This window comes from Ursus arctos, unplaced genomic scaffold, assembly GCF_023065955.2.
Source record: "Ursus arctos isolate Adak ecotype North America unplaced genomic scaffold, UrsArc2.0 scaffold_10, whole genome shotgun sequence".
Lineage (NCBI taxonomy): Eukaryota > Metazoa > Chordata > Mammalia > Carnivora > Ursidae > Ursus > Ursus arctos.
The window spans coordinates 6,441,230-6,585,408 of NW_026622764.1; positions in this window are offsets into that span (position 1 = coordinate 6,441,230).

A 144,179-nucleotide genomic window follows, 5' to 3' on the forward strand; every position below is an offset into this window, starting at 1 on the left:
ATTCTGTGGAAATACAAAGCACATATAAGAGTCATAATTTTTAAAGAAGAAGAAAGAATAATTTTAAGATAGTTATTAGCATTAAGATAGAAGAATATACCAATGGACTAAAACAAAGAGTCCAAAGCAGACCCATATGTATATGCAAAACTGATTTAGGCAAAGAGGTAAAAGCAATGGGGTAGGAAATTGTCATCCTTTCAACAAATGCTGCTGGAACAATTTGAGTATTTGTTGCAAAATAATTGAATATTGATCCATATCTTTAACTATATATATGTAAAACTATATATATATATAGTTTCTAAGATAGTTTAACTTAAATATATATATAAACTAAGATAGTTTAACTTAAATATATATATAAAACTATATGGCTATATATGATCATAAACCTAAACATAAGACCTCAAACTATAAAACATTTAGAAGAAATAACAGGAAACTATATTAAAAATCCCCAGTTTCATCCATAAAATAATAAGGAGCCACTAAAAGTTTCAAGAAGAACAATGATGTGATCAGGTTTGCCTGCTCTGCTGGCATGCCTGGGAAACATACTTAACCCCAATACCTCAGGTTCCCCATCTGAAAAATAAAGATTAATCATTGATTTTAATTCTTTCAAAACACCCAGTGTTCATATTAGGCTCGAATCAGGTCTGCTTGTCATTTTTTACTGGGTAATTTTTCAACAACTGTGTTGGAGAGAGAATCATTAACGTGTGTAATGCTTTTAAAAATGTGTGTCCAGTCATAGTAATAACACGGGATCCAGCACTCAGTGCCCATTGATGATCGAACAAACACAACAGCGAAGCCTCCATGCAGGGCCTGAAGCTACAAATAATGAACCCTATAGAAATTCGGTAAGGAAAGTAACCCACTGTGATCTCCTACTGAATCTGAAGAAACGATCTATTTGAAAAATGCATTTTTTTTATTTGAGAGAGAGAGAGAGAGAAGCGGGGTGAGAGGCAGAGGGAGAAGGAGAAGCAGACTCCCCACTGCGCAGGGAGCTTAATGTGGGGCTCGATCCTGGGGCAGGACCCTGAGATCATGACCGGAGCAAAGGCAGACACTTCGCAGACTGAGCTGCCCAAGCGCCCCTTGAAAAATGCATTTGTATAAGATGCATTTGTGCAAAAAAATGCTAGTCGTTTCAAATAGAAGTTCATCTGTATTGTTAGATGTCGTTCTAAGATAGTTTAACTTAAAGTTCAGTTTCTCATCAGCTTTTGGCTTAATTGGTCAGAAGTGACCATGAGACCAAATGTGTTTCATGGTATAAACAACCATTACAGACTATTAAATAATACTGAACAGTAGAGATCTTGTGAAAATTATTTTGAATTATAGATTCTATTTCAGTTTGGGGCAAAGGCTGTAATATAAGCAGTTAAATCGATTTTTAATGAAATTTGACAGGCATAGGAATTAATACCCAAGGCACAGAGTTATTACTTCTGGAAATGATTCTTATAGCCCTCTATTATGTTAAGATCCATGTGCTTATTTTAGAAATTAAAACTGTTCTGATATTACCATGTATGTATCTCAGAAATGGGTTTTCTGTCATATTTAATTTGTTATTAAAATATTTATTGATATTTTCTTTTAAAAAGTCTATTTTCTTTGAAAATGCTCCGTGAATAATTTTTAAATGTTTTTAGTTTAGGATTTTTATATTTACATCAGTTCATTTTTATGTGAACCTTTTTAAAATCTTTTTTTAAATCTTCCTTTGAGTAGAATTGTTTGTATAACCAAAATATTTTAAGTATATAACCCAGACGTAAATTGCTAATCTATCTGGACTGGAGGAAAGAAAATTTAGGAAAATAGTAGAAATTATATCTGATGGGCTGCACCAAAACTGGAGTATCTCAGTATTGATGGCCCACAATGACCTTGAAGGAATAAGAAACAGAAGATTAACACCTGCCAGATCCCAGGTCTGGAAGGAGTGTGGTTTTAAGTCCCATCCGTTGGAGGTCTGGGCTTCTGATGCAGAAAATGCACCAGACGGGGTGGAACGGCAGGCTGGGATTAGAAAGGAGAGTTGGGGCAGGTAGAAAACAGTAAGGAAGGTCGGTGGAGTTGTTGGGCTAACTTGCAGGCACTAACATATTTCATCAGAATGTTGCTGATGGCCTCTCAGAAGAATCTGTAAAGAAAATCATAAGCCTCGGAGAGATAGTAAAACATTCAGAGGTGCTTACCTGGCAGTTTGGAATATTGAAGCGCTGCCGGATCAGGGCATTGGGCATTATAGTAGCCGGCCCGCCAGAGAGTATAACTAAGTAAAAGGAGTTGAGACTAAGAAAATTGGAAGTAACTGAGACGGTAGCTGGCGGGGCAGTTCAAGCTCCCTCTACAGCCATTCTCCAGATTCGGAATGAGGAGCAAGAAGCCTCCGTTTTTTACACTCACTTCCCTTCCTACATCTGCATCATCAATCCCCCTAGGGAGAATCGGACCTGATGACCTCCCTGTTTTTGTACCTCATATGTAACTTAGAAAAAAAAAAAAAAGACCCGTGTTTTGGGGACAAGTGGATTTTTGGTGAGAGGGGAAGGCATCATTTTTATTTTTGTTAAAATGCTGCTGATGAAAATTATTATGAATATGGAAAATAGCTAGGTAGCATTGGAATCATTAAGCAAGCTAAAGGTTATACTCTCACAAAGCTTTAAATGTGGTCTATCTGAAAATTCAGAACATACACATTTGGAAATGTCTTTAACCTTCCAGAATTTAACGTTGGGAATGGGGGCAAAAAGAAATTCCAGTGCTGGGATATTCCCAGGCTAATTTCTAGACAAGTGAGTTGTGATAAGTTCAAGTTTCAGATAAGAACATTTTTTCTTCTCTAGTTGGTTTCTTTAACTGGTGAGTAAAAATGTCCCTGGAAAGGCCTGAAAAAATTAATAATAGATTGCCTCAATGTGGGAAACTATTGAGATAAGATTTGGGTGAATTGGCATGAGAATGAGGACGTCCAATGATTATTACTTAGTGTTGACTTAATAAAATATGTATGTATATATGTGTGTGTTTCTAAAAGATTAGTTCAGAGTTCTTAGTTTTTCTTTATAGCAAATACACAAAATAAAAGTGAATAATTGAAGCCATTATATAGGCACCTTTCCACTCAAATTTTGTAAGTAGATATTCCAATAAAAACAAGCTGACATCCTACTTTTGATTTAACGTAATAGATAGTATCTATGTATTTAACCTTTTACAAATGAAAAGTATTTGGATTTCATGTCTTAAAGGTACATGAAGTAATATTTTTCAGCTTAAATTACCCAGATAATTTCTAAACCAATTCTTCCCTTTACTTTGCTTATATAAGTGCAGCTTTTGATTAATATAATTTAGTTGTTGGTCAACCTGTGGCACTTTAACTTTCCTGCATGAAAGCGTGCCATGGAATGAAAATTTACTTTTTCATTCTCAAATGTACCAAACACAGTTTCTGTGGTCAATTTCCTGTCTTTTTTTTTTTTTTTTTCTAAATTTGTTTGGAGGACCTCATAGGACGTAAGTCCTTTGACAAGGGGACCATTTTAGCACCAACATTACAAAAGCTCTTCTGTTCATAAGGGAAATATCTCCCCCTGAATTAAATCTAACCTCTTTAGTACTCCCATTTAGCCACCTGATAAATCCACTTGAGATATCTTTTGGGGAGAGAGAGGTACATGGGAACAATAACACTTCCTTTTTGAACAGTTTAATAAAGCTTTGTGAGATTTCAAGATGAAAGATAGTGTGTAATGCTGATAGCGTCCTCCAAAGCTCTGCATTCATGGATCCAATTACTTTTTTGGTCATGGTAAAAGCCACAGTGGATATATTAAATGGGAGCATGGCTTAAGAAGTAAGGCCCAGCAGTCGGGGTATCTGGTTTCTGAGGTTGACTCAACTTCTGCTTTCTTATCTAACTATAGGCGCACAAGCTTAACTTCTTTGCCTCAGTGTCTCCTTCCATAAAATGCCTAGCAAATATCTGAGAAATGCTCTTAAAATGACAGTGCAAATTGCCGTTTAGAATCACATTGGAATTGTCCAGAAAAAAAAATGAGGTGAGTGTTCAGCAAAGGGAAATATGATCTTCTCCTTAATTTTAGATTTTCTCCTGAGTTTTACTTTTTAAAAGTCATGAGATTTCTAGAAGAGGAATGACATTTTCAAAGCCTTGAAAACAGTTGTAAAAGGATGCTCTTTCAACTGTTGTCTATTTCTCAGGAAAGTTTTGACGCTGGCACTTCTCCAACTTCCTTTCCTCCTTCCTCCCAATTCCAAGTTCAAAACAATAATTGCAATGCTAACTTTTCAGATTCTGGAATATTGTCTTGGAGCTGATTTGTCTCATATAATTTTTATAAATTTGTGCATATCAGATTTCATCACATCATATTTGCTTGTGTGGTTACTGACTTATGATTCCATCCCCAAAATGATTCATGTAACTGTGAAATGATGGATTATGAATTTGTGGAAGTGTCTAATTTTACTTTACAAAATTCAAGTGGATAGAATGTTTCATTTATTTACTCATCAATTTCCCATTGTCTTGAGACAATGTGAGACAGTGTTGACAGCTGAGACGGGACCTGTAAGACAACATCTATAAACTGTTAAAAGATAAACTGAGGCATAGGTAAACATTTTAAGAGGCTATATGAGCAAAAATTGATTCCAGTCAAGCAGAACTACATTGGAAGTGGGTAGGAGCACTCTACCAACAAGATCTGGAAGAGACTTAGAAAGAAGAGACAGAAGCCAAACAACTAAATTATTTGATTGGTTCTAGCTTAAGTGGTTGCCTTATTTGTGAAAGCCTAGTTGGCTGTTGATAATTGGCTCTGCTTAGGTTTTGATTTCTTAATCTCGAGGCATTTCAGGCTTAGGTTTTGGTTTGCTTAGATAGCTAGCTACTAGAGCATTAAAGCCACCTCAGTCTAATGGGCTCCTCGTCTAATTAATTTAAAAGTACCAAATGGTCATACTCTTAATATATGCATACTTACATATCCATTTTTCTAGTAATGAGCAGCATTCTGAGGGTACGTTTTTTTGAAAGATGTGTAGCAAGTTAAAACAAGTATTTCCTGTAGGAGCCTGTGACTGTGTATTTTGGGAAGGGTTGTTGTGAAACAGCATAACCCCGCTGACATTTATGTCAACAAATCAAAGACATAGGCAATCAAGTATTTGGCTACTACAGAATCATTCAGTATCAAAGATCATTTTCCTTGTTTATAATAAATTAAATAAGCTATGGAACTACTGAATATTAAGTAAAATAAGTATAAATATTCTAAAGTTCGACAATCTGTTTCAGAATTGAGAATCCTAACCTGAACTCTCTTGACAAGTAAATGTCTAGAATATCCATGATTTTCACAAGATTATACCTGCAGCGTGCTCTTACCTAACTCCATATTCCAAAGGAGATTTTGGTAAGAAAATTGAAGAATTTAGCTTCATTTTGGAGATATGAGAATTTATTTAAGTAGCTTTCCTGTAGTCCAAAGATTAGGTAGCTCTGATGAGAGCTCAAGATTGAAAATTAGTGGAAATAACCTCTTACAGAGCTTGTCTAAATTTAACTTGGATTCAAACCAGTAAACTATAGCCTCTACAACTTTGTAGACAGATTATAGCTCATCAGTATGACTAAAAAATCACTGTGGAATTGCTCTGTAATAGTTCTGTTGCTATGCCTATAAATATAATTTTACTGAGAGACTTTTCCATTTTCTAGCTGCTCAGCTATACTTTTCTGTATCAAACTGAAGGGCCTCAGGAATATTGTAAATGACAAATTAAAATAGTCTCAGATAAAACATGGTAAGTCAACACTAAATTATCAGTGGTTAATACAAGAAAAAATGAATCATTGAATTTCAGAAGTATTTTAAAATCACATTTTGAAATTGATTTTAGCTTACCCTCTTTTTTTATACAAGTCTAAAAAGGTAAAATGAAATTATTTGAATTTCAGTTACATTCCACTATGCCTAAACTACAGGAAACTTAAAAAGAAAGCGTTATTGAGGCGAAATAGACACTGTTCCCGAAATAAATAATTAAAAGGTTGTTACAAGAAGCAAGGAAAGGATGGAATCAGATGTTGCAGCTCGATAGAGTTTGAGTCTTAGGGGGGCAAAGAAAAGAATCTGGAAAACTGTTTTAAATAGTTTATGTTGAAACAAACAAAAAAGGACTAAAGCAGGCAGTCTGAAATTTGTACTTTTCCTTTTTCCTATTACCATTGTGTATATAGAACTGATTTTCTACTTATTTTGCTATTTCTCTGTAGCCTTGTTGTGCTCAAAGTGGGACCCAGCATCAGAATCACTCAGGGTGCTTGATAAAGATAGATATTTTACAGATGATCCCGATTTCCTGCAGGTGTAAGGCCTGGCAACCTGCAAATTTCACAAAGTTGCCAAATACTTCTTGGAAAAAATAAAATTTAAGGACAACTACTAGAAAGGGTGTGATGAGAAAATATGAAGAAATCAATGACTACCTTCTTTCTGTGTTTATTAAGACTTTATTCTTTAGAATAGTTTTAGGCTCACAGCAAAATTGAGGGGATGGTACCGAGAGTTCCCATGTATTTCTGCTGGCACACATGCAGGGCCTCCCTCTTACCAGCCTCACTCACAAGAACTACATTTTTCACTGAGGACAAACCTGCACTGACATATCAAAATCACTGTGTAACTCCATAGTTTACATCAGGTTTCACTCATGGTGATGCACGTTCTGTGGGTTTGAATGAATGTATAATGACATGTATCCGTAATTATAGTATCAGGCAGAGCATTTTCGTTCTCCTAAAATTCATCTGTGCTCTGCCTATTCATACTTCCCTGTTCCCAGCCTCTGACAACCGCAATTTTTTTTTAACTTCCTCCATAGTTTTGCCTTTTCCAGAATGTCATAGAATTGGAAACATGCAGTATGTAGCATTTTCAGATTACTTTCACTTAGTAAAATGCATTTAGGATTCCCCTATATCTTTTCATGACTTGATAGTTTATTTCTTTTTAGTGCCGAATAATATTCCGTTGTCTGGTTGTGTTCTATGTCTCCATTCACCTACTGAAGGACACCTTGGTTGCTTCCAAGTTTGGGCAATTATGAATAATGCTGCTGTGAACATCCGTGTGCAGGTTTTTGTGTGGACATGTTTTCACACTTTTTAGGTCAATACTGAGAGGTGGGGTTGCCAAGTCATATGGTAAGAGGATGTTTAGTTCTGTAAGCAACTGTCACACCGTCTTCCAAAATGCACCATTTTGCATTCCACTAATGATGAATGAGAGTTTCCGTTGCTGCACATCCTCACCAACATCTGGTCTTGTCACTGTTAGGTATTTGTAATCCGTGTGTAGTGGTATCTCCTTGTTATAATTTAGGTATTTGTAATCCGTGTGTAGTGGTATCTCCTTGTTATAATTTGCATTTCCTCAATAACATATGATGTGGACCATCTTTTTATATGCTTATTGCCGTCTGTATATCTTCTTTGGTGAGTTGTCTGTTGGGTCTTTGGCCCCTTTTTAAAATTAGGTTGTTTGTTTTCTAATTGTTGTGTTTTCAGACTTTTTTTTTATATTTTGGTTAGTAGTCCTTTATCGAATAGATAGGGCTTTTGGAAAAATTCTCCTTCAGTCTGTGCCTTAGCCTCTCATTCTCTTGGCATTGTCTTTCACAGAGCAGAAGTTTTTAATTTTAATAGAATCTGGATTATCAATTCCTTATTTCATGGATCCTGCCTTTGGTATTACATTTAAAAAAAAAATCCATCAATATACTCAAGGTCATCTGGGTTTTCACCTATGTAACCTAAGAGTTTTATAATTTAGTGTTTTATATTTAATTGTGTGATTTTTTTGAGTTAATCTTTGTAAAGGGTATAATTATGTCTCTATTTGATGGTGATGATGATGATTATTATTATTTTGGATATGGATGTCCAGTTGTTCCAACACCATTTGTTACGAGACTTACTTTTTTCCATTGTATGGCCTTTGCTCCTTTATCAGCAATCAGGTGACTATATATACGAGGCTGTATTTCTGGGCTCTCTATTCTATTCCATTGATTTTTCTATTCTTTCATCAATGCCATGCTCTCTTGATTACTATAGTTTTACAATAAGTCTTAATGTAGGGCAGTGTCAGCCCTCCAGCTTTGTTCTTGTTCTTCAGTATTGTGTGGTCTATTCTGGATCTTTTGCCTCTTAATAAAACTTTGGAATCAGTTTTTCAATATCTATAAGATAACTTAGTGGGATTTTGTTTGGGATTGCTTTGAATCTATCTATAGATCAAGTTAGGAGAAGTGACATCTTAATAAGATTCAATCTTTTTATCCATGATTATGGGACATCTCTCCACTTATTTAGTTCTTTGATTTTATTCCTCATAGTTTTGTAAATACTTATATTTAAAGAGTTTTAAAAATAGACACTGTATTTTAGGGAAATAAAGAATTTTTGAGCTAGAAGGAAATTAACAATAGAATTTTATCTATTAAAATCCTGAAAGGTTGCTTTCATAAAGTTCAGCATAAGCACTTGGTTTTCTTATGCTTCAAGTATTGAAATGAAGTAAATTTATTTTCTGCTTAAATAAATGGGTATGAAGAATAAATGATTCAAATACATAATCATCTCTATAAATGTCTCCATGGCAGTTGAAAATAAACATCTCAATGTCCTTCCTTTTTCCTCCTTTCTTTCCCTCCTTCCTTCCTTCCTTCCTTCCTTCCTTCCTTCCTTCCTTCCTTCTTTCCTTCTGTTTTCCTGTGTGTGTGTTCCCTGTCTCCTTTCCAGTAGCAGTACTTAAATTGACAAATGTGGATATTAACTATATCACATCTTTTAATGTACATGCTATTTTAATAGTGGTGCAGAGATTATAAGGATTCTCCAGTTTATCTAATTTTGCAGAGGTTGTTGGTTAGAACTAAATTTCTATTTAAAATGACTGTAATAAATGTAGTATGTTGCTTAAAATTCATACCGCCTGCTTTGAGATCTACCCAGAGTTAAGAGTGATTCCTTTGTCTGGATAAGACTACACTTTGAATCATTTAATTATAGTAAAACAAAATACCAAGATGCCAAGAAACAAAACTAAATGTAGTGCCTTCCCCTTCGTTTTCATGAAATGCAGAACCCAAACAACACTTAAGTAACGTGCACAGCCTTTGTAAAGTTCTATATCTTATAAATTAGTGGCCCATCATCCCTTCCCTGGGTGAGTCTTATGAGGTTTACTCTTCTCTATGACATGGCCTTTCCTCACTTGCCGACTATAGGCAGGTTTTGGAGGGGATCTTAGGTTATCTGGGCATAAATTTTTCCTTTAATTTTTATGTATAAAGGAAATGGACTGTGAAGGTGAACATAGGGGAAAATATGAAAGAATTGAAATGGATTAAAAAGATGAGTAAGTGAACTGTCTGCACAATCTTCTAAGATGCTTCTGCCTTTCATTATTTTTGAGCTATTTCACAACTTTGTAAATTGTAAGACAATGATATTAATGCAAATGAGTTTCTTTTAAAATTGCAGTTGTGTTCAGTGAAATGCAATGGATTGTTGCCCTGCAAATAGTCCTATTTTACCTATATGTAACTTTAAATTCTCCTCTGAAATGGTTGTAACATCTTGCCATTTCTCCCATTAATTAATGATTTATAAATTAGTGGCCCATCATCCCTTCCCTGGGTGATAGGCCAAATGTTTGACATGTGTTCATTTTATATCTATATGAATTTAGGATTAATGTTTTTTAAAGATTTGTTTATTTATTAGAGAAAGCGTGCACAAGCAGAGGGTGGGGGCAGAGGAAGAGGGAAAGAGAATCCAAGCAGAACCCCAACAGGGGGCTCGATCTTACCACCCTGAGAACATGACCTGAGCTGAAACCAAGAGTCCACTGATCAACCAGCTGTGCCACCCAGACGCCCCTGATTGAACAGTTTTCATACATTATTATTTAACACCATTTAATTGACTTTCTAGTTAGTAAACTCGCCCCTCTTTACTTTCTAGTAAACAACAAAACCTTACTTGAAATTCTCAGCCCATTGACTTAGGTTAAATAGTAAAGCATGAACACTTCCTAAAAGTCCCCTTGAAAACATCATATTCTAGGTAATTTTTATCATATCAAATCTATGCTAGTATTCTCTTTGTCCTAGAACTGGCACCTACTCCAGATTCTACACCATTTCCCTATGCCTTCACCTCCGTGAATATGAAGTACATTTACCGCATATTTGATATGACCACTATTATTTTGATATAATTATTCTAATTCACGTATTACAGAGTATTCTCATAACAGCAGGGATTCTGGCTGACCTTACGTGTATCTGTTACTTTATTATATCCATATAAGTGGGATTTCTTAATGAAGTTCACTTTAACAAATCTAGCTTCTATAGTCCATAAATATCTAATATGTCATAGTTAGTCAATATTAAGGAGTATGTCAATTGTTATTTTGGTGATTGATTTAAAATGTGAAAAATAAAACAGGCATAAAATAAAAAGCATTATTTACTTATTAGTCATGTTGATAAAAGAAAAGGGGGAAAAATAGGGAAGGAAACAGAAATGATCCCAGAATTTCTAGACACAGAAATTTTAAATCCCTAAAAACTGGAAAGTAAGAGCATTATAGTCTTCCTATTATGTAACAAAGATACCTGCTTTGTATTAAAAAACATTTTTGGTAATCCTTAAGAGGTTGTTTTTCCTCTCGATAGTTTATGGTGATTATAGATGAACCCAGCCTCTCTACCCCAACAAAAATTTTGAAATGAGCAAGAGGATTAATTCAGTAAAGAAAGATGTCAGTCCTACACACGAGAAAATGGATCGAATTATGGCTAGGCCGATGAAACCAAGTAAAGATCCAGGTTGGAATTTATTATAAGAGCAAATAATGAGAGATCATTCAAGAAATAGAAAACTTAAAAATGTTTCTCAGTCCACGATTAAAGGATATGGAGAGGTTCTCTTCACATTCAACAGGATTGGGCAAACACAACTTCTAGACAATTAAACATTACTTCCGAGTGTTTGGAAATATGATGCAAATAAATTAGGTAATTCTAGTAAAAGTTCTTCAGTTGACTCCCCTGTATAACACAAAAATCAGTTTGATACTCCTTTTCTTTTTCCTTTAGAAATGTTAGGGCCTTCTTTGATCAGAGCTGTGAAGGAAAAAGAAAGAATGCTACCCAAAAAGTCAATTTAAATCTACTTTAATTATTCTTGAGTAGTGCAACCATAATTGGAAAGCAATTTGTAACCTTGAGTTTGTAAAATCTGTTACTTTTCACTCACTGTCATCGTTAGAACATAAGGCCCTCATAAACATAGGACACAGGAGAATTCATTTTAAAGCAGAGAAGGTTTGTAAGATGAAGGAGAGAAATGCAGTCAGGGCCCAAAAGGATGCAACTAGGAGGTTAAGACTGGAGGAATCATAAAGGAATTTCAGAGAAAATTCTGCCCTTCAGCTCTTTTGGCTTTAGAATCCTGTCTAGCACTAATATTATTGAACCATTTGGTATAGTCCTTAAGTACCTCAACAGGATGATAAATCTCTGCTTCCTATAGAAAAAATTAGATACCTTACCAACTTCTTTCTATAAATGCTGAACCAATTGGCTTTTGGTGCCTTTTCTAATTTTACACTTGTTTTTAAATTGAGGCTTAATCTGACGGAAATGTACATTTAGAAAAATTTTCTCTGCTATCCCAGCATTCCTTACTTATGTATTTGCACAGCTATCAAGATTAGCACGAAAGAGATATTTATTCCAAGATGCCTCTCCTTTTGATGCTGTTTCACTCTGTTTATCTACAATTATTTTCATAACAATGTATTGTGATGCCGCAAACTAGGGACAAGTCTCTGGAGGAAACAGTGTTCCAAGGCATGGCCATCATTAGGAGACAATAAGCTTGTTTTCATTCCAACATTCTTAGCTTTGTTAAAGGCTAAGTGGAAGAAATTAACATACTGCACGCCTTACAAAGAAAATTGTTTCTAATTATTTTGCTTCTCAAATTATTCCGTGAGGCATTGATTGGACTTTAAATCTGTTTCATATCAGTTACCCTCAGCTAACATAATTTTTCAATGTTGTTAAAGATAGTCTATTAATTGAAATAAGACTATTCTACTAAATAAAAGTAAATAAAATGACTTGGGTAGCCAGAATATTCAAGTAAGCATTAATTTTGGTGGGAAATTAAAAGTAGGATGAGCCAACATTTGAATATCTAAAACTTAGCATTCAAATACTGATTATCTGCACCTTGCAGATAAGATGAAATTGAGTTTAGAAAAATGTTAAGAAAAGTGTGTGTTTATTATGCTATCACGGGCCAAGGTTGGCAGAACAATAGGGCTGCAAAGATGTCTAGGTCTTAATACCTGTGTATATATTACCTTACATAGCAAAAGGGATTTTGCAGGTGTGATTAATCTTGAGTTGAGGAGAGTATTCTGGCTTATCCTGGTGGGGCCAATCTAATGAAATGAACCCTTATAAAGCAGAGAATTTTCCTAGCTGTGGTCAGAGGGAGACATAATGAGGGAAGCTCATTTAGAGAGAGAAGACATTGCTGGCTTCCAAGATGGAGGAAGGAGCTCAAAAGCCAAGGAAAGCAAGCAGCCTCTAGAAGCCAGGCTGTCTACTGGAGCTTCCGGCAGGAACACAACCCTGGTGACACCTTTATTTTAATTAGGTGAGGACTGTGTTGAACTTCTGATGTACAGAATTGTAAGATAATGAAAACGTGTGCTTTTTAGCCACTAAATTTGTGGTAGTTTGCTATGACAGTGATAGTAAATTAACATAAGGCCGTATCTTGGCATGTGATATTTTAAGTTAATTATGATAGTTTAGAAAAGCTCTATGAAATAGCTATAATTAACTTATTCCTTTTTTAAAAAAATCATCACTCTCTAGAGATTTAACAAAATTAACACTGACAGATAATTAAGTGAGGAGCAATAGACCCAGGATTGGGTTGTGCATGGAGATATTTACAAGGTGCTGTTTTCCAGATTTTCATGTGAAAGCAAAACCCCTACCTTAAATTCCTACTTTACACAAATAGAGCATGAAATTAAGGGAAAGGATTTAATTTTTGGCTTTTCATGGAAAGCTGTCTCTGTTTATAAACTTTAAAAAATCTATATGTTTCACATGGTTGCATTTTCCGAACTTTAAGTGTGAATGGTTATTAACACTCCAGCAACCAAAAGTTATGTTTTAATTGGAAAAATTGGAGTCCTACATCTTGCAAATTAATTGAAGTCTCTCTACTCTTGAAAATATGTCAGAAGCATTATGCAGTTTTACCACAGTTTAATCTAGCTTCTGGAAGAATCTAAATGAATATAAAGATTAAAAGTAACATAGCAATAGAGATTAAAGAGTTTTTAGATTTTCTCAGAGGATTACGGCATTGGAAACCTATGAAGTATTTAACCCAATTTACGTTTGAATTAAAAATTAAAGTAATTATTGGTAATGTTCAGATTACTAGACAGCCAGCCCACATAAGGGAGTAAAAATAACCAACATTAGTGGAGCGCATAATATATGTCATGCATGTCACATGTACTGTTTCTGATCTTCTTGATAATCCAGCCAGATTAAGTATAAATTCTCCTTTTCTTATATTGAGAAAACCGAGGTTGCAATTTTGTCATCACTGGTGCAAGTATCCAGCTGGTAAATGGCTGACAGGACAGTCCCCTCCCAGTCTCACTGACGACCAGATTTTTGGTGGTTTACATCTCCAACCCAGTGCCTCTCCTTTTAACTGAAAAATAAACACAAAGAAAATCCCATGTCCACACAATGCTAAACAAATCCCCCGGAATGAACTCTTAGGACCGACAGGAGGAATGGGAGTTTGGAACAGTACAACTCTGTCTGCCTGTGTGGTTTTCAGATGGTCACACAATCTATGATCCTCCTCCCAGGGAGATGTAAGGTGTCTCCTCTTCTTCCTCAGGGGAGGTATCTGGGCAGGTTCTTTTCTGGCCAATAGAAGATGGCAGAATCAAGGCTATGTCAGATACTGGGCTCAGGCTTCCTACTCTGATGGCTTCTGTGCCTTGTTTCTTGGAACACTGGCTCTGGGACCCCTGAACCACTGTGGAAGATGTCTATGTATGCAGAAGCCAGCGTGCTGGGAGGAATCTCAAGCGAACTCTGTAAAGATGTGAAAGGCAGGAGAGGAGTGGGGAGGGGAGGGAGAAGCCTGGCAGCCATCTCCCCTTTCCCAGCTTCTGGTCCTCCCAGCTAACTCATAGGCCTTGTGAAGAGTGATGGGCCTTCCCTGCTCCGCCCTGTCTGCGCTCCTGACCCACAGAATCGAAATGTATAATGATAAATTTTGACTTTATGTCACTAAAATAGGGTGGAGTTTGTCAGGCAGCAAAAGATAATCAGAACTAGGTAGTGGATAAGTTTGCTCCCTGTTGCATCGATATATGATGATTGCTCACATACTCACTCCTTACTGTCCTCTACTTTCTGGTTTTCCAGTGAATTTTAAGAAAAGAAAATGGTGTCCAAGGCTTCATCTTCTACTCTTCTTTCAAACTGACATTCATTCAACTGTTTGTAGTCTTAATCTTTGGAATCTATTGAACCCAACATGGGTCACTTAGAAATCATCCAGAATTAATTGTTTTGATTTTCATCCTGGTGACTTGCAGTCTGTGACACACGTTTTAGGATGAATTCAGGCATACCAACTGTCACTTTGCTGGACATAATGCTGTGTTTGATATATCCCAAATCCTTCATAAATTGGGAAATTGACTCAAGATCAATACTGCTGCAGTTAATCCCTTTGTACATACTAACATATTAAATAAGTGTTCATTATTCTCCTTGAAAGCAGTTTGGTTATTTTACTGAGGCCCTGCATGTAGACAGTCAAGATTATAGTGATTTGTCTTTCCCAGGATTCTACATTTTTAAAACGATAGCTTGCCACACCTGATGCCAATTTTTAGGACGTAATTGTGACAAATAAGGGAAAATCAGGAATGCATATGCCTATAGACTTTGGCAGGAGAGATTGTTTGCATAGTGGAGTGTTTATATTGTTCACACGTGAGAGTTTGCAGTTTCCAAGTGAATAATTGCAGAGCTGGAGGAAGTCTGTAGGGAGTTCCATTTCTGGTATGGGCTGATGGCAAACCACTTACTTTGTGTCTTGCTAGACTCAACAGGGCAGCTGTGGGTAGCATCAGTTAGCAACTAGCTCTGGACCAGAAATAAGAGCACTGGTGTGTTCTTCTAGCAGGTCCAATGACCAGACACTCATGAGGGATTGGGGTGATTTGGGACTCCTAGCGTTTGGAATACACTCCATTAGTTGGAATGGTGGAACACTCATTCCATCTCTAGAGACTTCCCACTGTTGACTTCATGCACAAGTCTCTGTGCAAACATCACAGCACTGGCAAGCAAAAAAAATACAGAGGAAAGCATTGTGATCAGACTCTCAACTAAGGGAAATATATGTGGGAAAAACCCAGGTATCTTCATGGACTGGGGCCTTATTCAGTGAAACAAGGATTTTGCTCTAAGTATCACAAAATGTGGAAGTGATTAATAGAATATCTTTTATAGGATATAACTCTCATATCTGTAGTAGGAACCATGGCCAGTCTCTTGGTTTTGACCATCTACATCATAAGATCGGACTATGAGGGAAAAAGATAATTCTAGAAGCACACTGCCCAATATGGTAGCCCCTAGCAGTATATGGCTATTTAAATTTATATTAAAAATCCATTTCCTGAGCAGCACTAGCCATATTCCAAGTGCTCGGTAGCCACGTACGCCTGCTGCCATATTGGATGGTGCGGTTATAGACCACTTACTTCCATTGCTGCGGAAAGTTGTTTTACAGTACTCCCCTAGAACCAAGTCAGGTTCTTTAGTGAGCTGGAGGACTGAAATGCCGAACTGCAGTGTGACACTGTGCTTACTGCTCTTAGCTAAAAGGCTTGCCAACCTGTGTGGTTGAGCTGGAGAATTCCACAAGCTGCTAGTTCCTAGAGATATTGCTGGTCCTTCACACTGGATAGTAGAAAATTTGAGAGCACTCTTGTGATAATTGTTCATGCATCCACTTTGTTCACACTTCTCTTAGGACACATTTAACCATTCAGCAAACATTTCCTGAGACCCTACTCTTTACTGGGTGCTACTGCAGGCACCAAAGCTCCACAGTGAAAAAACAAAACCAAATGAACAAGGGCTCTGCTCTTATGCAGCTTACATTCTCTGTTGTTGATATGACAGGGGAAAAAAGTCAAATGTGTAAGATAATTTCACACCGTATTAAGTTCTGTAGAGAATTTTTTAAAAGGTGGGGGAAGTTGATGTTCAGGAGATCAAAAAAGGCTTCCTTGAGAATAAGCTAATCAAACAAGACTCAATAATCCATTTGTTCTACAAATACATGTTTAACACCTGTTATTAGCCAGCTACTGGTTTATGTGACCAGTGTGGTATTATACCAGGAAAGTTCCGTAAACGAGGTATCTCATGCCTGAGAGAACGGTGATGGTATTTTGAGATAAAACCAAACCAAAAATATTAGGAGAAGTAGTTTGGGTTTATTTTTTACATATTATAAATTTGTTATTACTTGTTCCTTAGTTGTGGATGCATAGTTTTCCTTTCTCTAAAGTTCTAAGACAAGCAAAAATAATAAAGAGAAACATACTTTCATGCCAGAAATGAAGCTAGAAAACATTTCTCATGCCCAACATAATTTTAAGCCTCTCACATTATCCAAAATATATATGCTGCAAATTAGAATTTCCAAATTAGATCCACCTTCTTATTACAGTTAACTATGAAAAAAAAAAAACAAAACAGCAAGGCTTTGTCTTCTTTAGAATCATTTTTAGAACTTACAACATGAATAATATTTTCCCAGAATAAATCAGTTAGCATCAAAGTCCAATGAAAAAGTAAACTGGACTACATGTATTCATATATTAGCTTGACCTAAGTCTGGGATCTGGGCCAAAAATTTCAAATTATACTATCATTATTTACAGAAAGAAGGAAATGTTAACTAACATTATTAAATAAAAGCACGTATACACATGCATAACAGGAACCAAAATAAATGCTAATGTTAATGAATGTTGAAGATGTATATTTATACACACAGCAAAGATAAAATATCCTCTTGAGTAGTTTTGGAAATAGTAGCTATGCCAGGGGAAAATTTATACCATCTCCTTGGCTGTAGGGTATACATTTATCGTGTTACAGAAATATACAAAAAAGCCACTTCCCCAGTTGCCTAAAACAAAATTGAAATTGAACATTTTGCATTTGAAGTTCTTTCCACTGCCTCATTTCTTGATGAATGGCAGATAATGAAACATAGGTGTCTGCAAAAATAAATGTGGAATACGAGCTACGTCGGTCTTCTATGAAGTACATGTTTTATGTATTTAAAGAAAAGAATTGCCTCTGTCCAGAAAGTCACTCTTTCGTATTCATGGTGGACCCTGTTTTGAATCCTGTTTCTTTTGCTCCATTCCCCTTGGTTCAACGCAGATGCTTTCATATTTTGTTAGGATTCCATATTAAGGCGAGTTGTATTTTGTGCTTAAGAGAGTTTTCCTAATCAGCCTAGACATTTAGGCCACCTATCGAGACACACATCCCACTCTTCTATCCGAAATATTTGATCTCTGTTGCCCCATTGTCGTTTTGTGTGTTTGGGAGATGATCGTCTTGGTGTGGGGTCCTGATTTTCCCAGTGACTTTGCAGCACAGGAACTTGGCTGAAATGTTGATGAGCCCAGACAGAAGAGGTGATGATGGCAGGAAAGGATAATTGGGAAATAGTGCCCTGGGGAAGAAATAGTTTGGCGGGGAGAGAAGTGCTTGACCACTTTTTCTCAAAGGACATTTATTTTTAAAAGACAGAATTAAGAGTGTGCAATTGCAGAGGCGACTTGGTTTTGCAGAAATATATACCCCAGCATGCTTAAACTCGTTTGTTTTAAAGGTTAAAAAAAAAATAGAAGAAAAATGTGCATTTCTTGAAGAGATTTCCAAACTGTCATCGTGAATAGTAATCCAATATTTCAATTTAGGAATTGAGAAGGTTTTAAGTAAGAAGCAATTATTCCAGTCAGAAAACAAATATAAATGTCAGCAGTCAACAAACCTGTGAAAAGATACGATTAAAACCAAGATTTTAAATTTTTATCTGCAATTCTATTAAAGTCCACAGACACGTTCCCTCCAGAGAAGAATACAAAAATGTGAGAATGTTAAAGAAAAGCATAAGAAGTACGTTAAAGAGAAACAGATCAAGACAATATTAGTATTGTTACAAACCCTAGAACCAAACAGGAAATACTTCTCAATATGATTGGATGTTAGTTTGAGGGAGAAGAAAACTATTAAGAAAATATTTTTTTATTAGTATCAATTATTTTTATTCTTTATTTTGGCCTTGTTACTTGCCAGTCAATTAATACATGGTATTAGTCTTTGTCTTTTATTATTCTACAAGAAAGGTTTTATTCTCTCTTTTTAGGGAAAAGTTTTAACTAAATTATCTAAGTGAATGTTGTAAATGTTTCGGGACCAGCTCAGGTCACACTTTGTTGGACACATCTCTCTATTATTCCAGGACTTTTTGCTTCCCGTCTGCCACCCTGATTCCTCAGAGGCCCTGTCCTCCTGGCCTCTGCTCAGAGCTGTCTTTTTCCTAGTAGTTGAGAAATATATTTTAAAAAACAAATTCACATGTTGCTGATTCAAGTATCTTACTCTCTGACAGTAGTGATATATATTTTGTTAATTTTTTTTCATTCTTATGGGTATGTTCCTCTCCATGCCTATATGTATTTATTCATTATCAGTGTACATAGATTTGCTCATTTCTTTCAGTGGCTATAGAGTATCTCCATGTGTCCATCAATCACTGTCAGTGGTTATCTGATTTGTGTACCTTTCCTCCCAAGAGGAGCAACGCCTTCCTGAGCATTTAGCCGTTGTTTCTATTTGTTGGTCCATGAGTCTATCTACCATACTTTCTACCTATGATATACTGCACACTCCTGAAGATTAGAATATTTAAATTCATACTGCTGAGTCCTACTCCACATATAAAAAATAGGATTGCCAAAGGGCTATGCAAAGTTTTGTATCAATTTATGTTCTTATTGCTTCTTTACTCCAACTGTTGCCACACAAACTCAACAGGACTGGATGTTATAATTCTTTTATTTTTTTTTTAACCCAGTGTATTGTCAAAAATAGGATCTTTATTTTTTTTAATTTTGGCCTCTCTAGTGCGTTTTGTGGTATCTAGTTAAGACTTCAATATTTTTTTAATGAAAAAATAAACATTGCCTATTCTTTTGTATTTCTGCAAGAAAAAAACACATTGGTCAAAACATTTGAACATTTGTGCAGGATAAACAGACATTTTAATGGGGATTTTTCTCGGTAAGTATTTGTGATATTTTCAATTTTAATGATCATTATTTAAAAGGACTCTATCAAAATAGACAAAGTGATTCCTCCCAATTATACTGTTCAAAATTTTTCTCAGTGTAATTATTGACGTTCTTTATAATGAAAGGATTTAGACTATGAAAAGTTCTAAAGAGATTAGATAATAATCGTCACATTTATATATAAAATGCATCACGTCTTAAATTAAGGTAATACATAGTTTAAGATTCTATCAGCCAGCAGTTCGTTAAATTTGCTCCATTTACTGCCAATTTTTTTTGTTTAAACAATGAGGTCTCCCTAAATATCCTGGGCTATTTTCCCTATGCTAATTTGTATATTTCTCACCAATATTTGATCATTTGATCTTAAAATTTCAAATATTCTTTAATTTTAAATAAACCTAAAATGTCTTTTTTAGTTATCTGTGTGTGAACCGCCAGGCTAACAGGGGAACGGTGTCTAGAGTTACAAGTCAATATGGTTGGTTAATACTGTTCTCTTCATGAGCGTCTACAGGAAAATTTTATAAATAGCCTTTTTAATGCAAGACTTCTCTTAAACTCACACCCGTAATAATTCTGCGCAGAAATAAGACGGCCAAATGTGTGGAAATAAATTCCATTTGTGTATTAAATATCTAAGATAGGAAAAAGTATGCATATAAAATTTAAAGCTAGCTAAGGATTCATTGAAAAATTTTTGTATACCGTCTCTCCAAATCTGGTTTTAAAGAGACTGTAACATAATTCCAGGAATAAAGACTTTCTGGAATTGGGATTTATGGAAAAGAGATTATAGCTCCATTCAGCTCTAGAAATGCAAAGGGTCTGAATGATCATCTAGGCAGAAGGTACTTTTCTTTCCATGCTGAAGATTAAATGCGGGTTCTGAAAATATTGCTTTAAGCAAGCACACATTTCTTCCACCAGCATTAAATTTTGTATTGATTAGTAGTTACCATTTCTTGCCCCTTTGGAGAGAAAACCTGTAGGGACAAATTCACTATTCTCCTTGCACTAAAATCCCTACTGACAATGAGAGGTAAGCATTGATTTTTGATAGGAGGGTGCAGCTTAGTGAAGACATGATTTAAACCCTGGATGAGTTAATGCTCCTATGATATAGTTATCTGAACAGGAATTATCTGATGTCATTCTAAAGGATCATATTCCTTTAAATTCCTATATTGTTAATTTCAGAGCATTTTGAGATAGAACATTTCTTTCAACTTTGAAAAGTAACTCTTTTATAAGACACAACTCTTTACGATAATTCTTTTGAAAAATTGTCTGAGGACGGGAAGACTAATGGAATAGCAAGGGGTGGTGACCGCATGGGTTTTGGCCACTTCAGGATATCAGATAGTGTCTCTGAATTTATCAGGCTCCGGAAAATCTATCGAGGTTGTAGAAAGTAATCAAGTAATGACTGAGGATGTATCCTGAATCCTGTTATGTGATGTGCCATGTCTCCTGGAGAGGGAAAGTCATAGCTGAAGGTGATGGGGATGAAACGGGGCAGCCTCTTAATACTCTCAACATTTTCCAACTCATGTCAGTCCAAAATTGTAATAAGAAAGCTCACAGCAGCTGTCTACACTGTATTTGGTTCTAACTCAGATGAGAACATTCATCATCTCTCTGCCCTTCATGAATGCACATGCATGTGCATTTTCAAATAAAAAGTCAAAAGATACTTCAAGGTTTGGATAGAATCCTCATACTTAAAGGTAACCCAAAAGAGCAGAGCTTTGAAACTTCAGCATCTCTTAAACAAATAGCAAGATCTTGTCCATTTAAATGTGTATGTCTTCAGATCCGTTAGATCTTTCCAAATTGTATTTTTGATATGAAAAAAGCTGGTTAAACTTAAACTACACAAAGCCCTAGAGACTCCTGGCTGGTCTGTTTTACTTAATTGTCCTAAAATCTAAAGTAAAAAGAATTTTGACATCATATTGACAGTATTTGAATAACAAAAACCAGTGCTTCTTGATATTTTTCTATGGACTTTTATATATAGTCAATATCTAATTTAATATTTATAACAAAATTGTTAATTAAGTTATTTTTTATAACTTTAAGTGATTTGCTCAGGGATTCATTAAGGTTTTAGAGGAAGAAAAACCCTATTCTTTCATCATGTCATTACACTGTGCTATTTCAGTACCATCCGATCGATGGTTGACATTCTCTATGATTAAAATTGTAGTAGGGAGGCTTAGAAAATATTACATATGTTTGGATTTCCATTTAGTACTTTAGAATGAACACTATCATAATTTAAAATTAGATTGAAAAAACTCCTAGAAAACTAATGTCTTTTTTTTTTTTTTTTGGTGGGAGTGATATTCTTTTGGTATACTCTGGTAATCTTTATGACTCACTTGATATTTATCAATCCATTCACTATTTTCCTAAATTTAAATACATATCAGATTTAATATATATAATATATATATTATATATATCTCTTTTAAATATTTTATTTTTATTTATTTTATTTTTATAAAATAAATTAATTTTATTTTTATTTTATTTTTATTTTAAATATATATATCTTTAAAAGATTTTATTTATTTGAGAGAGAGCATGCCCATGAGTCGGGGGTGGATGCCAGGGCAGAGGGAGAGGAAGAAGCAGACTCCATGCTGAGCAGGGAGCCTGATTTGGGGCTCCATCCCAGGACCTGGAGATCATGACATGAGCCAAAGGCAGACGCTTAACCAACTGGGCCACCCAGGCATCCCCAGATTTAATATATTTAAACCGAACAAATATGCCAATGGTGTCACAACTTACAATTTGTCAAGGTTGTTCCTGTGTGGAAAAATATAATTAATAAAAGTACTACAAAATTCTGCTTGCCCACAAGGGCAAATATTTGCTCTTCTATACACCGTATAGTTATTGAGTATCCATTCCATATAATCACTTTTCCAGGCTCTGAGATTGTGGTGATGATCAAAACTGAGCTCCCTGCTCAGTTTACAGTCCTATCTGGGCAAACAGTATTAATGAGATAAGCACAGTGATTGTTGTATACTTGATTCAAATTTAGACGATGATGATTCCGAAAGAGAGAGATTAAGCAACACAACTGGCTCAAACTGGGAGATTGGGGAAGCCTTTCTGAAGAATTCCTGACTGGGCTGCGAGAAATGTGTAGGCTGAGATGTGACCCAGGAGCCTGGCTTGGGGGACATGAGAGCAACAGCAGGTGGTGGGAAAGGCTGGACCAGGAGGGAGCCTGAATGATTCAAGGAAGGGAAAAAGTTTCCTGATGGGCAGAAAGCAGAGTGTGGTGATGCCACAGAATCCAGGGGCTTGACTAGGCAAAAGGCTGAAATTTACCCCAAAAACTGAGGAGCCTTTAGAGGGATTTGGTGTGGACCAGAGCAGATCTGCATTTAAAGCTCTCCCTCAGCTTGCAGTACGGGGGGGGGGGGGGGGGAGGCGGTGTGGGGGGGAAGGGATGGGTGCAAAGTGGGTGGCGGAGGGGACACAAGTCAGGAGTGCAGGGGAAGAACAGTGGCAGGAATCAGGGAGGAGTGGATAGTGACCTCTCTCCAGTCGTGTTTTTATAAGGAGACATGCATTTCCGAGCATCTTCTATCTGATAGAGGGTAAGCACCCCCCAGGCAGCGTGAGAGCCTGCCCCCGACAGAATATGCTCTGGTGTGTATGAGCTGAACATCAGCTCTGCATGGCCATGCGATTTTAAAACACTCTCTCAGGGACCCCTAGGGGGCTCAGTCGTTGAAGCGTCTGCCTTCCGCTCAAGTCATGGTCCCAGGGTCCTGGGATCAAGTCCCACATCGGGTCCCTTGCTCTGCAGGGAGCCTGCTGCTCCCCCTGCTTGTGCATGCTCTCTCTCTCACTCTCTCTCTGACAGATAAATAAAATCTTTAAAAAAATTTAAAAAAATAAAACACTCTCTCAAATCTATATAAATAAGGTAAAAATGTTGAAAGGTCACTGTGTGCTCTTGGTTGTCGGAGGTTTAGACTCTGAGTAGCCTACATTTACTGCATTTCCATGAGACCTGCTTCTAAGTGCAGTTCCCCACCCATAAAAAAAAGGACAAACGATACTCGTCTTTGTTAATAAGCAAGACTGGGTTAGGATTACCACAGAGTCAATACTTATGCCAAAGAGAGTATTGCAACCAAACCCAGAAAATATCATATGTTTTGCTAAGTGAAAAGCACCTCACTGAATATCTGGAAACCTCATTGTCTTCCCATTCTGGCTCTTTTATGAGTTACCATAACTCAGCTCCAGCGGTAATACAACTGACCAGCACTGATGATGAAATCGGTAGCTACTAAAACAAAAATAAATGGTGTTTGGGGTGCAAGAAACACTTAGCCATTTTTATCTTCGGGGAAATACATCTGACTTAAATATAGTTCACCTCCTGATATTTCATATATATTAGTAAACTATAATTTTACTAAAATTTCTATAATATCAAGATACATAATGGTGTCCTCTCTTTCTCTTCGTGCTCAAGTAGAATCAGTCTGTGCTTTAGATGGGAAACACAATGTCATTCAATTTCATTAAAAATCATTTACTGGTGGGACTTTGTTTTAAGCTCTTCCTACTATTCAGTTCAAAAAGCCTTCAAACAAGTCACTCGGGGAGAATACAGTCAGAGAGCTTAGTTGGAAGTCCCCAAATTTGGGAGATAAAGAGGCATCCCTTAACACATATGTGATTTGACACATACAATTCATTTTATAGATGCAACTTTTTTTTTTTTTTAAGATTTTATTTATTTGTCAGAGAGAGAGAGGGCAGAAGAGCACAACTGGGGGAACAGGAGGCAGAGGGAGAGGCAGGCTCCTTGGTGAGCAGGGAGCCCGGGTGCAGGACTCTACCCCAGGACCCTGGGATCATGACCTGAGCCGAAGGCAGACACTTAACCGACTGAGCCACCCAGGCGTCCCAAGATGCAACTATTTTAATGCAACATTCAAATGAAGAAACGGAGAGCTCATGACTTTTAGCACAGTAATGTTGTCAATTCATTTTTTCGAAGGTTGCTGATTCTGAAAAGTTTCTATGTCTTAATTGACTCCCCTATTATAATGATTATGTTAGCTGAGGTGGCATGATTTGTGCACGTTGCCCCCTTTGGGAGGGGTGCAGTGACCCCTCCTATTTCTATTTTTTCTTTCTATTTCTTGAACACAACTGACTATTTAAATTGCAGTGAGGTTTGTGTCTCAGCTGAGACCGGTGTTAGAATAGGTTGAAATTTAAGGAGGAACAAGGACAGAATCCCCAGTCACAGACAACAGTATACCAAGGAAGCTTCAGAGGAGAAGCCTCTTGACCTTGACACAGGCCTTAGTAAGCTTCTGATAATGGACAAAAAGGAAAATAAAGAGGCATAAGCACTGGGTGTGGATGTCTGTAATTTATTTTATCTCTGTACATATGTATGGATTGTTCTAACAGTGTCTGTTTATATTGATCTATCTCTATTATTTGCTTAAAATATGTACAGTTGACAGTTGGTAGGCTGCATCTCACGTTGTCTATTCTGGCTAAAATGGGGAAGTATGAAGAGGTTGTGATTATAACCAGTTATGATTCAATCAAGTAGTAAGTACTGTCAAGATGGTATCTCCAATCAGATACTTGGAGGAGCATCTGATTGTAGTAGATTAGTCTTTCTTAAGAGAGAGGCTGTGGATATTTAGATTGTGATTTTTGAGATTCTGAAGGCAAAGCAAATTGCCTGCTGAACTCCTTGTCATACGTGGAAGGAAGCTAACAGCAAAGGTAAAAATGCTTTGTTATTTACAACTGACTTGACTCTATCTGATGGAGCCACAGCGGGAAAGGAGCCGACTCTCAGACCTCGAGCTAGCTTTGCTGACTCACTGGGCCCACAAGTGTTCAGGGACATATGTTGTGAATTTGGAAAGTAAATGAATATGTAAAGTCTTATGAATATTTATAACTATCTAGTGCTTTTCAGAGCCTGTTTATTAACACAAAACAATTCTAGATGGGCTATCAACAAAAATACTTTAAAACAAAACGCAGTCTATTTATTGAACAAACATTGATTACGATGCACAAGGTAATGAGCTCCAATAATATGAGCTGCACATTCATCAAAGAATCTATAGTTTAATAGGTTTTACTGCACTGATGATTAACAAAATTGCTTGATATGCTATATCCACAGTTTTAAATACAGATGCGCAGTGACCAAGCTCTAACCTAAATGAATGAATTTGACCTGCTGTTAGACCATAGACCATACGATGCTGAGCAGACCACAGTGAACTGACAAGTCTTTGCCCCTGGAAAATGGTTGCCGTGACTTCATTTTCCTTAACTGATGCCAACTGTGAATACTATTCCTATTTACATGTTTTTTAAAACAAAATTCTACATACAATTTCCAACATTATAAAACCAGCAGCTGATTCTGATATTTAATACTCAACTGCCAGACTGAATAAGTCTGGGGGAAATGGCCAGGGGGCTCCCCAGAGTGTGACCTTGCCTGTCCTGGTATTGCGAAAATTACTCCAGTGTAGGAAGTCCATGTGAATTGCTCAGACACTTGGGTGGCTCAGTCGGTTGAGCATCTGACTCTTGATTTTGGCTCAGGTCATGATCTCAGGGTCCTGAGATCGAACACCCTGTCAGGCTCCATGCTAGGTGTGGAATCTGCTTCTCCCTCTCCCTCTGCTCCTTGCCCCACTCACTTGTACTCTCTCTCTCTCTCAAATAAATACATAAATAAGTCTTTTTTTAAAAAAGAAAGAAATACCATGTAAATTGCGCTAACTTTACGTATTGAAGGGAATCCCACCAGAGGAGTGTTTCAGAATGTCTTTTTACAGAGTGACCCTAAGCAAAAAATCTCAGAATTTTTATTTTTGTGAGTGTGAATTTTAAATGTAAACACACACAGTCTATACTCTATGTACTGATAAAATGTCCTTGTCAAATGATAGCTTGACCAGATTGCTCATTTGAAGTTTATACCTCCCTTCATAAGTAAAAGAATCATTTCAGTTGTTTTCTTTCCCTCTTTTTTTTTTTTTTTCTTTTCTTGTTTGAGTGTGAGCAACTCCACTGTGGGCCACTAGGGCCTGCCTGCTCTCAGCCATGGTGTAGGAGGAAAGGAGAGAATGGGGAGGGATGGCTTACCGTGTGAGGGCTTGGCGACCGGAAGGTCACTAAGCAGAGTCAGTCCAGATAATAGAGTGGCCAGAACCATTTCCTGGATTAGAAATTCTCTTCCTTAAGAATATTTTTAAAATTGATTCAGTCACCTTGATTTCAGCTTCTTGCTCTCTGACTCACTCTGATTTACAGAGGCATTAAGCTGTTGCACAAGATGTGTGTAAATAGGGTTCCTTTGTCTCCACTCACCTTCCTAATGCAAAGTAAGTCTATCGATCATATAGAGAAGGAATAAGCGAAGGGGGCTTTTTCTTCTTTCTTTCTTTAAACCAAAAGATCTCCATAATTGTGGCTGCTTGCCTGCCTGCTTCCTTATACTGGAGGTTATTATATTCAGAGAGTCCAGTTTACAATCCAAAGGACTGGGCCCATTCTCTATAATTTTATTTATTTGAGGGCATGTGTCTTCTTTCTTGTATCCTTCATTGTTTACCCAGCTTGCCACATTTTCCGGTAGAAGTATCAAAATAAGATCTTTAGCAGCTTTCTTTGGATGTTAGTTTTCTTTTGAAGGACAGTTATTAAACTCTTAAGAATGCTCATTTTCTTCTTTTTTCCCCTTTTTTTATAAAGCAATGTCATCACTTTTTTTCCAGTCTTCTTTTTCTCCTCAATTATTGATATGTTACATTGAAGGAACACAAAATGGTCTTAATTCTGCAATAACGATCAAGGCAAAGAGTGTTTCCTGGGAGCTAATGCTTGCCCGAGAGGACGAAATGGCTTGAGGTCCAGTGGTTAATAAGCCGCAGGAAATGCCGCAGGCCAAGATTTGTATTATTTCCCTGAGATGAAAATGAACCCAAAAAAAAAAAAAAAAAAAGGCAAAATGGATTTTTTTTCCCCCACTAATGGGTCAAATGGCCTCATTTTGGATGCAGAAGACATTTGAGGAGAAGGGATGTGTTCCCTAACAGCTAAATCAAAATTTTCCGTGATCTCTGCTCTTGTTTTTAATACAGTACAGAGCAAACTATGATCACAGGGAAGGCCTGAGCTTGCCTTTTGAACTTCCCCCTCTTGAACATTTCTTCTTCTTTATTCAAAGAAACAGAAGAGGAGGAGAAACATCCAAATACAATTTTGCTGCAAGCCAGTGACCTTATCAGCCTTTTGTTAAAGAGAAGTACCTTTCACCTTCATTCATCTTCGTAATTTCTTTTTCTGTCATCCACTTAGATTTAGGCAGACATAGATTTTTAACAGCTTGCACTGTTATGTGCATTTTCCTAAAATATTGAAGCTGTTATTAACAGATCGGTATAGTAGTTTAAGTAATGAGAAGGATTCCATCCTTGTGTTAATTAACACATATTTACGATTGCCCACGTGAACAAGGGCAAGGGGGGTAGAGAGGTGTTAAGATGCATGAGCTAGATTTCAAGTCTTCCAAGACCTTTCATTCCAGCATAGGATAAAGAGAAGCATATGTAATTATAATACAAGATAGTACATAAAAATGTGAAAAGTGTCCTTTCATATTTCAAAGGAAGTGTGACCAGCTCTGGCTCAGTCCATCTGTGGGAACTTTGGGAGAGGATTCGACATATGAACAACTGGCTAACAGATAGTCTTGCTCTCAGGAGCTGAACTGGGCATTCATGCGGTCAGAATTGATAGGTGCAGAAATGCAGATTTTTTTTTTTAACAGTGGTTCTAAGAGCTTTATGTCTTTCAAAAGAATGAAACCTAATTTGAATAAATAGAGCAAGCAGAGAGTGGACATTTATACCTATTTTCACCATGTGCTAAATGGATCAGGGTGGGGCTTCAAGGCCACATTCAACGGGGACTGCGGTGCTCCTTGGCACAGGACAGAGAGAAGAAATCCAGAGGTCACCCCCGCAACAGAATAGCTCTGCCAGCTAGAAATGTATGTGGGTCTACAGGTGTTTTCTTTAAAGTGCAACCAACCCTTTGGTATATTTTAAGTTTTACAGAAAAAGTCACCTTCGGTTTAGCATAGAATAGCTTAAAAATCAGATTACTTTTCTCCAAATACCTGATACAATTTCCATTAAAGAAATATGAATTTTGATAATGGGTAGTGGGCAGAAGTTATTTTGAAGCGAAGTGTGCCTGGGTGGAATGCAGAGCAGAGGGTTGCAAGTAGTCAGAAGAGGGTTGGGGAAGCAAAGGAGGGGGTTTCTCAGAAGCCAGGAGACAGATCCTGCACAGAGGGGGCGGGGCAAGGACATTCAACCCCTTCGAATTATACCACTCACTTCCTGGCCCTAAAGAGTTACTATAAGAAGATGAATCTTAATAGTAGCTTTTGACCTACTTTGAGTCCTCAGTATATCTTAGCCTGTTTTTTTCCCCTCACTCACATAGCTACATAGATTAAGTGCGCTGTCTGTCAAATCAAGTGCTCCTATTCAAGCAGGCTTTAAAAACGTCACTAAAGAATGTTTGAGTCTACGTCTGCATAGAGATACTGCCCTCAGTGTGCTCGAGGTGGGGTTTGAGAGCTTATAGTGTCTGTGGAAGACTTAGAATGTTGTAGGATAAGAGATGGCTGTGTTTCCCTTGATATTGAACATCTCAGATGGTCACTGAGAGCCCCACCCGTGGAGTCCATGCTGTGTCCGAAACTCGCTGCGCTGTGGGTCAGTGACCCACTATCCACTCCTGGATGGACTGCAGTGTTTTTGAGGCAAACGTCTTCATTCTTTACTCTCTCTCTAAAATGGTGGCTGACATATAAACCATGAATAGGTTAAGGCATTCTTAATACATTATGACTGATTTGTCTGTTCCTTCAGCACAATCTTTAGATACCATTTTTTCATAAGAGTTACCAATTATAAAAGCAGTTTCTTTGGTTGTGTTGTGTTTTGCTTTTTCTCTATACAAAAGGAGGACTTGCACAGGGTCGCTACGGGTATCTCTTCTATATCGAAACATTCTTTAAAATGTGTGACAGAGAAAGGTAGAAAGCGTGACCGGAAACCAGGGGTAGATTGGAATTCAAACAAACTGGGAATTAAATAGAATACCAAACACTTACTAACATTTTCCATAGTTTCAGAAGACTCTACCCATTCTACTTCCTAAGAACTGATCTTTCAGAGATAAATGAAAAATATGATCTTGTTCTGTCTCTGCTTAAAACTAGCTTGCGTCTTAGCATAGAATTAGGTAAAGCCTACCACATGCCAATCATTCTTCTATAGTGACATATAAATAGTATTTAGTAATAACCAAAAATTATTTATGATCAGCTCTTGGTAGGAGTTCAGGATGTTCAGTATGACTCAATTTTTTCCCTTAAACCCATGCAACCAAATTATATACTACGAAGACTTGTGATTTTAGTTTCTACCCAACACATGCATATACATAAAGATATCGCCAGGAAAAGTGATAATTAACGAAACTTTCTGGAGTGAGTATAGATAGACTGTGTTCTGCTGTGACAGATTTTTTTCTTCACAGAATTTATTTTCTGTGTATCTACCATGTGTCAGATACTCCACAGTTTCTGTGGTAGATACAAAAGGCTTACATGACATTTTTCTACAAAGAAGTTTGATCAATAGTGAGAGGATAAGCCAACACATGTAAAAGATTTCTAGACAAATGCGAACAAATAGTGAAGTGTTGAACAGAGTGAAACAAGTGCTTCCTAGCTTTTAAGACGTTAGAGGCAGTGATTGTGGAAAGCAGCGTGGCGGGGATGCAGGAGTTAAGACAGGAAGTCCATGAATGGATACAGTTCGTGCATACGATGAAGAAAGAGCCCAATTTCCGCATACCAGGTATTTTTGTTTGATATTCTTTCTTTGCCTGGTTCCAGTCAAGATGACCTCAAGTTTTCTACTCCAGAACAAGCCAGACAAGTTCCACTTCTTATAGTTGTTAATTTCCTTCTCTTATTAATTTTGTTCATTGAGTCATTAGTTGGTAGATCCCAAATCAGGTATTTGTCCTCCTTAATTTCATGCTACGGTTCCATGAGCTAATGATGCAGTATTCCTCGAATGAATCTGTAAGTTTCATTTATGCCAGAATTTCTATCATAAAAGCATAGTCAAGAGTGTTGATGGAAAATTAAGATGATATAAATATGTAAGAGCTGGGAAATATATAATCTTAAACATTCCACATTATTTTTATTATCTCTTTCCCACAGCCTTATGAGGCCTTGGATACTAATATAAAAACCAAAATTAGAAACCTCTCCTCTGTGGATGTTTATTGCTCAGTCTACCCTGCATGCCGTCCTGATTTTAAAGCCCTAACACAAAAAAATGGTACCTGGTTACCCTCTGACAGGTCAAAACCAGAGCCTAATTGTTGCGGTGGTTGTGAATTTTGAGCAAATGTACTTTCTAAGAAGATGTATTTTTCTTTTAATTTTCATTCCCAGCTTCACAACATACATATATGTGGAGGTTGCGATTTTAATGGGCTCCCACCCTCACATGTGCACAGATGTACACATGCTTTCCAACATAAACACATGAATACGTAAACATATATATGAAGATTGGTGAAAATGCAATTCACTCTCAGATCTCGCTCCTCTTATGCTTACTGTTCAAGAGCTGTGTAACTTGCCAGGGTTGGTTTCTGCTCCTCCACCCCCATCAAGATTGAATGAGCTAAAGAATAAGAATAGTACGGTGTTACTAAAATGAGAAGCTTCTCAGAAGTTTTTAGGATTTGATGTCCTATACTAAAAACATCCCTTACTGAAATATAAATATGAGGAAACCATTAATTACATTAAAGTAGACATATTTCTAGTTTTCAAAACGACTTCTCACTGAATACATATTGGGAGTCAGGTTATCTCTAGGATCCATGCATGATAGAAAACATTATCCACATATTGTAGATTATGAAACCATTACACAGAAAAAGTGGTTTGCCAGAGGCTGCCATAGACTGTGGGCGAGCAGGTGATCAGTTCTCAATCACTTTTATTCCAAAGCCAAAGCATCATCCGTAAAAGCAGAAATACCTCCACATGTTTCACATGCTAACTCCTGCCGCTAAACTCATTTACTGTTGCACGTGTTTTATACAGATTCATGCTTGACATCAAAATCACAGGATTTTAGAACGAGGGTGGACCTTATCACGATATTTTAGTAATTGGCTGCTGAGCTGTACTCATCTATTTTTGAATTCTCTTCTCTCTGAAAATTCTATAAAAATCAATAGAGCCATCCGTTGACTTCCAGGTGGGTTTTAGCTTTCATAAGCCTTTCACTTCCAGACTTCTCCCTTGTACTTTCCAATTCTGGCTTAAGGAGCAGCTACCGTCTAAACTACGTGGGTGAGTTAAAATGCAAGGGCAAGTGGGTTTTGCTTCTCTCACAGTGAACTCTTCCTCTGATATGCAGAGTGATCGGGGCTTCCCAAATTATCTCTGGTGAAGAAGCGAGTTTTGATTTGTGTGCATTTCCACTCTGTTATGGGCCAGCATAACAATGTTTGGTCTAGTGCACATGGCATGTTTGCAGCCTGCGACACATGTAATTCGCTGGGTTCAACCAAACCCTGACTAGTCTCTGTCCAGCTCCATGAGTTGAATCCACTAAGGGGTGGGTGTCATGGCAGTGCCAAAGTTCTGTAAAAGATTCCAAGTTGTTAGCTGCAAATTCTAAATGTCTGTCATCACTGTCTGTTAGTTTTTGGACTTGTGTTGGTTCACAGACCACAGTTTGAGAAAAACTAAGAGGAACTACTCAGTAATTTATAACAGCTCAGCTACCAACCCGATGAGAAAAAAATTTGGCGAGGAATTTATATTGTGATTTGTATGCACTGTACTAATATGTGTTAAGTACTCAGAGAATGGAACTGTATGGTATTTGGGGAAACGTTTGCCCTTGAAAGCACTTACAGTCACTAGAACACAGCAGAGTAGTAAACATCACCGGCTACCTGGGCCAGTGAGTTGTGGCAGAGTCTGCCCGTCACCTCTGTAAAATCTCGGTAGTGTGCATGCTTCAGGTAAACCAAATGCAGTCAGAAGGCAGACAGTTTTTGAGATGCTACAGAGACTTGAGAAGTGGAATGCCTCCTGGACTGGCAAGCAATCCATCAGAGCTTTGGATAGAATTTAGTAGAGTTGACTCCAGACGCTAAATATGTGCAGGTCTAACTGCTCTGTCCTACTCCATTGACTCCACGCTTGTGGATGACCTTTCCATTTGCTCCGTGACGCAGGCCTAGAATGGGCTGGTTCCCCCTGGCCACAATCCAGGCTAAGGCAACCAGTTTAGAAGAAAACTTGACTACCCCCTGGTGATCTTGCTACTTGTGAATGCATGTCCTCATTTGTAAAGATTCTGGGCAGGGGCTTGATCTATATCTATGCATATGGGTATATATGTTTTCCGGACAAACCTATAATACCATATACTTTGTCATGATTATTAACTGCTAGGAAGGCTAATAGCATTTAAATACGAGGATAGAGTAGCTTCAGTTCGGTAGACACACCCCGCGATGCAAACAAGGAAAACTCATACAGGCACGTCTTTGCCATCCGAATAAAGAGGAGGAAGTCTATATTTGAGCTTGGGAAAGGTTTTCAATTATTCTGTTTTGCGTGTAGCCCTCTGGCTAAACATCTCCTAGCGGAAGCAGAGGAATCACCGGGAGGTCCCAGTGAAACAGGCCCCGTGGTTTCGCTCCAGTCAGAGCTGCCCCACCCAGTAAGCTGAGGACGGGCTCGGATCTGTTTCTAATGACTTCCCAGGTGATGCTCGCTTGAGTCTCAGGTTGATCCTGTGATTACAAATGAGTGTAACGCTCCACTATTAACAGGTCCAAGCCAAAAACTCCATCACAGGGTACAGCAGGAGCATGCAAATCTGGCCCAACCCCCTTTTCCGTCCTCAGGTCCTCGCGTGACTCGCGCTCCACCGTGCACTGGCCATTCTCAAGCGCAGCATTGGCCACTCTCCGAATATGCCGTTCTCTTTGAGGCTGTTGTGTTCGATCTTACCGTCCCTTCTGCCCAGAGTGTCCCTCAACCTATAGAATGAAAAATGATCGCCTTTCCTTCAAGGACCAGTTCCAGTCAAATTTCTTCTAAGGAAAATCCTTCCTATGGCTAAATTTAAGTGAATAAAAATGAGGACCTCTCAAAATTTGATTACAGTGGGCTGTTTTATCATGTAATCGACAGACGGCCTGATGATGCTGTCACATGGTTTGGTCCGTTCCATTAGGTGGTACAAGATTCAGTGTACATTTTGGATCATAAACTGTTTTCATCATTCACTTGATACCATTTTATTTTATACCACGATTTTTAATAAAATCTTTGTGTCTCTGAGAATGTTTGACATGGATTTTAATCATGTGCCAAACCACAAAAAATGTTGGCCATAACACTTCTGAACATCATTCATTCTACACAAAAAAATGCAAATAGCCGAGGTATGAAGAAAAATCAGTATAAATGATAAATTTATTTTAATTTTTTAAAAGATTTTATTTAATTATTTGAGTGAGAGAGACAGTGAGAGAGAACATGAGGTGGGGAGTAGGGCGGGGACAGGGAGAAGCAGGCTCCCCACTGAGCAGGGAGCCTGATGCAGGGCTTGATCTCAAGACCCCAGGGTCATGACCTAAGCCAAAGGCAGATGCTTAACCGACTGAGCCACCCAGGTGCCCCAAAGATATATTTATTTTTAAAGCATGACTTTTCTTGGAGATTTCAATTATACATTCAGGTACAAGTCTTTCTTATAAAGACACGTTAATTTAAGCTAACATAATTGTGTCAGATCCCGATATTGTGTCTGTGAGACACAAACTTAAACGTATACTTAAGTTTGCAAGATTTCAAATCTTTGCACATGTAAATAGGTAGTTCTGCAGAGTCTGACATTATTGTTAGGTTTTACTAAAGCTTGAAACCTAAGTTTCTGCCAAAAAGGTTCTTGGTTAATCTGCTTCAAATAGTGGTGAATGCTTTATCATTAGCCAAATGGGGAAGGCATGGCTGCCTGCAGTCTTCCTTAAAGGTTAAGGAGTGATATATGGGTGCTAAGTAAAGGCTTATCAGGTTACTGTACATCGGAGCACTGATAAAACTTCCTCAGGAAAGCACCAAATGGAACAAGGACCTTTTCAGAAAATGTCGGTTTGTAGATATGACATTACAATGCAACTCCTCTAAATGACAGCATGGCTTAAGGATGGAATTTGTACTCCCAGGTCAGGAAATTCTACAGCAGGACCCGAAGTCTGGCTTAGCTCTTGAGCTGTGGCCAGAATCCAGGTTGTTTTTCTGCCGTATGCTGGTTTTCAGAGACATGTGAGTTTCGGGAGATAAGAACAGACGAGCATATTAGCTGCCACATGTGGCACTCGTCAGGTTAACAAAAGGAACGAAGGCCCCGTACAAGTCTTCATTCTCCCTGATGTCGTTACAGGTTGAGCGTGGTGCTCGCACTTGAAATCCCGCTGTGAAAATGGAAGAAGTAGAAGGTGTGTGAGCCGTAGAAACAGTGTCAGGGCTCCCTTTGCGATCGTTAAGACTTTGCTTTTGTCTTTTGTTTTGTTTTCTGTTGCATCTTGTGCTTTTAAGAATCTACTTTGTGCCAATCATTTAATGGCAGGTCTTTAAAATGTGGCTGGGTCCGTTTGGAGAAGTGGAGATACTAAGGCGTGCAATTTTGTGAGAGTAAGCCCAGAGAAGGGAGCCTCTTAAGTTAATTGTGTTTCTCACTAATTCCCACCAAGGGCATGGAAGCCACCACTTAAGTGATCTTTCTGTTGATTAGGTAAGCATCCAGGAAGTCCTTTTTGTTATCTAATCTAAGTCGCTTTGGCTAAAATTCTCTCTGTTTTGTTTTTGATAGAGAAAGCAAGCCTATTTCCCCATTATACGCAGTGGTCGTGGAGTCATAATATATTTTGTGAACACAGAGAGGAAACAGAGCTTCAGGCATGATTTTAATCTTCATCTGGTGCCAGTTTGAGAACTGTATGTGTGTATGTATAATGAGGAAGTAATTTATTGTAACCTACTTGGCAAATTGTAATTTGTAGGGACAGGTAAATTGTGGATTTGAGATTTAGACTCAGGCCTGACTCGTTCTAAAGTTCATATTCATGTTTTCCATATCATTCTCCAAAAAGCATGAAGAAAGAACAAACATGGTTCATATAACTCAAAAAGATATTATGATATTTATGTAATATTCAAGGAGAGAAAATTTAAAACAGGCTTCATGAATTCACTGATCAAAATTATACTTAGAAACAGTGTTTGGAGGGTCAGGAGCTGGTGGGTTCACCAAATTGACAAGTTCAATATATCATACCGTTGTGGTCTCATTTGATGTGCATAAGTGTACTAATTGAGTTTGTCACAATTTTATACATATTGCACTTATCACAAAAGCTGTATGAGAACACTCCACGAACAGTATGATCTGCATTAACAAATCCACACTTACCATGAAAAGGGTTAGTCTGCAAGATGAAATAGCCGCTATGGCTTTGTAAAGTTGTAGGAGGTCGATCAGTCCAAGTTCAGCCACTCCAGTGACGTCATCACTGCAGCCTAGGGCACCTTAGACATCAGCATCGGTGGTCCCCCCCAGGTGTGGAATTAATATTTATGGGCTTCATCCAGGGAAAGGTGGCGCCTGGGTTCAGCTATGCATGGGGTGGGAGGCATACAAAGGTGTGTCAGACCAGATGGAACTAGGGGATGGCAGCTCAGTCTACAACCTCATAGATCATGGATACTTGACCGAACACAGGTTCATCCTTTGTCTCTGACCAACGTCAGTGCTTCAATTTTGGGCAAAGTCATAAGAATTCTCCAGCTTTTTCAAGTTTAAAAGAAATTTTATAGCTATTTGCATTTGGTATTGTCATAATGTAGATCTAGAAAAGACATCTAAAGTATGGTTTCCGTCTTTGTGGAGTTTTGAATATTGTTGACAAGACAAGATGAATGGAAGAAGCAGTTATCAGCAGGATTTGAGTTTTTCTCTATCTTTTAACTTGTATTAGGTAAGTCAGTTCTTGGGTCTGGACCACTCTGCAGTGAAAGGGCTGGACTGCACTGTGTCCAAGTTCTGACTGAATTTACTACTTCTATCATTCTATTCAATGTCAAGTGACTATGGTACAGAAAATAAAGCCAAAGGGATTCCAAGGAGGGAGAGAGGAAGAGAGAATCAGATGTGGCCAGAGAAATCCTGGATTAGACAAGCTTTTGGCTGATATTAAAAATATCAAGGGTAAGAATGAGCTCAATGGAGAGGTCAGAGGGCAGAGGGTTATTATGGGGAAAATGGACAGAATAAGGAAACCAGAACTGAAAAAGGCATGAGGTAGTCCTCTGGCATTGAGAAGTTTGGCTCGACTGCTGGAAATGGAAGATGGTTTTGTGTTGGAGAGTATCAGGGTTGCTTACAGAATCCATGCACACCAGACCAGCAGGGCTGTGTTTGAACTCAAAGGTAATGAGGAAGCATCAATCAGGGACCCTTCCCTGTCAGACCCAGAGAAGGGGGAATGCTCATCTTGAGCAGTTTGGGCAAGATTAAACTGGTGGCCATCATTTCCAGTTATGACCTGGCCCATAAAATATTTGGGGCGGAAAAAATAAAGAATCGAATGCCAAGACTTACTTAAAAGTGCCTGGAGATTCACAACAAACAAGTTTGCAGAGACCCTGGTTGAAGAGATCTGCAGGTCCACATGGAAACGGTTAGCAGGAGCTGGGTCTTCGCCATACCTTCACCAGGGCCTAGGAGCTGCAGGTTGTTCCAAGTGGGCCTGCTTCTCAGCCTTTCCAGGGGACAAGAGGGTGTTTGAGTCTGAGACCATTAGTGCAGGGACCTAGGCGAATCTTCAGAAAGAAGGTACCTTGGTTTAGAGTGGGCATAGCAGAGAAGGGTTATATAGGGGTTTTGTTTTGAAAGCACAGTCACTCAGATTTGTGAATTCACATGGGAAAGGGAGGGCTGCTCACACAATGAGGAAGATTAAAGATGTTTAGCGTGTATGTTAATAATCACAAGTACTTTTGTAGGTCCTTAGATAACAGGCACTTAGTTGTATAATTTCAGCATTATGTTATAGGGCAAATTGAAAACATTGCATTTATCCAAGTGTTCACTTGTAACCACTTCAAAATTTCGGCATACCAGAATAGGTATGAATGTTAAAGAAAAGGATGTTGTCCTAATTCGTGCTTAAATTATTTTTGAGTACACAGATTTCTTGTCTAGCACCTTGGGAGGAGTTTTTAAAATATGATCTATGTTCTTAATAACCTGTATTGAACATCTTGATGCTAAAGACAAGTAAGTTATTATAATCAATTCAATGTGGGCTGGTCAAGTGTTTCCTTTTTCACAAAGTAGGTTGCAATTCTCACGCCAGCTTTGCCAAATTGAAAATAAATACGCCTGGCTGGAAGAGAATCCAAGTGAGATTTTATAAATGAAATAATATCCTTTAAGGCCAGGTACCAAAGATGGATCAAGAGCACCATATTTGGGCACAAAGAGCTGCTGAATGTGACCACGCTTAGGCTAGGAAAGCGGTGATTTACCAGTTGCAACTAGGTCCTGATTTATGTATATTGTCTCTGATCCAGCTATTTACTAAGGAGGGGGAAGTGGTGCTGTGAATCCTATGGGGAAGATGAATCCAATGCTATTTACTCTAGTTAGACTTTGTATTCCCTTTGACTCTTAAGTGAATCCTGAGGCTTTTGAAATCAAAAAACTTTTTATTAATTTTCATTTGTACCACTGTACTTAATCTACAACTAAATGCATAATGAGCACATTTGGAAATCAATCCAGTTAATACATGACTGGTAGTTTTTTGTTTTTGGTTTTTTTAAATCTTTTTGCTTTTTTTTTCTTATTTAGTTTTTAACTATAATCCGCCAACCTGAAGATAGCTTGGAAAACTAGAACATATTTGTGAAACTGCGTAATTTTGTATCAGTCCGCTACCGAAAGTCTTGAAGCAGAATAAAACCAAATTGAAACAGGTAAAGTGGGGCTCAAAATCACAGTGCTTCTCAGTTGCCAGTAAATTTTGTATTTGCAGTCGATTGTCGTAGACAAAGCAAGCACACAATAGTTTCACCAGACATTCACAGCGTGTGATTCCAAGACCGTAGCAGGGTTTGGTTTGAGTTTCTTTTCTGAGTTGTCTTGGATGCTCTCCTTCCGGTATGTCTTCTCTTTGGTCTCGGGTGTCATGTCTTATTTCAACTCTTCTGACAGCATAGCAGGCATTAGAGCAGAATAATCTGTATGCACAGTGGGAGCAAGAGGCAGACCAAATACACACTGAATAGGGAACAAGAAGTTTCCAGCAGTTGATACATTATTCTCCCTGGTAAAGCAGGAGATATGCTAAGCATATGGAGACATGCTCATGGATCAATAAGGAGAACTTCTAAATATATGGCCATCCTGTGAAAATTTATATCTTGACTGAGGATATGTTTTGATAGCATAAGTAATATTCTCATAAAATTTTTGGAGTGACACATGAGGAATGAGGGAAACCATAATATAAAAAGCACATGTTAGATCCTTGCCAACAATTGCGCCATCCTTCTGCCTTATGAAGACACTGATTTTCATCCTATCCTGCTCTTTTATAGTAGCTCAGTTCTATATATTTTGAGAATTCCTTTGAGAATAAAACACATCTGAAATTAGTGTAATGAGCTTAAGTTAGAGGAAAGCAAGATTCCCTGGATCTTGGATAAATACACTTAGTTTAACAAATTTGTCAAAATGTATCCATTGAGGATATCATTTTCCTTAAAAATGATGATGCATACCTTTATTTATTTGATTATTTTTTCTTAACCTCAGAGCCTTTAGGATAAACTTGGAAAGGAAATTCTGCTAGACTTATGGTTTTAATATGGTGCCTTAAATTCTAACATTTCTTTCAGATATTCACCCCCAAGACTCATTTTAGATCTATTTACTATGGGAGAAGAGTCTTATGATGAAGTTTCTTTTTCTTTTCCTGATCTTCTTAGAAATAGGAGAAATGGATTCTGAATTATCGAATATTCCACTAGGAACTCAGCAGGTGGTTCCAAATTAAATTCACAAAATTCCAGGATGACATTTTCCTTAGATAATCCCAGGATATAACTTTACCAACTGCATGGGATTCAAACCAAGCCTTCTTGCTAAGAAGTAAAATATAAATCACTGAGCTCTAAAATCAAGAATAATACTATCAATTACAATTTCATGGTTACAGTGAGTAAATGAAGTACCAGTATGGGGGCGCCTCGGTGGTTCAGTCTGTCAAGCATCTGCCTTCACCTCAGGTCAGGTCCTGGGATGAAGCCCCAAGTCAGGCTTCTTGCTAAGCAGGTAGCCTGCTTCTCCCTCTCCCTCTGCTGCTCCCCCTGGTTGTGCTCTCTCTCTCTCTGGCTTTCTCTCTCAAATAAATAAATAAAATCTTTAAAAAAAAAAAAATTAAGTACCAATGTGCTTTGGAATAGAGAGAGAGATTAAAAGTCATAAATATCTGAAAAAAAATTCCTTACAGGTCCAAGTTCTACAGTATCAGAAGTTCAATCTTGTTATACCTTTCGATAAATCTCAGTTAAGAAAATAACTTATTATATGTGATTATTTATACTTTCATATTGATCTTTAGATTCTTCCTGTGCATTTATAGCTCTCTTTAGAATCGGTGCAGTTGGTTAAAATATCCACAATATAGAATAGACGATAGAATTTCCTAGTTAACGTATTATGTTGATTTAAAACTCAATCTTGTCCCGTGAATTTTAGTTTTGATCAATTCATAAAAACCACTTTTAGAAACAGAAATGATTAAATTTTCAGCAAACATTATTTAATGAAATGAGTTTCTCATAGATATGTTTGCTAAAACCAAATTCTATGGTGAAAGCCATAATCTTATCCTTGATCTAAAAATGAATGTAATAAATTTAATCTTGCAATTTATTTACTCTAGTATGTTTATTATACAGGCACACGGTGAACAATATAAAATAGTTTATTGATTATATTGAAAAAATAGAGATACAGTGGATTCAGAGGACAGAGTGAAGCTATTATTCTCATTAATTAGATTTCATGAGTAACATTTATGACATTTCTGTTTCCTTGAATTTGAACCTAGGCCTGCTGTAAACAACTGAATAGTCTTTCTTATAGCTTCAAAATATTTGAAAAAAATCTGATGGCCTCTGGATGGCACAGTAAAAATTATAAAACATTACACTGTAAAAAATACTAATATTACAAAACCTTACAAAAATTATAGTACAGTGTTATTTTGGCATTTGCTTTTTTATGTAAACATCAGGAAAAAAACTCCAGCCATGAGAGCTTCTAGTAAGTATCAACAGAGCATGGGCTAACTTTCCAACAATACCAGTATCCCTCATGGAACTTTCTTCAGGAAAGTCCAAATACCACTGCTCACATTTCTAAACACTCTTAAATTCCTGGATCTGGAAAATAAGGTATTAATCCTTCCAGTTGTAATTGTCCATGTTTATATGGTATAGTATTATTGTACTCTACCCACCCCCAACCTTTATGAAGCACCAACTGCATGCCAGTTATTGGGCTAAGAGAACCTCACATTAACAATGCCATTAAACTTCCAAAATACTCATCTAAGGTAGATAGTGAAGAAGAATGACACAGAAATGAGTACCTTCTTCAAGATCACAGAGCTGAGTAAGTAAAGAGAAGAGATCATCCGGTTTATACTTCCAACGACTCTGCTTTTTGCACCGGACTCACTGAGTTCAAACCTCACTTTTCACAGAAAGCTTAGAGAACCGCTTCAGGTAATTCACAAGCTTTGAAATCTTTCTGGGACAAACTTTTTCCAAAAGGGCCAGATGTCAGCATTTTAGCTTCCGTGGGTCACAAGGGTTCTGTCTCCTACTCAGCTCTCTGTGGTAGCATGAACGAATACGTGGACGATAGTAAACCAAGGGGTGGGCTGCGTTTCAATAAAACTTTCTTTATGGATACTATATTTAATTATCATGTATGTATGGATACATATTTATTTATAAACATTATATAAAATTAGAATTTCATATAGTATTGACCTGTCATGAAAGTTCATTCTTTTATTTGTTAATTTTTACGTTTGTTTTCTCAACTGTGGAAAAATGGAAAACCGTTCTTAACTCACAGGCTTACAAAAACAGGTGGCGTCCACGGGCCATAGTTTGCCAGCTTCTCTTCTAGCGTAGGATCCTTTCAAACCTAAGTGTCTCCTGCCCCATAGACGTTCTCTAATAACTAGGAAGTAATGAGAGACCACTCTGGCCAAAAGAATCTTGTGATACTGATAACACACAGTACTTATCAGACACCACCCAGATTGTTTTATGCGTATCATTTAAGCGAGTGTCACCCGGTCCCATGGAGTAGATATGATTCACTTCCTACAGAGGATGAAATGGGGCTTTGACTCCCGTCGTGACATCTCTGGGCACACTCGCGAATGTCGCAGAATCCGAATGTTTATCTCTAAACTTGAAAAGCGTCATTAGTCTATCTTTCAAGGCCAAGGAGAACTTTGGCATTTCAGGAGGAAGAGCTAACTAGACAAACCTACACAGTCCTGTTATACGGGAGCATCGGCGTTCTAGGGATTTCTGGAGGCCACTCGGATGTCTTAGTAATGAGTACAGAGTACTCGTGCACATGGTCATACGCTATCGATGTGCTAATTACATGACCCCCTGCTCTACCTTCGGAGTTTTGATTTAATGGATCCACAGATCAAACACAAGCAATGGCATATGACAAAACATATAGTCACTGTGTTTGGGTTATTAACAGTCATCTATGCAAGTACAAGACCTGTCTTAAACCCAACCCGATAGCTGCTTAGCTGACTTGGTGAAGAGAATGAAGACAGACGGCAAGGTGGTCCTCACCAATCGTATGGTACAGTTAACTGCATTGTGCTGAACAGATACTCCTTCGGGTGAAATTGTCTGACCTTTCCTGATAGAACTGTTAGGTTTTACAAGAAAATGAGATATACTTCTTGTTTTTACGGCCTTCCCTTTAGGACTAAATGGTGAAATTATAGCTATCTGCCACCGACTTGACAAAACTCCAACTGTGTTTATTGCTTTACCTTTGTTTTATTTAACACTTGACCTCAGAAACCTTTGTAAAGTGTCTTTCGTTACTACAGAATCTGGAAACATTGAGCAAATATATTGTTTTTTGTCTGTACTTCGGGGCAAGGCCATTTTCCCTGTCAAAATTTTCAAGCCTTGGGGCTTCAAATAATTGAAGTGAAAGAGTATTTGTATTTTTAATATTTCTCTCATCGGTTTTCTAAAAAAATCAATCTAATAAATGCTTACATCTGCCGATGTCATTAAACCACAAAGCGTATATATATAAATATATATATGTATGTACATATGTATGCTACATGTTATAGATTTAATAGCAGAGGGAAAGAGTAATGAAAAATATTATGAATATACTTAATTTACAACTCTTTCAACATTTCGCATATCTCTTAAAAGGGATATGTGTACACACACACACACACACACACATACCATCACCACCAATTTATGAGGTGATGAAAATATATAATTTGCTTTGCTAAGTAACTAACTCATAAAGTCAATACATTGTTTAAAGTGCCAAAACTTTGTAAGAACCCACATGACAAATGGACTAAAAATACGTGTAGATTGCATTACAGGTATTATTAATTATATTGTATATCATCTGTATCCTAAGTATTATATCATATGAAGACTGGAAAAAGCAGCAGTATCTTACTGAGAAAATGAGCTCTGATATCTCCTTGAAGAAAGAAATGATTGAGATATAGTGTGGCACAAAAGAATTTGAATTAGTTTAGCCAGAGAAGATAAATATACTGAAAAAAACAATTAACACCTGGCACGATCCTTCTCCTAACCAGTTGTCACATTGTATTGAAATAATCTCTATTCAAGCTTTTTACCATGAAACTCTATGCTCCCAGAAGGGATTTAGTCCATCTGTATGTTTAAACCTTAACCCAAGCACTGATAAATGATTGGTACTCACCAAATATAAAACAAATATAATAAATATTTGTTTTAACTAACTGAAGAAAGAAGTCTTTTCAATTAATAATAGGGTTTTCAATATAATTAGAACCACACAACACACACACACACACACACACACGCGCGCACACATACACACACACACGAACAGAGAGAGAGAGAGAGAGAGAGGAAGAGAGATCGCCCAGGAACATCAAACTTTCAGATAAAGTGAGGACTATAAAACATGAATTGACTAACTTTTTCTAATTCACCTAATCCTGCTACTTCTCAGGGGAGAAGGAAATAAAGACCTGACATTTATTTAGTGTCTTTTGTGTAGAACATAATATGCTAGGGAATTTTCATTCTTTATTCTTTTCAGTGCCAGTAAGTTTGGCATAGCACCTCATAGTAAGCTGCATGTAATAATGACTCATCTATTTTGTACTAATACTTATCACAACAGTTTGAAATATGTTGCTATATGCCAATGGTAATCATCGCATTTTGAAATATTTTATTTTTATATAAAAATATGAAATATTTTACCACATTAGTGGTAAAATTCGTTCCTATTTTTAAACTTTCTATAGTTGAATTTTTCAGGTTCATTATCTCCTATAAATTTATATGTCATTAAATTTTTGTGACCAAGTACACTACTGAATGTAATTAATGAATATGAATTTTCAATCTGGCCTTTACAGACTTTCAGTAAGCTAGTATTAAATTTTTTTAGGAGGAATTATGATCTGATCTGTCAAGGATGAAAACTTCTGTCCTGTCTTAATTGTCAAGTAACATTTTTACAAATTGCAGAAACAAATATTGCTGCGGGTGGGGAGGAGGAAAGGGGCCAAAAAAAAATGAGCAATTGTTGACTGATACCCTGAATTGTTTTATGCCTCATTTCAATTCTTACATTTCTTTACAATTACCCTTCAAAATTTCAGAAGAGTCTTCTTCTGAACTAGCTTATTTTTCATTTTTCATAACGATTATTAAAGTTTCTTCTGCCAGGTGGTCTAATCTGGTGCTTTCTTGTGTGCTGTGACTTTCCAGTCACGGAGACATAATGCTTTCACTCCCATAATAGAATACACATACATGTCTTATTATCATACAACCACGTCTTTCAAGACTCATTTGATGTATTTGTTACGCTCACATGGAACTTCAACATTTCTGTTTCCTTATTTTTTCATTTTTATCTTACATGACAATAGTGTTTAAATAAAACAGTATAATACGCTATTGGAGTTTAGCCTCCACAGCATCTCAAACTGGCCTAAAACAAGTTACTCTTCCTAAAATTGCATAGTCACAAAAATATTCATTAAAATTCAAAACAATGGAAATATGACTGCTGTCAAAACTGATGGCTATTCTCTTTTTAATTCTTTTTAACTCCTGGGTAGGGTGGAATTTACCATTGCGATCTTTGTAAGTTCATAATCGAGGAGAGGCCGTGATTCTACAATGCCTGCCAAGTTGTGAGGCTCACATTTTCCTTAGAGAAATAGTGCTTATTTGTGCAGTGCACGCCATGCCTTAACTAGATGTGTATGCCAGTGGTTTTATTTTCAAGCACTTATATTCATAGATTCCTGCCATATGATTGCATTTGACAGTAAAATATGAGTGTATTCATAATGATTTCATTAGAATCTATTCATAGTTTATAAAAATGCTCAATGAAAATGCTATGATTTGAATATCAATTATGTGAAAATCTCAAATCATCATTGATGATTCTGATCAATTCTTGGGAGATGTTCCTCACTTTCAATATCAATTTCCACATTCTGTCCATAATAGCAACAATAGATGTTTAGATAGCAGCCCACTGTATTAATATGCATATTATCTCATTTAAGCCATTTAACAACCCCATGACCTAATTATTACTATCCATACTTTATAAGTGGGCGATGTAAGACCCTGAGAGGTTAAGTCATTTCTTTGAGATTTCTTAACTAATAAGTGACCAAGACAGGAATTAAATCTTGTGTATAAAATCCAATATAATTTTCATATATATTTAAAATACTCTTCAGCCAAAATGAATAGAAGTTTTATTTTACAGACTAGGATATCTGTAAGATGCCAACTTTAAAGAATCTGATCTATCCTTACTTATTTTAATTCCAGAGTTATTTCATTAATTAACTCCAGGATTATTTAATTCCAAAGATGAAATAAATGATTGTTTGTCTCCTGTTATTTCACAAATGGTGTGACTTTGTACTTATAGATATTATAACAAGAAGATATGAGCTTTGGCTAAAACGGAAGGGCTTTGGACTACGTGTAAAAGTGTGTTCTGTCAGCATGGTGCCCAAGGAATCCCTTCCTCCGACATCTTCACAGGATGAACTCCCCAGTGATTCTGGAAGATTTATCTTCTCTATTTGATGATGGAAAGTTAAGTGATTTTCAATATTGGGGCCATGAGCATCTCTAAGGAACTGAATACTGAGTGTGCAAACACATAAATTGACTACAAAGAATAATCTTGGATGGCCTCACGATCAATTTGAAGATAGAAGCATGTGCATAACCGTCATTTCCATCTGACGTCAAATGAAGGAGAAGCAGAGGCAGATGGAGGGTTTCCTGCTCAACCATGCCTTGGGTCCCCATCATTTTATCCACTCACGGGAATCAGCTGAAAGGTGCACTTGGAGATTTCCTACCCTGACTCAGATAGTCTTTTGATTAAAATCATATGGTTATTAGTTATTTTCCAGATGGAAAAATGAAGACCAAAGAGTGTTTATGTGGAAACTAGTTTCCCTGATCCTGTACAGTATTTTTTTTCATTTCTGAAATCTTAGATACGCTATTCTTATAGACTAACACATTCTTTATTCATCTACTTAATCTACGTACTTTCTATATTTTATTCAAAAGCATACCAGAAAGAACAGAAGCATTGAAGAAGAAAAAAAAAAGAAGTTAACTATGAAACATTCTTTTGCTATTCATCAGTGAAGGGCACTTGGTCAGGAAAGGGATTTCTCATCAGTATACCCACTATCTCTGCACAAACGAAATTGGCATGTGGAAAGCATGGTTTATAGTTTGGGACTGTATTTCACCCTTTCACATCCCAAGAACACTGTCAAAGCCATTACAATCATTCCTCCAGTAAAGAGCATGATTAGACTCATGCTAACGGTAGATAACAAGTCATATAAATATTGCACAAGCGAAGAATGTTAACTTTTGTGAACTAAATTTCAGAAAGGCTTAGTGAATTGTCTAGCATTCCACAACAAAATTGTGCAAAGACTCACTTATGTACAAGTTGGTCACCGGGAAACTGTTGGAGTATGTTTCCCCCATGATGCCCTCATGTTCAGCCAGCTGTAACATAGTCCATGAAATACCTAATTTATGTAAATACAACAGAGCAAAACAAAGTTCTTGGTTATGAACTATTGTGCCAGTTTGTGTTCTTTAACAGCTTATGAAAGAAACTGACTGTACCTGCCTGATAGAAGCAAAAAAGTTAATGTGTTAAGGGTGAGGGGTAGCTCAGAGAATTAAACAGCTGCAGATTTGCACCAGGGAGGATGGGAGAAAGACTAAGCCAGGGATCCTTGTACAAGGTCTCAGCTCTCATCCTATTTATGCCCCCTCCTCAGGGATGAATCAGCCTTGTGGGTGTTTCCCTTCCTAGGATCCTTCCATTTAAGGGTCAGATACTGAGAAAGAGACCCCTACTGACCCTGCTTGTCCAGGGCAGGGTGAGTGTCCTGCTTGACAGTCCAGGATAGAAGAGTAGTTTCCCAAGGAAATTGAAGGTTCTTGCCAGAAAAGAAGAAAAGTGGTTCCTAGTCATAAAGCAAGACCTCATATTTTGTCAAAGCTCAATTTAAATGTCACTTCCTACGAGGAACCGTTTTCTCATTCCCCTAAACCTTCTGGGTAAATTCACTTTCACTAGACAAGCATGTGACAGGTATTCAAGAAAATAAGATGTACTGGAGAGTGAAAGAGACCAGCCCTTGCCCTTCGAGAGCATACATTCTAGCAGAGAAAAGTATTTCCAAGCCACCAATGTTGCCTTCTCTCAGGATCTTAATGTCCAGCGCTTTAGTTACAAGTTTTTCCCATACAAAGATTTTTAAGCTCCTTAGTGATGATTTTTTTAAATTGATATTTATATCTTCTATAACATTTAGCATATTGTGTGTCACAGACTGTACACGAAGGACCACTCTAACGGCCTTAGGTGCAGAATCTCCTAACTCTGTCTCCTGATTATCCTGTTTCTGATGGCTTTGCTATAGGTACAGTAAAATCCAGATTCTCAAAATGATTTTTTTTAAGATTTATTTATTTTAGAGAGCAAGAGAGAGCATGTGGGGGGAGGGGCAGAGGGAGAGAATCTTCAAGCAGACTCCCCACTGATGGGGGGGATGTGGTTTGATCCCAGGACACTGAGCTCATGACCTGAGCCTAAACCAAGAGTCGGGTGCTTGACTGACTGTGCCACCCAAGTGCCCCTCAAAATGATTCTTAAAACAGTTCATAACTTTCCTTCCTCCAAGTATTTTTATCACTGTACCATTTTTGTGGTTTACATTGTAATCCCACCCTGTTGACAGACTTAAACTCATCTCCCATTTTGGTCTTACATTTAGTCATTGTTTATACCTCTATGGTTGAGACAAATCCTGTGCTTTATATTGGAGTTGTTTCTATATGTTTCTGTGGTCCCTTATAGATTGTAAGCTCCTGGGGAGGAAGGATTATTCAGCTATAAATCTCTTCAACTTCTAATCGGGTGGTATGCACAAAGTAAGAATTCAGTTATTGTTAACTAAAATAAACAAGATGTGGTTTTGAGCATTTATTAAAAGGCATTTGTATGTATTATATGCCAACATTATATTTGCACTGTATAAAAAGTTATATGCAATGTATTTATCACTCTTAAGGATATTAGGGCATAAAATAATTGGAATATACTATAAGGACAGAAACATAGAGGTATAAAAGAAGTATTAAGAAGGGAATGGTTAGGGGCGCCTGGGTGGCACAGCGGTTGGGCGTCTGCCTTCGGCTCAGGGCGTGATCCCGGCGATCTGGGATCGAGCCCCACATCAGGCTCTTCTGCTATGAGCCTGCTTCTTCCTCTCCCACTCCCCCTGCTTGTGTTCCCTCTCTCACTGGCTGTCTCTATCTCTGTCGAATAAATAAATAAAATCTTAAAAAAAAAAAAAAAAAGAAGGGAATGGTTAGTTCTACATAGGTGAACTTGCAGACACGAAGTTAGGTGTTTTCCAAGACAAAGAAGCAGTAGCAGGAAGAACAAATACACAAAGCAGGAAGGATGTGGGACATCAAATTCAATGAGCAAAATTAAGTGATGAGGAAGGAAGATTACATATCTATATATCTCTATTTAGCTAAAAGAATTTTACAAATCTTTTTTGTTGTTGTCGGTAATGGAGACCCACTAGAAGGTTTTGAGATGAACAATGTGTTTGGATATACATCTTCGGAAGCTCGTTTTGACATCCTGTGGGGAATGGCTCACTGAGGAAGCTAGTAAGGCAAAGAGCCTGAACTAATTTTGGCAGCAGCAGTGAATTTTTAACAAGGGAATGAGCGCAAGACGTGGTGTGCCTGTTAAGCCGAATATAAAGCACCCAGTAACTGATGACAGGAGGGAACTGGGGGGGGGGGTGGTCATCCAGGTTGAATCCAAGGTTTCATGGGAGAGAGAAAGAATGAACAGTGGTTCCGTCACTGAGATTGAGATGGGAGAAAAAAGCAATGGGAGAGAATTGGAAAGGGAGGCCAGGAAAAAGGAGGGCACTGGAGCACAGTGCAGGTTAAGGGCAAGGATCGTGGGGAGAAGAGGACCTTCGGGATTTTCAAAATTTAAGTATGGGGAGAGGACCATAATCCTTAACAAAAAGACTTGGTCAGAAGGAAGGAGTAAGGTAGAGAATTTTGGAAATCAATGGTGGGGTTTTGAGGGAAAAGTGTTTAGCATGAGGATATTGAATACTACTGAGAAGATCAAGTCTGCTGAGCAGGGCTGGAAACATTAGCAAGCAGTCAACGGAAGTTTAAGAACAAGAGAAACTGTGTAATGGAGGCTGGGGCCATGGGCATGATTATGGTGTAATGACCAGGAAGGAGCAAAAGGAAGCCTGGGGTGCGGGACATTGTCCATTTCTCAGTCCGTGTGCTGACCCCTTTACTGCATTTATGTGCTTTGCTCTAGGTATATAATGCCAAACTGAGGGTCGTTGGATGGGATGGGAGTGAGGGGATGGGGTCACTGGATGGTGGACATTGGGCTGAGTATGTGTTGTAATGAGCACTGGGTATTATATAAGACTGATGCATCACACACCTGTACCCCTGAAGCAAATAATACATTATATGTTAATTAATTGAATTTAAATTTAAAAAATTAAATAAAATCAGTGAAAGATAACACCTATACCATCGAGAAAATGTGAAATGACTTTTGCAAGGTACTTGGGTATTACTAAGTCAGACACAAGATTCAAAACCGATCGTTTGACTTCCACGCATTTGCCATTAACCACAGTGCTAACTGCCCCCGGACCCGACTCTTCCCCCTCGCCATCCATTGGCACAGCAAAATGGGCTTCCTCCTGTTAGCTCCTCTTAATACCATCTTAAATGTACCTGCTATTCTACTAATGATCGGATTATTTTCACTTGCAATTTTTGCTTCAATAATCCTTTAAGTTTGGTTAAAGTATTTTTTTCTGAGCTATCCATCAAGGGATTATACAGATACTACATGTAGATTTGCTTAAATCCAAAGCCATTCATAGATCTGAAAAAAAAAATTTTAATCTAGTGTCAGTATGATATATGATAATGGAAATGATCTTCTTGGCAGACCGATCTCTCATAGTAACCCAACGTATTTGCAGTATGGCATAAACACCATTCTCCTGTGAGCTTTGTTGGTAGGTGTCCACCAAGGAACCAATATCTGGGTTTCCCACAAGTAGAGTTTTCAACCTGAAAATCCAGAAGCTACAGCGTGAAGAAAAACCACCACCCTAAGATATCTCCCAGGAGCCCCGTCCCAGTCGATGACCTGAGCTGTAATGCTCCCCCGGCTGCTGTTTTTGTTAGTAAGGGTGTTGCTTCTCCCTTTGATCATAGCCTAAAGTGCCACTGTCAATTTTAAGGTTAAGTCCACAGTTCATATGTATTTAAATGCACACATTTCAAATGGTGTGATAAAAATTAATCAATTTTCAGTCTACGTGCAATATATAAAAATGCAATTCTCTCAAATTAAAAATGTGTCCAGATTTGCGTAATTTCATAGCTTGTGGACCAAGTGAACTACAAAATAGGTGCACTTTTGATACTCTATGACCTCATTTCAGCACTTAGATGGGTATGTTGGCCATCCTTTGTCAGAACTAGTATTGCTTTTGAATTTAGAATAATTCTCTGCATGAAGACTTCATGTGACATATGACCATCCTATACACAATCCTAGAATTAATTTTAGAAAGATACCTTGCATACCTGAAAATGTGATTTAGTATCACTCTAAGCTCTAAGTTCTAAGCTGTGTTGCTTCTTTAAGCAAAATTATGTGAACTATTTAAAAAAAAACATATTGAGTTTTTCATTAACAATAGAAGCTAATGTCATGAGTAAAAAAGGATGTCTATTTTGTTATGCGTGATCTCTAAAATGTTATTTTTAATAGTTTTTTAATTAACTATAGGTTAATGATCCAAAAAATCTATTCAATGTATGTGTCATGTATCTTATACTCATGACAATCTACCATACCCTCACTTATTTTTGCGTAGCTTTACCAAACTGAATGCCTGTTTCACTCACTATAAAATATTGTAAAAGTATGAATATGCTCAGATATTAAGCTTCTCATAAATGTTTTTTAATGAGTAAATGTGACCAAACTGCTTTTGTAAAGGCGAAGGACTTTGGGGTATAGCGATTTGATTCCATTCCTCTTAATTTTTTGAAATATTACATGATATAAAAATCATATGCACAGTTTAGACTCATAGCCATTTTTAGAAACTATAATTTTTGATTCAAAAGAAATCTGCAATCTTGCAAAAATGAGACTCAGTTTAACAGTGTGTTTCCAAAGAAATTGTAGCTGCTTTTCTTGCCTTTCTTCTTAGACAAGAGACTTGTGATAAGGAGAAAAAAATCTGAAAATTCCACAGGGCCCATAAATATAGGCAAGAAGTCTTATAGTTGAAAGCACATCATCGGGAAGTGAGAAAAAAATAGGCTCTTCCTCTAGTTCTCCATCTTACCATCTTACTATTATTGACATGGCACTGTCACTCACTAGATGTGCTCTTGGACAATTCACATGGTTCCTCTGGGTTGTACTTTCTTCATCTGGACTTAGATGAGCTCAAAGACTACTTCACCAGCTTAGAACTGACTTGCTCCTTCCAGATTAAAATTTAAGCAGATGTGGTATCAGATCTAATTTTTTTTCAAATAAAAAGGGTGAAAAGGCTTATTATCAACCACGTTTTATCTGTTTTTCCTGTATCATGTTTCTAATGCAACACTGGATTTTTGTGTACCCCTCTAGTTTAAAGCAAAGAGTAAGACAGTAGTTCAGTAGGACACATCTGTTGCTTTACTATGACACTCTTACTTAAAAAAAAAAAAACTTTAATATGAACAATTTTTCAGAGGTCTGGTTCTTCAAATTTTTACAAGTTCCATGAATACCCTACTGTTCCTTTGCACATTGTTAGTGGTCTGGTTGGCTGTAGGCACTGAGCAGCAGAATTGCTACAGCTGAAGGCTGGGCCAGATGTATACCCTTCCTCTGATAGCCTAAAAGCTGGTAGATATTCAGGTCACCCTGCACATGGTTCATAGCCAGATAGTATCATGTTATTCCTCTAAAATCCAGTGTCTTAACAAATGCTATGCCTCATTTTTAATGATAGAAAATATGTTTTAACAACCTATCATTTCTTTTGTATAGGCTGTCCTCTAGGACCCCGACCATAGGAGCCCCACAGTTTCCTGGGTAACAGATTGGGAAAGAGAGACAGAGTCTATTAGAGGGAAAAGGAAAAAGGGAAGTGTGCCTAGCAGACAAAACAGCAACCACAGAGGACTTTTCTGAGGCCATTCATCCCATAACAAGAGAACAATAACGATTAAACATAAAATTATAACACTTGCTGGGGAAACTGGATATTCACTTATAAAATAATAAATCTGGGCCCCTATCTCACTTCATGCCATATACAGAAATTAACTCAAAATGGATCAAAGACCTGAAGGGAAGAAAGAAAAATGTAAAGCCCTTAGAAGAAAATATAGGTGAAAATCTTTGTGTCTTTGGATTAGGCCATGGTTTCTTAGATATGACACCAAGAGCATAAGAAACAAAAGAAAACTAGATAGATAAGGTTTTTTAAAAAAGATTTATTTATTTATTTATTTATTTATTTATTTATTTATTTGAGATAGTGCATGTGAGTGAGGGTGGGGGTGGGGGGCAGAGGGAGAGTAGAAGCAGACTCCCTGCTGAGTGTAGGGCCTGATGTAGGACTGGATCTCACAACCCTGAGATCATGACCTGAGCCAAAAGCAAGAGTCAGATGCTCAACTGACTGAACCACCAGGCATACCTAGATAAATGATTTTTTATTAAAATTTAAAAAAAAAACCTTTTATGTATCAAAGAACACTAAGAAAGTGAAAGGCAGCAAAATGGGAGAAAATATTTGTAAATATATATTCCATAAGGATTTAGTATCCAGAATATATAAAGAATGCTTAGAACTCAGCAATAAAGAGATAACCAATTTAAACCTGTCCAAAGTATTTGAATAGACTTTTCTCCAAAGAAGATACAGGGGTGCCTATGTGGCTCAGTTGCTTAAGTGTCCAACACCTGATTTCGGCTCTGGTCATGATCTTGAGATCGTGACATCAAGCCCCACATCAGGCTCTGCACTCAGCAAAGAGTCTGCTTGAGATTCTTTCCCTCTGCCCCTCCCCTTGCTCATGCTCTTTCCCTCTCTCTCTCTCTCTCAAATAAATAAATAAATCTTCAAAGAAGACATACAAATGGTATGTCTCAAATCATTAGTTGTTACGGAATCCAAATTAAAACCACAGTGACAAACCACTTTGGATCTACTAGGATGGTTATAATAAAACAAACATAGCAAGGACTGGTGAAGGTGTGGAGAAACTGGGACCCTCATACATTGTGAGTGGGAATGCCACATGGTCCAACACCTGTGGAAAAGAGCTTGAGACTTCCTCAAAAGTTAAACATAGTTTTACCATGTGAACCAGCAATTTCAGTCCTACATACGTGTCTGAAAGAAATGAAAACAGGTTCAAATACAGACATGTACATGAGTATTCATAGCAGCATACTCATAATAATGTCAGAAAGTAGAAAAAATAACTGTTAATCAGTTGATGAATATCTACCAGTTGATGACTGATGAATGGGTGGCCTAATCATACAATGGAATATTATTCAGTAATGAAAAGAAATGAAGCACTGTTGCATGTTACAATACGAACTCTGACAACATGCTAAGTGAAAGGAATCAGACACAGAAGTCTACATAGTTTACTATCCCATACATGCGAAATGCCTGCAATAGGCAAATCCATAGAAACAGTAGACTGACCAGTGGTTGCCAGGTGCTAGAGGAAGAGAAGCATTCGACCTAACTGCTAGGGTTTTTGGGGAGTGTGATGAAAATGTTCTAGATTTAGTTAGTAGTGGTTGCACAACACAATGACTGTACTAAAATAACATTCAAGAGTACACTTGAAAATGGTGAATTTTATCTCGTGTGACATATGTCTCAATAAGAAGTGTTAAAAAGACTCATTGAATTAAATGAATGCCAACTATAAATATTTACAGGTCTAGACAAGTGTGCAAATAGTTATCAACAATCTATTCTTGTGAAAAGATTACTAACAGTTGTCTAATAAGATGAAACTGAACATGTGTTTAGTTCCTTAGGTTATTAAATATTTATTGAGTGCCAACTATGTACTAGGCACTGTCCTGGGTTCAAATAAAGATAGATTCTAGAAAACATTAGTTGTTCACATTTCTATTTCAGGGTCCTTTATACTTTCAAAAATTCTTGAAGACTTTAAAGAGCTTTTGCTTATATAGGATATAATCTATAAATATTTTCTATATTAGAAATTAAAACTAAGGGGCACCAGGATGGCTCAGTCTGTTGACCATATGACTCTTGATTTTGACTGAGGTCATTATCTCAGGGTCATGAGATCGAGCCCCACTTCAGACTCTGTGTTCAACACTGAGCCTGCTTGTCCCCCTCCCTCCCCCCACTTGTGCTCTCTCTCTCACTCTTTCAAATAAATAAAATCTTTAAAAAAATAAAAATGTTAAAAAAAGAAATTAAAACTGATAAAAGTTTAAAAATATTAATAATCTAAATACAACAATAAAAAACCCATTATCTTTGATTTTAAGTTCTAAAACAAAAATGAATGTGAGATTGTTGTTATTTCACATTTTTGCAAATAGAGTGACCCTTGAACAACTTGAGGGTTAGGGGAGCCCGCTGCCATGCAGTTGGAAATCTATGTATAACTTTTGACTCCCCAAAATTTACTAATAGCCCCCTGTGGACTAGAAGCCTTACTGATAACATGTACTCAAGGGTTGAAATTGTATACAGTTAATTTTTTCACTGCTTCACCAAGGATCTTCTTGGAAGCTTTGTGTTTTGTATCAGTTTCCAGTAGATGAATGGTGTGGAAATGACGACTAGGATAGCAGTCCTTGCAGCTTGATCTGATCTATGCTCTTGTGAGATTTTACCCACTATCGCTTTTGCTCTGGTTATAAGAGTGTCAGTACAGCAAAAAACACAAATTAATGTCTTCATATTGTTATGATGAAAATGGATTTGACCTTGCAGACACCCTAACTGGTCTCAGGGACACCCACAGATCCACACACCATACGTTCACAACTGCTGCTGTAGATTCTCGGGTTTCCTCTGAGTTGCTTTGTCAGCTGTCCTTTTTCATTTTTCTCTACATAATAGAGTGTTTCTCATTGTCTCTTGGATTTTTAACATTGTAGTTTCTAATAGGGCTTCAATAAATAGGCACATCCCCAGATGCCTCTTTTCTTTCTGGACTCTTCACTGGCATACCATATGTCCTCCATACATCAGGCCAGTCTTCTCCACCCATGTTCCTCTGACCTTTTGCTGTGGTTGCTCTGGGGAGCCTTTTCTCCATGGAGGACAGAAGACCTTGTGAGCCTGGACATTCACGCAGGGCTTTGAGCAACCCACCATCGGGCTCACATCTGTATTCATTTTCTTGCACAGTCATTTCCTCTAAAAGCTATTCCCTGCTATGTGGAGGAGGTTCAGTGGCCTCTTAGGTTGTCTTCTTAAGTAACTGAATGGTGGGAGGGATAATTTATTTGCTCATAAGCACACACTACCTTTTAAGTGGGAAGGAGTTGGCTTCCTGACAAAGTGCCATTAGAAGAGCTCTCCCTGTCCTCCAGCTAGTTTAGAATGCTTATCAGTATCTCACCTTTACAGTCCTTACTGTCTCCTGCCAACATTAGGACCCAATCCCAGGAGTGGCCTGTCCTTCCCAGAAATTTCAAAAGAAATGACGCTTGAAAGTAAAAGATTCCAGTTGCTGCCAGTTGGGATTGTGGGCTTGTGTGCTCTGCTTTGGTGACAGTTAATATAAAAAATGGAGAAATACATAGATCTTAACTTATTATCTAAATTTGGATGAATTGAAATGGAACTCTAACTAAATCGTGTCTCTCATGACTAGGGTTGCTGTCCTTAACCTGCTGCTTCTGGCCTCGAAGATGAACTCCCTGACAGTGGGTGCAAGATTCTGTCGGAGTTTGGGTTCCCAACTATCTGTGACTTTCTGGACAAAGATTTCATAGCATCTTCAAGCCGATGGTGGTCCAAAAGGTGGTAAGAATCAGTACTGATCTTAAGCTTCCAAATAATAAATAGATGGGTAGTGAGATAGATAGAAATCATATCATAATAATTTAATGTATTCTACATTACTTTGGTACAATGTAGAGTTTGTGATTAACCTCTCCCCTATTTTCCTCTTCTCTTTCTTTCAAAAGTACACGAAAACTATGACAAATACAGTAGTTCCTCAATAGATCCCCATTGATTGAGTTATTTGAAGCACAAAAATGAATTGACTAATATACATTTTGTGGGTCAAAATTGACCCGAGGCATTACTTTTTAGAGCTATTCCTCTGTGTTAGTCTACTTTATAAACTTACTATTGGTAATTTTTTTTAATTTAAAAATTATGATTAGAAGCATTTAGATAAAAATAAATAAAATATAAATATACTTCCTTTGCATTTTAAGCATATGCTTTCATGCCATATGGAACCCCAAAATACCACAGGTATTAGGGAAAAGTAAGCTCATGTTGCCTTAAAAGATATTCCTTTGTTGAGTTCATACTGCTAACCTTCTAGGGTATTGACAGCCTATTATTTTTTATATGTGCCATCTTTATCCAGGAAACTGAAAGAACAACTAATTATATCCTTCTGCAAATGCATGCAGCAGAATGGCTTTTGTTCAACACAGTTTTAAGTCTGTTGAACAGGAATGCTGAATGACTTGAGGATTTACCAAGGAGTGTGTGCCTGTGTGCACACGCACATGCCAACATACGGCCACTTCAGTGCCCGGGATATGATTGCACACTACGCTCTGTTAGAAATTGAGCCCGTTTCTTTGGACTGTGTATCTCATTTAGCTTGTATATTTTTGGTATGACGGACACAGCAAATATTGTTCCTAAAGTTTGTGCTGGGAAAGGGCAAAAGGAGTAAAAAATTAAAGTGAAGGTCATGAAAGTAAACCTCTTAACAAAAGCATATTGATTTCTGGAATAATCCCTTCATCTCTGCCCTAGGTCATGGTACTTTCTCATAAATAATTGTACAAGCAACTCCAGACATAGTGCAGGTTTGGGGAATTGCACTGCAAGGTGCATTTAGCTGCATTCAGTACTGACAGGAGTCTTGAATTCCAAAACCTCCTTCAGGTGAAATTCCCAGGCTGTTATAGAAGAGAGGCAAGCTACTGGGCAGGTCAACTCTTAGCAGATTGAAGGAAGCCCATGCAACAAGGTGGTGGTGAAGGGGATGGGCAAGGTGTCAATGAGAGTACGAAGGTGGATCATCTAGATATTAGAGGCAAGCTGTCTTCTTGGGTAATCATGCTTTTCTCAGCTCTTCAATCCTCCTTTTTAGCCCCAAATCACTGAATTGTGTGTGTACAGATTGCAGGAAGACGTTCAAGCTTCATGCAAGCAAACATAATCTTTCTCTTCTATCTTTGTAATTACTGAGGTCTTCTGAAGTCAGTGCCATCATCCACAAAAGCTTCCTGATGCCGCTCATGGCACCTGGTCAGTTTGCTGGGGAGGGATGAGTTCATAAACGTCATAGCCAAGGGTGTGTGCCTTCACAGGACAATGGACGAGACAGCTGCATACTCAACTTTTGTCCTTTGACGTTACTTGAGGTGTAAAATGATTTCAACTCATTGTAATATCATTGGGCTGAAGAAAACATTTGATGGTACAGTTAATATTTATTTTCTTTACCTTATGGGGATTTTATTGCTCTTGACACCATTAAACATAGCTGTTCTCCCATGGCCAAGGTGCGCATCAATATTTTAATAACAATAATGTTTAAGCTATTTTACAGTTTTACAGTTCACTAGAATGCTAGTAGTTTAGATCTCTCACTTATGTTATTGTATTTACACTAATAATATTTAGATCTGACTCAATCATGAGCCACAAATATTATGTTTAATTAGGAATACCCTGCCTGCTGTGAGATGAAGGAACTGTTTTGGTGCCGATGTCATTTTCACTGCTCAGATAGCATTTCAGTGGTTGTATTGATCCAGGAACAGCACGTGCTGAATTGCTGCTTTCTACCTCAAACCCTTTGAAGGCATGGCCTAGGCTGTTGTTGTTTTTTTTTTTATTACATTTGTATCTTAGTCCCAACTTATTTTTTTTTAATCTGTGTTATGGTAGTTGATCAAAACTATTTGTTGAATGAATACATAATATATGATACTTAGGCATTTTTGATATCAGATATGAATGATCATTTTTTAGTTGAAAAAAATGCACTCAAGCATTCTAAGATTCTCAAAACATGACCCTATGTAAAATGGTAGGTAAGATTTTTCTAGAATGAAATGTGAAGTTTGTTTTTAAAACTTTCCACATCCAATAGCTACTGTGGAATATTTTTTCTTATCACATTAACAGATAATTTTAGAAAGTATATAATATATACTATCTAAAACTTACTGTATATTTAAATATATTTTTTATATATAAATCTATATATTTTATATATACTTACATAGAGATACATACTTATATATAGATATAAATTTATATCTAACTTTATAAAATTTAAAGCAAACATATAGGTGAATGGGATTATACAAAGTATTAATGATGAAGGTATTATTTTAAAAATACTCTTAAAACTAACATTTATTTATTGACTCTTACCTTGTGCCAATCATTAAATAATTGTGGAATATAGGTAGCAATGAATAACCCATTCATATAGAACACTGAAACCTTAAGACAGAAAGTAACAAACTCTTCAAAGTCGTACAACTAATAAGTGGAAAAGTGGGGATTTTAGCAAAAGCAATCATAAGTCAGAATGGTTTTACTTCTTTTTGGATAGGAAGGATACTTGCACATAACAAAACTTCAACCAGTATAGAGTTATAAAAATCACAGAATAGGAAACCCTCCTCCTTTTTATAGCTAATATTTATAGCTTTTTAATTTTTCCATTAAAAATCATAGTATATTATATATTATAATAAATATATATCCATTATGTATTTATAGCTTTTTAATTTTTCCATTTATAGCTTTTTTATTTTTCCATTAAAAATCATATTTATAGCTTTTTAATTTTTATAGCTTTTTAATTTTTCCATTAAAAATCATAGTATATTATATATTATAATAAATATATATCCATTATGTATATTAATTATATATTATCATTATATGTATATATAGGTAATGTGTATATTTTGTATATACATTATGTATATGTATATATAACATATAGTGGGTATGCTACCTATATATAATAGGTATATACACCTTTCTTTAGTAATAGGGCTGCATGCACAAATCTGTCCTATTAAATTAGTAACTATATGGGATTCTGATCTGTGGGTAGACTTAAATTACCTTGTTCTTTTCTTATTAATTAATTCCTAGTTTGTTTCTATTGCTGTGCTTAATGTTTTGCTGTTTCTAAAAGTAATGGAGTATTGTTCCTATCTAAAAAGTTAATTTGACTTATGTCTTCCGTAAAATGTGTCACTTTTACTGGTACTAGAGTCAAGATGACAAAAAGGAGGTTCATAAAATCCAGATAACTGACTTACCTGGGTAATGAGTACATGGAGGTTTACTGTGATCTCTTTTCCTGTGTTCGTGAGTGCTTAACATTTTTACAGTGATTTATATAAGTTCCTTTATTAGGCAACTGAATTTTAGGGAAGGATCAAACTGTCCCACAAATTCCCTTTTTCTCCATAATAACATAGGAGTTTCAAATCTGGACATGTTAGCCTATTTCTAGAGGAAAATATAAACCATGTGAATGCATTAGGAGCCTTCAAGTCCATGGCAGTGAAGTTTGAGAAAGGGTTTTATACCAAAGGATGAGGCAGTGAACAGATTTTTGGAATGAGGTAATGTCATTCAGTGAGAAAGATTATTTGATGAGAGTTATTTTGAAACAACTGGAGACAGTGAGATCGGTGATGAGAAATTAACAGTGCAAACGTCTCAAAGGAAGAAAATCTGTGATTACTTTGAAGATTATCTCTCTTTCTCTCTATTCTCTATATATAACTATATTTATCTCTCTATATATTTATCTCTCTATATATATATTCTCCCTATATAACTATATTTTTATTTATCCATCTGTATTTGTACTTGTATCCACATCCATAACCATAGGCATAGGTATATATATACACAGGTATACATATATACGTGTATATATACCTATGCCTATGCCTATACCTACATCCTGGTCTTAGCCTACTTGTGGTAACATACGTCTTATTTATGTAAAGCTGCTATCAATTCACAAAGCTCAACACACATTTCTGCTTTGTCATCATGATTAGGGGAGTCATGTGCTCTCACAGCTCTGAGAAGTCAGCCCAGTAGGGACAGCTGTTTTTCTGAGTCTATGGATTGTGATAACAGTGGCACCATCGTGACTTCCCAACTCCTATGGTGGTCTCACAACTGTGGTTTAAGAGATTATTAGCTCTCCAGTGGGAGCCTCACACTCAGTGGCCAAGAGAAACTTGCAGATGGGAGCAGAGAGTATTTGCTCTTCTGATTGCAATTATTCAAACATTTAACCTTGAAATGTGATTGAAATTTATTTGCCATACTCTAGTGACCTCTGTGTGTGTGTTTGTGTGTGTGTGTGTGTGTGTGTATAATTACACACAAAAAATGGTAATGCATAAAATGTCTGCAACTGAAAATCTGTGGATAACAGATCACAGTACTGATGGGAAACTATCATGAATGCCATTCGTGCACAACCAAACCCCACTGGTTTCAACTGAATTCGGATTCTCTTCCTTCTTCAATGAGACATTATATTACCCTTATCTTTTCAGACTCCCTTCCCCCAGGCTTCGGGATAGAAGTTTGCTCCGCACTGCTTATACCTGCTCTTTACAAGCTAAATAAAGTCTTAAGCAAGCGTTCCCTTTTGGTGTCTAGTCAATGAGCTAAGATGCCTGACTTTAGTCACTGAACTGTGAAGGACAGTCGAGTGTATTAATTTCATAATAGAATTAATTATACATCATGGCCCAAGTTGCTGTACTTGAATTATTTTTTTCCCACTAGAAAAAGGAACTAGTGGTGTACAAAATCCCCCAGAACCTCGGGCCACTTGCAGCTCAGGGGCTGGAGTGGGCTTCAAGTGCCTAAGGATTATCTCTATTCATTTGAATGTTTCCTGGCTAGAATGTTAGCAAGCTTGAGTGTATTTTGAGAAAAATACTAAAGGAAATGGCTGATAAAAATATCAATGTCAAATATCTGCTTAACAGAGATACATATCTGTTCTTTCTCAAAGCGCTGTTAAGCTGCCCTTCATATGCTTATCATAGAAACAATGATCTCACAGTGGTTTTATCTCCAGACATTTTCCTGACCAGACAGAAAGAATCTGTGGAAGTAGTCATGCCCCTCGTTTGTTTTAATGGGGACTGGGTTAGTTCTCGTATGAGGAATCCACTTACGCATGATGTTAAGATCTACAGATGCAGTCACTGGACGCTGTGTAGACTCCAGCCTCTGCACACAGTGACCGGAGTTCCAAATGGCTGAAGCCAAATAAACAAAATGGCAAGGAAGTGGTGATAAACTTTCCTTGGAATATTGGCTCTTTTTCTTGTTTATGAAACTGTCAACTGATAAACTTCTGGTAAAGTAATTTTTTTTTTTTAATATCTTCTAATTACTCAGAGTTTCCCTTAAGGAACTTGGTAGCCAAGTGGTGGGAAGGGGCATGTTTGGGAGGAGATGAGGGAAGAATGTGTTAAGTGAGCAGGGTGTTGAAAAAGACTGGCCTGAATAGGGTGTAGAAAAGCAATTGTAAGATAAGGGAGCAAATGTGGTGTAAATGGGGGGAAAAGGAATTGTGGTATCAAGTAAGAAAAAAAACCCGAATTTGTGGATTGTGTTATGTGAACTACACATTTTGAGCTTACCAGGCTTGGTGAATAATGTCAATCTTTTCTTTTTTGCATGTCATCTGGCTACAAAATTTTAGTCATTTTATGGAAATCAAATGAATATTTAAAGTCACAGAGAGGCTTAGGAATTTTTAATATCCTGCTGACTTTTTTCCTGTTACATTATGGCTTAAATCACTATTCAATTAATTTTCCTTCTCCTTAACAGAAAAATACAGAATTTAGAAGAAATATAATTACAAATAAAGTAAGGCACTTGCATTTTCATAAAGAATCTATAGACGATCCTAGATACTTATGAAATGTATATGTACTTTATAAATCACCAAATTTGTGAATTACATTACTGAATTTAATTTCCTGCATAAAATACAATGAAATATAATTAAAGATTCAAAGTAATCCCTTTAGACACTTGGTTTTCGATAAATACAATTGTATTCCATAAATACGAGGTGAGATGCTACTTTATGTAATCTAAATGTGTGTTCTCTGACCCAGAAGCAATACTTTCCTAGTACATTTTACCTTTATTTAACTTCTATCACCAAAACAATCAATTTAGAATATTTTCACACAGAAAAATATTATTCATGTGTGTGTATTATTATCAAGAAAACCCATTTAAGATCCATATGATGGAGATTCTCTTCACTTAGTAAAGTGATGGACTTCTGCATACCATCTCATAAGAAACTCATGTCCATATACAAAAAAAAAAAAAAAAAAAGGAAAGAAAGTAAGAAAAGAAAGAAAGAAAGAAAGAAAAGAAAGAAAGAAAGAAAGAAAGAAAGAAAGAAAGAAAGAAAGAAAAGAAAAGAAAAGAAAAGAAAAGAAAAGAAAAGAAAAGAAAAGAAAAGAAAAAGAAAGAAAGAAAGAAAGATCCTAACATATACTGAACTGTTAAGGTGAGTACTGACAGATGAAACATTGAATGCTCCATCTGATAGTGTCAGCTTTCTAGTCTACCTGTGCTTAAAACAAGTAAGGTAGTCTTGCTTTGCAGTGTGATGGTGAGTTTTCCACTTTTCCTACCTCTCCCAACTAGAATCCCCAAATGTATATGTCTTATCCAGTGCTGTCCAAGGAAAGATGTGTTTATTAGCTTGAGATTCTGCTTGTAAAGACTGGGATTTATCTCGCTTCCAGAAACAGAAGGCATAGAGGAGCCAGCCCTGAATTCCTGCATCGTTGTTAAGGAGTAAATGAAGTGATTTCTTTGTCAGCTATTCCACTCACTCGTTGATATGATAGCTCTTGCTGGAATCAGGGCCTTGTTGATTCTTTTCCAAACCTCAGAGCAATTCTCCCCAAAACTTTGATGAGAAGTGGTGCCTTGACCACTTGAAAAGGAATTAACGTTTCACACCAACCCACACTACCATGATTTGCATAATGCAAGACTCATTGATTCCCACTGTCCTCTGTATCTTCCAGATGGGACTTCTAAAGACATTATCCCTGGAGAGCTCATGCCAAATCTAGCACAACTATTTATACAAGCAGTACTCAAACTATGGCTAGTTAACTGCTTGCATCATTATTATCTAAGAATTAAAAAAAAAAAAGGAAGTCCAAAGTTATAGTAGGATGTCTGTACCTGTGTGGAAATCCTGGCACTATATGGTCTGTGTCAGCTCTATTTTCACCATAGTCACTGCAGAGCTGAACACAATGCATGGCAATAAATATTTCTTTTGCATTTTTTTTAAAGATTTCATTTATCTATGTATTTATTTGAGATAGAGAGAGAGAGCACAAGCAAAGTGCAGAGGGAGAGGGAGAAGCAGACTCCCTGTGGATCAGGGACCCCCATGGGGGGCTCAGTCTCAGGACCCTGAGATCATGACCTGAGCTGAAGGCAGATGCTTCACTGACTGAGCCACCCAGGAGCCCCTGGCAATAAATATTTCTTGAATAAATGAACCGTTGTACCACCTCCCATCACATCACACCCCGTGTATGTTCAGATCCCAAAGAAAATTGTCCCAAAAAATTTTCCAAAGAAAGACTCAAGAAGAGAAAGGTACATAAGAAGACTATCAAAGTATCTTAGTAATTCTTTTTCTGAGGAAAAGTGGCTTGGTTGTATTTTTATTCATTGAAAATATACTAAATTTGCTTAGATTCTTCTGATAGTCCTAAAACTTGTACTGAGGCATTTGTATATAAAATAGTTTTAAAAATCTTTACAGCAGAGTTGAATCTGTTAATAGTATATAACAGAAATATTATGCCAACTGTCTCAATGTTCTAGGTGTACTTGATAAGAATCTTTTTCCAAATATGGTTGCATTGAGGTTGCAAAGCATGTAGTAGATACAAAGATGTATTTTTGATATGCTATCTTAATTGAAATAGGATACAGATTTTGAAAAAAAACCTGCTGAAATGATGAAAAATCATTATATTTAGAAACATCTATTAATCTCAGGATTTAAAATAAATAATAAGCTATGGTTATATTATAATGTTATTATCCATTCATAAAATTTATTGCAAAATGTTAGTGCCAGCGTCTTCACCAACACTTTTTCCCCCCTGTGAGAAGACTATTTCTTTGTGGAACTAAAGTAATATACAGATTAAGTGAAAACTTTAGAAATGGGCTTACGGATTTTATATTATCATTTGTTCTTGGTTTTACTAATTGTGTCCAAGAAGCAAAGTTCACTTCAGTTGAGATTGTCTGGCTGTAACCTTGACATTTCACCAAGTCTTTGCTGTAGGGAGCTCAAGAGAATGTACAAGACTATTCAATTTAATTTGGCTTTAAAATCTCATTGTATCTGGCAATTTAAGACATAGAAGAGTAACTTTTCCCCCGTTAAAAGAAACTTTTGGTGTTTGGTTAGCAAGATAATGAATACCCAGACAGGCAGTGTGTTATCATAGGTAGTACACGAGCTTTGGAATTAATAGACCTTGCCTTAGATTTCAGATCTTCCAATTATTAGCTATGTCAGCCAGGGCAAATTACCTTAATTCCCTCAACTCAATTTATTGATCTGGAAAAAGGGGGCAATAAATCCTATAGTTCGTGGTTGTAATGAGTGGTAAAGTACCTAATATGTGTGATAATGACTAGGCTAGTACCTGACTATGGGATATACCATTTACTTTCATGTGCACTTTGCGCTACGGAGTATAACAGTCATTGTATAGGTTACCACATTACAAATATGAATATGAACACAAATATACATATTTGCCATTTAGAGTACATATCCATGCGTGCACACACACCTCTGTAAAAAATGGTCACAGGATTAGCATTTCATAAAATGGAATTATAACAGTGGGAGGCAATATAACATGATCATTAAGAACAAAGACTTTTCAGACAGACACAAATGAGAGACTGTAGGTTCTACTTATTTCCTGCATGATTTTAGGCAAGTTATTCAACCTTTTCAGTCTCATTTTCTTCCTAGGAGAGTCCATACCTACGTCATAGATTTCTTGTGTGGAATAGAGGAGGCTGTATATAGAGAAGCAGGGTTGCAATGACCAATGCAAAGGAAGTAGTCAGTAAACTGACATGATTATTTTATAGATCTCTTGAAAAAGATACTTAAGCTCAGAAAATCAGATCAGATGCGCACCTGGGTGGCTCAGTCAGTTAAGCGTCCTACTCTTGATTTCAGCTCAGGCCGTGATCTCATGGTTGTGGAATTGAGCCCCATGGACTCCGCACTTAACAGGGGGTCTGCTTGAGATTCTCTCTCCCTCTGTCCCTTCCTCTGCATGTGCTCACTCTCTCTCTCTCTCTCTCTCTCCAAGTAAATAGATAAATAAATCTTAAAAAAAAAAAAGAGGAAAGATAAAATCAGATCAGAGCCCCTTATTGGATGAAATGATAGTAACTGGACACAGTGGGAAAGATCAGTGATGGACTTTCAGGTTCAGCTCCTTGACTTTGAGGTTGGAATTTAAGCTTCCTCCCCAGGTTTTTTCCAAAAAGAATGATACTCTGAGTAGCAGGATTCCTCTGTTCTAACCCAACCTCTCTCAAACTTTAGCTGTGTGAACTTTGGACAGAACAAACTCTAAGTGAAATTTAAAGTCTCTGAATAAATAGAAGGTATTACTATTCAATTTTATTAAAATAAAAGTTACCTTGATGGCTTATAGTTTAGTTTTTAATATAAAAAACTTCTTAAATTTTTAAATCGAATAATATTGGCTAAATTAATGAAGTCACCAAAAGTGACTTCAGCAGAGGAGGATTTTAATAATTAAGTGGATAGGATGACCCATTCTGTGACTACCAGTCTGCCCCCTTTGTCGTAGCCCAGTGGGTTCATACACCGAATGGCCATGACAGCAGAGAGGGATGTTATGTGTGGGCTTAGTAACACGGACTTCCACTTACCGCGGCTGACTTGGCTCTGACCACTGTTGTGTGCCCAATCTGCCAGGGGCGGAGATCAACACTGAGTCCTCGATATGACACAGTTCTCTAGAGTGATCAGTCCGCTCCCTGGTGGCTGGTGAATTACATTGGACCTGCATCACAGAAGTGGCAGCATTTTGACCTTACTCTGGGTATGGATTCGCCTTCCCTGCAAATATATTTCTGCCAAAACGGCAACCAGAAACTTACAGAATTCCTGTGCACTATCGTGAGATTTCACACAGGATGGCATCTAACCAAGGAACTTACTCCTTGTAACAAAAGTGTGACAATGGGCCCTTGCTCATGGAATTCACTGGTATTACCATAACACTCCTTCACTGAAGCAGGCAGAATGGTAGAGTGGTAGAATGACTCTTTGAAGACTCTGCACAGGTTCTGTGGAAATACCTTGCAAGCCTGGGACAAGGTTCTCCAGAACTCTGTGTATGCTCGGAATCAGCCTCCAATAGACGTTGCAAATTATTTTGTCAAAATTGATCTTCACATATGTATTGTCAATACATATATTTATGTACATGTATATATACACATATATATAATACATGTATATATACATATATATATTTGTATGTGTGTATACACATACATACAAATGTATAACTGAAGCATAATCAACATGGTGTTATCCAGTTACAAGTGTACAATATAATGACTCAACAAGTTTATACATTGTCAGTGCTCATCACAATAAGAGTACTATGAATCCCTTTTATCTATTTCACTCATTGCCCTCAGCCACCTCCCATCTGGCAACCACCAGTTCTTTGTATTTAACAGTTTATTTTTTGTCTGTCTCTTTTTTCTTTGTTTTGTTCTTAAATTCCACGTATAGGTGAAATCACATGGTATTTGTCTTTCTCTTTCGACTTCGCTTATGCTCTAGGTTAATCTGCTATTGCAAATGGCAAGTTCTTGTTCTTTTTATGGCTGAGTAGTATTTCATTGTACATATACACCACATCTTCTCTATCCATTCATCTATGGATGAGCATTTGGGTTGCTTCCATATCTTGGCTATTGTAAATAATGCTGCAATAAACATAGGGGTGCATATATCTTTTTGAATTAGTGTTTTCATTTTCTTTGCAAAAATACATAGTAGTGAAATTATTGGTATGTGGTAAGTCAATTTTTAATTTTTTGGAGCAAACTCCATGCTGTTTTCCACAGTGGCTGAACCAATTTTCCTTCCCACCAACAGTGTATGAGGGTTCCTTTTTCTCCACATTTTCTCCAACACTTGTTATTTACTGTCTTTTTTTGATTCTAGCCATTCTGACAGTGTACTAATACCCCATTGTGGTTTGGATTTGCATTTCCCTGATGAGTGATATTGTGGATCTTTTCATGTGCCTGTTGGCCATTTGTCTGTCTTCTTTGGGGGGGAAAAAGTCCATTCAGGTCCTTTGCCTATTTTTAATTGGATTATTTTTTTATTTATTTGGTTTTGGTGTTGACTTGCAGAATTGTTTTTTTTTTAAGTTCTTTGTATAATTTGAATAGTAGCTGCTTATTGAATATATCCTTTGCAAAAATGTTCTCCCATTCAGTAGGTTGCTTGTCATTTTGTTGATAGTTTATTAAACTGTTTTTATTAATTTTATTGTATACACAATATATAAAATATTGTATTATATGTACAAAATATTATATATATTTTATATAGTCTATAGTAAGGAAAATCTTAAACAGATAGTTGTTTGGCAGAGAGTCAAAAAATTACATTGCACAATAAATTCAAGAAACTGCAGTACTATCAATATTTTTGTTTCTTTTGAGATTGATTCTACTGGTTTTTAAACGTCTCTGCAGGTAAAAAATGTAATAGAAAAAATCTAAACGATCATATAGAAGGACTGAATTAATGTGATTCAAATTCTGTTCTCTTCATCTTTATAATTATTGTGTTATGATTGTTTATTTCACATCAGCTGTTCAAGCACAGGAAGATGAGGACTGTGCTGGAAGCAGAGCTAAATGATCCCCAACCTCTATGAACTTTTTCTTGAAATGAATGCCTAGCTGAGTCCGTGTTTTTCAGGGTCACTTTTAAAACTGAAAGTTCTCTAATTTAACATCTCTAATTTAACATCTAATTTAACATCTAATACTATAGAACACAGTATTTATTGGGGTGCCTGGGTGGCTCAGTCTGTTAAATGACTGCCTTCCGCTCAGATCATGATCCAGGGGTCTTGGGATCGAGCCCCACATCAAGCTTCCTGTTCAGCAGGCATCTGCTTCCCCACTCCCTCTGCTGCTCCCTCTGCTTTTGTCAAATAAATAAATAAAATCTTTTAAAAAAAAAAAGAATACAGTATTTATTAAATAATAAGTATGCTAATTTTCTATTTAAACATACATTATTAAATTCAAGAGAAACAATGTAATTGTTTAGAACTTAGACCAATAAAATATTTTGGGGAGGAAGACTTTAGTCATGAACTGGGGATATATCCATGGCATACTGTGGGGCAGAATTGGGACGACCCCATTGTCCTTTGAACTCAGTGCTATTTCCTCTTTGATTATAGATTGGCAGAAAACTGTGGGTTTCTCAAAATCAAAGTAAAGCTCTTATCTAATGTATTTCCATTTCACGAGTGCACAGTTACTCTTGTATATGGAAACAGGCACCTTTGCTGAAGGCTAGAGAAACGTTTATAGAACTTTTGATGTTCTCATAATATCCTTACTCAGAAATATCTACCTTCCCTTTATTAGGACTTTGGATCTGTAATTTGACTCAAATTTGGGAATAGAGTGAGGATTAAAACTCTATTTCGATGGTTTCAATCAGACCTCTATGCACTAGAGCTAGAATACTTGTCAAAAATAGAAATGTAATAGTACCTGAAAGAGCAGACAGTAATTATGATCCTTGGAAATCCATGGTCAATTTACAGCTACAGTCATCCATGGGCATATAATTCTGGTGACTCCAATGGCCCTAACATTCATTAAGAACACAACAGCTCTTTGCCTCTTATGAATAAATCCTGTGTCTTTGGTTTGTGACAATACAAATATCTCCAATCCCAGTGTTTTTGGAGAGACCTATGTTCCTTTGGCATCACTCACCTGTAATCCCTTTTGGTAAAAAGTAATCTAATGTCCCGATAAAAGGAATAGTCTGGGAGAATCATAGTTAGTGAATAGTTAAGCAGGTCACAATCTTGACAGACATTCTAGCATTCCATATTCCAAATATCTCACATCCTTCCTATTTTAAATGCAATAGATTTCTGGCAACCCTTATGGGTTTTCACTGAGACCAATTTTTAGCCAACATGCTTATTAAACAACTAGAAATAACTCCAACTGCTCAACATAAACTAGTCTATCCGGACTCTTTGGGTAAGAGTCCAGTTTGGAATGATTATTTTTTTCCTGATTGAGCACCCTCAGAAACCATTCCTTTGAAAATTCTCACAAATATTACTGATATAAATAAGTCTAGCTCGTCTGTTGCTATGTCATTTTTTTTTTTTTCTGTGTATACTTGGCTCCTGTTTCAACCCTAGCTCTAGCTAAATTCGAAGTCTAGATACAGTGAACATCGGGCAGGTAGGAAGTGGGATGAGAATTGTCTTCTGAGGTAATTCCCTCATTTGCCATTGCTGCTAAAACAGGCAGACATATTTATAAGTTTCCTATTATTATCCTAATAAATTGCTTTTTCTGCTTATGCTAGTAGAAATTCATTAATTGTGCTTTCATTCAAGGACCCTGAGAGATAAAGAAAGGTTACTTAAAGGTTGAGGCATTGAACAGGAAAGAATTGGAAACTGATAGTGAAACAGAGATATATGGGAAGATTCAGAGAGTGCAGCCCCTGGATTCAGCCTTCCTAGTGTATCACTTGCTGGACTCTTAAACCTCAGATGTAAACCTTAAACTTTTATTTTTATGTCATCCACTCGAGTTTCACAATACTTGGTGATAAGATACATTGTATTGCCTTTGGTATCTTCTGATATCATTTTGACTGTAAAGGACATAGGAAGGAAGAGACTGCACACTGTTTTTGTTTCTTTGTTTGAGGGCTGGAACTCCGTGTAGCACAAAGTCTTGCACAAAGTAAGAAGCAGCCTGGGAGCATTGACATACAAAAAAAAAAAAAAAAAAAAGGAGAGAAAGAAAGGAAGAAAGGAAGAAAGAAAAAAAGGAAAAGAAAGAAGGAAAAATTGACAAATGTCTAGATATAGCCAGAGAATTATAAGTCAATACTGTATGTCCTTTTCTTCATCTTCAGTGTCTAAGCCAATTTGAACATTAATAACTGTACTATAAAATTACCTTTCTTTTAAAAATATAGATGAATTATTACTTGGTTTGAATATTTAATATTAAGTTCATTTATCCATTGCTCCTTAACCTTTTTCATTATTTTAAGTTTTTGAAATATTTCTACATTCATAGCATTTTCTTTAATATGTAAATGAAAAAAATCCCTCAACATTACACATCTTACTCTTTATAAATCTAAATCTAATGTGTGCCTTATTTTTGAAGTTTTGAATACAACAGTAATAATTGTATCATCCTGATACCATGTTGTAATTTTATAGATTTTTCCACTCTACTTATTTGAAGGTTAAACTATTGTTTAATAGATGGAATAGATTCTAGAATCTTGTTGAGAGAAATCTTAAAAGGAATTTTGAAATGTTCTCCTGTTTCTTACAGAAGATATATTTTGGTGAGAGCTATTTTCTCTGATTCTTTAAGGTGATATTCTTTTGACTCTCATTTCATACATCTAGTAATTTTTCTATGTTATCTGTTGTGCTAGGAATTGTGCTAGGAATCTAGACCAGTAGTTTTCAACTCCGACTGCAGGTTGGTTCACTTGAGGATCTTTTACAGCACACTGATTACCCAGTACCATTCCTCCAAAACTGAACCAGACTCATCAGTGTCATGGTCCTGGCATTACTATTTAAAACGAAGCTCTTCCTGAGTTATTTTAATGCACAACCAGGATTGATATTCACTGGTATAGATGATACCGAATTCAAGAAGGCATAGATTGTGACTCCTCTCTTTCTGTGGAAGAGCAGTGCCCACAAATTAAAAGAAAAAATAACAAACTCTAATAATATTGTTAACTCAGAGGGATCAGACCAAGTGGAGAGCATGAATATGTATTCTGCATAATACGGCTCACTGCCGGTATAAATATATGCAACAAGCAAAACAGTGTGCTCAGTGTACCAAGTGGGCTTGCCCTCCCATGCAGAGCCAGCAGTATAGCAGGACCTCTACCCAGAGGTAGGTTTTCTTCCAGATATTAATGGTTTCAAGCAGGACAGATGATACAAAACTATTTTAAGAATAGCATGTGTGAAGTTTATCCTATGACTGACTTTTAGGACGAATTTCATTTAAAATTTTTCCATATAAATTGCTATTAATGTAAGTCTCTGAATAGCTGTAAGGTCAACAATAGATTTGGTACCATTCTGCTTTGAGCTTAGATGGACCAAGTACTTTGGAGGAAAATAAAATCCATCTTTGTGAAAATAAATCCATCTCTGTTATGATGTACTTGCTACAAATGACTCATTACTTCCTGCTATCATAAGATATTCAATGACAAAACAAAATATTCACGTCTAAGTTATAACATTGATTTAATATTTTTGTTTTGCCAGTTTTCTCATGTCAAAAACAATGCCCTAGAGATATTAATACATATTTATATAAGACTTATTCACTTTTATGGTACTTTTGGATGACCTTAAAAATCATTAATAAATTCATTTTCGTATGGGTATGGCCAATGGTGAATTCGAATATTTATTTTAATATTTCCAGACTTACATTCAATAGACTGCATGTACAGATTTTATAATATTGGATAGAATGAGTATTCTTTCTTCTCATCTTTTTTAGTTACAGTTTTATAGATATGGTCTTAGTCCTAAAATACACAAGAGTTTTCCTTTACACTAGTAGGTTTCTAAGTCAATGTAAAATTTTGCAGTACGGTGTCACAAAAAATTTTGTTTTGAAAATAAACATTTTCATGTTTCTTTTCTCAAACCAGTGTTTAAAATAATCAATCTCTTATTTTAGTCGTATACCTTGAAATTGGTACACTGATTTGTCAGTCTTAAAAAATTATAGAAGGAATATTTTAACATAATTATAACTTAAATGAATAGTCTTAGAATATAAATCAACTGCATGTTTGCTCAAAGAAATTTGAAATATTCTTTAACCATACCATAAACTGAAAATTTTTTACCAATTTCCTAGTGTTACTTTCTCTGTCTTATTTTAAAAGTACTCTTCAATATTGAGTCTTTCACAGACTTTGGAAATGAACTGTGTTAGGGAAATAAAATCTTTGGAAAAAGAAGTTATGATTTTTTTGTATAGTTATTTAAAAATTTTTAATTAAATTAAAGAAATATGATATGGGAGGACAATTATTTTTAAAATTGTCAAAGTTAACACAAAACAAAAAAAAAAAGTCTTGTTAAATGTCTACTCTTACATTTTAATCACTTGATTAAGCATTGCCAGACTTAAATTAGATATTGAATCATAGGGTAACTTCACATTATGTACATGTTGCATTCTTTATTTCCATGTATCCATTTTAAGAAAATATGAAAATCCAGCTTAGTTCAACCGAGGGTTATTAACTTTAACACTTTCATTTTATTAATGCATTTCAGTAGGTTGCATAGTGATGTAATTAAATATGTATTTAACACCCATTCAGGGGCGCCTGGGTGGCTCAGTCTTTAAGCATCTGCCTTCGGCTCAGGGCGTGATCCCAGAGTCCTGGGATCAAGCTCTGCATTGGGCTCTTCTGCTGGGAGCCTGCTTCTTCCTCTCCCACTCCCCCTGCTTGTGTTCCCTCTCTTGCTGGCTGTCTCTCTCTCTCTGTGTCACATAAATAAATAAAATCTTAAAAAACAAAACAAAACAAAAAAACCACCTATTCATAATACTTCGGAATCGAACCCAAAGATGATTTTGAAGGAAAATAATACATAAGGAATACTGCTTTTACTAATAATGCAAAACACATTTCAGGAAAAGAGGAAACTAAAAAAACAGAACTTGTCTCTGAAGAGATGGAAATGATAGGTACATTAGACCATTAAAGTCTTTCTGTTGTTGCAGTCTTGCTCATTTACCAAGGCATTGCTCTTGTTGATATATTATCATCTATTATGTATGCATCTTATTCATGCTGCTGCAAAGAATGTCAGCGGTATGCATATCTATGTTACTGTGTTATTTTAGACAATGTAAATAAACAGAATTTCAGATCATATATAATCTCACTACTTTCCCTTTCTCCCACTCAATTACGTTAATTCTTCACATGTTGTAAACCTTCAAATATCCCCTTCTTATTTTTCATTATTTAATTCATGTTACCTCAGGTCTATTAATAAGTAAATATCTTGATGCCTTGTCCTGATTTTCTAAAATTCTCAAGGGAGCATACAGATTAACCTCTATTAGAATTTTTCCCATAATACTAGTTTGGTACAAGTGAATTACATATGTAAACACAAATATTGAAGTTCATGTATTTATAATTTATGCACATTATTATACAAGCAATATAAGAAAGTGGTTAAACTAAGAGACACCAGAAGATGAAGAGAAAATATTACATTTTTATGTTAGGTGAATCTGGATATATAAATTTCACTCACATTTTCATACAATATTGAAATAGCCAAATGGAGTCTAATGGTCATCGTTGGTGCTTCCCATTTTCCCAGATGATGGAAATTGTTCCAGTAGGAATGCTTGGGTTGATCTGGCCTGGCCTAATACCAGTGAAAAGATAGCCAGTATGCACCATGCAATGTCATGATTCAAATTAAGTTCAAAGACGGAATCAGGTATTCATGGTATAGGTTGATTTATTTCTACTTCTTAAAACCCAGAAAACACATAGCCTTGCTATCCTTTGTGACTGCATTCTCCTTTACTTACCTTCCTGCACGTTGTTTTGCCCTGGAACACTCATTTGTTAGTATGACTTTTTCTCTTTTTTCCCCCTATTTCAAAGAAGGATTATAGATGAGAACTCAATCATTGCTAAGATAATTTACAAAATAGTTAAACATCCCTTTGACTTTTTCATAAACATCAGTTTCTGATGGGTGTGGTGTATGAAGGAAGCACTGATTTAACTTAGCACAACTAATAATCATAGAAGCACCTACATTGTATAAATTGATATTGATATTCAAAATGAGTATGACACACACAAAACTTTCAAGAATCTTATGGGTTGGGAGTTGAGGTATACGATGAAAGGAGAAAAAGTATAAAAACCAACTATACAATAAGAGTAAAACTTTTGCATAAAGGAAGTAAAATGTCAGTAATTTGTGATGTGATAAACCCTTTATTTTTTATTGAAGTATAATTACCATACAGTGTTATGTTAGTTTCAGGTGTACAATATAATGATTAAACAATTCTTTACGTTCCTCAGCGCTTGTTACAATACATGTTTGCCTAATCCCCTTTATCTACTTCACCCACCCCCCACTGCCCTCCCCTCTGGCAACCACTGGTTTGTTCTCTGTATTTAAGAGTCTGTTTGGGGTTTTATTTATACACACACACACACACACACACACACATATTTTTACTTTGTTCATTTGTTGTGTTTCCTAAATTCCACATATAAGTGAAATCATACAGTATTTGTCTTTCTCTGACTTACTTCACTAAGCATTATACCCTGTAGATTCATCCATGTTGTTGCAAATGTCAAGATTTCATTCTTTTTATGGCTGAGTAGTATTCCTCTGTGTGTGTGTGTGTGTGTGTGTGTGTGTGGCATATCTTCTGTATCCATTCATCTGTAGATGGACAGTTGGGTTGCTTCCCTATCTTGGCTATTGTAAGTAATGCTGCAGTAAACATAGGGGTGCAGATATCTTTTCAAATTAGTGTTTTAATTTTCTTTAGATAGATACCTAGTACTAGAATTATTGAACATATGGTAATTCCACTTTTTTTTTTTGAGGAAAATCCATACTGTTTTCCACAGTGGCTGTACCAATCTGCCCACTGACAGTGCACTAGGATTCTCTTTCCTCCACATTTATGCCTACATTTGTTATTTCTTGTCTTGATTCTAGCTATTCTGATAAGTGTGAGGTGATGTCTCATTGTAGTTTTGACTTGCATTTCCCTGATGATTAGTGATGTTGCGGATCTTTTCATGAGTCTGTTGGCCATTTGTCTATCTTCTTTGGGGAAAAAATGTCTACTCAGGTCCTCTGCCCATTTTTTAATCAGATTTTTTTTTTGTTTTCTTGGTGTTGAATTAAGTTCTTTATATATTTTGGGTATACACCCCTTATTGTATATGTCATGTGAAAATAGCTTGTCATTTATTCTACTGAAGACATTCTTTAGGTTGCCTTCTGACTTTCCTGATAGTCTCCTTTGCTGTACAAAAGCTTTTATTTTGGTGTAGTCCCAATAGTTTAATTTTGTTCTTGTTTCCTTTGCCTGAAGAGACAAATCTAGAAAATTTTTTTTGCAGCTGGTGTCAGAGAAATTACTACCTATGGTTTCTTCTAGGATTTTTATGTTTGAGGTCTCACATTTAGGTCTTTAATCCATTTTGAGTGTATTTTTTGTGTATGCTGTAATAAAGTGGTCCAGCTTCATTCTTTTGCATGTAGCTGTCCAGCTCTCCCAGCACCATTTGTTGAAGAGACTGTCTTTTCTCCACTGTATATTCTTTCCTCCTTTGTTGTAGATTAATTGAGCATGTAAGTATGGGTTTACTTCTGAGGTGTGATAAACACTTTAAATATAGTGATAATTAATAGTATATGTCCTAAAATATAAAGGCTGAGAAACATCTTATAGGAAGCAAATCACTTTCTTAGAAAGACAGTTAACTTATAATTGCTTAAAGCTTAAATGTTTCAATAAGGATCTGCAAATACTACCTCCTTTGACTCTCACACCAATTCTGAAGCTTTCCTAGTAGGTAACATGGTCTCTGGTTCACTATAAAAAATGTGACTTTGATTTTTTTTTTTTTTTTTTTTTGATGCCTGATAGGAGGGCGGGAGTGGCTGTCATCTCAGACCATAGAAGTACAATTCAGAACTGCAACTTTTCATCTGGAATTGAACCTGGAAAAATCAGGAAAGGAAATTAAATCCTAGCCTAAGACTATCTCCTCTAATCAGATGTAGTCTTAGGTATTTTTGAGATTTTTTTTGAGCGGTCATGAAATTATGAGACTCACATTAAAACATTTCAGAAACTGAGAAGTTCTTGAAAAGGTGACAAATAGAATCAACCTAATGAAATGCAATATACTATATATAACAGTCCTCACTAAGTCCAGAAGGTGAACTCCAGTTATAGATGGGTTAGATATAGATCAATACCAGCCTTTATAAAAAAGATATAAGTCGGGGCGCCTGGGTGGCACAGCGGTTAAGCGTCTGCCTTCAGCTCAGGGCGTGATCCTGGAGTTCTGGGATCGAGCCCCACATCAGGCTCCTCCACTATGAGCCTGCTTCTTCCTCTCCCACTCTCCCTGCTTGTGTTCCCGCTCTTTTTAAAAAAAAAGTCTCTATCTCTGTCACATAAATAAATAAAATCTTAAAAAAAAAAAAAGAAAGATATGTCATTTTTTAAAAAAAGATTTTATTTATTTATTTGACAGAGAGAGAGAGCATAAGCAGGGGGAGCGGGAGAGGGAGAAGCAAACTCCCCAGTGAGCAGGGAGCCCGATGGTCAAGGGGCTCTATCCACCTGAGCCGAAGGCAGATGCTTAACCAACTGTGCCACTCAGGTGCCCCTGGAAAGATCCAAGTCTTAATTGACTGAAGGCTCAATCTGAGAAAACAGAGAGTGGTGAAGGCCAAAAATGTCAATGTGAGTAAAGCTAACTTGGTGAGGAAAAGGGAGTCGGTGAGGAAGACAGGGATGTTCTCGCTCTTCTGAGAAGTTAATGCATCCCACCCACAAGCTGCATCTGCCCCTCAAGAGGGACATGGACAGACTAATTCAAACACATCTAGAGAAGAAGGATCAAGGTGGGCTAGGAGATCATCCTCTATGAGGATCGTTTGAAAGAACTGAGGAGGTGTTTCTTGAAAAGGAGGTAAGCTGGTTGGACTGGGGTGGGGAAAGATTGGCAGATGTGGAAGGAGCTACTTTCAAAATATTTCAGGGCATCACATGAAAGAACATTTAGACTTTTCTGTGGCTCTTACAGGCAGAACAGAAACCATCAGGTGTAGATTTCAATGCAGCACCATGACTACCTTTCCGAGAATTATGTTATACATCCAGCAGTTGAAAGCAGGGTTTTTTGTTGTTTGGTTTTTGGTTTGTTTGTTTGTTTTGCTATCTTGTAAAATAGTGCTTTCATCTGGATTACCTTGAAAGTCCATCCGGAGTGATATTCTGTTATTCCATTAATTATACATCACGTCCCTGCACAATAGCATGGATATGTTGCTACAGATTGATTAACACTTGCAGAAAACTTAAGGCTTTGTTTGTTGTTCTACAACACATAAAATAGTAGAAAATACAGCTTAGGTGCCTAAAGTGCTGATACCATGAAACATGTGGGATTGAATGGAGTAAAAACATAGCTAGCTTCACCTTAGTTTCACAAAACAGGTATATGATGGCATTTAGAGGAACAAACGGTGTTTGAAGGAACAATGAAAACAACAAAACATGTTGCTACATCAGAAGCATAAGAAGCTTAGTATAACATTTTAATCCTAACATTTTAATTATATTTTCTCAATAAGTATTTGCTCAGTGGATGAATGTATAAATGAATTACGAAGCACGCAGCTTATTTTCAACACTTTGGTGAGATTTCTATATGGACAGCTCAGTGTAATGTAAAAAAATGTCTAATGATATGGGACAACATGGCCCTAGGTCTCAATTTCTTCTTGACATGGTCCCAGATCACTTTTTTAAATGGTTGTACCTGGGTCCTGTGCCACACTGAAATGTCACTGAACCCACGTAGAGGGAATTGGGATTTCTGATCTTGTGTTAAATCAGACTCACTATGGGTGGCAGCTGGTCTATAATTGAGAAGAAAAGTCCGGCTGTTTGGGGTGTGGGCATTGCTTCTATAATCGCAGCAATGTGCTGGCTTGGCATATCATCAAATATTCTTTTTGAACCTGTCTGATCACTTCCAGAGAGGGGAGGTTCTATTTTGTTATGGTTCGTTGAACCATCATTTAGAAAAATGCTGCATTTTAATGGAATAGCTTCTAGTGCTGGGTGTTTTAGTCATGTCTACCAGGGTCTACTAAATACTGACAATGTTAAAAGCTAGTTTTAATACTCCCAGTAAGGTAAGAAAAAAGAAATGGAGATTTTTGGAACAGGGGTTACATTTGAAATGACCTGAGGTTAGAATTACATAGAGAGGCAGATTAAGTCCTGAGAAAGATCAAAGGCATGAATCCTATTTGCTTCCAGGGATGAATCTTTTTCAGTGGTCAAAATTCTCTTTTCTCTTGACAGTATTTTATTCATGACCCTACTTTTAAATCTGAAAATTCTATTTGGTAATATATAATGTTATACTGTTAAAGTCACTTGACATAAGATGTCTTACTACATGAAAATTCCTATATTTAATCCTTGGAACAGAAATAAAATATATGCAATTGCATAATGTTTGACAGTCAGCTCTTAAGGGAAACCCAAGTCTGAGGTTGACATTGAATAGAACACTAACGCATGTTCTTCAACTATTTTTGATACCCAAAGTATTGAAATATGGTAAAGATGCTGAGAGAAATTTCCCAGTCTGGAGATCTTCTGGAATCCTTTCATCTTTCTTAATGCCTTGATTCAAATGTCTACTGAAGTTAGGGGTTTTCTATCATCATCATTTATAACTCAGAGTTGAATGCAAACTAAAATGTTCCTTCTCTTGCTTTGTGTCAGTTAAGATTACTTTTGGTTACATACAAAGCAAATCAGTCCAGAGTACTTTACAAAGTAGAGAGCTATTTTTTTTTTCTCATGTAAAAAGAAACACAAATGTAGGTAGTACAGTGCTTGTGCAATGGCCTGAGGAAGTTATCAAGGACAGAAATTTCTTCTAATTTCTTGCTTAGCTTAGGGCTTATTATTCTCATGTTTGCAACATGGCTGCTATGTCTCCAGCCATCATGCTTGTATTCCTGATAGTAAGAAGTTTAAGGAGATCAAAGAACAAAATGCAAAAGCTGAAAAGACATATGTAAGCAGTTACTTATATTAACATATCACACTGCTCACACATTTTGGCAAAACTTATCTGCAAGAGATTCTGGGAAGATAAATATTTTACATTGGGTGGGTACATTGCAACTTTATACAAAAAGTGAGGATCTATTAGTAAAGAAGAAGTCGTGAATGAATAGATATTGGAGAGACAACTGAAAGCAGTTTCCACAAAGTTATTAAACTTTAAAGGGAAAATATATATCTAATTATACAAAAAATAGTACAGAGTGCTGAGAAAACCCAGAAAAGTGAAAGAAAATCAAATAATTTTAAAAAGATAACTCTAACTCTACTTGCTGGAAGAATTTTAATAATAGTTAAATGCTTTTTTCTTCTCTTTCTTATACTTAATCTCTTGTTCTCTGTATATGATTGTGCTTGATGTTGGTTTTGAAAAATAATCTCTAAAGAATGCATTACATCGCAGTTCAATTTTTTAATACCTAACTATCTATTATAAATATTTTCAGTAATAATAGCTACTATTTTACAACAGATTTAAGAGTTATCACATTCTATCATATGCATATACTTCTACATGCTCAAGTGCGTAATGGAGATCATTACAATTTTTCCTATTAACAATTTTTAAACCCCTTAAACATATATTAATATTATATTTATATTATATAACATTATATATATATATATACATACTTCATACTATCTCAGAGTATTTCTGTAGGATGCATTTTGAAAGTAGAAATTAATCAGAGCATATGCACATTTTAAGGCTTTTAACATGTAATTAAGTAGTATGACCAGTATATGTTGTCTCTCAGATCTCCCACTCTCTTTAGAACCTTAGCTGTTCCATAGGTAAAGGAAATAATATCTTAATACTATCTTAATTGTGGTTTATTTATAAACCAGGAGGGGCTATAATTTTTGGATGTGTGAGGCCATTGACTCTTAATCCTTGAAAATCACTTCGTCATGTGCTTTGCCTTTTGTCCTATGCTCTGCTCATTTTTCATTTCACCCACTTCTTTCCATCTTCATCCACTTTCCAAGTCCCCAAACGCTCCCTGCCTAGTTATCAAAACAGTCTTACAAGGCCTCCCACGTCACTGTGCCTTTTATTTCTGGGAAGGATTGGCAAAGACAGGGATGGAACGGGCTCCTGTGCCCAAATCACTGTTTTCCCCAGAGCTCCCCTTCATATTTACACTTGAACTTCACTCCTAATTACAGAATGACAGCAAGTGTTCCCTAAGTGTTCCTTTACTTGGAATCACAAAACCTGGGTTGGGCCTCAGCTCTATTATTCAAGTTTGTGAAAGGTTCGGGAAGGTAGCCAGTTACTCATATTCTTCTTTCCTCCCAAGATTATAGCCAATCCAGAGATTGACATAGGAGATCAGAGATCTGGGATTAAAACAGCTGAGCTGTGGCTAATAAAAGTTATATTGGAGAATAAGGCTTTGGCTCTGTGGCCCTATTGGCCTCCTAACACGTGTGCCTTCAAATCCTCAGACTACCTCACTCCATTCCCGACAGTTCTGGAAACAGCCGACCCACTGAATTTATCACATCGTAAAAGACAAACTTGACTGTTACTTCATGGAGACATGGTGGAGAGCCCAGCAGAGGCTGAGCCTGTGTGTCTGGTGGCCTCTCCCAAGCTCTGCAGTGAGGGAGGGAGGCCAGCCTTTATCTAGCGGGAGTCCCTGTAGTGAATATGGACACAGGAACTCAGGACACTACATTCCCCCTGATGTCTTCCACCATCCTGCTGTGTGACCTTGGCCAAGCTTTTTGACTTCTCTTAGATTTTGTTTTCTCAGGTTAAGCTGAAAATAATACCATTTCTAAGGATTTAATAATGCGCTATTCAAAAGGAATCCTAAAATTCACGTCTAGGTTTTCTGAACTGTAGTTTGATCCATAATACCAATTCTTTTTTTTTTTTTTTTAATTTGTAAGACAGAAGTAAGGATTAAGGGGCCCAACAGCAGCACAAACATCATTTGAGTACTTTTTCATATATATACAATTAAAAATGAGTATTAGTAGTAGTAATAATCACAATTTTAAGATGATAAAATTTGATATGTAGACAAATAATTTGATAAACTCAAAGTTTTATATTTTCTTTGCAGTTTAACAAGTTTCTCGATGTGACTTTCAAAATTGTATTTTTTTTGAAAATCATTTTTTAAGAAAAATATATAATTTTGACATTTCCACAATTCTTGTTTGACACTGATATCGTCACTGTGTTCTCATGCTCTCCTTTTGCAGAAAGAAAGTAGATACATAATATCTTCTGTGTCATCCATGGGAGGGGGGACGGAGTAATTTGACCATCCTCAGGTCAACATTATATAAAATTGTTATTATTGTCAACTTGTTTTGATACTTGGTTTTACTATCTTTAATTTAGATGACATGGACTAAATTATTTGTGGGATTTCTCAGAGGAAAGTATATGTAGAAAGGAGATTCCACAGTGTCTTTGAGCATCTAGAGATCACGTGCGCCAGAGGGCCTGACCGTGCCCCGGATGGGCCGCAGGGGCCGCGGAAGTGCCGCAGGGGCCGCGGAAGTGCCGCAGGGGCCGCAGAAGTCCTGGGGCAGAAATGCGCGCCCCATCACCAAAAACCTGCAGGCTTTGAAGGGTAGAGCTGTGTGCAGCGGGAGACAGCGACATACCGAGATTTAACATGTTCCCGTGTGTGTAGTCATATCAGAAATAGAAAGATTTAAGTGCAGAGAACCAACGTCAGGAAGAGCATGGCAAGGACTTAGCACGTAGAGCGCAACTGACGGAAGACGGCGTGTGATATAAGCTGCTCAGTGTGAGATTAAACTGAGCACCAGGATTGGGAGTCTGTCTGGGCTCTGAGATGCAGGCATTAAAAAGCCCCTAAAGCCCCACAGTGCTCATCTGAATGGTGTAAAGAGAAATCGGGAGGGGGACACTGCGAAATTCATGACTTGATTGCAATTTTGAATTGCTTTCGAAATGACTTACTAACTACCATTTGTCCAGGCAGGCAATGTGCTGCAGATCTAGCTTGTGGAATGCAGAATTAACATGCACATTAAAAGTCAATATCTTAATCCATCAGCATTGTGAACAAATTTGATAAAATCCCTTTTTCCTTTTTATCCCCTTTATACTTTCTGGAAGTTACGTTCATCACTGACCCGACAAATACATTATCTTTATGCCATGGGAATAGAAGTAGTAACAGATTTCATTCATCTTACTTTTTGTGTAATCCCCACAAGGGAGGCAGAGTGGGAAAGAAAGAAAGAAAGAAAGAAAGAAAGAAAGAAAGAAAGAAAGAAAGAAAGAAAGAAAGAAAGAAAGAAAGAAAGAAAGAAAGAAAGAAGGAAAGAAAGGAAAATTGAATGAGCTGCTATGGTTTTTATTTATTATTAAAATCTATTACACTTCTTCCAAATGCAAATGGGTTTAAATTTGATGCTTCTTATCTTAAATCTGTTATGGCCATTCCAATTTCTGTTGTGTTAAATTACCTCTTTCTTTACTTTCTTATCCATAAAGTCCTTGTCTAGACCCTGGCTAACTAATATATTTAGATTAATGAAATGTCTTTCTTGTAGTGCTCTGGCTTTCTGGCTTCGAGCCTTTCTGACTTTGAGCTAATCCTACTCTTATACATGATCCAATCCAGAGGGATAAATGATCATAAAAGCCTCCGTTTTATTCCCCACTACTTAACATTACTTGACTCCAAGTATATCCATGACCTTGCCTTATTTCTGGCTGAGATGTCTCATTTCTCAAACTCTCATTCGTTCATTACTCATACTTTCTTCTCCATCCCACTTAATAGGATCCCCACACTTAGAATTGTTCTCCACAGCCTGGCCTGTGTTTGGGTCCTTCCTCGCCACAGCCACTTACTCCCAAATAGATCCCCACAGAATGATGTCCTGCAACAGAGACTCCAGGACTTACGTGGCATCATCTCCAGCCACTTTGCTGCACTGGCCTCCTTGCAGATTCTGTCTGCAGAGCCTCACACTTACTACCAGCTAATTTTTATATAGTGGGAGAAACCTGACTGGTCATTCCGTTCCCTCTTTGGATGCCTTAACCCCGTATCTGACTTCCCATTTCACTAGGATCCTTGAGGCTATGAACCCAGAAGATAAACCGCATAGTGCCTAACAACACCAATGGGCTCAGCGGTCAACAAAGTACGGTATTCTTATATCACCTTCACTTCAAGAATTTAGCAACATATTTTCCATGAAGGCCCATGAAAAACACGTTTTAATACAATTTCACATAATTCTCTAAGATTGCGGCTAAGTGAGCAGAATCTGGGGTCAGAGAGATAGGGGTTTTATTCCCACTGTGGCATTTATACTTCTGTAATTTTGAGACATTTCTTATCTGTAGGAGGTCGCAAATAAAGCTCATGGCTCACATTGTTGTTTTGAATATTAATTAATATAATGCACATAAACAGCCCCGCACTGCCTGCCACACTGTGAGATTTCTATAGTTTGCTTCTTAAGAGTCATTTCGACGGTACTGTCACTTGTAGCTTAAACTAATGGTCCACAGAGGAGTGTGATATGGTGGAATTGTGACCTGAAGATCTGGGTCTTCCTCTTGTCTCTGGTAATTTAGAGAAGCAGGAGTTTGGGTTAGCCACTTAACCCTCAGTTGTAGCATGAAGTATTAATGAATCCATTACAGGGCTCTGGTGACGACTAAGGGATTTCTTGAGCAGGGGAATGCTTCATAAACTAAGAGGTGTTATGTAAATGTTATTGAAATATGGAGTTTTAACTGACCTAATAAGAAAGAACAAGAATATGTGTTTTATGTGTAATTTTTACTAAATTATATTTTGGGTTTAAGCATAGGAATAGAAATTGCTTCTAATAATAAAAGCAAAGAAAGGAAAACATGCATACTGGCCAGGGGTTAGAAGGAAGATTGATTGCAGAAGGAAGGCCCGAAATATTTGTCTGTTTGTTTTTTTGACACTTTGCTGCCTTGCACTGTATGATATGGGTACGTTTTTTAATTACTCTATTTCAGTGAAATTGTACCTGTCTATCTTGGTTCATGATCCTATGAGTCATTATAAAATAGCTTATTTGGAACTTACTATGAAATAGTCTTAGAAGGTATTTCTTTTTTGTTTCTAGTCTAGGAACACCAAAAAAAAAAAAAATCTACATAGTGCCTTTGCCATATTGTGATACACATAAAAAATAATAAAAATCAACTAAGTTCCCACGACATCACCAAATTACATTTTTCTTAACTTTTGTGCTGTTCTTTTCAGTTTGACAACAGACGCAAAGTTGCTAAAAGGCATCTAAGGTCGTGTTCCCCTTAGCTTCTGTTTATAGATAAAACAATGCAGAAATTGTCTGGTCATTTAAATACTGAAAGCATACTTTGACTAATCTTGTAAATGGATATCTCGTGATCCTTGATTCAGGAACATACAACTGTATAGCATTGAAGACAGTGAAAATGCTTTGCCAGAGTAGATGGTATAAGCTGTTGGGTGGGTTATCGATACGAGCCCCGCTCTCCTACACACCCTCCCAGGACACGCTGGTTTGGATCGTATCAGGCGACCACGGCGAGATCACTCGAGGATTGCCATTCACATATGATATGCAGCTTTTTGTAGTAATTTACATGTGTTGGTGGTGAATGTCTCTTTTCACTAAGTTTGAAAAGGGATACTAGGTGTGTGTGCTTGTACTAAAACATTTTACCCAGATCCTAAGAATGAATATTTATCTAAATTTCAGAATCATCATTCATTTAAAAGTGGGGGGAAAATTCTATGATTGCCAGTCCTAGAATTAGGTTCAGAATGGACATTTTCAGAGCTCTTTTAGTCATCTTTGGAAATGAGAATAATGACAATATCATCGATGGTAACTCATATTTTCGGAGGACATTTTTATTCAGAACTCTTTGAAGTGATATGTATGCACAGTCTTGTTTCAGTTTCACAATTAGCCAAATAGGCAGACCCCATTATTTTTCCTATTCCATGGAAGAGGCAACTGAGGCACAGGGAGATACCAATGAGTAATATATAGGGGTTTGCTGTGAAAGAGCTTGAACAAAATATCACCAGTGTCCAGGAGCCAATTGCCTCAAATTCTACTGTCAGTTTGATTGTTTACCTTGCTTTTGTATTATTTTAAATAAAAACCATTTTGGAACGGCTGATTCATTAAGCCATTGAGCCAGTGCTTATTAATGAATACATTATGAAAGGCAGTCCGTCGAGAATCTCAGTCCACTGGGTGCCCAAAGAGGCAGATGGAATTGATAGAGAAGAAATGGGTCAGAGTGAGCAAATAAGCTCAAATTTTGTGTTTAGTTCTTTCATACATGTGGTGTGTTTATAATCATTCTACAATGTTATAGGTCATTTGATCTCAATTAAAAACACTGTTATAGATTATGTCAAAAAAGAGAAATGAGAAACTCAAGTTAGTACAGATTAAAAAATCAGGGGCGCCTAGGTGGCACAGCGGTTAAGCGTCTGCCTTCGGCTCAGCGCGTGATCCCGGCGTTATGGGATCGAGCCCCACATCAGGCTCCTCCGCTAGGAGCCTGCTTCTTCCTCTCCCATTCCCCCTGCTGTGTTCCCTCTCTCGCTGGCTGTCTCTATCTCTGTCGAATAAATAAATAAAATCTTTTAAAAAAAAATCATCCACGTAACAGTTACCTGCACAAACAGCTCACCCCCTTCTACGTGACGGAGAGATATTGGAGGCAAGGCAGTGCACACGGCCAACGCTGTCTGGGGACCTGAAGATGATATTAGAGAGTACATCCACGCTAGAGAACAACGTAGCACCCCCGATACGCAGAAGATGTGCAATTAGCTGTGAACGTCCCATAGTTTGGTTGGGAGTTCACCAATAATGCTTTCAGGACACTGAGGGGAAAGGGATGCACATATAGGGACATGTCCACAAGAACTGAAGAAGTGGAGTTGTGTTTGCGAGAGTTTTTGCTTGAATGGACTAAACATACATACAGGACAATTTTGGTTTGAAATTGGAATCTTTCATTCCAGCTTTTGAGTTTGTTTCTCAAAGGACTAATCACGTTCGAGACTTAAATTCGAGAAGTCAACTCCTCGTGGGTTACTTTCTTGGGTAATAATTCTTGTGGACATATGGAAAATGATTTTTTGAGTCATATAAGTCAATATCTGATAAAATGGATTTAGCAGAAACTTTCCAAATATTCACCTTTTGGCTGAGGCTAAGCCTGAAGTGTTTAAAGCCCAAAAGGAGAATTTTTTGAGAAACTTATGAATGAATGGATACTAGTTTATTATGGAAATACAATTGTAACCAAGCACTATAATGTGTCTAGACATACGGAGCTCGGTTGCCAAAAATGAAGTGTTCTAGCTTTAAGAGAAATCCTCATGGAAAGTGCACAAGATGTTACATGGTGAAAATTCTACCAAAGACCCATATGTGCTCCTGGCACCGTTTGGAACTCGTTCTTTTTTTAGGAAGGGATTCTTACAGATAGGCAGGAAGCTATGAACACTATTCCTCGGACATAGGCATAGGGTCTGGGAGAGAAAAATACTGTGTAAAGAAAAACGGTTTTAGGAAGTTTAAAGATTATTGTAGTTTTCTGTTTGTATTATTTTCTTTAAGGGCATTTGACAAAGCTATTGCCATGGGGTGATTTTAGGAGAACCCAGTCAATGGCAAATTTAGCAGTTTATTCTCCTAACCTGACTTTTTTTTTTTTTAAAGATTTTATTTATTTATTTGACAGAGAGAGACAGCCAGCGAGAGAGGGAACACAGCAGGGGGAGTGGGAGAGGAAGAAGCAGGCTCCTAGTGGAGGAGCCTGATGTGGGGCTCGATCCCAGAACGCTGCGATCACGCCCTGAGTTGAAGGCAGATGCCCAACGACTGCGCCACCCAGGCGCCCCATTTTTTTTTTTTTTTTTGAAAGATTCTATTGCAAACCTTCAGATTCTCAGAGGTTTAAGGTAAAATCCAACATGAAAGGTTCTTATAAGGCCACAAATATGACAAGGGTCATAAAGGAATTCCTTAAGGTTTAGAAAAGGAGTAGGATATTTTTAAGGATACTATCTTTGATGGAAAGAGAAAAACAAAATTACTGTGCACCTTAAAAATTCTCATGCCCGTAATCAACCTCACATTGATTTTGAGATCACCAACAAGACTGGAGACTTTGATTTCCTGGCAGTCTGTTCTCTGACGCTGCAGTTTTTAAGTGTATGCGCATGTGTGTGTGTGTGTGTGTGTGTGTACGCGCGTGTGCAGATATCCAGCAATCTAATTCACTTGCAAGCACTTACTTTTACAAATGACTTTATAAGGCCTGAAAGAAGAATTATTCTCTTGCGTTTTTAGAACCACTTCCAGCGGTCTGTCTCCAGAGTCAAATAGAGCTGTCTTCATCATTTTTACATAAAGACTTCCTCAAACACTAAAAAGAATGATAATCGCCTAATTATAAATTCACTGTTAATATAGCCTTAGAGCTGAGAACATTTCACTCCAGTAGTTAATTTAGTCTGTGGTAAATTCTCACTGTTATTTAATGTCATTTATCACCTGCTGTTTTGTCTTACTGGGAACATCCTGCCTGCCCCACACTGTCTCCAGTACATGGACCTTCTGTGACTTTAATGTGCTCAGAACAAAGGCTCCAAAGTGCTGCTATCAGGAGAATTTTGGCAACTTGCCTTAGATATAGTCAAGCCATTTTGCCGCCTGTCACTCAGTGCTGTACAAATTGAACTCCGAGGAGAGGTAAAAAGGGTCTATGAGGCATTTTTTTTTCTGGGAAGAATATGCTAATACAGAGTCATCAGCAGGAAGCAGCCTGTGTCTGAACGAGTTTTGTCAACTCTGAATTAATTTTGTGTGTTAAGAAACACGGGGGTGCTTCTAGAGCCGGTCTGTGGTAATTAATCCTTCCTGTTTCTGGAAGAACAGAACTGTAATAAATACAGCCCAGATTTAACAGATGTGTGCACACAATGTCTGCTTTATGAGGAGTAAAACAAAATGATGGGTACAGAACAAAAAAATATTGATTTAAAAAAACTAAAACAGTATGGAAAGCACGAAGCTTGGAATTCCCAGAGTTTACGCAAATATAGTATTCCTTTAAATGTTCACAGACAACGTGTTTGGAAAACATCTGTCCGTGGGATTGGTGCTGGGAAGAGACTCAAAAAGACAGATGTTTCTTTTCCTTAGAAAATTGAGGAAAAAAAAAAATTGCACCCCGGCCTAAGGTGAGGGTTGGAGTTCACTGCACCTCGGTGTGGTTGGACCAGCATCCGAGTCATCAACTGGTGACCTCACCCTGGGATGAATCTCTCATTATGCTCTTCCTTTTTTGTTTTTTTTTTTTTCTTTCTTTCCAAAATGCATTATGGAGGGAAAAAATCAAGTTATATTATCTGTAACTCCGAACACAATGCTTGTGTGGCAGTTTGAATGATGTCACGAACAGGAGAGTTTGCCTTTCAAAATCGGACAGGCAAATTGCACTGCCAATGCTGATATCTGATACCTTCAAACACAAGATTCACAGAAAGGTGAATAAGGGCAGGTTGACATGGTATTCATTAAAACAAATCTATACAGAAAAAAAGCATTTTCAGGTCAGGGCTACCAAAGCCATCTAGCTCATTAGCTCGTTCTCTTTCTTTCTTTTTCTTTTTCTTTTCCTTTTTCTTCTCCTTTTCCTTTTTATCTCATTAAGCTACCCCTGCCAATATGGCTAGGAGGCACGAGTCTGACATGGTTAAGTTAAAATGGAATAATGGAGAAAATGCCCGGCCAGCAGCAATCATTTTGATAGGGCGTGCCTTAAACAGATTTTAATATGCCTTTCTCTTCTATCATGAAGTTATCTTAAGTGTATATTTAAAGATTCAGAATCAAAATTTTAGGGCCTAATGTGAAAAGCATATAATAAAAGCCAGCTCCCTCCACGTTGCCTATAGCTTGTCATGTAGAGTAAATATCGAAAATGCTTTAACTCACTTTCAATGAGATGTATTACTTACTTCATGCAAAATAGCAGTTCCTTTCGCTTTTGGCAATGTTACCCATGGAAAAGTGGTTTTAAAGTCAGTCCTGGTTAACCCTTTATATTTCACATCCGTTTCAGGTAGGGGCTTTCGACTTCAAAGAATTTCAGCTTTCACCATAGTGGTTTCGCCAGATTATTTGGTATGTTATGTAAAAGGTCTTTGATTAGCTGTCTTCACGTTACTTAAGGTACACATCAAAGTCAATCATTTAATTGTTGCTCAAAGTTGTTGATATATTTCAGTGAAATAAAAGACTAGAAATTACCTGCGATTCTCATAGAAAGAGCAATGCCACTGAGCAAACCTGTTCATTCCGTGGGTTCAAGTCTAGCTGTGAAGGCGTTCACGGAGAACCCATCTTAGCTTATCATGGTCTAAGTGTACGTGGAACCCACCACCAGAGTTAACTCATTAACTATTTCTTTTTTTTAATTATGTACTAGATTCTTCAACAATAATGAAACTCCAGATGCTGTATTTAAGTGATACAAAAACGCGTAAAATCATTGCCTGCCCTTGAGGAAGTCATACTCTAATCTGGCTCCTCTGGACAGTTAATATTTCATTTACAAAATAGAATAAGAGGATTCAAGGCCCAGAAAGAGTGATTTCGATTTCAGCAGCTCATGGGTTCAACTAATGAAAAACCATTCCAGGTGGAAGGACCAGCATATGTGAAGGCCTATAAGATCATGGTTCCTTAAAATAATTTTAAGAAGTGCTTTGCCAAGAACTTAGAGTCTTCAGATCTTCATCCAAAGCTTACTCCTTACTTAGTGGGAAGAACTCCACAAGTAACAGTAAACACCCTGGAATCTTCGAATGTAACAAGCATGCTAACCACAAGGTCTGTTTGGGATCAACATGGTACTGGATGTCAACTTGGGCCAGTGTAGCTAATTACCAAGGACCTTGGGAATACAGCCTAATGTCAGAGAAGTGTGGGAGTCCAGAGTCATAGCAGGAAAAAAAAAAAAAATTAAGGCCTTCCAAAAAAAAAAATTCGGAATCTCTTCTCTGACTTACTTAAAAGCTCCTGTGGGTTTTAGAGGGGATGGCTCAGGTTTTCTTGAGGCATCTTAAACCCTCTGTTCACCAATGAGTACTCTCATCCTCAGGGTCTGGGAGCTTAGCTGGAGAGTAGTGTCCCTTTTTCACAGTTGTTTTCAAAGCCCAGTATAAATTGAAATCATCTGGGCGGTGCCAGGGCCTCACCTCTAGTGATTCTGATTTGCTAAAACGTTTGTGTCCTTGGAAGAGGGTAGACTTGAGAAGTGGTTAGCGGAGTACTTACCAGGTGCTCAGTAAATGCAAGTTATGATTATGATTACTGTGGTTATTAGAGTTAACAACTCCTGAAGATGATTTTGATGCAACTCGTGTTCAGGAATCACTGTCTCGAAATACAAAACAGCGACACTGCCATCCCGTGATTGGCCTGGCGTTCATGTGTGGGGGTGTGGAGGAACGAAGACCACACGTCATGGCTGGATGCGGAGTGTTTCTGTTTTGTTGTATGATTGTTAAATATATGTATCTGAGAATCTCAGAAAGCCATTTCTGTGACTCCAAGACAAACCCAGTGACATTGCACGTCGCCATTTTCCCTAACATTACTTGTGTTTCGAATTTCAGTATTTTCTAAGGATAGCAGTGATGTTCATTTCAGCCTTGCTTCACCTGTGATGTGCTATTTGAGGGTTGAGAATAAAGTAGGAGGGTGAAAAAAATCTAGAGCTAAACTATTCAAAACTGGACTAGACGTTTACAGTTCGACAGTAAAAGCACTGTACTTTAACCCTTTAATTTGGTTCACACGCCTTCAGTGGTCATTCGTACGTAGCTCGTAACATCTCCCTCTCTCTGTGCATTCCTGGACTCAGTGGAGTCTGCAATGTTTAAGCCGAAATTGCCTAGAACATGAATTGAAGTTGCTGTATGTTTTTCCAAAATGGCTGGTAGAAATTAGTTTCTGAAACCTTGCTGATCCGTTCACCATGTTCAGCTAATGATAATAAACCATGTCATGGGAAACCTTCAAAACGTTTAAGGATGGAGACAGAAGACATCCCTTCCAAATTGCTATCAATAAAAGCAATAACAATATTGTTATTAAAAGCTCACGGTGCATCAGGGAGTAAGAGTAAAGAGTTAGTAAATCTGTCAAAGGTTCATTATTCTGGACTCCTGCTTAGGAATGTTCTCAGGTCCCAACGTGGCACTGCTGTGTGTAATATCCCCGGGCGAGTGCATAAAATAACAGTGGTAATGAGGTGTGTAGAAACGTGCTTATCTCTTTTCACCCATCATCCTGGAGCTGGGATAACATGGACTAAATGAAGAAGCAATCTTTAGGAGGTTAACATATCCCAGATACAAAGTTACTTAATGCTTTGAAAGGGTTTGTTTGAAGAAGTGGCCAAAATTTGGTTCCATGTAGGAAGAAGTTGCCATTCTCCCACCCGCCTCCCCGGTCCCCAAACACCACCTCCAGCCCCCTCTCTTCGGGATAAATCAATTTGTCAGAGCAATTGAGCACCTATGCGGGGGGATGTTCCTGGTAATTAAGGTTTATAACTGCAGCTGTTTTTGTATCTTGGCTTTTAACCTTATGTTGGTGGGGGAAGCCATCCTTAAAACATCTGGGTGCCTTGCTGAAACAATAGCATAGCTTCTGCAGTAATCTTGTATAATTTCTGGTGAATAGTAGGGTACATTTAAACAGTTCTAATGGAGTGAACAATACTGTTTTAAAGGGCTTTGATCATTACTTATCTTTCAGCTGATTATAGGAATCTTGTTGGAAGCGTTCAAAGGATTTTTAATTTTGAATCTCTTTATGTCTTCAACCTAGTGATGACACTAATTTCCCCCATTGCCTGTGAAAGGAAGCCTAGTTTTGTCCTCAGACGTTTTTGTTCCCTATGTCATGTCTTTTGTGTATGCAGATGGGGCTGATTAATTCCAAGGCCTTTGCCACATTAAAAAATAATTTAAATAACTAGACATGGTAAAGACAACCGAAGTGTTTCTGTTGAAGGAGGAAACTACCGACAATACAAATACATATATTCAATTTTTATTTCTTCTAAACAGAAAGATGCCACTGTTTGCCGTTCATGTACAAATGGAATCTCCGTGTCATGGAGATAATAGGATTTTCTGAATCAACCATCTTTCCCTTGTTCTTTTCTTTAATATTCACTAGAAAGGGGGGAAAAAACAATGCTCATTTAACAGATTTGAAATGAGTAGAACTTGCTATAAAAGGAGACAGATGCACTCAGCAGCCACATCTCACCCAACAGGATAATTGTGAAGGAGAAAAAGTATCAGAAGAAAATGGAGCATTTGTGTGTTTTGTAATTGTAACAAAATAAAAACAATGAATTAGAGGTCTTACATTAGGTAGTTTTCTCTAACCTTGAAAACCTGCCTCCTGTAATATTTAAGCAGTGTCTACAATTGACTTTCTTTTTTTTTTTTAACATTGTGTGTTTTCTGAGATATTTAATGACAATTGTATGACAACATTGCATACTTTAATAGAACATCTGATTACCTGTGTAGGGTAACATTTGTTACTTTTTTTCCATTGGTGAGTATCCACATTCACTCCCTTCATTTGACAGCCCCTCCCCCATTTTGGGGGGGAGGGAGGAGTGTCCCCCGTTTTGTATGGTCTCAACAGGAAATCAGGTTCCTGGGTCTGCTGCCCATGCTGGGGCCACATTTCTTCTGATCTTGGCTGGGGAGAGGAGATAGGCTCTTGACTTAAACCCTGCCGATCTGGAGGCTAGTACTAGGACTCTGCGTCTCGAGGTAGTACCACAAAGATTGAGAAATACTCTTGAGCTCGGAGAGACCCTGCAGAGGGAGAAGCAGCCACCCACGGGCCAGCCCGAGACGAGACCTCACCTATGCTACCTGCCATCTAGTCCCAAATCACACCAATTCTTTCTTTTCCCGACATCTTTCCAGTAAATTAATTCACTTAGTTGAGATAGCTAGGTTCAACTTCCGATTTTTTTTTTTTTTTGTCAAAACAACAACTCCAAAAGTGATGTACTTTGGTAGGAAGAGAAAGCTGGACTATTTTAATAAGAATTCTTTTCATTAGCTAGTTGTTTTATGATTGTGTTTTGAAAGTATTATTTATGATACAAATTAGTAAAGTGGAACATAATAAAAATGTAGAAAAACTGTTAAAAACAATAAACCCTTCAAATGTACTCTAGGCAAATTTGGACAACAGCATTATCATTAAACTCCTTCATGTGATGTAGCAGATAGAATGGGACTCAGAGCTGAGAAGGGGCCAAACCAGAGCACCCAGGTCTAAGAGTTGAAAATGAACGGATGTGGGTCTGATGAGGGAACCGATATGGGTCTTTGCCTCTAGATGTGTGATCTGTGGACCAGGAGCATCAGTGTCACCTGAGACTTGTTAGAAATGCGGACTCTTGGGTCCTACTCCAGACCCATCAAACTCATAGCCGTATTTTAACAGGATGCCCCGTTGCGTGGACATGGAAATCTGAGATGAGGGTATGGATCGGGCAGGGCACATGAGAGGTAGCCTCTACCATGTGACAGTGACAATGGCCAGGTGAAACTGTAACCCCCAAACTAGCAAGTGCAAAAAATCGTGTCATTGGATCTGAAAACAACTCTAAAATGAAAAGTTGCATCTATAATTTATCGTGTGTGTGTGTGTGTGTGTGTGTGTGTGTGTGTGTGTGTGTGTTTCTGGCTACTTAAGAGTACTTTTAGGTCTTTAATATTCAAATTCTGCATCATTGGCTAATTTAGAATTCTAGAACTGGAAAGGATAAGAAACAGAAGTATTGTGCGGCTTTAGATGAGGAAGTTGAGACATTTCCTCCACAGTCGATCAGACACTTCTTCCAAAGCATCAGCATTAGTCTCTGTATATTGACTAGAGCCTCACACAGAGAAACTCTTAGTGGAATCGGGAGGACAACATAAAAATCCCTTCCAATATTTGTGGTGCTCTCAGACATCTGAGGTTTATTGATCATGACGGACTCCAGGAAGTTGGTGGATGTTTTTATCATGTGGCAGAGACAAAAAAAGAGATTTTCAGGTTCCCAAAATGCAATGGCCCTTCTTTTTTGTGGAATGCTGAAATAGGTTGGGGGGGGGGGTAAGGTTTGAAGAGTTTGTTGGGATCTGGTTGAATAAAATATAATGCTCTCCTGCGTTTAAATTAAAATTAAAAAGTCAGTAGCCACAAACCTATAATACACAATGGTGAACTCTTAAGAAATAACATGCTAGAGGTTTCAGAACCTCCCTAGATAAAAAGGGGGAAAAAATCTGTCTTAAGATGGCTCTCCTCTTTAGTTCACGATTGCTAGAGAATATGGAGTCTAACTTGAAAGGAGTGATACAAATTTATTACGTCTCCATCTCTCTGTTCCATGTGTTTGCAGCGGCTGGTGCTTTACAAAATGCATTCTCATGTAATAACATCTTCTTTGGTCCTAATACAGCCCATGAACTGAGCCAGCCAGGCATGATTCAATTCTATTTTCCATCACAGAGAAAGAGGTAGGGTCGCTGTTTCGCTGGGTTTGAATACTGGCTCTGGAATTTACTGCCAATTAAGAAATGGTGTAAAGAGCTTGTCCACTGAACCGTAGAAAAATTTTCCCAAGGACTTACCATGTGGCTAGCCCTTTGCTGAGCATTGGGCCATGTCTGAGATTCAGACATGGTCCTTGAGCTCCTGGGACCTGGACACACATGTATATGGAGACCACTTTGCCTTTTAAGCCATAGTCTATCAGACTCAAAGTGTGTGTTCTTTATCCTCAATCATGCCACCTGTGGCTCCTAGAATATTGTTAATATGGAACATTTCCAAAAAAGTATGTTTTGGAGGTTTATACTGCATTTCATGTTTTGATTTGGTTTCTTTTTAAAGTATTTGACTTCAGAGTAAGTAATTTTTTTAATTGAAAGAATGCTGCCAATAATCCATTTCCTTTCCTGAGTGTTCTGTAGTGTCCATTGCCTGTCGAGAGAGAGGCATTGAAGATTGATCTCATTAATTTTCAAGAGACCGTGCTGGAGACTTCCCTCAGAAATACAGACAAGGCCTTGAGCCTTTCAGTTTGGTGCCTGCCCTTGCTACCTTCTTTATTCTGTGGGCTCCTGATCTCTCCTCTTTTTTGTGCTCCCGTGCGTACTTCCCTCCCCTGCTTCTGGCTGGCTGCAGGCTTGAACTCTGATTTCTCAACCTATGTCCCTCCTTCTTATCAGATTTCATCCGCTATGTCAAGGCTGCCTGTCACTGTCATTCTGAAAGCCCCACGGACTTCTCCATGGCATCATTGAGCACGGTTGCAACTTCAGATTTACTGGGTAAGTTGCAATGCTTATTCTTCATGAGAACAGAGAAAAAAATTACTTTTATTTCAACATGGATTTCATGGGTCTAGCACATATCATTTGCTACCTATCTGTTGATGGGATTGAAGAGTGATTCATGGCACATCCATGATTTTCTCTGTGTCCTGTTTAGAGAGAATGTTGTAGGATCTGTATGTGACACAGTTCATTGCGAGCACGTCAGAGCAGACATGATTTTAGAGACGGTGCTAGGAAACATCCAGCTCATATTCCATAAGCTACTTTGATGTGGGGTTTAAGTTTTGCTTGTTCATCTGTTTTGAGACTGGAAGTGTCTGGAGCGGGGAGTCACTGGTTTCTTAAATATACTTAATTAAACATAGGAGGAAAGTGACCGAAGTATAAGTTTTTGCAAAGCCTTTAAGCATGTATATCAGAGGGCAGTGATTATAGTTTAATAGTGGTTGGCGACGGTGTTATGAAAAGGGTCAAATAAGAAATATTTTAGGTTTTGTGGGCCTTCCTCTGTCTGTTGCTGCTATTCAACTTTGCTGATCTGCAGAAGAATCCACAAATAACACGGAATCATCAGGTGTGGCTCTGTTCCAGTGAAACATTTACAGACACAGGCTGTGAGCAGGCTTGGCCCATGGCTTCTCGCTTTCAGACCCCTGATTTAATATAGTACAGATGCACTCCGGGATGGTGTCTTAGGTTATCTGAAACCTCCAGGGGCGGGGAAGGGTGGACGAGTTGCCTCAGTGGGCATACTGCACAACTACTCAGATGCTCCCAGCTACTACGGGTTGTCCACTAAAAACTTGCCTGTGAACTTTGCCTAACCTGTGATTTTTTATAGTGATTCTTGACCATTTTTCTGCCCCCAGAGTAGGACTATGCGCACCTCACTCACAGCAGTGTCTTCTCTCAGTGGTGAGACATCAAAGAGGGTCAGACAATTAAACTTACCTTAGCAAAATGGTTTGTCCATTTTTAATAATCCCAAGGCCCACGTGTTTTTATTCCTCTGGTGGTCTATATTTCATTATGTTTATATGTATCTGACAGTTAAAAATAGCTTGGACTCTTATTTTTTCCCAATACTTTTCATATGATTACCATTTAATAGGAAAGGTATTTCTAATTGCCATTCGCTTGGGGCCAACGCATGCTACCGTTAGACAAAGGTAGAGCCTTGAGTAAGTTACTAATGGGCATTCTGTGTTGATACGTATCGGATCCGGGTCCTAAGTCACCAATGTTTTATAGATAATTCCCTTCTTCCATCAAAGGCTAGGACATCTGGGGTGGGGGAGGGTATGTTCAACTTGTTTTGTCTCCCTCCTGGATCGGTGGGGTAGCTTAGTCATCCTCTTCTCCTGCTGATACGGGAGCACAAAACAGCATAAATACCCAATAAAGGTGAAAGTATGCCATTCTTCTGTAGACAGAGAGAAGGACAATCGTGAAAGAATTGAGGAGGGGAAACCAGAATGGTGCCTGTGTCTCACGTGTTCTCAGACCGAGTCATGTTGAGAAGAGCAGTATGAGGGTTACGAGTATGGGATGGGTCTGTTAGTCCCCTCATGCTTGTGTGCCCCTAGATCTTTGCTCATCCCCTGCAGGGCTTCTGAAAACTGATCTGAACAGTTAGATGTTACAAATTTAATCTTAATAATTGATAATCACCTTAAACTTAAAACCTTAAAATAACCTCAAAATATTTTGTGGCAGTGATAAAAATATATACAGCATGGTCATAGAGGCTTACAACATGTGACTTTTTAATTTTTTTTAAAATATTGATTGATAGATTGATTTTTACAAAGTCTCTTTGCTTACTTCTAGTGGAATATGCCAGAAGCACAAGCTCATTCACTGAGAATCAGAAAAAAATTTACTGAAGTAACACATCAGATACATTTTTATATATTGATAGAAATGCTATATTAATGTACCATGTTCATGAAAATTTTGCATCCAAAATCAAACTGCATTTTCCAAGGAGATAACATTGAATGTACCATGTAATGTAATATGACATCAGTGACCATTTGTCAAGTTAATTTACTTTTGTTTCAAGACTTTCTTTATGATCATCTTGTATAACTTTAAATAGGAATTTTTGTCCATATAACCATATTAATATTTTTTAAAGTTATAAAATTCCTCATGGATAAGAATGATCAAACAAACAGAAATATTAAGTAGAATGAGAAATATTGATCTACTGTTCATGATAGTTTCAGATACTCACATTGTGAAGGACAGTTGATATTTTGACTTGAGCTGCTCTGGTGGCAGAGACATGCAGGTATGTCACCGGTGCCGAGTGAATTAAGTATGTATTCAGTGTGGCACGCACAGCGTTGTGTATCCACAGACCTTTTCCAGATTCTTCCTTTGTGCACAGGAACACTGCCTTTCCCAGGCCCGTCCATCTGTGGGGGCTCTGGTAGTCACAGCCATAGAATGTGGTGGAGGTCATGGTCATCTCTGCAAGGCCTGTCCCCTGCATTCTCCCTCTCTGAATGTGGACAATGCAGAGGGTCCACCAGAGGCCTCCATGAAGGCCCTCAGAGTCAGTGAACATTCTGTCCAGCTGTTCTCCTAAGATGGTGCTGGAGCCTTAGTAGGCAGTGACCTTCACCGGCTGAAGCCACTGGGACTTCAGGTGGACAGGTTCCTGCACCACAGTTTGCCTGACCTGATGGACACATCTAACCTCCAAATAAACACAAGCGTGGGGAGTACAGGGAGGGTATGGGCAGTGCATGTGGACTTAAGAAAAGCTCTAGGGTGAAATGAGATTTGCCATGAGGTTTGAGGGCGGAGTTGCTCTCAACCAGCTCTTAAATGTTCTCCATAACTGCCTCACACTTTCAGACCATAAAGCGCCACTCTGATCTTTGCTGAAGCCAGCTATGCCTTTCCCTATATTTAAATATCAGTGCCCCAAAGTAAAATGCCAGGGTCTTAGAAAGCCTTCCCTGAACTGCCAGCAACATTTTTTTTCAGACCAGCCTTGTGTGTCATCTTCATGATTATGGAACTTATTTCATGCATTTTTAATAGTTGTTTGCGGTATTATTTTACTGTCTAGCTTGTGATTTCCTTAAGGTTAAAGATCATATCCTTTGTATCGTTCTATGCCCTACAGCACTTAAGAAAACATTTGTACACGGCCATTTCATCATTTATTTACAAACACAAATGTGCACTGTCTATGAGTCCCACGCCATAATGGGTCTGGGAATCAATACATGTGTGTCCAATCGAACTGAGTTGTTAGCGAGATACAGAAAGACATCGGAGGCTGATGGAAGCATTACGAGCACAGGACCAGCACCGTACAGGGACAAGGATTATGTGTGCCCGCAAGTTCAAGCGCATTTGAAGCTGGAGTGGGAGGCAAGCACAGAGAGAGAAGAGTAGTTTAGATGAAAGTGTTGAATGCCAAGTCAAGTGCAATCGACTCTAGTTAGTGCAGAGTAGTCAACAAACTTGGCCTTCGGAAAACCCACAGAAATAAAATATGCAACACAAGTCTTAACTCCATGATGGAATACATCAAAAGTGTATGGTGTCTAGTCTCAGATTATTACTCTCTACTGGGGCACTAAGTATAAGTCCACAAGCTGACAGTCAGCTGATAATTTGCTAGTTGTTGTTGTTGTTGTTTTTTCCTCCAAGATGTCCTAGATTTCCAAATTGGGCGAAGTGATATCTACAGAGGTTAAAGAATATTGGAATTAAAAATACACCAACTTTCCATGCATTAGGGAGATGTGTGCCACGTAGGTGGACTACGAGGACGTTCCTAGCTTGCTGCCTGATGGCCTTGTGCTGCTGGAGACTGCACTTACCGCCCTGCCAGGCCCTCTGCAGGGATGGGAGGCCACCGTCGTCTGGCGTGTTTCATGTTGTGCGGTGCTGGCAGTCCCCCTGGCTTCCTAAGGAAACATAATACCTGCATCGTGGAGAGCTATGTGATTTACGCTCCCACTGATCGGCTTCAGATCCAAACCAAACTGTTATTTTTACAGCCGACAACTGTGATTTTAATTGGACATGTCAATATCACGACCGTTATGAGACAGTGGCCAAAGGCAAGCCTTTTGAAAGGAAGTGTTCCTTAAGGTAACACGAATAATTTCAGTTAAATTGATTGCATGTAGTTCTTATGCAAACATGTGAGGGATTGTTAATGTATCATGTATCTACAAAAAAATAGTTAACAGAATCATTTAATCCTGTAGTGTTATCTCTATTACTAGCTTATTCCTTAAGCAACATTCAGCCTACGTCCCCCTACAAGCTGGGGAAGCCACAGAACTCTTCCTACTGGCCACATCAGGACACACTTCAGCAAGTGCTGTTATCTTGATATAATAAAGCCATGGCCTCTTAGAGACTTCGCAATGGGCAGTTGCTTTGCTTTGAGGGACATTTGATGCCGGGGCAGAGCTAACACCACTCTATGCTTTGTCATTAACCCAGATTCTTCTCATGTAAGCACATGAACCCAAAGCCTCTTGCTTGTCTCTTAGAGGGAAAAAGAAAAGCAAAACCTGTGGTTTTGTTCAGTTTTTTGGGGGTTTTCTTTCTTTCTTCCTTCCTTTTTTTTTTTTTTTTTTGGTTATTGTGGGATGCGAGTGAAATGACGAAGCATGATTTTATGTGGGTCCAGCATCTTCTAGGGAAAATGTTACCCTTTGCTAAGTGGGGGTAGCAAAGCTTACTTTTCCTGTGCTCAGATCATTTAGTCATAAGTAAGCAGGAGGTGGGTGGTACCCCAAGCTGGCTGGTTCCTCTTCTCAAGAACAGGGGTGCTACACCTACCAGGGCAGGCCTGCCTTCTCGGTTAAGATGGAACATGCGCGTCCTAAGACCATGCCGCTGGAATTCCTTAGCTCCAAATCTCAGTCCACTGAGACCCAACTGCATTGCGCTCTCCTACTAACCTTGACCCTCGTTCTGCCTTTCGTGGTAGCTCCCGTGTCTTTCTACTTCTCTTCTTTGGGGAGCTGGCCCCTCGCCATACCTCTCCAAATGAGTTCCCAGTTTGGTTCTCGTATTCTACTCTTGGCGACCCACCTTCATTGCTGACCGGCCACATTTGATCTGTTTTCCTTGGCAACAGCTCCAGTGAGAAAAAAGAAAGCAAAGAGAGGGGGCCTTCCCCGTTAAGAAAAAGAGATCTCAAGGGGCAGTTTAGCACTTTGTGTGGGGAACTTTGTGTTATACGATTTGGTTGTGATGAGAGTCGAGATAAAACATTTAGAAAGTTTTACCCGAAGTGTCAAGTATTTCCATCTTTGGGGAACTAAAAATTGGGTTTAGGCTTTTCCAGGTCCAGAGCCTTGCCTATGCTTCAGTAATGTACATCACCATATATATCCAGTTGTTCCTGTTTAAAAAGACATGCATTGAGCACCTATTAAAGATAAAGCCTGGGGGTAAAAATTCAAATGTAATGATCTCATGCTTGGGTTGGATTTTGTACTGCATAGAGGATATCATACTTCATGGAAGACCTTGCAATGTAAGGAGAAGACCATTGTTTATCATAGAACCTGAAGTCATTATCTGCGAGTCCTCCACGAACGTAAAATCAATGACTACATCACAAGGGATATTCTGTGAAGGTCCGGAGAGTCCGAGTGCCCAGGACCGACAAGAAAAGGCAGGACCCCACTGGGCCTCATCTACAAGTGAGGAAAGTCACATGGTCCCCAGCGCACTGAACTCTGGCTGAGTGGAGAGAGACAATGATGACTCAGAGGCTCTTTGAAATCCCTTTTGAGAAGATCAAATATATCTGAACCTCTTTTCATGTGGGTGTGTTGGTGCCAAGCCAATGGGTGCCCATGGGGAACTTTCTCGATTTAGAGCATGACAGTACAGTGAATTAATCTAAATTATTTGTGCTAAGGACATCATGAACATGTACGGTCCACACAGAAATCCCTAGTACGATGTGACATGGCTGATGATGAACCATATAGAACCAAAGGAACAGAAGGATAGTTACATAACTTGTGTTTCCCAAAGTGGACTGGCCCATGGAGCAAACATAGTATCAAATAGCATTTTTCCAGCTCTGGGATCTCTGCTGCTGGAATTCTGGGGCTCCTTCAAAATCCTTTCCGATGGTTTTGGAAGCTTTCTCTTAGACCACGGTGTTTGAGAGGTCTCTTCAGTGCTCCGCTAGCTCGTTCTCTTGTTTTCTGTTTTGCATTTCCTATTTTTCCTCGCTTCCTCTGAATCACTGTCCTAATGTCTGCTCTTCATTCTGAAGCCTGAATTAGAAGCTGTGCCACGAATATCTGTCAATTATGCCTTTGCCACTGTGCCGTCCGACAAAAGAGGCGCCATTGCCAATGGCGGCCTCATTATGGCTGCCGCTGTCCATATGAGCCTTGTTAATGCCAGCTGATAGCTGTTCGGAGGCTTCTCATGTTTGATGTGCGGATCTGAAATCTCTCCTGCCGATGCCAGAACGGTCGCTGCCAAAATCACAGGCATTGTCTCCTGTGCTACAAACACATCTGGCAGTAATACAGCCAATGCTTTCAGGGTCCCAAGGAGGTTTTTGTAAACCGCCTCTTTAGTTTCTACTCTCGTTCTTTACACCTCTATAATAAGCTGACTAACGTTCCCCGAAGAGATCAAATCCGAATCCCTTGAACCTGCAAATGATACCTTCTTTGGAAAAAGGGTCCTTGCAAATGTGATTAGGCGTCTTGAGATGGGGAGAGGATCCTCGATTGTCCAGTGAGGTCCTTAATGCTATCACCTGGGAGAGGCGGAGGAGAAGCTGATGTGGACACAGAGGTACAGACTTGTCAGCAGCCTCCAGAAGTGGGAGAGGCAAGGGGCAGATTCTCCCTAGAGCCTCCGGAAGGAGTACTGGCTTTGTGAAATCATGACTGCAGCTCAGAGATGCTGATTTTGGACTTCTGACCTCTAGGCTGTGGAAGAGTAAATTTCTGTTGTTTTAAGCCCCCAGGTTTGGGGGGATTGTCACAGCAGCCACAAGAATCTAACAGGAGCACCATCCGCTGGGGCGCAGCATGGATGCAGGGGGCGGGACTGGGGAGAATGTGTACTGGGGAAAGTCGGGGCCTCTGAGAAATGTAGGTACCAAGCAGGAAAGGAGAAAACACACTTCTCATTTCTGTTGTGACCTGAAAGCTATTCTAGGATTACATTTGAGCCTAGTAAGGTGAATGAACACTCAGCAAATTTTCAAAATATCACCAAATAAATGATGGACGTTGAATTTGAGGATTTGGGGACATAACCGTATTTATATTGCCTCCCAAAAATAATCTCTAGAAATTCAGATATAAACAACTAGAAAAATACACAGGCAATGCACAAATGTTGTATGGGAATCAGCCGGGGAAATTATGATTATTTCTCCTGACCTGAGAATGTTTATTTATTTTGAAACTTAAAAATGATCCGTTTTTTTTTTTTTTTTTTGGAATAAAACAATGCTTTTAGGAAAATAACCCTGAAAACCATCTCCGTTCCATCTGAGCAGGACCCATTGGCATCAGTCAGGATGCTCACTGACTGCAAAGTGCTGGACGCCACACCAGCCGTGTGAAGGGCAAGGCCTGTCTCTTCAATGACTTTGTCAAAATGGATGCAACACAGGGACAGATAAAAATATTGTAAAAGGGAAGGGAAATTTGGGGGGGAAAAAAGAGCAAACAAAATAAGATCAGAGTTATTTCTCTACAAGATAATTGGTCCTTTGCAAGATGGGAACTGGCAAATGCTTCGAACTCAGAATGATTCTGAGTGCGTGTGGCTCAGCCAGAGTGTGGAGCAAGAGCGGGAGCCCCGTCCTCACTGTGCTTCTGTTCTTAAGGGATTCCTGTGTAGTCGTCTGGGAAAATCTCTCCGGTAGTTAGCGGTGGCCAGAGGCTGTTGTAAGAACACCTTCTCGAGTGTCTGCGGAACAAACGGGAGGTGTTCTGGGTGTGGTACGAAACTCCGGATGAAGGGGTGGCTGACCTAGATCTTGCCTGTTGGCCCGCGTAGCCCAGTCCCGAGGTTGAACTCTGAAAGCAGATTCTCACCCCTCAAGGGGCAGGAGGTGAACAGAAATGGGCCCAGACCCAGCTTGCCTTGGAGTATGCGGGGGCGGGAGAGGCGGGGAAGAGTGTCCTCAGCTCTGCTACTTTTGTTCTAGTGCTCCTGCCCCCCCCCCCATTTCAGTATCAGATCCACTGATCCGTTCAGGGGGAAATTTTGAGATTTTTCAGTAAACATACTAATAATGGGAAGTATGGATACCATAAATAATAGGAAAAAAATGAAATGACTGGGGGAAAGCATTACAGGAGAATGCTGACGGCCTGTTTTATGCCAAGTACACAGAACAACCAGGGAGGTGCAGTGGGCTCTGCGATGCTCAGGAGAGAAGGCCCAGTCCTAAGGAGATAGCAGGCCTTCTGCACGCGCAGTGCAGACTGGGGAACCGTGGGATGCGAAGTTGCTAGTATTCGCCGATTTGAGCTTATTCTAAGTGCTGTATTTTATATGTAGTGGTGGATGCTAGAGCTGGTCTCCTCTGATTGTACTTGCATGTGGGAAGTTGGGGACCCTCCGGGCCACCCAAAGGGAAAGCTGAGTCTTGAGAAGGGTGACAGCCTCTTAGCAGCCTCTGGGCGCTTGGGCCCTGGCTAGCCTGACAGGGAGGAGATTCATACAGACTGCTAAGGCCCCAGGGGAACGGGTAAACAGACCCAAAAAAAGAAATGAAATACCTTATTTTCTGTGATCAGTGTATTCTCTGCTGACTGCAGTAAAGGGAAGTGTCCCTGGGGAGCCCATGGAGAAACTTGCAATTTCCCCCCTCTTGTCTCCAGGGGACCCTTTACTCTTCAACAGTTGGGAATGTAATTTATTTAAGAATATGAGCAACTTGTGGCACCAAACTGTGGCTCTAAGAAACTCAAAGGTGGTGAATGTCTGCTTTAATTTCCTACTATGCACATGAAAAGCCAATCTTTGTACAGACACACAGCATCAAAAAAATCTAACATCTTGTGATGAAAAGCAAGCCAAGCTTCTCTTTAAAAATTTCATTAAGTCCATGAAATCTGTGTGTAAATGCTTGAAGGAAGGACTGGGGAACGGCGCAGGGTTCACAGCGGGACAAGACTCCAAGTCATTTATTGTCACAGTGGCGTCGAGCTCGGTGGAAGACAAATGTCTGACGTCTTCTGTGCTAAAAGACACTAAGTTACCCTTAGATGCTTCTCATTAAATATGTACAGAGTGCTCGCTGATTGAGAAAAATATGGATAGAATTTATGTAAGTCTTGACACCTAGAAGATGCTGTTCAAGCAGAAGTTCCAGTTTGGTCAGCCTGAGAGTAGATCTTAGAAACAAGAATAGGGGCGCCTGGGTGGCGCAGCGGTTAAGCATCTGCCTTCGGCTCAGGGCGTGATCCCGGCGTTCTGGGATCGAGCCCCACATCAGGCTCCTCTGCTAGGAGCCTGCTTCTTCCTCTCCCACTCCCCCTGCTTGTGTTCCCTCTCTCGCTGGCTATCTCTATCTCTGTCGAATGAATAAATAAAATCTTAAAAAAAAAAAAAAAAGAAAAGAAACAAGAATAATACTTGAGGGGTGCCTGGGGGGCTCAGTCGGTTAGGAGTCCCGGTCTTGATTTCGGCTCAGGTCATGATCTCAGGGCCGTGAGATAGAGCCTCGAGTCTGCTTGAGATTCTCTCTCCCTCTCCCCATGCCCCTCCCCCCGCCCGTGCTCTCTCTCTAAATAAATAGATAAATAATAAATAAACTCTTTAAAAAATAAAAGAATAATACTTGAGTGCCCCCATTTACTTCTTGCTTAATGACTTAGAGTAAAAGAAAAAAACCAAAAGCCATTTTTACGTTTGAGAATAACTAAGAGTGAGCTTCCTAGAGCACAGATGAAATAGTTCACGTTTGAAATGTAAATTTGCTCTTGGAAGGTAATTAGGTATAAATATTCTTCTAATTCAGTCTTCCTTAGTTTGGAAATGTCTTAGTTCATGCCTTGATTGTTCATTATTATAATAAACATTTACTGAGCATCCCCTATATTCCAGATGCTGAACAGACGCTGTATTTGGCATTGGGGCTATTAAGGTGAGGAGATCACTCTGTCACTCAGACAAGACAACAGTGACATGAAATTAATCACAGGGCAGTTGGAGGTGGAAATGGCAAAAAAGCACACATCAGCGCTTGGGTATGCAGAGGAGACCATGGCTTTAGAGAAGAGGAAAACCTGCTGATGAGCCTTGAACGCTGCTCCCAGGAGCAGGTCTAGGGACTGCCAGGGACATTCAGCGGGATGATACATAAGAGGGTACTGAGGAAGACGAGCATATTTGTGGCTACAGGTAGTTTGGTGTGTTTCAGTGAGAAAATGGGAACAGCACCTGTTATTGTTATAAATATAGGAAGAAGGCAGATGAGGCTTAAGTTATAGTATGAGAATCCAACATATATAAGTAAAAATTTCCTAAAAATGAAAGCAGAAAATAAAAGTGCTTTACACAGGGAATATTGTTGTATAAGTTCATATGTTCTTGTTTGGTACTCGATACCTGAAATTTCCTTCCATCTGTACGGTTTCTTTTACTATTTTCCTTCCACAAAAGAAAGGCCACGACCAAAGTAGAGCCTAGAAATCCTTATGTGAGCTGTGTACGCACCACTTCAAATTGTACAGCCACTGTATTATGCTGTGGGTAAAATGTGAAATTTATTCTTAACAGCAAGCATTTATTTCACTTGGTTTAGTGCAATTTCCGTATAACTTTTTCTAAAGTGCAGTATGTACATGTTAAGATGATGTAAATGGTAAATTTAATTAATTCAAGTAGATCTTCATTTGATCAAAATATTACTTTTTTTTATAGAAACAGACGAGTGTTCTAAAACTCCATGTTGTTTTTGGAACAACCGTTTTGCATTTTGGGGGAATTAAAAGTCACACTTTGGCAAAAATAAAAACAGCCCCTAAACTTTTTAAATGTTTGCCTCCACATTTTTGAAAGAATTCCAAACACGACAAAGGACAGTCTCCCAAATAGAGGGAATGTGCTGGTATGTTTTCATTAACATTATTGGGCTCTCGGAGCTAACACCCTGCCTAATACCTTAGATGTGTTTTCTTATTTATGACACACAATTATTTACTTCTTATAGTTTTCCCATTTTGGAAAAAGGTTTTATAAAGCTAGTAGCATCACCTGATCATAGCTAGCTTTGATAGCAAATAACAAATTCCTTTTTCAAATCCTTAGGTGAGGGAAGGTTATTTCCAAGCACTCGATTTAGCAGAAGCTATACCCACCATGAATTGCAATGGCCTGCATCACTTGAGGGTTTAATTGTTGGTGTCCAGAGTTTGAGATGCAAATTTTCTTTCTTGCTCAGTGCCAAGCACCACCCCAATCCTGGTTCTATCGTATGGCGGCTTCTCCAAACAATCTGAGCTCTGGGGCTCAGGCAGAGAAAGGGACTCAGGGAAGGCTTCTCACGAATTCAATGAGAAACCTGTTTTTTATTTGAGGGAGGGGTGATGGGAAAACCTCCAGGGCTCCAACTGCACACACTTTCACACCAACTATGGAGAAGAAAGAGAAAGGAAACACAGAAAGTTAGCTGTCCCGGTGCTGGCAAGCATGTCTCACCTTCTTAGGTCAAGAGTGTGTGTCTCTGCCTCTTCCCCGATCTTCAAGGAGAATGCAGAGCATAACATACAATTCATGAATGTTTCTACTCTCAGGGTGAAGGGGAAGCTGTTTGATTAGGAAAGGATTTCTGGTGCCACAAGTAGATATACTAGAATACTATTTTCCATTAACTCCCTCCTCCAAATGGTAACTTCCAAAATGGTGAATTGCTGATTGTGTTTCTTTTCAGTGGGAGCTCAACATTTGGGTTGGATGGAAACAGCCACGGTTGGACACACATATAGAGAAGTCTCAGCTCGGCTCATGCAATTCTTGCCACAGAACAATGGCGCCGTGCTTCCTTGAAAGGACATGACTGCTGCTCCAACTACCGTCTCAGGCTGAGGTTGGTTTCCACTTAGTGATACCTTCTTTTCTACGTCTACAAAGGCTCTGGGGTATCCATTGTTTTCCTGCAGACTCTTTGTAAGCTGATTCGGCTAGTAGCTAGCTTTCATACAGAACTTACCATTCTTAAGCACAGTACTTGTATTAGCTAATTTAACCGTACCCACTATAAGTAGTTTCTTTATTCACCCTTCTAAAGATCAGAAAACTGATGTATAAAATAACATCACAGTAAGTGACTGAACCAGGAGTAGAGTTAGTTTAAACAACTACCAATTTATATTTTTGCTCAGCCCAATACATGCTTTAAGAAGTTTTAAGTGATTTGAGTTCTTCATTTACATCTTATAAGTAAATGTGCCATTATTTTAGTAAGAGGATGCTATTGGCCTATTGCCCATTGTTGTGTAGAATATATTTTTAGTTACTCTGCTGGCAATGGTGATTTATCTTTCACTGATCCACTCCTATCTTGTCAGGTGTCCTTGTGATCAGACTTGGGATCCATCCATTGATTCTGATTTGGGGACAAATTTCTTGTTATTAGGAAATTAGTACTTGGTCTTGGGTCAAATTGCATTATACTTTAAACAATTATATTAGACATTAGTTATAAAGATTGCTGTATTTTAATTAACAGGGCAGAGTTGGAACGCAGTTTTGCTTTGCTGTTTTCCCCTCTGTTTCTGGAACTAATCTACCCCACACTTTAAGTTCTAGTAATTGAAGTACGTTAATCTGGATTGCATGTGAAAGTCAGAGCAGTAACCAGCACGACTGAAGCAATCACTTCAGTAAGGTAAATGCCCACGTTCCATTTGAATTGTGGATGAATAGTGCTTCGAGGCATTAATTTCTTCATTTAGCATTTCTATTATTTCTTCACATGGACAAAAACTGCCCACATTTTTTCCTTGCGTATTTCCAAAACCTAAACCTATTGGTGCACTTACAGCCTTTGAAGAGCTAGGACAGAAAAAAAGGAGTTTGCTGGGAAAAACAGGTGGACTTGGAATCAGCAGATTCAAGTGAGAGATATTCCTCAGGCAAGGGGAAAGGAAAGAGCGCTGAGCAGCGGGGATCCTCCTATGGCTTATGCTTGGTGGCCAGGGAGGACTGTGAATGGGTAATCGGAACAGACAGGACCTCACAAAAAACTTTCGGTCCCCAGTATGGCACAGAAAGAGACAAAAGCTGTAAGACATAAGAGAAACATAAGCTAAGGGAAAGTGAGTATTATTGTGATGTTATTCTGAACAGGACACCCATGACACAGCCCTCCCCTGCCCGTGGGCTAAACACACACACACACACACACACACACACACACACACACACACACTTTTGCACTTTATAAGACTCTGAAATTAAGAACAGTACTTGATGAACCTCAAAATTAAATTGATTCAATAGAAAACAGAAAAATGGAATATTCTTATACATCTGTGATTTGGACTGAGATTCACAGCCTCCACATGCTATTTTAATATACTAGGTCTTTAGAGGTGATGAATGAGAGCAATTTAGCTATCATTTACCAGTGTTTGGATTATCTGAAGCAAGCCTTTAATGTTAGAGTAGTTGCATAACCTACCACTGATTCTGATCTCCCTAAAAGGTCTTAGGCAGTGTAGCATTAAAATAAATGTAATTTAGCAGTTAGGAGCACTACAATATAATTCCATGATATATTCAAATATAAGTGTCAATACATGTAAATTAATTGCTTCCCTTCTCATTAATAGTGTGTTGGTTATAGATTCTTGACTTTGATGACTTGAGTCCTATTGAGAAAATGTTTTTTTTTCATTCTCTTAGGAAGGCATCTCTGAGATGATAATAATGCTAATATGAATCTGGGCAACAGTTGGTAGAGAAATTCTTTTCCTCTGGGCTCTATTATAGCCACTTCAGCATCAGTATTAAAAAAGTAACTCCATGGGGCGCCTGGGTGGCACAGCGGTTAAGCGTCTGCCTTCGGCTCAGGGCGTGATCCCGGCGTTCTGGGATCAAGCCCCACATCAGGCTCCTCTGCTGGGATCCTGCTTCTTCCTCTCCCACTCCCCCTGCTTGTGTTCCCTCTCTCGCTGGCTGTCTCTATCTCTGTCGAATAAATAAATAAAATCTTTTAAAAAAATTAAAAAAATAAAAAAGTAACTCCAAAATAAAAATATAAAATATAAAGTTAGAAGTGGTAAAACTATCAAAATAAAAGACAAAGAAAACAATATCATTGGATGATCATCTAGTCAATCTTAAAATTCCCAACTCTCAAGGACCTGGAGAAAAACAAAGAGGGTCTGAATCTCACCGGAAGAAGAAGAAACCATTGCTAGAAACCACACAAGCCTCCTGGCAACCAAATCTGTCTTAGCTCATTCTGCAAATATTTCCTGAGCATCTTTGAGGTGTTTTACTCAGTGCTAGATCTTGGAGATGTCAACATTAAAAGGCATGATATCAAGCCAGAGGTCCACAAACAACGACTGGCATAATATAAGCAATTGAGAAACAAATAATGTCAGTATATTTAGCAATACCACATATTTGAGTATAGTAAGTATATACAACATATTCAAATAGAGTGAGTATAGTCAGTGATAGTATATGTAGCAAACTGATGTTCAATATGAAATGAGAGAAGAAAGGGACCCTAACTGTAACTGACGTAGACTGGGCTTAAAGTAGCTTGCTCAGTTTTGAGAAGGGAAGATTTAAAAATAAGTAATTCCCAGGTGAATATTCAAAGAAGAAGAACTGAAAGGGAGAGAGAAAGCATAGTGGGTATTGGGAACCACAGAGTATGGAGTATGGATGAAGAAGGAGCAGGTGCCATGGGGTTTCCGGAGTTTGCCTGGTTCCCATGCCCGGTTCTGCTTGCTAAGAGAGTCTCCGTAGATGCACAGGTATTCTTACGGGAATTGGGAAGCATTGATGCAGTGGCATCAATACCGTCAAACAGCAGTAACCAGCCTCCCTCATACCTACTGAGAAAAGAGGGAAGTTGCAGCCATAACATGGGTGTGGAATATGCACAAGGAAGTTGGTTAGAAAGCAAGAACATTGGGGCATAGTCTATGCCCTTTCTCCATCTAACAAGACAGACTATTCTTTATAGAAGATGATGCCTAAGGCTCAGATGCCCTTGATGGGAACTCAGGCAGCCTCTAATGGGCTTCAAGAGAGGAAAGAAGGTGACCAGAAGTCCCTCTCCTTCCTTTGCTTTTCTGTTGGTTTTAGTATGACTAGTGTAATGTAAGCCGTCAAAATGTAAAAGAAACAGACCTTTAGACCTCACACCGTTATGTGGCTACATTTACAGGAAATGGTAATATCCCAAGCTTTAAAAGGTATTTTCTATGCCTACCTAGGCATTCAGGGAAGAAGCACTTAACAACAAGCTGAAAATAGCAAAATTATTCTATTGGTAAATTCTCAAAGTCATCAACTCCTACAACAACAAAAGCTTCCTTTTTGTCTTAAATTTTTAGTTATTGTCGTTAAAAGTAAAGTCAAATCAATGTGTTACCTATAGTCTGATAGTTTTTGCCTCCAACAGGTATGGAATTAATTAGACTGTGTTGTCTAATCTCCCTTTGAGAGGTATGGCTCTGGCAACTATGATTCATGGAAAAAGTGAATATTCTTTATGTACACATTATGAAAATAAAAATATTAAGGTTAAGGCTATTTGTTCACTGCTTAGACTGCTCTTGTATTTTTTTTTCACGTTTCCCCTTTAGCTTGATTTTATCATTTGAATTTGTAATCTGATTAGCACTTAGCACAGATTTTGGGAAAATAAAGTGAAACTATTCTCGCTAACATTCTACAGCTGTTCAAGGGGGGAAAAAGATACTCCACTTGTTACTATTTAAAGGAAATTCCTCTATGCAAGAGTTTCCAATTAGGTTATAGGCCACCTTTTAGATGCTGGAAGAGATGCATGATTACATCTGCTTCCAAAACAGTGCGGAAATTTTCACAATCCCTTTATTTAAAAAACCTGGCAATCGGATAGGAAACAGCTATGAATTAGGAAAACGAAGTAATACCCTTTAAGATCTAGAATAGTATGATCTGTAAGAGTAGAGAGATCCAGGGTAGGTGAGTAATTGAACTCATTAAAATAGGTGTCTAATAACACATTTTTCTGTGATCCATTAGAGCATACTGTTTGCTTTATTATTTTCCTCCATATAGGAAGGCTTGTTTGCATATGTACTGTGGAGGTTATTTACAAAGCTATAAATAGGGTTTAGGCTTTCTTCTTAAGCATTGTGGTTTCTTAAAAGTCTTGATTATAAAATTTGAAGTACCACTCATAAAGATGAAACAAAATCTTACTGAATTTGGACAGAATATCTGTACAAGCTCTGTGCTGCAGTACTTTGTGGGATCCGTGGTAAACAGCCTGAAAACACAGTTAGGGATATACAGGTGTTCAGTTTCTTTCTCCTCTTTTTATTTCTCTTCCATTTTTCTCTTTCTTCTGATTTTATTAATGAGAAAATACAGAAAAAATAAATCAGACTGGGGATGAATAAGTTGGATTTTAAAATAGTGAGAGATAGAGAAAAAATTAAAACCATTGGTGTTTGAAATAATAAGGGGAAAAGTACTATGAAAGGCAAGAATGTATATGTCTATATATTTCATGTAAATCTGAGAATGGGGATACAGATATATGCATTTTTACTTGGCGCACGGTATATGAATATATACATATGCATATATATTTTTCTGCTTGATGTAGAGCACAGGAATATAAAGTTGTCTGCTGTGGACCCCTAGAAATTCTAACAAAGTAACCCACATTATAAATTAAGTTTTTTAGTTGAGTAGAATATCTGGTGTGATTAAGAATTCATTTGTAGGGGTGCCTGGAGGGCTCAGTCAGTTAAGTTCCTTCCTTCGCCTCTGGTCATCATTATCCCAGGGTCCTGGGATCGAGCCCCACGTCAGGCTCTCTGCTCAGTGGGGAGTCTACTTCTTCCTCTGCCTCTCCCCACCACTCCTTCTCTCTCTCTCTCTCTCAAATGTAAATAAAATAATTTTTAAAAAAGAATGCATTTTTCATGTAGATTTACAGTCAGCAATGACACGGTGATGAGAAAAATTAACAGCTGATTTTCTTCTTACATCTCATATTAACTTCTTTTAACTTTCCCTTTTTCCAGCAGCTACACTTTACAGCTTTCTCTCAGGTCATTGTCCCCTGTACTTACCGACTGCCACTTAAATGCTACTGATTTCAATGACTGATTTTCTTTCCCATACCGTGGAACCCAAGAACATGACAATCGGTAAGCTAGTCTGGACAAGGCAGTGAAGGGAGAAGACCAGCCCTGTGCCCCTCTCACCCACTCAAAGCACCATTCCTTCTGCCCATGATCTCTGCCTCCAGTGTTACATGAGTGCATTTTTGGGAAGTTAACACATGGGACAGCATTCTTTTTATGGGAATATTACCTTCCGGTTCTTTCTTTTGCCCTCTTGATTTTGGATTGCTGCACAATGTGAATAATGACACAGGGCACCCTATTTATTTAAAAGGTATCGTGTGGTTACGTACGTGATCTGTGACAGGGAACTTTCTAGAATTGATTTGAGTGGCCCTCTGAGAGAAATCAGCCGGCACTCTCGAATGAGCTGCCCTAGATACCCTTGTTTATACTGCCCAGGCCAGTCCATTTCAGCGGCATTATTAATAGTTTATGTGACTCTTTGACGTTTGGTATTCGTGTTTTCATACAATGAAAAATGATAACACCATTTTAATTGTGCCCTTGGATTGCTAATTGTTAAAATTGTATCATGTTTCTTTCAGGTTCAATTCCTTTCTGACTCATATTGTTAATAGCCATCTTTCCACGAGGTCAGATTACTCTCCCACTGTGTTATCCTTTCCCTTGTCTTTTCTCTCTTTTCTTTCTTTTTTTTAAGATTTTATTTATTTATTTGACAGAGAGAGAGTGTCAGAGCACAAACGGGGGGAGCGTCAGAGGGAGAGAGGGAGAAGAAGGCTCCCCGGTGAGCAGGGAGCCAGGGGTCGTGGGATCATGACCTGAACCAAAGGCAGATGCTTCACCCACTGAGCCACCCAGGCGCCCCTCTCTCTTTTCTTTTTTAAAGGTGGTACATTCCTGTTCCTTCATCATTTGACCTTTAGTGTACCATAGTTTTCTATGGCACTTATTCCTTCTTTCTAAAGACTTTATTCATTAAGAGCAATTTTAAGTTTCCAACAAAATTAAGAAGGTGCAGAGATTTCCCATGTGTGTGGGCTCCTCCACTGTCAACATGATTCACCAGGGCCATAGATCTTTTAGACAGATGAACCCACACCGACGCTTCACAATGACCCAAAGCTGACAGCTTACCTTGCGATGCCCTCCCGGTGCTGTACCTTGTGTGGGCTCGATATCCCTCATTGTAACATCACACAGAATACGGTCACTGCCCTCAAGCTCCTCAGTGTTTGCCTGGCCGTTGCTCTCTGTTCTCCTGAAACCACTGCTCTTTTTATTGTCTTCCTAGTTTTGTCTTTTCCAGAATATCACATCATCAAATAATGCATGAAGTGACAGGAAGATTCTTGATTTTTTTTTTAAGGAATTAATGATATTTTAAGTTTAATTCCAGGATAAGTATGTACTATTCCACTTATATAATTTCCTAAGAAGTGTATCAAAATATTGATTTGGTATAGATTTTTGCCAAATATTTAATATCTATGTAGTAGAAGCAGGAACTCAGACATTCTTAACTCTGCTTTTTGTTGTTGCTGTTGTTAAGAGACCCACACCTGCTAAATAGATTCAGTCTAAATTGATGAGCCCCTTTAGGTGATGTTGAAGGCTCTGTCCTTAAAATATATGAAGTTTTTAAATCCTGAAGACCAGGAATTAATCAGTCCGGGTCTTGTGTTCTTAGAGGATGGAGGCTGGTAGAGGGCAGGGAGAAGCGCTCTTGAGAAACGTAAGATGCATAGCCGGGACTCATTGCTGATTTGTAAGCCTCTGCATTTTCCTGATGATAGGAAGGCTGGGAAACTCTTGACAACCTTCCCTGACAAACCAAGACCTAAGGACTGATTGCTACAGGATTTTCGTTTTTGAAAAATACTTGGTCCATTCATTTTTCAAACCACAGCTTCTTACATTTTCATAACATCTAAACCTGATTTTAATAGTCTTGGAATTAAAGTTACTCTTGTAATAACAAGAATTCATTTTTAGATGGATGCAGCTTTGGAATGTTCCTACCTACTAAGACTCTTTCTCATTACCTTATTCAGGTAACAATTATTCCCGTTTCGGAGCTCAACTTCTGAGTTGATTGCACTTCAAATTTCTTAGTTCTGTTTTGTTTAAACAAGCAAGTATATATTCCAATGAATTTGGAATTAAAAATATGATTCCGATTTTTCTCTCACAGATTTTCCAAGCTTTCCAAATGTGAAATTTCCAGCTTTGATGAATTTTTATTTAAGGAAATAGAGGGTGCAAAATTGAAACAAAATATAATTTTCTGCAAAGTTAAAATCTTGACATATTCTTTCTTTTACCTACCTTTCAGGAACACGTTAAATGCTCCCAAAATGTGAGAGACAACATTTAAGAAAATGCCATTGCCTTAACCACGGCCGATATTTTGAAAGAATTCTTGACATGATCTGTCCATTGTGCCTTTTCTGCCCTTCAGAACCTCCCCAGACTCTCTCCCTGTGATAATTCCCACACTGTTTCCCTTAGCAGTGCCTGTCTCTGTTTTAAATATTTTTGGCAAGCCTTTAAATCTTTCCTTCTTTAGTTTTGGTTGTATGAGATGGAAAAGATCTTGATTTCCACACATCTATAGTCACTAATGGTAACTGTTTGCTATCGACTTGCTTCACAATCTCAGAGGCGTCTCAAATGTAAATAATCAAAAGAGTGAAAGAGGAGTAATAGAATCTTTTGTGTCAAAATGTTATGGCTAAGAGATCTAAAAACTGCTCCAAGTATTTGTCATAAATGTGAAAGGGAGACACAAGAATCATTCCAAACTGAAAGCAAAAGCTGTCTTCCATACTTGGCCATCATGGCGAGACCCATTTGGTGCTCCCTCCGACATGTGTGCATGGGAGGATCATATGCCAGGCAGATGGACGTCATCCTTGCTTGATATTTAATGGACCATGGCCCACATGCGATGTATTAGTGTATTCACCTGTACCAATTTTACGTGCACAAACGTGTGTAGAGCTAAATTATAAAGAAAGTTACAACTTTGCTAATAAATGACACATTTGCTAGCAGCTCAGCTATTTGCATAGAGATGACAGGAAGAGCTATGTTCTGAGGTGCACATAAAAACTAATTAACCTAGCAGCATAAAGTATGGCCATGTTGGTGGTCTTAAACATTTAAATATAGGTGCTATCTTGTAATTTTAGTTTTAAAACAGATAAAATCCGATCCAAATATCATTTTTAAATACAATATTTGGAAAGCTTATAAAACACTCTTGTAACCACTACCTAAACTACGGTCTTTCCAGTAATTTAAAAATGCTTACTGATGCCAATTTAGTTTTGTTTATGTGAAAAAGGGAAACTATTTAGAAAAAAAAAAAATGCATACTGTGAAAAAAAAAAAAACCCACTATTAAAGGCATTGCTAGATTGGTTATGCCAAATCAAATCATGTCTTTTTTTTTTTCTTTTTACAAACTATCATACCAAAAATGTCTTTTTTTCCCTTCATATCAGCAAGATTCTGCTACCATGAGACAGCTCCCAGAGGTTCATTGCTATTTTTAATAAATGAAGGAATATTGTGGACACAGCGTGTATGCTCATGGTAAACCACTTTTGCTGGACTCAGTCAGAACATATAGAAGAATGACACAGAGCAGACCAGGAGCCATCTGAAGTGTGTATCAGCCAGGCAGTGATTGCTGGTACTTGCCAAGTATTTAAATTAAATTTGGATATCTATCTCCATGTGTGCTTAGCACATACATAGTTTCCTTAGGCCACAAACTTATACTTGCTGATAAGTAAAAACAGTCTCCTTTGTTTCCAGATAAGATGCAATGTGTTTTCTTAGCTATTTCAACTTTATTATTAGGCTCTAAAGTATGAGAGTTCAATAGTAATCTCAAACAAAGAGTGGGATCAAGAGACTGGTCTTTACTGCAGAGAATGATTCTAGTGTTGCGTAATTACAACTGAAGTTCTGTCTGCTTATTTTCCATCAGTGTACAGATACCATTTCAAGTTTAATTTTCCCTGGTGTTTTGCACCTTTTTAAATACTTTAATATTTTTTAATACAAGGAGAGTTGATTGTGCTAGCTTTTTCTTGTTCTCAGGCAACTTAATTTTTACAAGGGTCCAGAAAGGTATTTGGACCTCTGCACCAGTCCTGAAGTGAACTAGTGAGTGAAGAAATGGAAGTGTGGTCGTTCGAGCTAGCAGCCACGGACTCTTCCAAAGCCGATGTGGAAGAAAGAGAGGTATTTCAAAGGTAGCTGCTCCAACCTGCTTTGTGATTATTGAAACCACTAAGTGTTGAGTCATCCATGAGAAAGAAGCGGAAAGGAGCATACAGACAGCTGTGTAACTGGTGACACTTACACTCAAATGATCTTTATTTTTTTAAAAGATTCTATGTATTTATTTGACAGAGAGCATGAGAGAACACAAGCAGGGGGAAGGGCAGAGGGAGAGGGAGAAGCAGACTCCCCACTGAGCAGGGAGCCCAATGAGGGGCTCGATCCCAGGACCTTGCGATCATGACCCCAGTCAAAGGCAGGTGCTTAACCAACTGAGCCACCTAGGTGCCCTTCAAATGATCTTAAAAAAAAAAAAAAAAAAAATCAGGACCTAATAATGATGCCCACTATGGGATGTTTAATGACTATTTTATTTATATTTTAGGTAAGTTTCCTTCTTGCAAACAATTTAGATAAGGTCCATTTTGGCCACATGCTACTGAATATATTAGAGTGCAAGTGGAAAAGTACTGATTCCAGTAAGAAAACCGTCAATTTAAAAAGTGGTGAGATAGTCCATATCTGACACATCTTGTATTCAACTGCATATGCTGGTGTATGCTTTCCTGTCCTTTTTCTTTTCTTTCTCCCCTTTCATTTTATTATTATTTTCCAAAGCAAAAGATTTCCATTTAACAATGCAAATAACCAGTGCACCTGTTCCTTAAAACAGACACATTTGGAGGTACTATTCCTTCAAAAGCACCTTGTGGCTTTATTGGCGTCTTGATTTTCATCCATTGCTTAAAATTGTTATCCTATTTCTAAAGTGTTCCCCATCAGGTCATATCCATACATGCAGTTAATTTTACCACCATGAAAAAAAATAAAAGTATTAAACATCCGCTTTGTGCAAATCTCGGGGTAAAGCCCAGGTAGGTAAAAAAAGATAAATGAAGTATGATCTTAGCCTGTGATTTCTGACTCTAAAAGATTAACTGATTTTGACCAGCGGTTGAAGAAAGAGGCAAATTTCTCTGAGTCACCACAACTTCGTGGCGATGCTGGAGATATTGTCAGTGTGACTCGATCCCAGGAAAACCCAGTCCTAACTTGGAAATGGAGAAAGTGAGTTCGAAATATTCTAGGTTCTGGAGTTTTCATTTGCATCACAGGACTGACAGGAATGCAACCCAGGGGTTCCCAGCGGGAGGCGATTTGGGAACATATGCCATCTAGTAGGTACAGGCTAGGGATGCTGCTCAGTATCCCACAATGCAAAGGGTGGTCCCCCATGACAAAAACTAATCTGGTCCCAAATGTGAACAATGCAGATTACTTCACATGTGATTCGATAAGCAGTCTATGATGTAATTTGTATTCATCAATAACTAAGACACTTGTTGAATGACACCTTCAGGTTTTCTCCAAAAACTCAATCAGTCAGAATGGCTGAATGGGGTTGTGGGTGTCAATAAAGAAATCGCCTTAAGTCATTTGTCCACTTACTTAGAGATCATTCAGTAATTCACCATAAAAGTAATGGGGGAAAAAACAGAAAAAAAATGTTGTGAACCAGTTTAATTGGCGATGCTGTGAAATCATTCCTTTGACTAGTTACTTTGTAATGGTAGAAACACGAACTTTAGATTCAAGGTAACATTGGAAGCAGGGCCCCTTGGCTTTGCCTTTCTGAGCCTACTTTCCTATGTAACATAGATAGGACAGTGTTGCAGAGCAGCTGTGACTGTTGGAAATGAGACTGTGCACTTCAGGAAGGATGCTAAGGGGCTAAGAGGAGAGAAGCATCACTTTGCTAGTACTACGAATGTCAGACTTTTTATTAGTATTACCATTAGCACTGACAGCACCTCCTCCCTTGCCATCCTTTATATGGGATTCGATATGAATAATAGGGAAAGGAAGGGTCTGTGATTAGACCTCCTTGAGTCTAATTCCATCATTTTTTAGCTTTTAGAAGTTAGAAAGTTTTCTTAATCTCTTGAAATCTCAATTTTCTCATCTGTAAAACTAACTTTACTACATTTTAATTCATGCGTCCAATGTTCAGAGTGTGTTGGCATTCTGTGTATAGAAGGAAGAAATCCATTCATATCTTGCACTTTTACCCAAGCATTGTGCTAGAAAAAAATAAAATATACGTGGGGATGGGTAAGGTGATGATAGGAAAAAATATTGGAAAATTATGACAGACTCTTCTCTGTTCCTAGCCTGCTCCAGTCTAGGAAAAACAGGTCTAGTGAGAATCAATCCATCATTCTTTGAGATAGTTAATTATCATTGGCCCATATTGATAATATTTTATTACCATGATCTCATTATCAAAGGGTGGCTCCAATTAAGGACTAACTTATATTACACTACTACATAAATTGAATAGGACATTGTTTACTAACATGCATGTCTAAGTTCATTAAGCCAAAAGAAAAAATACTGCCAGAGTGATAGTCATGTCTGAATTCTAAGTCTAATCCTAAATTCTAAGTTCCCTACAATGATCTCCAGCATGTTCAGTGTTCCCCATGTCCAAGAAATACATAGTTTTTAGTTTTCTCCAAGTTCGGTTTCAATACTCCATTAGAATTCCTTCCAGAATTATTTTATTTCCCTATTACATTTTATTTCTCTGCCATTAGGGAAAATTAAATTAAAATGTTTTGCTGCTTGGGACACTGGGGTGGCTCAGTCTGCTAAGCATCCGACTCTTGATTTCAGCTCAGGTCATGATCTCAGGGTCTTGATATCAAGCCCCACCTGGGGCTTGGCGCTCAGTGGGGACTCTGCTTCTCACTCTCTGTCTTCTCTCCTCCTACCGCCTCTTGCAGTCTCTCTAAAATAAATAAACAAAATCTTTTTAAAAAATTTTAATGCTTTAATTTTGTTAAAACAGATGCCACTCTTGCCACCTGTTTATGTGAACTAAAATGAAGATTTCATACTTTTTTAAACAAGTGCATAGCTGTGAGAATTATGGGAATACTTAGGAATCCGTTAAAAATAATGGCTGCAAATTACTATTCTCCTTATCTCAAATTATCAAAGTTTTTTGATAAATGTTGCTGATTGAGTTTCATAAATTATCAAAAACAAGTCATGGGAATTTCCCCTCCAAAGGCAACACTTCTCATGACATTGACTCTCTCCCCTTGTGTGCTCCCTTGTGAGTAATTCCAGCACGTGTTTGGGCTACCATTTATGGCATGCATCAGACTGCTCGGACGTGATAAATGGAGTTGGTACCATAAGAAGAATGTAACTTGCTCTGCGCCAGGACTGCTCAGTGAGTTCCTTCATGTTATTTTTAATGGACTTAAAAAAACGCGTTGCTTCATTTTTAAGACCATACCGCCCTCTTAACAAGTGCTGTACTATTTCGTAAAATACTTTAGTTGAGCTGACAAGTTATGTGCAGTGAGTGTAGATTTCATGTGTGACTTAAAATAACCGTGAAGACAAACCAATCCTGGGATATTGGGTCGGTAACTAAAGAACCTGTATAAAGCCCACAGTCGCAGTGTTGCTGGTACCAGCTGGAGAAGTAATGGAGTCGTGTTGGTATTAAGCTTGAGCAATGCTTTAAAGTGAGTGGCTGCCTTCTTCTGTGTAGAATAATCCATAACTCAGCTCTCCAGGGGAAGCTTCTGTATTACGGCACATTTCTATATTCAGCAGTAATGAAAGATGTCATTCAGATGACCCGAGGTCTAGAATTTCATGCTATGGAAAGAAAAAGTTATCTCCTTCCCTCCACAAGGACCTTCTTCATGGCTAATTAGGGAGCCCCGTCTTCCCATCACAGTTAGCTACCTGGTTGGACCTTGCTGTAACAGTGTCAGAACTGGAATAACATGGATCTTTAGGCTAAAAGAAAACTTTAAAGTTGATTCTTTTATTCTGGTTTTTTTCCCCCTAAATAATCTTGGAATAATTTGTGTAAATATTCATTTGTAAGTCCGGGTCCCTGGAGCCTATCCTCATTTCACTTGGATGCTGCGTTCATCTAGTGTGAAGTAGGAAGCTACATTTGCTGATGTTTTCAATATAAATTCCATTACTCATGGATCTGTTTAGCTTTTTTAAATTCATGCGCAGTAAATCTTATTTTTTTTGTTTTTTAAATGAGCTAAGATTGGAGTTTTAAATTATTTTTCTTTCAGTTCAAAATACACTTTATTTTTTCCCCTAATGCGTTTCTTAAAATTCAGAATATATGTATATATATACATGCACATATATATTTAGATTTTAACATATATATTAATATATATATATATTAAGATTTTTATTTATTTATTTGTCAGAGAGAAAGAGAGCACAAGCAGGGGGTGCAGCAGGCAGAGGGAGAAGCAGGCTCCCTGCTGAGCAAGGAGCCTGATGCAAGACTCGATCCCAGAACCCTGAGATCATGACCTGAGCCAAAGGCAGATGCTTAACCAACTGACCCACCCAGGCATCCCAAATTCTGAATATATTTAAAGGATAGTTTGTTTCTTTTTTCTCTGTCCTGGTGATACACAGCTTATCATATTAAATGCATGGGAAGTAACATGGTTTTTAGAAAAATGAGTACTTTTAATATGGCCATCAAAAAAGTTTTTAAAAACTGAATGGCGGGGGCACCTGGGTGGCTCAGTCGTTAAGCATCTGCCTTTGGCTCAGGGCGTGATCCCGGCGTTCTGGGATCGAGCCCCACATCAGGCTCTTCTGCTGGGAGCCTGATTCTTCCTCTCCCACTCCCCCTGCTTGTGTTCCCTCTCTCGCTGGCTGTCTCTGTCAAATAAATAAATAAAATCTTAAAAAAATAATAAAAATAAAAATTTAAAAAATTAAAAAAAAAAAAAAACTGAATGAGGGGCACCTGGGTGGCTCAGTGAGTTAAGCATCTGCCCTTAGCTCAGGTCATGATCTCAGGGTCCTGGGATCGAGCCCCAGGTGGGGCTCCGTGCTCAGCGGGGCATCAGCTTCTCCTTCTTGCTCTGCCCCTCCACCAGCTCATGCTCTCTCTGTCTCTCTCTCAAATAAATAAAATTAAAAAAAATAAAAATATAAAAATATGAAAAACTGAATGAGCGACAAACTGGGTAGAAGTACTAATTTAATCAATCCAGTGGTTCAGGGAACATTCTAAAGGGATTTCCATCACATTAAGACATTTGAGTTTACAATTTTCAAGAGCAGCTCTGAACTTTATGAACCGGTCAAAACTCTACTTGAGCATAATTTATCAAATTTCGTCATGTTCAGCTTCTCTTAATAACAGTTTACTACCTGCTGTGAAAGTCAGCTTTTACTTACCTTAATTCTGGGTCATCAAACGATAATCTTAACATTTTTATTATTATAATCGATATTCCAGTACTTGATGAATAAGTTTAAATTTGGACTTCCTAAGCACAGACAAATTTACAGGACTCCCTTGAACAATGGCTGGCGAGACCAAAGACTGAAGAACATGGGTATGTATTTTTCCACCAAATCCATCCAATCTCAGTGTTTATCAATGTGAACATTAGGAATAATATTATCTGGGTTGTTCTTTAAAGGTGATATAATAAAACATGTTAATTCCTTTGTTTATTGGCAATATTCTTAAAATAATTATTCTAAGACATTTGAGATCTGGAATGCTGAGGCATTGCATTATATCTTATTCATCTGATATGAATTACAAGTTTAGTACATCTATTCATTCAATAATTAATGTTCCACTAATTCTACAAACATTCATTTACTGTTTACTCTCTGTCAGGCGTTGGTCTAATTTACAGGGATGCGGCTATGAATTAGAAGAAGCTCCCTGCCCTCATACAGTTTATACAGAAGTCGATGGAAAAGAAACACATCAATAAAATAACAGCTTCTGGCAACGAGCTATCAAGCAAAGTGCCCAAAGGTAAAGAATAGAGATTCACTGTCCTGGATTGTGAGACAAAACACAAGGTTCGATGTTTATTTATCCCACAACCAGAGTACAGGGGGTGGATAATTTTGGAGGAGTAGGCAAACTCAGTAATATTGTCTTGGAAAAAGGAGATTGTCAAGGTGAGATTAGGGCAGGATTATCTGCTTTCCATTCTGGTTTGAGGCATGTAGTATGGACTGAGGAGTATTTCTTTCTTTCTTTTTTAAAAGATTTTATTTATTTATTTGAGAGAGAGAGAGAGCACAAGCAGGGGAGGGGCAGAGGGAGAGGGAGAAGCAGACTTGCCGCTGAGCAGGGAGCCCAACGTGGGACTTGATCCCAGGACCCTGGGATCATGACCTAAGCCAAACACAGATGCTTCACCGACTGAGCCACCCAGGTGCCCAGGAGTATTTCTTTCATTTATTCATAAAGTAAAAAGTGGCAAGAAAAAAAAAAAAAGGACCAGATTTGGGTATCTTTTACACTAAAGTTGCTTGCAATTTCAAAGAAGAATGTCAACAGAGAAAAGTGATATTCACCAAGCCCTTGTGAAAGGAAAGGACTGCTGGACAGCAGTGTCACTGTCACACACAGATGGAGAATCTGGTTGGAAAGATCACCCCTGAGTGGGGATAATACAGCCCCACCAGCGCTCCTCCTACAAGGCTCCCTTCCTCTGCATTTCCATCATAAAGGGGCAGTTGAAAGCTATTTGCATAGTTTCTAGTCTTTGAAAAGACATATTGTTTCCTTTTCTTCCCTTATTTTGATAAAATAATCTCATATGCAGAGGGGACTGTGATTGGCAAGCTCAGCTCATCTTGGTTTTGGTCTAGAGAGCAGGATAAAGTACAATCCAATTTTGAGACCTATCTACAATTTTGCTTAATATTCCCGTTGCGAGAAGTCCGGAGATTTAGGAGAGAACTATAATTGCCCCATATTTAAGATATTATTGAGAATGCAATGGACTGATTTTAAACTGCACTTTGAGATTCAGCCTACTCATTTTGGAATAAAATAATACTTTTTTCAAGTTCATTTGCAAAGTTCCAATGAATTCTTTTTCTAGGTTTTACTTAAGTTAAAAAAAAAAAAGGGTAATAAAAAGGTTTGTGGTATAAGAGGTTATCAGTGGTATTTGCCATTATTACTTTTAGCTGTAAATGTACTTTCCAGCATATTTATTAGTACAGTTTATAATGAACCTGGTTAAAAGAGAATTAAAGAAACCTGATGTATTATTGCAGTGGTAAGATTTGGCAAAATTTAATGGAACAAGCTAGGAATTAACTATCCGCTTCCTCTGATGGTCCATTTAGTGGGTCAGGTTCCTCTGATAGAACCTGGAGTCATCTTGTATCATTCACATGAAATCCATTTTGCATTTTCAAAGTCAAATGATGCCAACAGCAAGAGCTGACAAAAGGGTAACGGATTCTGAACAAACATCACCCTTTCTCTTCCCAAGGCAGAAAAATGTCTACAAAAGGTATTTTTGGTTTTCATTCTTTTTTCACTAGTAAGGCTTTTTTGGGTTTTTTCTAAAACATTGATTGGCTGGTGTATTTTGTCAGCATGTTTGATAGAACGCCTCTGGGTCTCGTTTGAGTCATGCTTTGCGGCGAACAACATCGTGACGATTCACATCTTCTGTGATTGCAGCACCATTAGGTTCTTTGATTGTCAATTTTTTTGTGTTGCTATATTATTTCATTATTTATTATTATTATTGGCTTTTTGAATGCACGTTTTGATTCATGACATTTTAATTGTTCAGCCCGTTATTTTTCCAGGTAACAACTTCCCTGATAAGATGCATTACGAAGGAGGCCTGGGCTGTGTTAAAAAACTAACACGGTTGAGACTTCCCATATCAGGAAGCATTAACTCCAGGTTTCCGATCGCTTTTTCGGGCTGATGACAATTAAAAGCCTCCTGAAGGACTAGGTGTATTTTGACTGTAACAAAAAGGAGGAGAAAATGTTACCAGAATCATAGCAACATTCTAGTGGGGGAAAAGGGAAAGAAAAAGGGGGGGGGAGAGGGAGAAGGAAAAAAGAAAGAAAAGCTTGCCTCTGTGATAAACCCCTAGGAAAGTGAAATGAGATAAAAAACACTAAGATATGTGTGTGACATGCCGTATAGCAAATCCTTAATTGTATTCTTTGTCAATAGGATAAAAATGTAGACACTTAATAGAAATTAAAAAGCCATTTTTCTTAAGTTTGCTCTGTGCCAGGCCTAGTGGATAAAATCATACTGCCAAAGACCTTGGCCCAGAGCCATTATTTGTGTAGCTACTTCTTGCTCAAAAATCAGAAAGTCATTTAAGCCTGGGGTAGACAGCTGTGTGAAGTGTTATCAAGTAAGTGGTGTCTGCAGATTAGTAAGGCAGAAAAGTATGCAGCTGGCAGTATGCTCTGAAATGCAACAATTTTTGGAAATGCTTGGGAGCTGAAAGAATGGATGAAGAGAAAGGGGGAAAAAAAAGAAAATTTGACACCCAGAATAATCACATGAGATATATATATATATATATATGAAATAATATGTTATATTACGTATATTTTCTATATATGTATATATTTCTTTTAGAGTAGATTATACTACTTATACTTTGGGTTTCTACCATTTACTTTTAAATATATATTTTGACATTAATTCCTTCAGGGCAAAATGATGTAAAACTAACCATTCAAAGTCTTCTCGGCTTTATTTTATATGGAAGTAAAGATTATACATGGCAAAGGAAGACCTTACCTCTAGTGTAAGCATTTCCAAATGACACTCGTAATATGATTGTATAGTAAGGCCAACAGGACAAATCTGAGTTGACATTCTATGCTTAAAGATCAAGGTGTGCATGTGTGTGTGTTTTTGGAGTCAGTCGTGATAAAATAAGGTTTTGAGATTAGAACGAACCAATGGGCTCATTCGCATCCTCCCCCCAATACACCATTTTTATTTTTACTTGAATTAATTGCTTTTGGTTTGAAGTTGGCAATCCTGCTACTGGAGATTGTGAAACAATAGTTTACTAATCAAAATATACCAGATAATAATATCAATAGGAATGCAAGAGTTTCAGGTCAGTGGGAGGGTGCAAGGAAGCCCTTCGTTAAAAAGAGCAGTGCATCTGTATTAGCTGATGCGTCCGGTTCCAGCGGTATAGTGCCGCAGAACAGGACACCACAAAGCTCAGGAGTGTGAAAGCAGCAATGATTAGTTTGTCTGCAGTTCTGCAGTGTGGTCAGGGCTCCACGTAGACAGCTCAGCACCAGCTGGGCCGGCCCAAAGGCTGGAGTTATTTGACAGCTGGGACTGGAATCAGTGTACGGATCACTTGGCCTGACAGCAGGGGCTGTATATCAGCTGGGATTTCAGCTGGGCTCTCTGCTGGGGCACGTGCACGTGCTCTTATCATGTGACTGCTTGGCTTCCTGACAGCACATTTGCCAGCTTCCCAAGTGAGTATCTCAAAGAGATAAAGGAAATGAGTATGACTTTCCTATGAGCCAGCCTTGGAAGTCACTAGGACCCCCTTCTGCTCTACTCACAACGTTCCACCCAGGTTCAAGGGGAAGGGATAGAGAACCCACCGCTTGATGGGAGGAGTGTCAATGAACATGTTAAGAAAGCATGTGAAGTGAGATACCCTGTGGGGGACTTCTTTGAAAAATACCGTTGGTCACAGCCTGTCCTAGGACCACAACTATCCGTTTCCTTCTCACATGCAAAATACGATTGAACCCTCCCCCAAGAACCCACAGGCTCATGCCCTCCCGATACCAGTTTGAACTCTCCCATTGCACCATCTGGGTCCTGTCCAAGTGTGGGGTGGTCCTCGGGTACAGTTCCTCCATACTGCTATTCGAGGATGTCCTTCCAGTCTGAAGACCTGTGGACTAAAGAGACGTTACCTACTCAGCTCCCCCCCACACAACCAGTATTCAGTGGTGACCCAGGCACTGAATAAGGACTTCCGACACTCCTGTTCTGGAAGGGGAGAACAGAAGGCACACAGTGACCTCGAGTCTAGATGTATAGCAATTCTGAAATCCTACAAGACGTGTTGCCACTTTCTTGATTTTTTCTTTCTATATTTAGTTTTTTCAAGATAAAGCTCTCTAATAAGGAGATGGTGTTTTTATATTTGTAGGAGGGAGTTTTTTCTTAGAAATTCTTAGGCCGTGTTGAGGTTCATCATTTCTCACTATAGGTAAAGGAGACCTCGGCAACTGTGGTAGCTTGTACTTTCCACAGTGAGCACCATGGTAGGCCCCACCCCACATGCCCTTGTTACCATGTGGTGTTGCCCTCCTGTCTTTGAGTGAGTGGATTTCATCCCTCTGAACCCGAGTGGCACCTAGGGTGCCCCAAATGAGAGAGCTTGGTGAAAGTGATGCAGAGTCAGTCAGAACAGAGCTAGGTCATGCCCTGCTGCTGTGTTTTCTCAAGATGCTCATTTTTTTTCCTTTTATTTTATTTTTTATTTTTTTTTATGATTTTTTATTATATTATGTTAGTGACCATACAGTACATCCCCGGTTTCCGAAGTAAAGCTCGATGATTCATTAGTTGCGTATAACACCCAGTGCACCATGCAATACGTGCCCTCCTTACTACCCATCACCGGTCTATCCCATTCCCCCACCCCCCTCCCCTCTGAAGCCCTCAGTTTGTTTCTCATAGTCCATAGTCTCTCATGCTTCATTCCCCCTTCTGATTACCCCCCTTTCTTTATCCCTTTCTTCCCCTACAGATCATCCTAGTTCTTATATTCCATAGATGAGAGAAATCATATGATAATTGTCTTTCTCTGCTTGACTTATTTCACTTAGCATTATCTCCTCCAGTGCCGTCCATGTTGCAGCAAATGTTGAGAACTCGTTCTTTCTGATAGCTGAGTAATATTCCATTGTATATATGGACCACAACTTCTTAATCCAGTCATCTGTTGAAGGGCATCAAGATGCTCATTTTTAGAACTCCATCATCATGCTGGGAGAAAACCAATCAGCAGCTTGGAGAGAGACTACATGTGAGTGTCCAGGCTGACAGCCGGATGTGGACTGAATGATTGTGTCTTTCCGAATCCATATGGTGAAGCCCTAATCTTCAGTATGATGGTATTTGGAGGTGGGTCTTTGGACATTAATTAGATTTAGCTGAGGTCCTGAGGGGGGACCCCCATGGTGAGATTAGGGCCCTTGTAGGAAGAAGGAGAGACTCCAGAGCTTCCCCTCTCTGCCCTGAGGGGGCACAGCGAGAAGGCAGCTAGCTGTCTGCAAGCCAGGAGGAGGACTCACACCAGGAGCCAAATCTGCTGGCACCTTGATCTTGAACTTCGTAGCCTGTGGAACTGGGAGAAATAAGTGTGTGTTGTTTAGGTTAAACAGGCCGTGGAATTTTGTCATAGCAGACTGTGCTGGCTAATACATGGCCCTGTCTGAAGTCCCAGCCCATAGCCAGGGTCAATTGTCCAGCATGTAGGAGCAACTTTGATGATTTCAGTCCCTCGGCTCAAGACATCTCCTGCCTTCCAGCTTCTCTTGCTGGTTCCTCAAGGGCAGAAACAAGGTACCTTCTCCAAGTCTGGCCCAAATAGCAGATTAGTGAGCAGTAAACTGATTGTTGATGTTTGAAGCCACTGGTTTAAAGTGAACTGAAACATACTCTGGGACCAATAAAGAAGCTGCCGCTGTAAGAAGCCAAGCATGGGGCGTTAGCTCTGGGACGGGGCGATGGACAGAGACAAGGAGGGCATTAGCGATACTGTTCATGGGGGGTCTTGGAGAGAGTGTGAGCTGAAGCCTGGTGGGTCTCAAGGAGGCTTTTGGGACCCACTTGGAGGAAAATCAGAAAGATGTTATTAAAAGCTATCGAAAAGGAAACGCTTGTTATACAGTAGCAGAACGTTTTGCAACACCACTGCCTAGAGTAGCATAAAAAATAAAAATAAAAACTCATAGTGAAGCTTAGGATCTAGAGAAGAGATTTTCAGGAAGGACAGTGATCTGAGAGCTACTTGGCTTCATCTCATGGCCTTTGACAAATGTTGGAGGAAAGAGGTAATCTGGAAAAAAGAACTGGTAAATGTGGAGTTGCCAGGGCTTGCCGGGTTTGGAAATAAAACTGATCCTCATTCCTAGCCTCTCCAGATGGCAAATTAGGCTGAAATCAAGAAATGACTCTTGGGCAGAGAATGAATCCGCTCTCAGCCACACATAGTGCAGAGAAGAAGCCAAGGCTGTGACTAGAAGACCTTTGGGAAGACCCCGGAGTGATTTAGGTGGTGCCTCACACATACACCCTTTCAAACTGGAATTATTTGCATGATTGTTAATACTATTTTAATTATATGTATCGTACTTATTTAGGGGGAAATTCAACTTAAGTCGCTGAGCCTAAGTGTCCTTTTATTGTGAAACAGTATTACTGTGTATAACAATATTGCGTATAGGAGAGCAGACCACCTTCTATTCTTAAGCTTTACAATATACAGTAGTCATTTAATCATTATTTTTATCAAGCGCATGGGGTGAGCAGGGTAAATCTCATCATTCATTTTCCCACTGGCATTAGAAGTCCACTTCAAGTCTACGGCCATGCCACCCGGAATGCACTGATCTCGTCTGATCTCAGAAGCTAAGTGGGGTCAGGCCTGGTGGGTACTTGGATGGGAGGCGTCCGCTTCAGGAGCTGTGTGTCTCATTACCCCTCAGGCTGGTACTAATTCTTTGGTTTCAGGAGTGTCTCCTCCACACCAGGCACTGACCACATGACCTGTGGCGTCCCCTTCCGTCTCATAACAACCCCTCTGGGCAGTGTTATGACACCAGCTGTCAATGAGGCAACAAAAAAGCCGAAATGGTTAAATTGGATTTCTGGTACCACATTACTGTTTTGTTGGAGAATTGGGGGTCTAATCTGCTTTTTATGACTTAAAAATAAGCACGTTATCTTTCCATTTCACCTAGCCATCTTGTGTATAACAGAGCGATAACACAAGAAAAGAAAAAAAAAGAAAAGAAAAAAGAAAAGAAAGGCACTTGATTTCTAATATTTTTGCTCTAAAATACCGAGACTTTATATTTTCAGTATCTCCCAATAAGTTCTCCTAAGACATGTTTTTATATCAATTAAACAAAGAACTTCTGCTTTAAACTTTCAATTTATGATTCACATGGAAAGGGTCACTCCTTATATAACATATGTTGAATAGTTTTTAGAGAACTGCAGATGTCAGGATGTCCCGGTTTGTTATACTTTCTTATTTCCATTAAAAAAGGATGATCTGAAATTGAATTTGCATACTAGTTCCATCATATGCTACATATAAACAAAACAGAGACTCCATATTTAGATGGTGAGTACTTTGTTTTCACTTTTCATGTGTGCATATAATCGCGCATTGTAGTAAGTACTTGAATCGCAGTCTGATGACATAGTGGCAATCCTATGTTCTCCTTTAACCAGAATTGTCCTAGGCCTTATTGGTTTTGGTGTGCAGCCCTCACGATGTGAAATAAATAAAAGTTCTTTCATTCTTTGGTCTTCATTCATTCTTTTTCCAACAATGTACTGAGCTGGGCGTCAGATGCCGTGTGAATCCTTGATCTGTATCTAGGCAGTCAGAAAGAAAAATAAACTTAAAATGCAGGGTGGTGAGTGTTAGCACACAGCTACATACAAGATTCATTGGAATATCAGAACTGGGGGTCCCGGAGGGTTCAGTGAGGAAGGGATTTTTAGTGCACAGACGTGTAGGACTTAAGCCAAATTGAGCAACTAGTCGATGAGCATGGGAAGAATCTATCCCCATGACCAGAGAGCAGGGGAAAGAGCCTATTTGTAACGGAGACAATGAAATGAACCACTGGCACCCTTACGGACCCTGGGGGTGAGGAATTATGAAGTGACAGTGGGGGGCTTGCCCCCTGCTTCACACCTGGGGCTCAGCTGGAACACCACACTGCTGAGAATTTGCGGTTTAGGAATCTCCCAGAAGCTTGTTCACTCACATGTCCTTCGTCAGTGCTGGGAGGGACTGAAGACTGGGATGATGGAACAAACTCCCTCATGTTGCCTCTTCAGGCAGCTTGGCTTCCTTACAGCATGGTGACCGCAGGGAGTCCACGTGTCTTGTTTGGAGCTCTAAGAACCAGTGGTCCAGGGAACTAGGGGAAAGCTGTATCGCTTTGTGTAACCTAGCCCTGTGCATCACACAGAGCCACTTCTGTTGTGTTGTATTGGTTACAGCAGTCGGCAGGCCCTCCCGGATTCATGGGGGAGAGTCAAAGTCACATTGCACAAGAGAAGGTGGAATGGGGGCTAATCCTCGGCCATCTTTGGAACAAGCAATCTCTCACTATTCATCACTCTAACACTAACAAAATCTAACTGGCTTTCTTCTAAGTCTTATCCATTTGTATTTTTGACTGGCTGTACCCTAGTTTCTCAATTAGAATGATCTTTTGCATCTTTGTATATAGATGAACTTCTGACTATTGAATCAAAGCATTTTGATGGAAAAATTTGTATTGTCGCAAAGAAGGGAACATATCCAAGAATGGAGTGTGTCAGCATTGCATTTTTGGCATTCACTGGCTTGTGAAATTGTGAAGTATTCTAAAAGGACAGAGTATTAGTGAAATGATGGAAGAGGTCATTTTAGTTTTCATTGTATTTTTAGCAAAAATAGAAATTTGGTAGTGAAATACTCTCAAACCTTGCTAAGATAATCTATTTTTCCCCCGATATCATTTGAGTCTTTACAACCCTTGACTTTCCATGCATAAAATCCTGTTTTCCAAGTATCCCTGTCATCACATTTGCTTATTTGCTTTCTATGTAGGACGGTGTTTCTACATTTTCCTTTTGACTTCTCATGTCCAACAATTAAATGTCAGTATACAATTCTATACCATTTTCATCATCTTGCATGGTTTTATTATCACCAATGTTCCATATTGCTATCACTGAAAATTCAGAATTCTGGAAGCATGTACCCAGTGGCCCCTTGGGCATCTCCATGGGATTATCTTGGAGGTTACCAGAACTCACTAGGTCCAGAATTGAAACCATCATCTTTTCTTCCAAATCAGTTTTTCTTTTAAAACTTCTTTCTCCGCATACTGGTGCCATCATGCATATGGTAGCCCAAACCAGAACCCCTACAATTGATGCCAGCCTTCTGGACTACCCTAACCTCATACACAGACTCCTTTACTGGGAGCTTCTACGGTGCTGTGCTCTGCCTGTCCACCCCACCCTACTCATCACTGGCCTGGCTGAGGCTTTCTTCTCTTCTCACTGGTCACCCAGCTCACTCACTGGTCACCCTGCCAATTTATTTCCTAAAGAGCTGCCGCAAAAATATTCTAAAAGGGGAATGTGACCGTATTGCAACCCTGCTTAGATTTCCTGAATTCGCTCTCATAGAGTTCAAAGAGCATTGCTGGGGTTCCGACTGCCCTCTATTTCACCAGTAGCAAATTCAGGACAACAGTTTTCAGCCGTACTTGACTTCTGAAACCGTTGTATGGTGAGCGTGTCCAGGATCCGTGCTGGAGTTGTAGGGTCCAGTCTTTAGATCCCTCTGATGTCCTTGTTTCTGTGTCCCGTGTTGACTTTGGGCTTTCCTGTGTCCTCCTGGTCAGAGAGCGTCTGTCTCATACGGCTTTTAGCTGCAAATACACTCCTGGTGTGTTGGTACCGTGTGCAGAGGGAATAGTTCTATAAACTCCCTACTGGAATTCGATCTGTCCGGGGGCTTGTGTTCCTGACATGTGACCTTGAAAGTGTCGTGTTCAGCATTCCCGCCCCTTCCGTAGGTGAGACAGGAAGGCTGGAGGGCCTGTAGTGAGGTCACTGACCTCCCCCCACCCCCACTTCCATCCCCCAGGCTCAGGTAAAGTCTTTCCCTGCCCTTGGACTATAGTTTTGGAAAACTCTATGGGCATATTTCATAAGCGCTACTTTCCTCTCCCCGTCAGAGCCAACAGGGGATTTTTCTCTGTTCCTCACTCGAAGACCCTGGCAGGACTCTTCAGGCAAACCCATGAAAGCGTGTCGTCCTCGTCTAGCACCAGGCGTCAGGCCGTCTGATTCTCGAGCTGGCCCACACTCGGCTTCCATAGCTCATCAGCACTGCCATGCAGGTAGGTCTTCCGTCCAGGTTGTGTCTCCAGCAGCTTCCATTCAGGTAAGCCGACCTCACCTGTCAGATTTCAGGGTTTGCCCCGGGACCTCGGGTCTCTAACGGGTTCAAGAAAAGATGTTGATTGTCACTGTTCAGCTCCTCTGTAGTCTGTGTATCAGACCGATGCCTCCAGAGCTCTGCCTGGCAGACTATTGAGTGTCAATACTTTTTTATAAGTTGGTAAAAACTTCCCATGACTGTATACCTACTTTTATATTGGGCACAAACTTCAGTATGCATTTATTTCTACCTACCCGGTTTCTAAAATGCTTTGAATTGTAATTGACCGCAGGTCCCCATTGCCTTCAAACTGTCACAGCTAAATAGACACTGAGCACTTTCACGATTGTGCGGGTTTCACACATCCTCCCACTGAACGCGCTCTCCCCCCCCCCCCCGCCCCCGGAGATGCAAATACCAGCTCGCTGTCTAGAGGAGCAGACTGAAGCTGCAAGAAACAGATTATCCGAACTCAAAGGGTAGAGAGAGGCAAAAGCTGTATTTTCATTTAGATTTCTGACTTCAGTTCCACAAAGATCTGAAAATTGGGGAAGCAATCCTTAATCCCTTGAAATAGTGCATAAGATAGCATCCATTTAAGTGCAAGATTCTGCAGTAATATCACCTGGATGGTTTTTCCCTTCTTTGCGATCCCACGGTTATGGAGGCAGGGGGTCACGTCTACTTCCCCATTGTCATAGATGCTCTCCGAACATTCCCCTCTCTGCTTTTATACTTCTTGGAATATTGTGGGCATTTTAAGTAGTTTCCCCCATTCACAAAGGATGACCCCAGCAAGGGTTGACAACAGCATTATGGGACTGACAAAATGAATCACAATCAATTACTGTAAATCATGGTTTTATTTGGAAGAATTTTATTTTCAAAGCAGCCGAAGCTTATATGCCTTCTCTCTAGAAGCAGGATTGAAGAACTTTGCTCTCGGTGGATTTAACAATGCAAAATCTATCATGGCCCAAAGAGGTAGTTATGTTATGACAAGTATGGAGTTTCTTTACCCTTATGGATTAATCCCTTTAGATTCACGGTATAATAATAATAATAATAATATTTCCTAAGTGAGAATTATTTTTCTTCGTGAGCCTAAGTTGCCTTTTAAGTTTTTAGGAGTATTTAGGTTTTTTCATAGTCTCATGGCACGTCTGTTCTTGGCATTATGAAAGGTTCCAACATTCACTTGCGGTGGGTGAGTCAACCTGCCAGTTTCATTGGTTGTGAAGACCCGTCTTCGTAGTATTTGGTTATATTATTGTCTGTCAATTCCTTAAATTTTATGGGTAAGAAATAGAAATTTATAAGGTAAGAGTGTACAGAAGTGGATTTAAATTTCTCCATCTGTTAGATCGTTGCTGTCATGCACTGTGGGCAAGTGGGCCTTTAGTAGGTATTTCAGAGTATTCTGAGTTCATATGTGCGTAGCAGATTTTAGATGTTGTATCCTAGAGGGTATTATAAACATCAGTTAACTCCCATAATAACCCTGGGAAATGTGGGCTCTTAGGTCTATTTTGTGGTTAAATAACTTGCACCTTGTAATCAAGCAACACCGAGCCAGATACTGAAGAGTCGCCCATAAACAATAAGCCATAGTCACAGGACGTTTGGACTAAAAAAAGAAAAAAAGAGAGAAAAAAGTCATGTTTGGCGATCATTTTCATTTGTAGGGTTTTTTTTTTTAATTCAGTAGATATTAATTTATTTTGTGCTATATAGCAGACATTAAGCCTGCCCACACTCTTCCCCATTTTTGCATGAGAGTTATTCTCAGTACGTTCTTCTTACTTGCATTCACGGTTACTTGCCACCACAGATTGACCTGTATTCTTGCTTCTGTCTTTTTTATTACGAATTTAAGAACAGCTGGTGTTTGGTTTACCAATTTCCCACCACCTTTTCCTTTTATGTAACTTATTTCCACACCCTTTTGCATACTTGTGCAAGAGTTCTGAAGAAGAGATGTCTCTTCTCATCTTTCAAGTAATCCCGTCCCTTTTTGCTTCCTGAAGTATATGATTCCCATACTTAATGTAGTCTTTGTCCAGTGCTTTCGATGCCAATCTTCTCCTGCATTCTTCCTTCTAACTCTTCCATGTAGAAATCCATTGATACGCTCCCTTTCAAAGGGCTCTCCCCTTTTGTCATGTCTTTAATAGTCACACCCTTTAACATGCATTTTTATATTCATTGTGACCATTCCCTTAGCTCGTGTTCCTTTTTGCAACAGCTTGCAAAATCTTTCCAGTTGAGCACACTGCGAACTCAGATATCTCAGTGCCGTAGACTTTAAGTTTGTATCCCTCCAAAGTCCACATGGTAGAATTCTCGCCCCCAAGGTGATGCTATTAGGAGGTAGAGCCTTGGGGGGATTAGGTCATGAGGGTGGAGCTTTCATGAGTAGGATTAGGGCTTTTATGGAAGGGGCCCCCACAGAGCTCCCTCTGTGAGGGCACAAGAAGAAGTCAACCCAGTGCAGGGCCCTCATCCGGCCAGGCTGTCCTGCTCTGGGACTTCCAGCCTCCAGAACTGTGGGGAATACAGTTCTGTTTCCTGTAAGCCACTCAGGCTGTGGTATTTGTTAGAGCAGGCTGAAGGGACTGAAACACTCAACAACCAGGTAGCCTAGACTCCTTTTCATATCTTACAGCTTTTTAATATTTTTAATCAATCTTTTAAACATTGTCTCTTCTTAAGCCATTTTAAATGTTCTCCTATTTAACATTACTGGATAAGTCCCTTTCTTCAAATTCTAATCTTTCTAAGCTTTGACTTCTGTTGGTCTTCCTGACACCGTATTTTCCTGAGATGATAGATACATAGATAGACAGACAATTTTTTTTCTCTCTAGTGGCTTCTTCTCTGCTTTTCTCTCACATCACTGAATGCCTCCTGAGGAAAACAATCCAGCCGTCTGTTCTTACAGGCTCACCTTACACTGTCTGTTCAACTACCCTATAGCAGAGAAGAAACGATGAGATGTCTACAGGTAAAGCATCAAGGAAATAGAGAAATAACACTTCTTTATTTCTATTTCAATAAGCTCTGTTCACATGTTGAGTTCCCATTCAAACAGACCCATGAGGTGGGTCTGCCATTTGGTCTTGAGTGTTTGCCTAAGAAGACACTTGCTGAAGAATTCCTCATGTTCACCAGTTCTCACAAAACACTCCGTGCTGGGCTCTGTTGACCTGTTCCTACTGCCAGTTTGCTTGGAATCAGCAGGTGCTTTTATGTCACATGTAGGGTTTATTCCCCTGTTTTATAATCACAATAGGCCATGATGCTCTCTGAGGAGGTCTAAAGCACATTTTACATGGATTTCCTATGAATTCATTTCCATTTTTGAGACTTTCTTCCACATCGCCTTCCCCTATTCCATATCCCCTACCCCTCTTCCCCATCCCCCTCCCCCCACACCCCCCCTCCACCCTCCCCAAAGCTCACCTGGTATCAGAGAATGGGTCATCTATTCAAAACAATGAACTTCCAGGTTTTTTCGTCTCCATCCATTTCTTTGCTCTTTAACCCAAGGGATCTGTCAGACATCTGTGGGAGGCTCAGAAGCCAGTTCTCAGCCAGATATTTCTTTCACGTATTGAAGCTTCTCCAGCAAAGGGTTTAGCTTTCTGGAGACCAAAAGCTGGATATTCCCTAATTTCTATTTTCCTTACTGTCATGTTTGAACCCAAGATAGAACAATCTAACTCCTAGAACACTGATGGTATCGATGGCAAAGTTCATCAGGAGAAAAACAACAAACTTCCAGGTACAAACCAAATAAATGAGACCTGGGAGCATTTCAGATTCTTCTGTATTTTCACGATCAGGTCGATAGAGCTGGAGCAGAACCCCAGCTCTCTGTGCAGCCAGCCTGTCATCATCCAAGGACAGATGACGCAGAGTCCTGTGACGGCCTCCCTATACTAAGTCCTTCTGGTCACTTAAAGCAACGTCTGGAGGTACTGGTGGGGTCAGAATAAGCCTTTTCATGCCCAGGTCGACATGCTGTGACACAGGCAAGTAAAAGGACTTCAATACCTCTGCTTCTGCACCGATCCAGAGCTGAGATGTCCCCTACACCCAAGGACATGGCATGGTTGGAAGTGTTCCCGTAGAGGGGTGAAGATCGCAGACTCCGCCATGGTCCACTACTCTGTCAACCCAGCTGTGTCTTAGAGTGAGTTCCTTCACAGTTCTGCTTCTGTTTTTGCCAAGGGATATTTATCATCCTTGAAATGTGAAATTGTAAGAATTCACTAAGTAAAACACTTTATGCAGAGGCTGACACACAGTAAATACTCAAAAACTGTTAATCATTCACATTATGGTGACGCTGGGTCTTAATAGAGGATTTGGCACATATTGTGTTGAAAAGTCATTGAAGTGTCACCTATTCAGTAATTTGAATGGCACAGCTAAGGCTCAGCTAAAGAGTCCTTTTTAGTAAATTGAGTTCTGTGCTTTTTTAAAAAGTTTCTTGTTGTGACAGGGATCAAATTAATATTTATTTTTTATTAACAATGGAAGAATTCACCTTAGTTTGATAATCGATTCAGTTGCTTCTTATTTCACAACAAATGACAACTTAGTGGCTTGGAGAATGACTTTTCTTTTGATTCTGTGGGCTATCTGGACTCACAAGTGTGGTTATTGTTTCCATTGGGTGGGTTTTCTCAGAGCCAAGCTCAGCTGGGACTCTGAGCAGGCTGGACGTCTCCTTCTTACCACATGGTTCTTGACCTTCAGGGACAGTATCCTGGGCTCCTTACATGGCTGCCGGGTTCCAAGAATGCGTGTTCCAGGGAGTGAACACTCATCAAGCTTCTGCTGGCATCATGCTTGCTAATGGCCCATTGTCACAAGGGAATCACATGAGCATACTAGAATCACTTTAGGGTGTGCTGGTAAAGAGGAGCTGGAACTAGGAGGTGTGATTCATTAACAGATGTCAGTGTAATTGTATTCTCAGACCGTGGTCTTTCAGATGGCATGAATTTCGTTAGGCTAAGCACGCATGGTTCCAAGTAAAACTTGCTCAAAAGAGCAATGACATGAAATTGGAAAGAGGCAGTCAAGTAATCATCATTGCTTTCTAGAGGTTGTTGTAGTCAGATGTAGTGACAGGGAACATAGAAATGCCTGATGGGTTCCAGCAGCTTCTTGTTCTTCTCTGGTCTAGGTATGGCTTTTCCTCCTGTCTACTGACCCTGTTGGGCAGTAGTGGTCCCAACTCCGTGATCATATACTTGGTTCTAGACCCAGAGTCCTGATCACACAGAGGCCTCAGCTTCCCAGATAGCCCTTGAGTTTTCCTTCTTGGTCCCAGTTTGTGGCATAATTGGATTCTCTGATGACTACAGAGGACTCCTGCTCTGATCTTACCTACATTCCAGGTCCTGACTGTTCCATGTCTCCCAACTATTGTGTAGGGTCTAATCCCTGCCACAACATTTTTCAGGGCTCTGATGCCTTTAAGGACCTGTGACTCATACAGTGATGAATCCAGTACTCATTCTGTTGGGTTCTCACACTGCTTGCATAAGCCATAAGGAAGGAGAAACAATTGGATTACAGATGCAGATGTTCAATATATAAAGGAAACTTCATGCCATATACTAAATAGGAAAATATCAACACAAGCTTGCTATTATAATTAGTCAAATACTTCATTTTACAATATTTTAATTCTCAGTAGAATAATACATCTTCAAGTCTCACTGTTAGGATTTCTAAATATGGTGAAGTTATTTGTTACATAATGCCTTTCAAGTTATGATATAAAATGAGTGTGGGATTTCTTTGTATTTATGCAAGCAAAAATGAAATTCCTGCAAGTCTTTATACAGTTCTCTTGATTTTATTTTTCTTTTTATCTTATTAGTTTTGTAATGTACTACCCACGACCTCTTTAATATGGTGATTTTTTTCTTTGTTCTGTTGAATATTATTTACCCAACAACAGCAACCAAAGTTATCCACAATTAACAAACCACGTAGTGCTCTGAAGAAATGGATTTAGGGGCGCTTGGGTGGCCCAGTGGGTTGAGCATCCGACCCTTGGTTTCAGCTCAGGTCATGGTCTCAGGGTCGTGAGATTGAGCCCTGCATCGGGCTCCATGCTCAGTGGGGAGTTTGCCTGAGATTCTCTACCTCTCCCTCTTCCTCTGCCCCTCTGTCCCTCTTCCCCCATCCCGCTGCCTGCTCACATGCTCCCTATATTTCTCTCTTGCTCTAAAATAAATAAATCTTAAAAAAAGAAAAAGAAATGGATTTGGGAAAAGTGACAAAAGAAAAAAAATCTATCTCGAATTTCATTAATCTTGATGTTAATTTCTCCTACCATGCATGCCTGTATTAGCTCCTGTGCAAGATGATCAGACTTATTTCTATGCTTCACAGTATTGGATTGGTAAAATGTGTGTATATATAATTATTTATTATATAGTTATTTTTCTTGTTAGAAAGATAATGGGTCCTCCATCATAAAGGGTCAAATATTGCAGGAATTACAAAAGATATGATATAAACTTAATAAGTGGAAATAATAACTATTAGTCTTCCAGATACCATTTTTTGCACATATCTGTAAACATGCATGGGCACGTGTGCACACACACACACACACACACAGTGGAATTGTACTATTTGGCAAGTTGTTTTTCTCATTTAATAGCTTATGAATTTCTTGTGTGTGTTTGTACATAATTTTGTTAAAACACTTTAATATATATATATATATATATTTTTTTTTTTTTTTCTGGTGAGAGCATTATTCATCTTGACAACTAGTATGGTTGAAAGGAATCTTCTGGGTTTTGTTTTATTTTTGGTTTTGGTTTTAGGTTTTGTTCCCAATTGATACCGACTAATAGTGACAGGGCTCAACATGAAAATTTAACTCTTAAGAATCTTCCTTTCATGATTCTCACTGTTTTTGCCTGTAATAGAAACACTGAATTCATCCAGCGGGCCAATATGCCAACGACTTCTACTTAATAATATTTCAGGATATTTTTCCCCTTATTTTGGAACGGAACTCCTCTTAAAACCTACTACTACTAAGGGAGTGTAGAAGTGTATCTAAAGATATATTAATTAGTGCTCTTCTGATAGTCAAAATAATTATGCAGTCATCATGACATATGTGGGGCTGCCCAAAGCCACTAGCACTAGCTGTGATATGGTGCTGTGGGGGAAAACTACCGAATTCAGACAACTCTACTTCGATTCTATAATAACTAGTTTATTACTTAACCTCTCTTAGTCTCTTATTTATTGTTAAAAAAGAGAAAATGATGTGGAATATACCCCTGTTACGTATTATTGTATGACAGTGAGACAGCACCAAACAAACAAAAAATCGACATTGAATAAGGATTAAAACACGAACTTTGTTGTCATGCTGCATAGTTTCCAGTTCAGCCTTGCTCATTAGCTGGGTGACCATAGGTAAGGCAGTGAGCCTGTCTGTGCCTTGGCCTTCTCACCTATGAAATGGGTATGATTATGATGATCACAATAATATACATTTTAGGATTAGCGTGACCATGAATTGAGTTACTAATTGGGAATTAGTTGATAACATTGACCAGCAAATTGAATGCAGTATTAAGTAGTAAGGCTTTCTTACAGAATATATAAGCACAAAAATGCTTTTCATGTTTTGAGAATAAACACAAACTAATTATTATTCCCTGTTGGCTCCTCCCAAAAATTATACAGGGGGAAAAAAAAAAAAAAGAAAAAGAAAGGCCATGTTCCATCTGATGGGAGGAAGCTTTGTTCCTGGCCCTTCCTTTGTAATTGAAATTTGTCTTTAGAATAGCAAAATACAATGCAAAAACATCCAGAAGCTTTCATTGCAAAGACCCTACTGACATCCCTTAATGCTTCTCTTTTAAAAATCTTTTGGAGCATTTGTTTCCTCTTTTATATCTAATAAATGTTAATGTAAATATGCCTGTATAAATTCTTACAATATGAAGACAGTAATAAATTAAGTGGTATAAAAAGTACCTAATAATTCTTTCAAGAGCTACTGGAAAATATACAGGAAAGTAGACATTTTTGTTGATCCTAATTCCAGGAAAGGAAAGAGTATGAAGCACATGGAAGTAAAATCCACTTATTTGCCATTGCCCTTCGCTCCTTAGTGAAGTTATCTAAATGAACCTTGTTTTCTAATTAAGACTTTCTTTTATGGCTAGTAAATTACTTTCAAGATTTGCCCTGTAGCACCACTGGATGCTTCCGCCACACTCTGTCTCCAATATAATAGGGGAACTTTCTATATTCATAAAATGAATGTTTTCTGTCCAGAATTGCTTTTGATTAGTATGAGGCTGAATTACTGACACGGCCTTTTTCTGGGAAAGAACCCCGAGTGTATTTTATCGAAATGCAGTAATTGTACCGGAAGTAAGATAGTGGTGGCATTCGTTAGCTTGGACTCTAATGGCAGTAAAAGCTACAGGAAAGTAGGACTTTGTGCTGCCTTAGCACGACATCACGAGTGCTTGTGGCGTGCCAGCTTTCATGAACTTAATTTGGGTAAGGCTGATAATGCTGAGCGTGGATTGAGGGCTTTTCCTCTGAAGATCCACTTTCCATTTCTGAATGTGCCCATCAGTGTTGCCGGTAGGATCCATGGAAATGGCCTTGGCCTTCAGCCTGAACAGTCCAAATTGAAAGAAGCGCGTTTAGAGGAATGAGACCCAGGCACGAACCCAATGACAGGCAGCTGGCAGAGGAAGCGCAGGCCACCGCTGGCCCAGCTTGTGCAGCAGGCTTGGGGAGAGGGTGGGGGCTTCAGGCTCCCAGAGTGCCTTCCACCGAGAGCCTGTGACCTCTGCGTCTCTCCTAAACCACCCAAGGTTATCGGCTCAGCCTGCGTGGTGTGGTTACTATTATTTGAATTCTGCATTACCCATGTAAGGTTTTGTAAAGTCTGCACTGGTGAAACCAAAACCATCTTTGTCTAAATTACCCAGAATCGTCTTTGAGAAATCCACAGACAGAGGGGGATTACTTCGCTTTATCACATATGTAGTCAGAAAATGTCATGCTATCGGGGCACCGGGGTGGCACTGTCAGTTAAGCGTTCGACTCTTGGTTTGGGCTTGGGTCCTGAGACCAGCGCCGCATAGGGCTCCGTGCTCAACGGGGAGTTTGCTGGAGATTCTCTTCTCCTTCTCCCTCTGCCCTTCCCCAAAATAAATAAATAAATAAACCTTTAAAAATTTTTGAGTATAAGGGTATTTTTAATTACTGTAGAAGGGGTTGGTAGATGGGGAGAAAAACGTACAGCGGCGTTAGGGAAGGTGGAGAGAGCCAACAGTTGTCTGGAATTTGATTGGCTGAAATGCCTCCCCACCCCCACCTCCAACCCCAACTTACAGGTAAGGTGGTGCAGCTAGCAGACAAGCCTGTAGGGAGGAAACACCGCTCGAAGGAGATTTGTTGGCAGATATGGTAGAAGACCTCGCGCCT